The sequence below is a fragment of the Protopterus annectens genome, chromosome 2.part1 (assembly GCF_019279795.1).
Source record: "Protopterus annectens isolate FY-2018-M chromosome 2.part1, PAN1.0, whole genome shotgun sequence".
In the NCBI taxonomy this organism is placed as follows: domain Eukaryota; kingdom Metazoa; phylum Chordata; order Ceratodontiformes; family Protopteridae; genus Protopterus; species Protopterus annectens.
In genome coordinates, this window is record NC_056729.1 from 432,630,622 (window position 1) to 432,774,800 (window position 144,179).

Below are 144,179 nucleotides of genomic sequence, written 5' to 3' on the forward strand. Positions count from 1 at the left end.
TCCAAAAGCAGTCCCACTCTGAAAAGCTAATGATAAAGCTATAACAGCAAAGCTGGCTCTGCATTCTCCAGAGTAAGGATAGCAAAATAACTACTTACTGACCAGAGAACCTCATTTATGATTTATAAATTATGAAGTTCTTTTATGGGTGAAACCAGTATTATGCACCTGTTATAAATAAATGTATCCTTCTGCTGCTCTTTCATTTTGTTTTCTGAAAAAGAAAAGCCAAGGCCACCAGTCTGCCATTACATCTCAATGGTTACCCAAAAGAAACTGAATGGAAAGATGATAAATCAGGAAACAAAGGAGAATAGTATTGCTGGGATTGAATTCATCCTCAAGTCTTGGTGAGTACCTTCATGAGGGTGGATCCTGCTTTTCACAAAATCTCACCAAGACGACATTGATATATAGACTGTATTTTATATAGCATATATCATGAACAGAAGTAGGTTAAAAATAAGAAAGATAGCTGGGTACACAAGACCTAGGATAAAAAAGTGTCCAGTCCTGGTAAACAAACTGGTGCCAGGAATGGAAAAAATGACAGTGTAGAAGCCGCGGTGGTGCAGCGGTAGTGTTGTTGCCTCACAGCAAGAGGTTCTCCTGTTCGATTCTTGGCTGGAGCGCCTTCTGTGTGGAGTCAGCATGTCCTCCCCATGGTCGAGTGGCATTCAAAAGACATACGTAGAATGGGCGTGCCTTCGTTGAAGGTTGAGCATCGAGCTGGCACCTTGGCACCCATAAAAAAATCTACTGCTAATCATTAGCGGACCGGAGTTCTGCTGTGGCAACCCCTAACTGGGAAAAGCCGAAAGAAGAAGTAAGAAGAATCCTCAAGACAAGGAAACATTCCTATATTGGTGCTAAGCCAGGCCTAGGGAGGGGGATGGCCCAGCTCCCCTGTTGTAGAAGAAAGTAGCAGTCCACAAAAATCACAAAAACTGCTAGGCCAAAAAACAGCCATACAGATGATAGAGTGGATTATTTTGGATAAGAAAGAAATTATGTATTGTTACTATTATGCAAGAAGCCCAGAATGTCCAAACAGAAGATATACAAAAAGATTAAGAGATAAATTAGAGGAAAATAAAACATTTCCTCAAGAAAAACTGTCAGATGCTTCAAATGCAAATTTGTATTCATTAATACAACAGATCCATGAAAATCACTATATAGACCAAAAAACCTTGGGCTGTTTTGAAAAAGAAGCAACTGAGGAAGTGTGAAAATATAAAGAACAAAATCTAGTGACTTTTGAAAGGTATAAAAAATAAATATGGACATGGGAAAGAAAGAGAGATCTGATATGGTACAATATTTATGCAACGGAGAAAGCCAAATTAATCAACACAAAAAAGGTAGCCCCAAAGATATTCAAAGAGAAATACAGGCAAAGGCATCCAGATATGGACATTTCACAATAAAAAAAAGAAAATAAGATCACAAAGAGGGAACGTAGAACAGAAGATTAGTAAAGCAGAAGTTAAAAAAAAATAGAAACTGAAGTTATGGAATACCTGCAAAGTGAAGGATTTAGTGTAAAAAGTCTAACACAGGTTATATCACAGCATGATGAAACAAGTCCCCAAAGTAAGGAGAAACAGGAAGAGCAGGAGACATCTGAAGAAGAAATGATGACATGGGAAGAAAAAGAGATTTAATATGGTGTAATATTTATGCAAAGGAGAAAGCAAAACTAATCAATACAAAAAGAGCAGCACCAAAGATATTTGATTATAAATACGGACAAAGGCGTCTGGACATGCAAAGTTTTACAATACAAAAAATAAGAAAACAAAGAGGAAAAGTAGAAAAGAGGATTAGTAATGGAGAAGTTAAATAAATAGAAACTGAGATTATGGATTACCTGTGAAGTGAAGGAATTAGTGTAGAAAATTTAACTCAGATAACATCACAGCAGGATAAAGAGATGGACATCCTAATTAAGGAGAAACCAATGGTGCTGGAAGCATCTGATCAGTAGCCATATGAAGATACTTTGGAGCCTTCCACAGTAAAACCAGTACAAACATTCAGTTGGAGCTGGACAGCAAGAGAAGGAGCAGGAAACTGTGACAACTCTGATGCAGTCAATGTTGTGGAGTGATAGGCTAGTGAGTTCCCATGTGACAGAGCAATGGGTGACACAGGATGAAACTGAAGAGAATGTGACTCAGGAAGATGCTGTGGGACTTGCTATAGAATGCCCGCAGGAAATGGAAAACAAAGAGTGTGCCCTCCATTTAAAAGAATATGATCTAAGAGAAGAGTTGCTTGATTTAATAGAGATGGACAGACATATTAAGATCAATTAAAGAAATATAGTACAGAAGGTCAATAAAACCCAAAAAGTTAGAAGTTTGATAAAACAAATGAACACAGTAATTAGGACTGTCTATAGACTTTCATGCAATATAACAGAAATAAATATTATTGTGCAGCTAAATTAATAACAGATAAAGTCTTACCATAAAAACACAGGGTAGTAAGGGAAAGGAAGGGGAGAAATCGAATGCAATTAAGAAAAGAAATGTCACTGTTAGAAGAGTATAGAAGAAGATCAGGATCTATCGTGCACTATTGCAAATGTTTTTCTTTTGGCTTTAGGGGTCACCACAGCGGAACTCCGGTCCGCTAATGATTGGCAGTAGATTTTGTTTTTTTTTACGGTGCCGAGGTGCCAGCTCGATGCCCAACCTTCAATGAAGGCACGCCCATTCACGCATGTCTTTCGAACACCACTCAACCATGGGGAGGACATGCAGACTCCACACAGAAGGCGCTCCAGCCGAGAATCGAACAGGAGAACCTCTTGCTGTGAGGCGACAATGCTACTGCTGCACATCGTGCACTATTGCAAATAATAAACTAAAAATATCAGCCCAGGCAGAAAAACATAGAAGATACGTAATTAAATATAAAGGAAAAGTACAAAATAAGCAATTTATTGATGACCCAAAAATGTTTTAAAGAGAATTGGGAAACAAGGCAAAATAAACTGAAGCACCACCAAAAAAAGGAAGAAATAGATACATTTTGGAAAAATATCTATGAAGATCCCATGGAACATAACAAAGATGCTAAATGAATAGAAGTAAAAGAAAGAATAAGAAGTTCAAATGTACAGGATAAGAAATGGGATGAAGTAACGGCCAGACAGATTGAAACAAAGTTAAGAAAATATCCTAATTGGAAAACCCCAGGTCCAGATGCAGTAGCTAACCTCTGGCTAAAAGTATTAACATTTTTGCATAAAGATTTAGCCATGAGTAAGAAATATTTATATGCACACCCTGAACAGACAGCAGTCTGGTTAGCAACAGGAAAAACAATACTCCTACTTAAGAGTGAACCTGCAGACTATCCTAAAAATTATAGACCAATAACTTGCCTTCTGACGATGTATAAACTATACACTGGAATTGATGCTGATAGAGTTTGTAGTCATTTAGAAGAAAACTCAATCATGGCAATAGAACAAAAGGGAAATAAAAGAAAGTCATATGGAACAAAGGATTATTTGTTGTTAAATAAAGTCATACTGGATAACTGAAAAAGGGGAAAAAATCTAAATATGGCATGCATAGACTACAAAAAAGCATTTGACAGTATCACACATTCATGGATAAGAGTGCATAAAATGTATAAGATACACCCTACACTGATTGATCACATTACAGCATCCATGAAATGGTGGCAAACCACTTTGCAGTTAAGCCATGCTAAAGGAAATTATTATTCAAGGGATAAAAATTCAAAGAGGGATCTTCCAGGGTGACTCTCTGTCGCTGCTACTCTTTTGTCTTGCCCTTAACCCATTAAGCTGCCTACTTAACAGATTAGGTCATGGCTACAATCTGGCTACCAGAAAACACATAGTATAAAGACTTCTCATCTTCTTTTTGTGGATGATTTAAAACATTATAGTTCATCAGATGAGAAACTGAAAACACAACTGCAAGTGGTCAAAACTTTTGCAGATGATATAAGAATGTCATTTGGTCTTGATAAATGTGCAAAAGCAAGTTTAAAGCAGGAAAGTTGCAGCACCAAGAAAACTTCAGTTTGGGACAAGAATGTGATGTAAAAGAACTTGCGCAAGAGGGCGTGTATCAATATTTGGGAATTGATAAAAGATCAACAATAAAACATGAACAAATATGAATAAAACTTAGGAATATTTTAGAAGACTAAAATTAATACTGAAAACAGCGTTGACATCTAGGATTGAAGTCCAAGCTATAAACCAATTTGGTCTTACTGTCCTAACTTACAGTTTTGAAGTGATTGACTGGCCTCAAATGGTGTTGGATAGGTTAGACAGGAAAATAAGAAGGATGCTTCATGCTCACCAAATGATTTATAAAAATCAGTATATACCATGATTAATATTGCCAGTTCTGAAGGAGGTATGGGCCTCCTCAAAACTGATTACATGTATAGATCTGCAATTGCAGGACTGCATACGTATCTGCTGACCTCACAAGATGCAAACATAATGAAAGTTTTGAAACATGAGGAGAATAAGTCTAAAATTACTTCCCTGCTGAGTTTAGCAGATGCATATCAGCATCAAGCAGGAATGGAAATCAAACCAGAAGTAGATAAAAATCAGACAGCAACTGAATGTTCCAAAAAACAAAAGAAAGACTATAAGGAGAAGGACCAGATGAGAAGGCAAGAAATGTGGAAAATGCATAAATATAGTTGCAAGTATAAAAAACTCTTGGAACAACCTCATGTTGATCACGATTGAAAGCAGAAATGGTTAAGGACAGGTAAATTTAAACCAAAAGACAAATGGTTAATATGGGTGGCAAGATAGTGGCCAAGATAGTGGCACATGTTGGTTTACAAAGTCCATTGAACATGTGGGAGAAACAGACAAATATATGCTTTGTAAAACAGAATTGGCAACAGTCACACATCTTGTTGCTGGATATGATAATCTTAATCTTCCATTGCTGTGTGGATCCCTTACATCCCTTTTCTTATCAATACTGTATAATTTCATTTGTTTTGACCAGTAATTCATTTACCCTAACAGTCGATGTTTGCCATCTCTCCCTTGCATAGACTGGCACACAGGTTTGCGGGTATAGAGTGGACCCGAGACTACTACTGCTGCTTATAACAGCTGTGTTAATTTTGGGCTAACAAAGCTTAGCTCTCTGTAAATACCCAGAATGCATTCATGCAGAGAATGTGCAACGGGCATGGCACTGGTTTGCTACTTGCCTTCACAAGCCTGTAAACACAGCACTTTCACATAATAGGCACTTATGGACCTTCTCCAACCTCCAAAAAAGAAATTAGTGCAGTGTGTCCCCCCAGAATTGTGTCCAACCCTTCCCTGAGGAAATGCTAGCCAGAAAGGTCTGTCATTCATCTTTCTCCTCATTCCAATACCTGCAGGTGCCCATACAGTTAAGCAAACTCAGGTCATCTGGGTTGTATTCTGGGCATTTTTTTTTTAGCCAAAGATCCTGGAATTACAACAACCTGCTTGTAAAAGACAGCAGCCTGTGAAACTCCAGCTGAACAGGTATAATATGGATGTCTCTGGGAAAAATAGTTAGAATACCTGTTAGGTAATAAAATAAATTCCTCCAGTAAAACCTAAGGACAGTATATTATAGCAGTTTAAGTAAGGTATTGCTACTTCCCCTAAACAATAGTAATTTTGCTTATTTCATAAAGTACTTCTTCTGGGGTAGCTTTCTGAGATGGCAATAAGCTACTGAAAATATATTATCAGTCAATATTAGATCATTACTAAAAATCACTTCCTATTATGCATCCTCTCAATGACAGGAAGGCATTCACATCGTAAAATGATACCAGTCTTTTCATATAAGGCCTCAGAATCTAGGCTTGCAAATAATGAGATTTTAATACTAGAAAATGTACAGGATGTGTATAAAAATGTGGATGCTGATCTAACTGGAGATTTTTGGGAAGCAAACTGATCCTACTAAGGAGGGGTCATTTGGAGTGATAGAAAAGAAAAAAAGAGTTGTGTATCATTTATATAAAATAAAACTGTAACACGTTTCTTTTTGATATCTCTTAGTGAGAGCATAGTGACTTCAAATAGCATTTGTGTTAAAATAAAACCTTGGGCTACCACATATGTATTAAATGTAACATTAGAAGACCAATGTCAAACATTATTCTATTCTCCAAAAAGCTGACAAACTCAAGTATAACTTCTTTGTGGTTTGCAGATGTTCTATTAAAATGTAATGCGTCACAGAATAGAAAAGCTGATGACATAGCAAGGAGAATCAGAATAAACTTTGAAATATTATCCTTATCTTAAAGACAATTGTTACGCTCGTCGGTGCATTCTTGATACTATGACATTTCCTAAATCCAAATATGACAATATTATATGGGCCATAGCTGGTTAAGAATTTCCAGAATTTCTAAGGTAACCATTGTCCCCGTAACCTTACCTAAAAAAGGAAGATTACAGTTGGAGTTGTAGCTATCTGAACTTTGAGAATCTGGAGATAATTTCCTTAAAAGTGACTTTACAACTGTTGCCATTATAAAGCATGGGAGTCCCATTTTCTGTATTAACTGGCCCTCAGATTACCTTGTCAACCATTTGGCCACATGCTTAATGGTTGACAATGAGGCATACTGTGACAAATATCAAATTTTCATAAAGCATGGCTAAGCACTTAATGATTCTCAAGATTATGGATGAGTCAGTGCTTAAAATTTTCTCAGAATGTAAGCTTAAGGTTTAGCTTTATGAAAATGGGCATTAGGCTTGGCACTTGCAAAAGTTTCTGTAAACAAAAATCATACAAATGCCTCATATTCCTTTGTAAAAGCATTTCTCTGGTGCTAACTGATAGGATTGCTCAATTTATCCAGAACACAGAACAGGTGAAATGGTTGCTTTCCTGCAGCAGCCATTTCCATAGCTGCAAAGCATTTTTTCTATTGGCAGATTGCTGATGTACTGCTCCATTCATTGATGACTAGCACTATGCAGGGGGTGGCTGGATCTTAAATCTCCTCTATTTTATATATTTACACACACACACACACACACACACACACACACACACACACACACGCACACACACACAGTATATATTGTATTATATTATATTATACTATATTATATTATATTATATTATATTATATTATATTATATTATTATATATTATTATTATATAATTATATATCCAATATATCCAACTGCTGTTAACATCCAAAAGCCAGCCAAACTATGACTAAAGATATGTAGAGATCAGGCTGAAATAAATATGAACAGTAGAAGTAACAAAAGTGTATGCCAGCACCATGGCATGTGGATGTGCTGGTGTCACGACTGAAAAGATTGATTTATTGCTGACAATAAGAAAAATCTTTAGATATAAATTATTTCAAAGGATGATAGTACATGATTTCAACAAGACTGGAAGGCTCCAGTGAGTGAGGGGGTGCAGTCATATTGGGTTTTCCCAGATAGTGATCAGATTGATTGAGTGGCTTTGACACCAAGTTAGTTACAATAAACTGTCAGCTAACTGGAACTCAAGCAACTGGCAAAAAAAATTTGAAGAAATACAGTACAATTTTCATGTGTTGCACTTTCTGTTTTCCCCCAGCGGAAACACACCTTACATTTTTAGAGCTTTAGAGTTTTAAAATGGAAGATAGGAATAAATTCCCTCTCTCCCCAACCTCAGAACAAGTCACACCAAACAAATAGCAAAGGGTACAGTATTAGGCAGGCCTATTTTTACTAGTAACTCTCAAGCAACAAGAAACTACAGCTATCCGGTATCTACCAATCCCCGTGGGTGCCTGTTAACTTAGAGTTTACTGTATGTCAAAGATAAAATTCAACACAAACTTTGTTGTAAGCCCTCTTATATGTACAACAAATGAAAATTACAGCATATGATCTAGCCCTGGGAGGGGTTGTAGGAATTTATTAGCAATTGTAGACAAAACATTGTAGGTGTAATATCTGTAATTCACCACTAACAACTTTGTGTGGTTAACAACAGCAATATCAGTGAAGAAATTTATGAATTCCTACAAGAAATCATCTGCATTTGGGGGTGAGCAATATTAAAGAAGAATGCTAAATCTTTAACCATTTGCGAGGAAATGGTGAGATCAGATGCTTTGCTGGTCTTATTTAAATTAGACTTAAGTATTACAGCCACTCATCCACCCCTTTGAGCATGCTAGAATGGTGTTCTATTGAGTAACATGCTGGAAAAGCAACCACAAAAACTGGGCAACTAATATTTTCCTGCCAAATCTTGTTGATATAACCTTTGTTTACAGTTCTTAACACGTTTGTTGTAATTGTAATATTATTATTATTATTATTGTTAATTGACTTGATATTATATAAAACTGCTCCAACTCTGCTGATATTTCTTAGATTGACCATTCTTTTCTCAGTGTACAAGTGCTCATATGCTATTTGCTAGAGGCAGATTTGCTCATTTCTACGTAGTCAATATGGCAAATGTTCAGCCTCCCACTGACTTTGCTTTAGTGCAACATAGCCTTCCTGAAGGCCTGGATCAACCCTAAAATACATACCTAACCTTAAACTTTACTCCCAAAACCAAAAACTCTCTCTTGCTCCCTGAACAAAACTTTCCTTCTCACTCCCAAAAACAAACTTTTCTGATTACTTCCTAACACTGAATTCCTGACATCACTTGCTAAACCTAAATTCCCCTCTTGTTCTCTAAGCTTAAATTTACATAGAAACTGCAGTCTTGCTCCTTAAACCTACATTTCTTTATTGCTGCCTAACCCTAAATCCCTTAGTTACTTCCTCAACTTAAATTCCCACAGTTTCTCCTTAACCCTAAACTGCCCTCTGACTTCACAAACCTACATTACCGAAATCATTGCCTCAACTTAATTTGACAGATCACTCTCTATACCCAAATCCTTGATTGGTCCCTAATACCAAATTCCCCTTCCCTAAAGCTAAGTTCATCTTTTGATCACTACCTAAACATTATTCAAAACCCTCCCTAATCCTAAACCTAAATCCTCCAGTTGGGCCCTAAACCTAACAGGTAAATGCCTAGTCCTCTACTCCCAATCCATGACTGCTGCACTTACCTTATTCATACTCAGACATATGTTCAAGTGGCAGCTGACAGCTCCACTCCTGCCCTGGACTGCTGTAGCTTGTTTGAACACATATTCACATTCAAGCATGAATGGCTGTCCATTTAAACTGACAGAGAAATGAGATCCTGGCTTCAAGACTGTGATTTTTGAAGCAGCTGGGACTCAAGCAGTTGTAGTAGAACTAAGCTTGGGTCTACTAAAAGCACTGTTTTGCTGTTAGCTTGAGGCTTATTTGCTCACTAACTCAATGTCACTTCCAAGTCCCAGCTCTATGCTATATATATGTGTGTGTGTGTGTGTGTGTGTGTGTGTGTGTGTGTGTGTGTGTGTGTGTGTGTGTATGTGTGCGTGTGTGTGTGTGTGTTTAAAAATATTATTTTGTGTAAAATACAATTGCCACTGATAAAAACATTGGTTCATAGAGAGAGCTCTGAAGAAGGGACAAGAGTGCTTGACCAGAGAATTAATTAGGGAAATAGACTTATATGTACTTTCTTACAATTTTACCTTTGGTTGTCGGTGGTGGGAGTCAAACTCCACCTGTGCCAGTCCTCTGTGTATTATATCTATAGTAAATGTCTGTGTTGTGCAGTGAGAGTAGTCCTGGATGACTCTTAGCAAACAATACAATGAAAAATGCTCCTTTGTCTGTGACTGTTATCTTATGCTAGTCTGTCTTGCCTTTGTAAGCTGTTCTTTTCACATTAAGCCCAGTCCAGTGTGGGAGTGTGGGCATGCATGTGCGTGTGTGTGAGAGAGTATATGTTTGTGTGTGTGTGTGTGTGTGTGTGTGTGTGTGTGTGTGTGTGTGTGTGTTGAGTGTGTCTTGTACAATCTCATGGATAAGTTCTGTAACTCCACAGCATGCATTAACTCTGCTTTATATAACACAAGGGAAAAGTATACATACTATCATCACAAGCATTTAAATGATCTGTCATAAGCCCGTCTTGCCTGTACATTTTGCTTAGATCCCTTTCTGTAATCCATTTATTAATTCATGTAGTTATGTTTGTTTTCCCCTAGATTCTTTTTTTTGCTGGTTTACATATTTGAATGCCTATCCCACAGTTGCATCAGTGGTATTTCTTTTTATTTTTATGGTCCATTGTATCATAATAATTTAAAAAATAATCTTGTGGTAGAAAACACTAGTATCTGTTGTTATTTGTCACAGAGATGATTCTTATATTGCTGTTTGTCTCAGAGATGGATCTAATGCGTAGCATTTTTTTTGCATCCTTTCTGGTTATTGAAGTTCTCATGGACCTTATGAGTTATGATTTCACACTAATGAGTATAGAACCTAGAGAATCAACAGATCTGAGACTACTGCAGAAAGATTTTTACTGTACACATAAAATGTTGATCATTATTTTTGGAACAGTTCTTTATGAAGTGAACACAACTTTCTGGTTATGCTGCTTATATGGACTATATGAGCATGTTAGAACTACTAGTGACTCAATGGAATTACACTGTGTGAATGTAAATAGTAATGAAGCTAACACCTTTAATCTTGTAGATCAGATAAATATATTTACAGACTGTACCTTAACCCACTGGCAGATTGGGAAAGGGAAATTTTGTGAAGTTCATACATTCTTTCTGCAGTAGTCTTAGCTATATGGGTTATATCCCGCTAAGGATATAACAGCCAGTCAGCTTCCAAAGCTTCAGGGTACCTTCCATGTGTCCAAACTGTTAGTCAGCTCAAGCTGAGCTGACTGAAAAGATAGGTTTGGGCACCAAGCCCGTTAGAGTTTTCTTGCTATTAAAGAGAACACTCCTCTGCGGGTTTTTGTGGCTTGATGGTCAGCCGTTCCTTTGCAGAGCAGGTGAGTTCCCTATGAGGAAAGAAAAACTTCCACATTAAAAGTATATTGTTCTATTGTACTTTCCTGTTTAATTAAGTTATTTTTAAGCTAGGAGTTTGTGTTTTAACAGACCATCACAAGACTTAACCACACTGTTAAATAGGAGTGCATTTTTTTCTTATCAGTTTATAAGTTGTGTAAAGAAGTTGAAAAACATTTTTTTCTGTGGAAAAAGTGTATTTATTTTACTTTTTGGCTGTGGCAAATGGCTTGAAGTGATTTTTACTGTGTTTTTGTGTGAAAAAAGTTACTTTTAAAGACTTTAAATGTTTGCCAGCTAATGTTGCTTGTTTTCCCTGGGAAAGAGGCACTATTTTCAACTTGACCATAGAACAAACTACCAGTCCCCATGTCGGTCCTTTTTCCTGACAAAAAAAGAAAAAGTTAAGCAAACAACCTTTGCCACCACAGCAGGCTAGCAGTTTGCCTCAGCTACAGATGAGTGACTCTACTGTGACCAAAGCTGGTTCCTTAGACGACTTATCTTTTACCCCATTCATAGGTTCATAGGTTGTTACTAGGCTAATGATCACAAGAGCCCTACAAGCCTGGCTGTACATTTCAAGCAAGGGTATTCTGGAGGCTCATTTTTTTCAACAGCTTGATCTTTCAGTTATAAAGGCAAAAAAAGCAGCTTGTTAGTTCAGGGCTAAACCCACAAATTTGGAATGTCATACAACGCAGTTGCTATGCTTAATCATACTATTGTTTTGCATTGTCCACATAGCTGTGAAAGGAGAAAGCAGAAAAGTGGTAGCAGTACAAGAAACATATGCAGTCATCAAAATAGCTGCAACAATGAAGCAAGGCATTTAACAAACCTTGGGGGTCCTGGTACAATCTTTACATTAAGTGGTTGTCAGGGAAATTTTCTAACTGGTAATTCTGTCCAGACAGATACAGAGTTCTACTTCAGGTAACAAGACAGGTTTTGCTGTGAGCCTTTAGAACAGTAGAATCCATAGAGAAAGCAACCCCAAGAATCTGATGGCCTCTTGTTGACCAAAGCCATCATTCCAGTGATGGTATAAATGAGCTGTTGCCCTGACCAAACAGAAAAGGAAAAAAATTGCTCATGTGCTCATATGGCTTAAATGTAAAATAAAAATACACAAGAATCTTCCACAGCAGCATTGATTTTGCACAAGAAAGTAACTGCTTCTCTTCCATCATTCAAAAGGTGATCATATATCAGCACCAAGTATATCATCGGTCGCACATCACCCTTTCCTGCAACTTCTACTGGCTGATCAAAGATGCCATGCATGCCCCAGATTGAGAATGAGATGGGTTTAAAATGCGAGTTCCAAGGAGAGACTCAAATACTGCTGCATTGCTGATAGTAAAGGTTCCCCCATCCATACCTTCAAAGGCGAACTCATTCTTACAGGCCTTTTCTCCAATTTCATTAATGGCTTTCTCAATAGCAACAAAATTTACTGACCCAACATTTCTGATGGCAGGAACTACTAAAGCCTTTGGTGTAGCCACAGCAACACAGATATCAATATAATCTCTGTAAACAATTTTTTTGGTTGTGTCATCAATAGCAGCATTAAAACAGGCTGGTCCTGCAGGGCATATGCTGCTGCCTTCACAAATGCTGCCATAAAGCCTAGTTTCAAGTTATGTTTCTTCATGAAGGACTCTCTGTGATGTGCCCTTATCTCTTGGATAGTACTCATATCAATTTCTTTGAAAGTGATCAACTTTGCACATACATTCTGAGCCTCTTTTAGCCTCTGTGCAGTAATCAGTCTCATCCAGTTCATCTTCACTCTCAGCTCTGATCAGATGCCCTTGGCATAGGTTTCTATAACAGGGGATGGAAGAGCTGCAGTTTGCTTGATGGCTAAAACGGATTTACTGTCCATGGCTCATACAGTTAAAGGAGGCACTGATGGCATTGTAGGTAGGATAGGTTTTAAAGTCACTGTAACATGAGGGGGTAGGAGGAGGAGGTGGTGGTGATGAGTGCAGGAGGAGGTGTAAACGTGGAAGTTTCTGGCATATGGTCACTATGTTCTAGGAGTTATGCAATGTTCTCTGCAGCTGTTTGGGTCTCCTCAGTGGCCAAGCAAGAGCCACTCTTTTCAGTCCTGGGAGAAGCACAATTTTCCTGTTAAAAATAAACAGAAAACTAAACATATCTAGTTCCCTCAAATTTCTACAGACAGGAGTAGTTTAATGGCTCTGGTCCAAGGTTTAATTCAGGCTACTGATCCTTCTTATAAGGTGGTTTCTGGAAAAAGAAAGAGGGGATGCCTCTTTTCCTGAAGAGATTCAAGATTTTGAATCTGGACTGGAAGATGAAGGGAGAGATGCAGGATTTTCTCATATTTCTGATTCGGGCTCGGAGAAAAGCACAGTGTCTGATTCTCCTTGTCAGGGGGTCTCTCTTTCACTGAAACTATTTCCAGAATGTGCCAGTGTTTTCAGTGGGAGAACACTGAGATTTCTCAGTGTTTCAGAAGATACTATAAGCTGTTACAGATGGCATTTGCAGTACTTTCACCCATTCCTCTAGTTCTGTCAGTCACAGCAAAGAGGTTCTTCCATTCGATTCTTGGCTGGAGCGCCTTCTGTGTGGAGTCTGCATGTCCTCCCCGTGGTCGAGTAGCATTTAAAAGACATGCGTGAATGGGCATGCCTTTGTTGAAGGTTGGGTGTCGAGCTGGCACCTCGGCACCGTAAAAATCTACTGCCAATCATTAGTGACTCGGAGTTTCACTGTGGTGACCCCTAACCGGGAAAAGCCGAAAGAAAAACAACAACAACAACATGTGTCACTGCCTGTAATTCTCCTGACAGTCAGCCTGCTGCACCTAAAAAAGGCAAATAGATTGCATAAACATCCTCAGTCTTTTAAGTTTCTATACACACATCCCAAACCTGATTCTGCAACTGTAGCATTAATTAATCCTTCTGCTGCTAAACTTTTAGATAATTCCAATCTTAAATTTTCTGGTGAGGATGGGAAACCTGATACCCCTAAAAAGGCAAATAGATTGCATAAAGGTACTCAGGGCTGAAATCAATAAAACTTACACTAAGTGTACACTAAGTGTACACTATGTGTACACGATATGTATTCAATAAAATTCTTATCACATTTTTTGTGCTTTCTAGTCACTCAGAAAGATTACATTAAGTGTACATGTAGTCTACACTTTGTGGTAACCTGATGAATCCCTGTCAATATTTAAAGCAGCAAGAATATCAGTAGAAAAACTAAAATTAGGAGGAAGAAGGTGTGAGTTATGTCTGTGTTGTCTGTTCACTCAGAACAGTGTACACTTAGTGGACACTTAGTGTAGCCTTTATTGAATCCAGCCCTCAGTCTTTTATGTTTCTATACATTCATCCCAGACCTGATCCAGCAGCTATAGCTTTAATTAATCCTTTTGCTGCTAAACATTTAGTTAATTCCAGTCTTACACTTCCTGGTGAGGATGGGAAAATAATTCATAAGTATTGTGAAAGTCTGAAGAATTTTTTTTTCTGCAGTTCCTACTTGTCAGGAAAAATCTCCTTAAATGGTTTAATTTCTTCCCGTTTCACGGGTCACAGTTCATTGCTTACAGTGTGTGCTTCTTCATGGGTTATGGCCACTGGTATTGTTTTGAGGAAATTTATACAGTTGCATTCTCAGAACCACTCGGAAGATGTGAAAAAATGAGATTTTAAATTCTCCTTTGGGTTAGAATTTAGTTTTTTTTCCCTCTGCTGCAGAGGTTATCAAAAAGTGTGATGAGAGGGGTAAGCTGATAAAGAGAATCTCTTTAAAAAAATTTATTCCCACTTTCCAAATTTTCTAAGGGATTCTGTAACTCTTCATCTAGTTTTGACAAAATAAGTAGTCTCAATGAAATACTGTTAAACAGACCTTTACAAAGAAATGTCAAGGGGGCTCAAAAAAGAATACAGGACCCCCTCCCCCAAACCAAGAATAGTCCAACCTTGTTCTCCTCCCACTCAGGTAGTTCCTTTTCCCTTCTAGAAAACCTCCAATTTTCTCTTGGGAAACAGTTTCAGATAAAAGGGTTCCAAAGATCATTCATTAAGGTTACAGATGGCAGTGGGAGGAAATTGCAGGGGGGATACTTCCTGATCCACCAGACCAGACTGTTTTATGTCCCCTTGTGTGCAATATATGTTGTCTCAGGGAGTAATAGAGCCATTTCCTCCATCCCAGTTTGAGAAAGGTTTTTTATTCAAGGATGTTTTGGTGTCAAAGAAAGAAAATTATTGGAGACCATTTCTAGGATCTTTCTTTTCTAAACCCATTTGTGACAGTGCCCAAGTTCAAAAAACCTGTTATCTCTTCTTCCTCATTTAAGTTTCCTGGTAACATTAGATTTAAAGCTGCTATTATCACACCCCTATTTATCCAGACTTGGGTGTTTGTTAAGGTTTTCTGTGTTTGGATCACACTTGTCAGTTCTGTGTCATACCCTTTGGACTATCCACTGCAGCAAGAGTATTTAGAAAGTATCTCTCTCCAGCTATAGCTCATTGCAGGCTACACAGTATCCACATGTTTCCATATTAAGATGACTTGCTTATCTTTGCAGAGTCTTTTTCTAAGTGTCAGGAATCTGTCACTTGGTTGAGAGATTTTTTTACACAATCTGGATTCCAAGAGAACACTAAGAAGTATTTTTTGACTCCATCACAAAAGATTATGATCCTAGGGTGTCTGCTAGACACCTCACTTCAAACAGCTTTTCTTCCACAGGAAAAAATAAATATATATACTTAACTCTGTTTATAGGATTTCCACTCAGACTTCGGTCACTATGAGGGAATACCTCAGGATTTTGAGTCTCATTGCATTTATGATTCTCATGATACCCCTTTCAAGTCTCCACATAAGAAAGATGCAATGGTATCTGAGTCTCTTTGTTCCCAGCACCAACCCTCAATATCTTTTCAAATCCCAATTTTGGGGTTTGTCAGAAGAGAAATCACTTGGTGGAGACAGCAAATTGACCTAAATCCAGATGCTTCAGACAGATGCAAATATTGAAATATAAAAGAGATGCTTACTCTGATCAAGGCACTCAGTCAGAATCAACTTTGGTCACCTTGATCTTGTTCTGTTGTTAAAGACAATACCACAGTTATGTGGTGCCTAAAAAGGAAGGGGAGATCAGGTTTTACCCTTTTACAGAATAGCCATGTTAGCTTGAGATATAGCTTCACAGCACAGTTTCATTCTATAGGCATCCTACATCCCATCAGAGCAAAACTGTGTGGCAGACAAGTTGAGCAGGACTAGGGCAGACCCTCAAAAATGGAAACCGGATAAGAGGGTCTTCCAAGATTTGATTCATTTATGGAGTTCCTCAAGTAGACCTCTTTCCCTCCTCTCTGAACAATCAGCTGTCAAAATTCTGCTCCAGGACTCCATGCAAGCAGGCCTGGAAGAAAGATACCTTTTCTTTTCATTGGGCAGGAATTTTTCTGTATAATTTTTCACCCTTTACACTGATATCCAGGACACTTATAAAGATTTAGAAGTAATCTCCTTAAGATTATATATTTCAATATTTCTCGGAGGTACAGGCCAACATGGAAGGACTATGGCTGACCAAGTTCACAGATGACTGCAAACTGGGCGCAATAATAGACTCTCCAGCCGACACAAGCATCCTCCAAAAGGGCCTCATAGAAACAGACAACTGGTGCCAGAGCCATGGCCTCAAGCTAAATGCCAAAAAGTGTATAGTCATCCCCTTTGGCAAAAACAAAGTGCCCACAAATTACCACATAGGTGGTAATCCATTAAGTACAGAAGAAGTAATTAGGGACCTGGGGACCCAAGTTGATATCAATCTTTCATTTGACAACCATGTGGCCAAAGTGGTTAGAAAAACATTTTATATAGCCCATCTAATCATGAAGGGATTCACATCTACATCAGGGGAGGTCATCGTGCCTCTTTACTCATCCCTCATCAGGCCCATAATTGAGTACAATGCCCCTTTTGGGATGTACCTTACCAGACACCTGCAGCAACTGGAAAGACCCCAAAAGTACCTCACCAAGAGGATCAAGGGGATCAAACAGATGCCGTATGCTGCCCGGTTAAAGAAACTCCAGCTCTACTCAGTGGCATACCGCCTGCTCAGAGGCGATCTGTGCCTGACGTATAAAGCCATGTCCAACCCGGAATTAATGGACATGCTGCACCTCAGAAAATCCAAATCCCATCGAGCTATGCGCTCAAGGGACTTGAACCTCAGCACTGAAATAAATAGGACATGCTGGAGGGACAGATTCATAACCCAGAGGCTCCCTTCACTTTGCAATAAAATCCCAGTCCAGGTTAGGCAGAGTCCCTCACTGACCCTCTTCAAGAGGAATCTTGATGAGTTGATGGGAGATCGTGGGTTTACCCCGGTATCACTTCTGTGTCATTGTTAGACAGAGGCACAGTATACTAACCTCGAAAAAGGGCATAGCAAAATTAATTTAAAATGGGTGGCGAAAGCCAAACACACTCTGGCTAGGCTTATAAATGCCCTAGGGCAGATAGCCTAGTATGAACCTATGAACCTATGAACCTAAGATCATTGCAGTGATTCCCTTCTGGCACACACAGCAAGTAGTTATCTCTGTAATGCCCAATCAAGGAGCCTCAGTCCTCACCACTAACACCAGAGAGGGTGTCTCATATATAAGGAAAAGATAACAAATGCATACAGTAAAGTGCAATTTCCCTTAAGAGCACACAGAGATCACAGTCAGTCTGGGGCAGGTTGCTCCCTTGCTCCCCAGATCTCCAATAAGACTCCCCACTGCCACAGCTATAGGGTCCAGATCTCAGCCTAGCTGGGCAAGCTAAAATCTACAGCACCCTCTATGTCCAATCAGTGCTTTGTGTCCCTGCCCAAGTAGCTGACACCCACCCACTTTGAGATAAGAGTTTACACAACCACACAAACACTTCTGGGGAAGGCTGGCACAGGTTCTCCAGCTGTGCCCCTTTTACCCAGACTATACAGTAGTACCACTTGCCACCACCCAGCTAATAATTATCAACTATCCAAAGGCCCTTAAAAGGGTGTCCAATTATTACAGTGCAATGTTATTATCCATTTGGTAGATGTGACTAAAGAGTCTCAAGGCTTATTAGAGTGACTTGGTCAGTAAACTTTATACATATGTAATGTACTCTAGAGCTTAAATTATCTCTACACAAACCAGCCACAGTTGAAAGGCTTTAAAATATTTAATAATAAATAATTAAAACCACAAGACAATACTTTCTACTACACTGTCAGTGCTAGTCAAGAGTTCAGAGATCACACAGAAATACTTAAAATAAATCAGTAGTACAGTTCTGACATCACAGAAAAAACACTTAGTCTAATCTTTATAGTCCTAGCTATTTCTACAAGAAAACACACTTCTAAAATAACTTATATAAGACAACAGGCGAGTGCTGAGTTGGATGTTCAGACAAAAATACTTAATACTCTCTGGTTCTCACTGTTTAAATTGAAACTGCAGGTCTGATAAACCATTACACACTTCCCTGGTGTTCCCAGGCTGACAGAAACTGCATTAACATTATTTTATACTTAGAGCAATAAAGGACATTCCACATATAAAATGTGGTCATTAACTTTAGCCATAAAACAATAGGCAGGAAGCCTTCATCTAGCCTGGATGGAGCCGAATTGTAAACATCCAAGGCAGTCATGAAATAATTTTTATTTCAAAGGATCAACAAGAAATGCTTGAATTGGGCTCAGGCACCTAGGCGGCGCAACACCCCCCTGTGAGACAGTTGGATGTGGACACATGGCATGTTGGCAGTTTAGATGCAGTGACAAATGCCTGCAGACAATTTCCTGTGGGAATAGATGAACCCCCTGCACCCTAACCACAGGTGGCAGACACAAACCCCCACAGTGATACACTCTGCACCCCCCTAGAAGCCACCATGTGCAACTGTCAGTGGAACATGTGGCTGGCATAGGATGCCACGTGGGCATGAAAGTGGTAACGTGAAACCTGTGTGCTGTGGGCAAAGCCTTTATTAACACAATATGTAAAGTGATGTGTGTAGTGCTTGGTGCGTACTAAACCCAGATATAATCACAACTTGTAGAAATGTGCCACAGCATGGAGGAAATCCTGCACATCACTGTAGTCACACTTATGTTGCAAGATGTGCTTTAGGCGGCACTCCCTTACAACAATAGCCTTCCTACACGGTGTCACAGGCATCCCCCTCAAAAGAGACTCCCATTGAGTATCTGTCAGGTTCTGTTCCTGTTGCAGAACAGACAGAAGGTCGGATAGCTGCACAGTAGGGCGTCCCAGTAACAACTTCAGCCGACGATGCCATGCCTCCACCTGGTTATTAGTCCATGGGAAGTCTATGTCAGAGACATCACACACATTCCAAAACCTCAAAGGGTAGGACGATGGCAGCCATTGCTGTACTGAGCAGCGGGATGCATACTTGTGTGGTCAGCCTCGCACATAATGATGGTCCAGAAATACGCCAATAGGCTGAGCACAGTCTTGTAAAGTAGCCACAATGTCCAGAAATGCAGGGACAACATCTTCCAGTGTAGGAATACCAACACAATCAGCTTGCAGATGACAATTGAGAAAGCAGTGTCCGTACCATAGATGGCCACAAGGTGGTGATGCTGGATCTGGAGCCAAATGATCTGTGCAAAATGGAATAGGCACCCCTTCAGAATACTCTTAGGGAATGCCTTACAGCTGGCATGGATCACTGCCTTCTCGAAATCAGTCATAGTATACTGTGGAGCTAAGGTGCATCCCTGTACTGTGGCCATACCCTTCAGTATCTCCCACATATTGTTGTAAGCAGTCTCCGACTTCCATGTCATGAGACAGTACACCAGGGGGACGATCCTTGCTGATGTGGGGGTGCCAATACTTCCATGTAATGTATACAGCTGGTGACATATATCAGCCCATGTGGGGAAGGTGCCATCCCCAAGAATAATGTCAGACCTGCACAGATCAATCAGATTCTATGATGTAGTAAGTAGAACCAAGGAATCAGTCCCATCCATATCAGACCTTCTACGGAGGATAAAGCTGCCACTACAGAGTGGATACTGGCTGACATCAATATCTGCAAGTGTTGCTGGAGGTGTGGTCATGGATGCTCGTGCCTTCTGCTGTACCCTGGTTATGCTACAATGCAGGGTGGCACGGCAAGGCATCTCTTGTAGTACATTGTTATCTGCTGTGCCTAGGACACTCTGCATTACCAGGCTTGGCAGTTCATTGCCGGTTACCACCCTCTGCCACAGTTCTGCTGGCAGTGTAGCCACTTGGGCTGTTGTTGCATCTGGGCTGTGCTGGTGTGGCAGTGATTTCAGCAGTTCTGCCCCCTCATCCTGGTGAACAGTGATGGCACGACCACTGCAGGCCTTTACTCTCTGCTTGATACATGCCCAGTACCGTTTAGATGGTGCTTCACGCTCCAAATGGTAGAGGTATCTTTCCACTACCAGCATTGGTTTGCCCCATTGGCTGGGCACTGTGCTGTATCTGTTGCCAAGCTGACTGGGGCTATACAGGTACATAGATTCCATCATGGTAACGCAACTTGTTGATGGCCTCTCGGTATCCATCACAGCCAGTGTAGCTGGGAACAGGATGTAGACACGACCCGGGTACAAGTCACTATCAGACGTTAGATTAGTTGCTGTACACCATCTTGTGTTGTACCCTGTGAAGTAGCGCTGCCTGCCACAGTGGTCCAGTGCAGCTATCTGCACTCCACCTTGCTCTGACTGCCTGGCTGCTAGGGTTTCACTATTTGCAGTTCACACAGCCATGGGGTTGACATGTGCTTGTAGTCTGGTAGGTGTCTACACAGCTTGTTTGCAACACAGGTTCTACGTGTACTGCACAGGTCCCCTTTAACTCCCAGCTGTTGCTGCTGGCCAATCAGGGTGTGGGCCCAGTCTCAGTTTCAGTGACAGAGGTTACATAGGGAGGTTTCTCTGTGTTGCACCCTTGTCTGCCTACATGGGCCTGCATACTTGTGTACTCCAGCTGCAGCAACCAATGGATGGGTTTGGTGGCCCCTGCAATACACACATACTGCTGTTGACTGAGAGGTGGAATGCTACCCCTGTGTGACAGTGTTCCCTACTAAAATGTTTATTTCTTGCTGTTGGGTTGGTAGTCTGTGCTTGCCCGGGTTGGTATGTTCCCACCTGCTACTGCACTAGGGGGGCTCTGGCAGGACAGTTACTGTCTGTTGCAGGCATGCCTCTCCACCATTTTGGGCTGGTCATGTATTGGAGCCATTCCCAACAGTGGTACTCACAGGGACACTGTGTCCATCATGCTGTGACATGCTTGGTTGGTGTTACACCAACGGGTCTTGCAGTAGAATGTACTTTCTGAGGGGTATGAAGTCTGAAACTCATCTGTCTGCTCCACTACAGTGCTGGACGGCCACATGTGTGTGGTATTTGGGCTACCCATATTCTGCACAGCTCAGGGCTGTCTGTGCTGTTATATACTGTTAGGGGGTATTGGGAGGGATGCTTGTGGGGTTCTTGATGTTTGAAACATGCGCATGTACGTACGCTCTGCTGCAGCTGCAGCTACTGTGGGTTTTACTGTCTGCTTCCCCAGGAATGTTTACTGTGTGGGTTTGTGTGGACTTGTGGAGCTCTACAGGTATGCTACATTTAATATTGTGCTTTGTGTGGACTTCTGGAGCACTAACGGTATGCTGCTGTTATTTTCATGCTTGTGTACATTTTGGCCTTGTTCTGCTGCGTTGCGCGGCTGTTTCCACTGTCGGGTGGCAGCCCGCGTACTTGCTTTAGGGGTCATCTCCGTTTGTTGTTTTTTCCACCGATGTGGATTCCCATGTGTATCTCCCTTTTGGCTGCACCGCTCTATGGTCTAGCGATGCTGCGGCCTTCTAGTTTCGGCGGTGTAGCTCGTGGGCATTCGTCTCGCTATCTACATGCTGGAACCCGTTTGACTTAGCTTTCTTTTCAGCAGAGGGCAATGTGGCCACATTGTTTTAAGTTCAACATTTCACAGTATTTGCAAATTATAGAATTATGTACCAGATTCTATTTGACTAGGCTGGCAGCCTTCATCCATCTCTACCAGTCTTCACATTCTCTTATTTTGGAAATGGCCAGGGGCAATTATCACAAGCTTCCTCACAGAATGGATCCACTTACACAAGAACAGGAGTATTTTATACACCCCAACCTCAACAACTTCAGCTGACTTCCTGAATTATAGGTCTTAATTCCCTTTAGGCACTTGTTTACTGAGGACATGCAGCAGGTACTAATGGTGACAAGAAAGCCTGCTACAAAAAAAATGAGATTAGCAAATGGAAAAGGTTTTCTAGTTGGTGCCAACAACATAAATATCACCCATTGTTTTCTGTTTTTACAATAATTGTGTGAGTTGCTATCCATTGACCTTTCCTATTCCTCCATCAAGGTTCATTTATCAACAATTTCAGCATGTCTGCCCATGGATCATCCTTTGTCAATGCATTCTCATGTCAAAATGTTTTTCAAATGAGTTTTACATAAGAGAACTCCAAAAAAGCTGGTAGCTCTCCTTGACATTGCAATTTCGTGTTAGAGAAGCTAACACTTGCTTTATTTGAACCAGCTCATCTGTGTGACTTGAGTTTCTTAATGTGCAGGATTGTTTTATAGATTTCTCTGACTCTACAAAAAGAGTATCTGAGTTGCAAGCTCTTATGGTGAGTAAACACTATCTAATTTTCCATTGAGACAGGGTTTCTTTGAGAATTAATCCTTCTTTTATGCCTAAAGTGATATCCAAGTTTACTTTAAGCCAAACTATCCATCATCCTGTTTTCTTTCCCAAACCTAAAAATGAGGGAGAAAGAACACTCTATACAGTGGATGTCCACAGACAACTCAAGTACTATTATGACAGAATAAAATCTTTCAGATTGTCAGATCAGTTGTTCATTTCTTGTGAAGGTAAGAAGAAGGAACAACCTTTGTCAAAACAGACTATTTTCAAATGGTTGTCTCAGGCTATTACCTTTTGTTATTTTCACCACAACAAAACTATTCCAGGAAGGGTCAAGGCCCACTCTACCAAGCCCATGTCTTCTTCTATGTCTTGTTGTAGGTGTTGTAGGTGTAGAAGTTTTCATGCAGCAGCAACTTGGTCCTCTGTACCTACTTTTACAAAGGACTACAAGCTTGATTTCTTCAATAGGTCTAAATCAGGTTTTGATAGAACCCACTTCTTCGTTCCACCTCCCAAATATATTAAGTTAGGGTAAGGTACGCATATAGCTAAGGCTACTGCAGCAGTGATCAATTTGATGAACATAGTACAACTGTGTAATAAACTTACCATTACCAGTAGGTGATCGAATAATCACTACTGCAGTAACTCTCGCTTCCTCCACCCCCTTTTTGTTCATTGGATCAGAGGAAGTTACTAGGCTGTTGGCCCTGAGGCCCTTATAGGCCTAGCCAAGAGTTTAGCCCATGTTTAGACAAGTCATCACCAGATGCCCCTGTCCAGCAGGGACACAGATGGAATCCCAGGGATGAATTTTCGGTTTCCCATCCAGTTCTCCAGGATTCTCTTAAAAAAAGGGTAAAGAGGTACTCTGCTTGATGTGAAGAGGGAGTCTATTCCACAGATGGGGGAGTCTCTGTGACACAAATCTGTCCTGACAACAAGTGGTATTAATGTTACAGTCCAAGTTTAGGCCATGCATGCAGGTTACTTAAGTGGAGCTTGACTTGCGGATATGCAGCAGTCCCATCAAGTAAGGGCCTGAGATCACCTTGTATGCCAGACAGCGGTCACCTCTGAGGAGTGTGAATGAAACTGAGTAGAGGGCTAGGACTTTTAACCTATCTATGTATTGTACATTTTTGAGGCCCTGGATTCTCCTGGTAAGGAACCTCTGTGGTCTTTCCAGCTGCTGCATGTACTTTGCAAGGTACATGCCAAATGGGGCATTGTACTCAATAATGGGCCTTATAAGGGAAGAATACAGGGATGTCATGACCTCCTTGTCCCTGGATGAGATACCCTTACTTATAAGGTGGGCCATGTAGAAAGCTTTCCGTACAATGGAAGCAACATGGTGGTCAAAAGTCAGGTTGCTATCAACCTGGGTGCCCAATTCCCTCGTGACTGATTGCGTGTTTAGGACATTGCTATTAATGTCACAATTTGTGGGGATGTCACTCTCCCCAAAGGGGATGATGATGCATTTTTTGGTATTCAGCTTGAGGCCATGTTTCTGGCACCAGTCATTTGTTTGGGTAAGACCCTCTTTGAGGATGTCCATGTCACTAGGGGAATTGATGACAGCGCCCAACTTGGAGTCATCTGCAAACTTGGTCAGCCATAGCCCACTGGTTTTAGCCTGCACCTCAGAAAAGTATATCCCAAATAACAGAGGCCCCAAGACTGAACCCTGGGGTATGCTGCTCATTACGAGTCTACTGCTTGAGGTGGTTTCCTCTATTTTGACTAGGTGGGTTCTATCAGTGAGCCAGTTAGCTACCCATCTTGTAACATATGGATTGATGCCTAGTTGAGAGAGTTTCTCTAATATTCCAGAGTGGGGAATAGTGTCAAAGGCTTTCACCAGATCAAGATAAGTGGTGTGCACCATTTTCCTTGCGTCCATGGCTTTGGTGGCTATCTCAAAGAAGTTGACCAAATTTAACAGACATGTCCTCCCCCTTAATGAAGCCAAACTGTGTGGGATCAAGTGTTTGGAGGTTGCCAGTGTTTTAGTTAATGAGATCCATGATAATCCATTCTATGGCCTTGCAGATCAGGCTAGTTAGGCTGATGGGTCTATAATTTCCTGGATCGGTGGACGCTCCACCTTTGTGCAAAGGGTGGCTGTCCTCCGCTCTGCTGGGATGAAGCCAGTACTCATGCTTTGGTTAAATAGGGCACCTAATAATGCTACAATTTCTTGCCTGAGTTCATGTAAGATGCAGCCTGGGATGTTATCGGGTCCCATGGAGGCTGTATTTTTTGCCTTTGAGGGATCAGTGATGACCTATTCCCTAGATATAAGGGGAAGGGAGCAGGTACTGGGGATGTCCTGATTTACTTAAATGGGGGCAGAGGGGTGAAGTTTTAGCTGTTACTGTCAGCTAGCAAGTTTGCTATATCTACAGCATTTGTATATATGATGTCCTTGGCCACCAGTTCTGAACAGATCTGGGTACTTCCGTTGAGATTGCAGACATATGTGAAGAAGGCCCTATGATTGCCTCTAGTAGATGTGGCCAATTTGGACTCGAAGTTTGCTTTGGAGGATTTCACTAGTGCTCTTATTTGCTTGTTCAGGCTAAGGAGGAATTCCTTCCAGTTGGGTACCTGCTCCTTTTTGGTCCTGGACAGCAATTTTTTCCTTTTGTTATAGAGTTTATTTATTGCAGATGTCCACCAGACAGGTTTACCCTTCCTTGTGGAGGATGATTTAGTCCTGTCAGGTATTCCTGATTCAGTGCATCTGTATAAATGCTCGTATAGTGCTTTGGTGTAGTTTTGGATACTGGTGCCAGTTCCTGGAGAGGGAAGGGGGTTGTGAAGCTGTTTATACAATCCCCCAGCAGGCTGTAATTGGATTTGGAGAAGTTTTTTTGTTTAACCCTAGCTAGAGGGTAGTTGAGGAAGATTGTGACTTCAAAAGAGACTGCTTTATGGTCGGATCTTACCAGGGAGGATGATACTGCAGGAATGCTGCAGTGATTACTCATGTCCAAGATATTATCACCTCTTGTGGGGGTATTAACTAGCTGTTCCAAGGTATTTGCATTGACAAAAATCAAGGAATCTCTGGGCATTTGTGTTCTGGCATGAGTAGTTCTTCCAGTCTATGTTTGGGTAGTTAAAGTCACCCAGGATCAGGATAAAGGGTTGAATCTTGATAGATTCGAAGAGGTTCAGATAGATAGATAGGGTGTCTTGAGTCAGATTTGGGGGCTGGTAGCTAGCTATGATTTGTATAGGGGTCTTGTCAATATTTAACTGCACCTGTAGTGTCTGCGCTGCATCATACTGTTTGACTAGCCTGGAGGTGTGTATGTCTTTAATATATATTGAAACTCCACCTCCTTAGCTTTACTGCCCACAGTTTGGGGTCTGAATGTATGATAGGATGAGTAACCAAGTAAAGCTGGAGTGCTCTCCACAGCTTTGAACCAGATTTCTGTGACTGCGCAGATGTCAGTATTTTCCAGGCTTAGGGATGCTTGCATTGAGTGCAGATTCATGTTTAGACTCCTAGCATGTAACAGCATGTCCTTTAATTTGAATTTTATTGAAATGTTTATATTGGTAGTTTTAACCTCATCACTTTTCCTAAAAAAGGTACTATGGGGGAGGAAAGAACCTTTGCCAGAAGCCTGAAGCCCAAGTGAGACAGATGCAGGTCATCTCTGGTAAAGCATCGTGGTCTAGCGATCATATCTTCCCAGGCTGTCAGGTACTAGATCCTCCTGGAATTACACTAGAAACTAAGCCAATTGTTAAAGTCAATCATTTTCTGTTTGTACTGAGGCATCATTCTGGTTGACAGTAGAATGCTGCTTAAGGCTAGGGACATAACTGAACTATGCATGGTATGTGGTGTGGAGGGCTGTGGTGATTGCATGTGTTTTTGCCTTGGAAGTCTCCTTTGTTTAGATATGTTTTTGTTGAGGACCCCCTCATATGTGGGTATGTGTTGTCTAGGTGTGGGTGGTGTTTGAGGTGTAGTGATTGAGCTGACAACCTTCTCAGTGCCAGATATACTGGCTTGTGAGGGAAAGAGCATAGACTCTAGGTTCCTAATGTAATTGCATCTCTTACAAATTGTGTTCCTAGTTTGTAGTAGTAGATGGTTGTCCGTATACATGAGGCAGTTGCTACACTGTTTCAGGATGCCCAAATCAACTAGGCTGGCAGGAGAAACTGTAGGAAATTGTCCATCCATATTTGTCAGACTCTGAGGGAGAAAGGACAGGGTGAGCTAAGGGGTAGGCCTAAAGCCCAAGTGCTTAAACCAAAACTAAGAGGCTTAGAATAACACTTTAACAGGCTATAAACAAGCAGTTAGAAAATGCAACAGAAAAGATGCAGTTGAACACTTTAGAGAACAAGCAGCAAGTAGCAGGAAAAAGCAAGTTGAAGTAATAGAGTAGGAGGAGGAAACACAAATACAGTAAAAACTCCTGAATAAAGTATGTTTTTTTGTTAGTAAAATGGAAAGGGAGAGAGAAGGAACAGAAGATAATTCAAGGTTATGGAACTAAGGGGTTTGGGCTTCCCAGATGATCTCTGTATTAAGTAGAATGTTGTTTGATTACGCCAGGTTGTATTAATATTTATATATATTTTTGCTCGTAGTTATGCCTTGTCAGGGCTCAACCTCCCTCTCTCAGTTGGCATGAAACATCTGAACGGTTTGGTGCTGCAACTTGTGTTTTTAGGCAGGTCAGCTCAAGCTGCCTAATGTTTTGATCTCATGGAAGGTCCCCAAAGGTTTGGATGCTGGTCAGCTGTTGTATCCTTTGCAGGATATATCCCACATAGTTAAGGCTACTGCAGCAATGATTAGTCAAACATGTACTGTTATGGTAAATTTGCATACACAACTGTACTCTTTGTGGTTTGCTGTCTGTCCAGAAATATATATATTAAGCTATGTAAATGTGAATTATAATAGGGAATGTCTAGGCAGAGAAGCATAAAATGGATAAGGACTTAATATATGTGGAGGTTCTCTCTTATTTGGCTAGAATTTGATGTAACCATCTGAACAGCAAATACATCATAAGGATAGGTCTGTGAAACTGAAAAAAATGTTGTAGATACATGATTGTCAACATAATAACATTGATAAGACTTCTAAATAACCTGCAATATTCCTTTCAGATATACAGTATGTTCAAGGAATACAGCATCTAGAGTATGTTAAGCCCATTTGCATCCAGATTTTTCTCAATGTTTTGATCATGACAACAAAAAATGGACAGATTAAATCAGATAGTTGCTGGTGAGGAGTATAAGAGGAAAGTACTGGTCAGCATAAAAGAAATAAATTTTTTTTTTTTGGAAAGCCTGCAGTTGGAAGATGGGGCATTAGTTTCCTCCATTAGAGACCCACTTCTTTATTCTAAACATTAATTGATAAAGAACTATCTTTCTTTAGGTGTTTTACAACTTTTAAGTTCCCTATTCATTTGACAGCGCTACACATGACAGATTTGGATAGGGAAAGGTCCTCTTTGGGTATGCCAGGAGCCCTTGATCGTGATGTTTTTTGGCTTCTAGTGCTATTGATCTTTAGGGCAGCAGATTAGCACAGTGAGTAGCATTGTCACCCTAAAGGAAGTCAGTTCTGGTTAAATTCGTGGCTAAGGCCTTCTCTGCTGAGCCTGCATGTCCTGTATTCATGAAGGTTTTCTGTATGTATTAAGCTTTCCTCCTACCTTCAAAAACAATGCAGTAGGCAGATTGGTAAACATAAATTGCTCCTAGATATACATGCAGTGTGGTTGTTTGTTATATGGAAGAAGGCTTGGCCATTTACTTACATTCCTACTTGCCTAGTAAACTCTGTGCATGGTGGCATCTGTTTATGGTGTCACTGTAGGACCCGGATGTCACTCATAAGTGTGGATGGATGGATGGATGGATGGATGGATGGATGGATGGATGGACTATTCCTCTTTTTTCTGGCAAGTGCTGACCAAGGTTTTAGTGTCTAGTTTTGTCTAGTATAGGACCACACTGGAAGGAGTTTTACGATGGGGTCAATAAGCTTCTTTGAAAAAAAAAAAACTACAGAGATCTTCACAACCTGGAACCTAATTTTCTTTGCTCATTGTGGTTATACATTGCTGGGAAAGATTGTTACAGAGTAAATTAGGAATCAAGTGGATCCCTGACATGAAAAGGAGATTGGTGGTCTAGGCTCTAGACGAGACATGGTATTCATCTTATAACTCATTAATGACTTTATTAGAAGAGATTTAGAGAAAAGATTGTGCAGTTATATGTTGAGCTTGGAATATATGAAAGCCTATGATCAGCTAAGTCATAGTGACATACATGATATGCCATAAGTATATTGTTTTTCAAAAGTTCAGTGTATGAACATTTATGTAAAATCTTGACTCAGGCAATAATAAATGGGCATACTATGGAATGCACACCGGTGTACGATACATGAAAGCTTACATGCAACCTGTCATATTAAATTTGATATCTCATTCATTCCTTTGTCTTGCCTTTGCTGATGATCTTATTCATAGTTTTTGGGGTGCAGACATGGTCTCATAGGTGACAAATTCATTTCAAAAGAAAATATTGCTTTTGGTTTATATATAACATACAAAAATATATATGGATGGGCTTCTTGCATACATACAGTTTTCTGCTTCTAAGCTGAAAGTTTTAGTGGGTCCCATTTGAAGGACTGGATTTAGAAAAAAAGCAAATGGAATATGTTTTTGGGTCAGATGGCATAAGTGGGCCGGTTGTATTGTGTTCAAAAAATGTGTTTCACTTAAAATACTTATTTACTTAAATAACATCTCTTGTGTTTTGCTGGTTGACTAGCAGAGATTTTGCTTTCACTACACTTAGACGTATGCCCACTGCAGATTTATTTATGTTATTTTATTTATTTATCTTTATGACTCCTGTACAGCTATAAGCTGGGTCTTATCAAAAGAGGCTTGTTATATCAGATATACTTTGACAAGTGTCTTGAATATGATTCTACAAGTTTTGCTTTTTGTATCTTTATGTGTTAGTTTCCTGTGGATATAATGTACAATGCACCTGCCTTTTGTTCTTTATAAACTTATGCAACATTCATTTAGGCCTGGGAAGCTAAGAGCAACTGCTTGTCTAAATCTTTTCAGTGTGTTGAACTCATATCCTGTGAAAGATTAGATGCTGGACAGGTGTCTTGAATATGATACTACCACTTTTGCTTTATGTATCTTTATTTGTTAGTTTCCTGTGGATATAATGTACCATGCATATGTTCTTTATAAACTTATGCAACATGCATTTAGGCCTGGGAAGCTAAGAGCAAATAACTGCTTGTCTAAATCTTTTCAGTGTTGAATTCATATCCTGTGAAAGATTAGATCTCGGAACTTACACTGCATGGATGATGCATTACATAGAATGAAGTGGCATTCTACTTTTATATGATCTGTTTCTTTTGTGCAAGGGTGGTCAGCATTGGACAAGCCAATCACAACAGCATTCTAAGGTACATAGAGTTTACAAATTTGTTTTTATGCAAGATTTTATTTGGAGGTTTACTCGAAAAAATTACTATATAAGGTCAACCGTTATAAAACTATAAATGAAAGGAAGTGTTTTATGGGACACCAGAGGATATTGATCATGCATTTTTTTAGTGCTCTAGGACTCAAGCCTTTTGGAAGGAATTGCACTCCAGTATTCAAAAACATGCTGTACGAGTCAAGCTTTTTGGAAAGTATTGCACTCCAGCATTCAGAAACATTTTTCCTTTATGTGCTGGAGGGAAGATTGCTCATTGCCATTTGCACAAAATGAGATTGATGATGGCACTTTTTGCATATGTTTGCTTACTCACTACATAGCAATGGGTTCTAACTCAAAGCTACTGTATATTTTGCACTGTGAGATCACATCACCCTGGAGAAGAAACAAGAAAAAAATGTAATATATCTTAAAAGTATTGTTCTTTTTCAGAGTTGCAGCAAACTCAGTGAGAAGAATAAATTAAGGCGAGGTAATAGCTTATAAAAGTTTTATTTAGGCATAAGTACTGGAGAATTATTTTTTGTTCTTTGAAGCAAAACAGAGCCACATCGCAATGTGCCACTGTTTGTATGCAATCATTGTGATACTGAATACTTGTTTCAGTGGTATGTTCCCTGAGAGGGATGAATACTGTGAAATTTTGGCTGAATAGGGTTTGATTCTCAGACCATTTACTTGTTTGAAGGAACACAGTGAAAGGCATTTAGATGATTAGAAGAACTATTGTTGTAGTGAGAACCTCAAAAACTGTACTTTCCTAGTATCTCTGTCATGATTCCACCCTTTCAAATGTGTCTTCTAAGGACTATTATGAACAAACATCAACCTCAGACAATGGATAATCTAATCATATAGAAACATAAAAATCCACCAGTTTGTCAAAATGTAGGAAAAATAAGTTTTTAATAAATAATTGTAGTGCTTTCTTCTACACAACACATTGGACTTCATCAGAATGATAATTACATGCAACACATTCAGTTTAAAATACCACTCAATGAAATGTGCACCAATATAAACAATAAAAATACATGTGATGGCTGCTTAATTCCTATTATGTTTTAATTAAAGTGCAGGTAAAACAGATGTAATCATTCAACCCTAGGAAACTGGATGCATTTAACCTAATTTGCCACAATAACTCTCTGTTGTCTACTTGGATTGGGGCCTGGTGTAATGGTTAAAATATTTGACTCGCAAATACACTTTCACCTTGAGAAAAGAAATTGGCTAGGCTTAAAATACCCTATTAAGAAAGCCAGCTTAGTAATTAGCTATGAACTTATGAAACCATGAATTTAAGGAAAAGGGAAAATTAACATTTTAGAGTGCTTTCTGTAAATGTGAATAGTATTAAGAATAGAATAATAAGAATATGAATTTTGGAGTGGTGTAATACACGCAATATAGATGTAATTATGGTGAGAGGGTTGGTGTGACACCAAGCACTGCTACTAATATGTGTCGTCCCCACTCTGGGCCAGTAATCAAGGAGTCTGAATTCTTACCACTGACACTAGAGAGGGACATGCACTTGGAATACAAATAGATACCCTCAGTATTTCGAGATGCAGACCTCTCTGCATCAACTACAATTTCCCCTAAGAGCACACATGGAGCACACTTAGCTGGGGGTCTGGATGTCTCTATATCTGTCTCCCTCCAGATCCCTAGTAAGACTCCCCACTGGTACAGCTGTAGGTTAGGTCCTCAGTCGAGTGTCCAAGTCAAGTCCTCCAGCACTCTCTCTGTAAATCCAGTGCTTTGTGTCCCTGACCCACGTAGCTGACATACAGACACTGAGGGATTTAATTTTCACACACACACACACACACACACCTGGGAAAGGCTAGCACAGATTTACCTGCTGTGCTCCCTTCTGCCCTGAGTATAAGGTAGATTCACTGCCACTAGACACTCCACAATCAGCTACTCTAAGGCCCTTAACAAAGGGTGTCCAATTATACTGTGTAATATTCATACTAGTACAAATGGTAGTAGTTCACCAAGATGGCTAGGCCTTCTGGAGTGGCCCACACAGTGTCATCAAATAAATATAAGTACTCTCAAAGGTTAAGTACTCCCTACAAGGATCAGCCACAGTAAAAGTTGTAAATATATTTAATAATAAATAATACAAGTACATGAAAATACTGAATATATATTCACAGTAAACCACTGAGTTCAAATCACAGGAAATATTGAAAACAACATTGATGAACAGACTCATACAAATAAAGAAAAACAATTTTTAAACTAAGCTTCACTATATTCCTGACTGAATCTATGAGAATTTACTGTTCCCTAATAATTTACTTGGGCAAGACAAGATGAAATATGTGAGCAGTCTTTCTAGTCAGGCTCCCAAACAGAACACTCTATAATCTGAGATTCCTCTCTGTAAAATATAATAATCCAAGATGACTTGCAGAATGACCTCATCTGGTCACCTGACTCTAAGATCTCATAGTATCTCATTTTGAAGTTTGAGACAGGAATTCAGCAGACTGCTACAATACACGTTTAGAGCTTTTATGGCAATGACTAGGAGCCAGAAACATTTACAAAATGTCCCTCCTTCTTTACAAAAGCTAATAGATAATGGCTGCTTCCAGACTTACCGTCTCTGGTCCTACTCAGCACTGTGGGGTGCCTTTCAGTGATTTAACAGCTCACTTACATTTCCCTTATTTTTCTTAAAATAAGCCAGCTCTTTAAACTTTGCTGTGCCAGTGTACTCTACTAAAACATATACATTTAATTCAGATATCATAATACATATACATTTCTCTTCATTTTAGTAGGGTGCACTGTTGATACATTTTAACACAATTAACACAATCAAAGCTCACAAATACATTTTCAGGACAAGCATATGTACGGATCAGTTTGCTATACTAATGACATACAATTATTTACAAAATTTCACCTGTCTGTACAGGCACAAGTCATGAATCCACTGCCCTACTTCTCCCTGGCATGGCTGGCAGTACCTCCTATGATCGCAGTTGGCATAATTGTTATGGTGTTTATCTCAGAGCCACAAGGTACAGGGTTTGATTCTTAGCTTTAAAGAAAATTGGCTAAACTTAAAATGGCAGACAACGGCATTTAGCCTAGAACTTACATATGAACATGTACTCCAAAATGCTCTCCAAGTTCCCCTTCTCAAATTCCTTTTAATCTTTTCTACAAAAAAATAGTAAAATAAAAGAAAAAGTAAAATGTATCAATTTATTTACAACACAATGTATGTTTATATACTTATAAACAGCAATTCTTTGTGTCCTCTGTAATATTATAAATATGTTCATAGATGTAGTGCTAGAATAATTTTCTGTTTTGCCCACATTAAAGGCTACAAAAAAAAAAACAAGTACGGTGAGCATTAAAGGCTAGCCATTGTGTACATAAAGCAATATAAGCTACACCCATTGTGGTGCAACTGAAATGTCAAGGGCAAGGTATTACCCTGTGATAATCATGTTTTCTAAATTTGTACTATCATAAATAAACAGGAATTATTTACAAAAGCCTCATACTTTCATGTAGCCATCGTTGCATCTGTCTGACGTCATTCTCTCCATTTGGGACTTGATATTACTGTATGTTTAATAAACCAACCTAGGGGAATCACTTACCTTATTTATGATAATTTTATTAGCCAGGGCTGGTTTCCAATTTTTAACCATGATGCATTTGATGTCACTTGATTCCAAAGACTATTGTAAAACCATGTTTAAATTTATTACAGTTAGATTGTGCAATCAAAAAAGAAAGAAATCGCTTGGCCACTTCCGTTACTTTGCTGTTTTCATCACTGTAGTGCGATCTCGGAGCTGGGATATTTAAGTAGGGGGTGTGGGGGGTGCAGGCCCCCACTTTATTAAATGTTTTATAATTTTTTTGTTTGTGGAACTTCTACGTCTAAGCCTTCCAGACTGTAAGCTTACATAGGTTCGATAAATCATTGTTCGCTTTTTTAAGCGTTCAATGATTTAACATAGACCCAGATAAAACAGTGCTTAAAAATGTATAAGATACAGCCTACACTGATTGATTACATTACAGTGACCATGAAACAGTGGCAGACCACTTTGCAATTAAGCCATGATAAAGGACAAATGATTATCCCAGGGATAAAAATTCAAAGGGGGATATTCCAAGGTGACTCTTTGTCACCGCTGCTATTCTGTCTTGCCATCAACCCATTAAGCTGTCTATTTAACAGCTTAGGCCATGGCTGTAATTTGGCTTCTAGAAAACAACAAAGTGTAAAGACTTCTTATCTTCTCTTTGTCGGTGATTTAAAACTGAAAGGACAACTGCAAGTTGTCAAAATTTTTTCAGATGATATAAGAATGATATTTGGTTTTCATAAATATGCTAAAGCAACCTTTAAAGAAGGAAAACTGCAGTATAAACAAAACATCGGTTTGGGACAAGGATGCGATAAACTGAGCAAAAGTGAGTGTATAAATATCTGGGAATTGATGAAGGATCAATAATAAAAAATGAACAAATGTGAATAAGACTTAGTGAGGAATATTTTAGAAGACTTAAATTAATCCTGAAAACATCTTTGACATCTAGGAACAAAATTGAAGCTATAAACCAATTTGCTCTTCCTGTCCTAACTTACAGTTTTGGAATAATTGACTGTCCCCAAATTGTGTTGGATAGATTAGACCGAAAAACAAGAAGGATGCTTCATGCTCACCAAATGATTTATAAAAATCAGTGCATAACCAATATTATATATTCTTCATTCTGAAGAAGGGATGGGCCTCCTTGAAATTGATTACATGTATAGATCTGCAATCGTGGGACTGTACACATATCTGCTGACCTCACAAGACCCAAGCGTAGTGAATGTTTTGAAACATGAGGAGAATAAATCTAAGATGACTTCTCTGCTTAATCTAACAGAAGCATATTGACATCAAGCAAGAATGGAAAACAAACCAGAAGTAGATAAAAATCAGACAGCAACTGAATGTGCCAAAAAAAGGAAAGAACAAAAGGTGAAGGACCAGATGAGAAGGCACGAAGTGTGGAAAGTGCATGAATATAGTTGCATGTACAGAAATCTTCTGGAAGGACCTCATGTTGATCAGGATCAAATGCAGGAATGGTTAAGGAGAGGCAAATTCAAACCAAGAGATGAAAGGTTAATATTGGTGGCCTAAGATAGTGGACTACGTACACATTGCTTTACAAAGTCCATTGAACATGTGGCAGACAAATGTAGGTTTTGTAAAACAAAATTGGAAAGAGTTTCACACCTTGTTGCTGGTTGTGACATACTAATGGCAGAAGGACTGTATACCGAAAGGCATAATAATGTGGCAAGACTGTTGCACTGGGGAATATGTGAACATTGGGGCATTGACATGGTTGAGAAACACTGAAACATGAGCCGCAAAGAGTCATAGAAAATGATGAAGTCTACATCAGATGAGATCACCCACTACCAGCAGTTCAAAAGATAGATGCTAGAAAACCAGATATAGTGGTGCATGAAAAGAAGACAAAAGTAACATTGATCATTGAAATCGCCACACCCAGTGACTACAGTGTCTTGCATACAGAGAGACATAAAGTCATAAAATATCAGGATTTGCAGGCAGAAATGAGAGCAATGAGGAAGAAAGATACCCAGACAGTTCCAATAGTAGTAGGAGCAACTGGTTTTATAAAAAGGAATCTAGAATCATATTTAGATATGTTACCAATACGTGTAACCCAATACGAATCACAGAAGGAGTTATTACTGGGCACATTGTGGGTGCTGCAAAGTGCACTTCTGACTGACATCAAAGATTGAAGCAATACTAATTTCATGAACTTTAATCATACTTTGACTGGGGTCCATTCCTGTCATGGTGCTAGAGACCCAAAAGACTTTGTGAAATTAAAAAAGAACTTGTCCATAGCAGATGTGGACAGAATGATGAGAAGATTTCTCAGGAGTGAAAAAAGCAGGAAAGGCAACCAAACATGGCAAAGGTTCATATGTTTAATAAAATAGTATGCATTTTTGTGCAAGGATGGTTTAAGCTTTTTTTGTATGATCTGAAGAAGTGCAGAGTCCTTGCATGAAAATGCTTACTATTTTATTAAAATGTATGAACTTTTGCCATGTTTGGTTGCCTTTTCTCTTTTTTTTACAGTATTTCACTTTTTGGATTAAGGCAACCTTCATTCACTTTGTTTGTTTGTTTTTAGTCAAGATTTCTCAGGACTCAAATTCTGTTGGGAATACTCCTGGCTCCGGCTCCCATTGGACCTGTGAGCTTTGGACTATCCTAAATACCCTTAGTTACTTCTGTTTCAATCTACCTCTTGGATTTGGAGGTATCGGATCCTAGAATTCTGGGATTGTCTGCATCAGATCAGAAGGCTTGGCCCTCGTTGACTCCAAGCTCTTCTCTGATCCAACCAACACTGACTTTTCCAGAGTTGGAGGGATCTCAGAGCCTTAGCTTTGGTGCTGGATCTGGGGGTAGGGGTTTGACTTTGAGGCATTTGAAGCAATCCCTTTCCCTCAGGGATTCACTGCTAGACAGTTCAGCTCTGATTTCTGCATCAAGGCAGGGACATGGGAAAGCCTTGGATTTCTCTAGGCAGGTGGTTTCAGCTCCTTCTGGTGTGGTTTTGTGTTCTCCATCAGCTTCTGCATTCATGGCAGTGGAGAGATCTCACCACTTGTCAGGAGACAGGACATCCATGCCCTGTTGGATCCCCACAACTGTCTGCCTGGGTCCTTGATCTTCTCATTCTGTCCCATTAGGGCAGCTAGTCCTTTCAAGCATCAAGACAGTCCTTTTGCAGGATTCCCCACACAATTCTGGGTCTTCTTTAGATCATCCCCACAAGGAAGTCCCCTGGAAGCATACGTGCAAGAGGAGGCACATTTATTTATTGATTTCCCTGCAAGAATCCTTGACAGAAGACACTAACTTTGATGAAGGGGAGGGGTCTCCAAGTCACCCCTTGATGATGTCTCATTCAGAGAAATTCTCTAGCTTCTGAGTAAGAAAGGTAGCCAGTCTTCCAAAGTCCATTCCCAGGAGGAGTCAGTGTTTCTTAAGGTTTTCAGAACCATCTCAGCTATGTCCTGGGTGGTAACCCTGTCAGACGAAATAGTGGATTTAATTTCCCATCAGGTGTGGAAGAATCTGGGTACCAGAGAACCTTTCCTAGAAAGCCAGACATGTACCTAGTTGCACCCAAGAATAATTTCCACTGGAGCAGAGGTCCCTCAGTTGATGCCATGATGGTTGTTGCAGCCACAAGAAAATAACTTGCCAAAGAAGTTCCTTCTATTTATCCCCCTTTCAAGGAATCCAGGGCCTTGTACAGATTTGGGAAACAAATTTTTGCTTCAGTGACCATTGCTGTGCAGTTGCTGAATTACCTAGCACAATTCACATGGTTCCAGAGGGATTTGACTAAGGAACTTAACAAATCCCTCTTAGGGTCTATGTCGATGGAGGATAAAAAGACAATCTCTTCACAACAGACCATTCTTCATTGCCTGTTAAAAATTTCCATGCAGCTGATTTTCCTGTGCTACAGAAGGTGTTTTGAGAGCAACAAGTTCAGTCATTACCATTATGTGCACACCTGGATGCACCTTTGTAACTTAGCAGAGCCCTACAAGACATCCTTTGACAATGCACTTTTTAATGGATCTACTTTATTTGCACCTAAGGTTAAAGAGATGCTGTCCAGGAGTGAGCGGGATGGGAAACCCTATCTGCCATACATTTTTCTACCCCTCAGAGAACGTTCTCAAGGAACCAGAAAGGTGGTAGAAAGATATGATTCCAAAAATTGCAAGGGGTTTCCCAGGATTCCTATGGAGATAGATTCCCCCATGGCATGGGGGGAACTCTAATGGCATATGTTACCCATGCAGCAAAGGGAATCCACAAAACCAAGGCTTCAGAGGTCCCTTTTCGGAAAAACCTTTCCAGTGCCCCTCAATGGTTACATGATTGCTGCAGTCAAGAGACAGTCAAGTGGCACTTATCTCTGCACCTGGAAGCCTGGACGTCCATCACTAAAGATTTCTAGGTGCAGAAGATAATTACCACAGGCTATTATATTTCCTTTTTCCTTCTTGTTCCCACACATTCAAGAAAAATTCCCAATGTAACACCCCATCAATTGAAGGAAGCAGCATTATAAATAGAAAAGCTGCTAATCAAAAGAGTCATCAAAGAGATCCCACCAGACCAGCAAGGGTTTGGAATTTACTCAAGATTTTTTTTTTGTACAAAAGAAAACTGGGGACCTCAAGCCAATATCCTAAGCCACTTTAATCCATTTGTTAAACACTGACTGAATGGTCACAGTTTAGTCCATTCTCCCTCTTTTTAGGAAGGATGATTGGATGTACTTGATAGCTCTTCAGGATACGTACTATCACATAAAAATAGACAGATGGTCTGGGAGTTACCTTCACTTCTGGCTGGGAGCCAGACATTTTCAGTTCATTCTCTGCCCTTTGGTCTCACTACAGCCCCCAGTTGTTCACCAAGTGCATGGCAGTGGTTGAAGCTCATCTGAGATTGCTGAGATTCTAAATGTTTCCTTACCTTGACTACTGGCTCCTCACTGCCCCCACCAGACATCTATTAATATGCAGCAAGCACTACCTGCTCCATTTATGTCTACACCTGAGCATTGTATTCAGCTACAACAAATCTCATCTATCCCCCCACTCTAGTCCTGGAATTCATAGGTGCTCATCTGGATATGATTTCTCAAGTGGCAAGACTCCCTCAATCAAGACTATCCACATTACAACATTAGGTAACACATCTATTGTCTCTTCAGTTACCACCGGCCAGGTTGGTCTCTCAGCTTCTTGGTTCAGTGGCATCCTCCATAACCTTTCCGCCTCTAACAAGATTCTGTATGACAGTAGTACAGTGGATGCTAGCAGTACAGTGGTCTATGAATCAGCATTCCATAACATTTCCCTTTCAAATTACAAAGATCTACAAACAGCATGTTTCTTCATGGAGTTACACACCAGATGTCTCTCAGAGATGCTTCTTTGTCCTACTTTTGCCCCAGGCTGTGGTGACCATGGATGCTTCCTATCAGTGGTGGGGGGCATTACCTGGGACAGGCAGTTCAAGGCACATGGTTCCCTTTAAAGGCCAACCCTCACATCAACATCCTAGAGACGATGGCAGTACTCCTTGTGTTGCAGGCCTTTCAAGCCGTTCTCCTTCAAGGGACAATTTCCATACAAACAGATAAAATGTCAGTGGTCTGATACATCAACAAAAAGGGGAGAACCAGCTCTTACTCCTTGTGTCATGAAGCAATGTGAGTGTGTCAGTCGATGATCTCTTCTGACCACTTTCTTTTAGCAATGCACATTCCGGCCAAGTCTATTGTTTTAGCAGAGAGACTGAGCAGGTCTGTTCTTCTATATCACGGGTGGTCTCTCAATCCTTCAATGGCAGACCAGATTTTTCATTGATGGGGCCCACAATGTTGTGATCTCTTTGCCTGTGTCCACAATTTCAAATGCAGCAGGTCTTTTACCCTAATCTAGAGACAGTGTGGAATGCCTGATTATGGATTCTACTGATGATAATGTATTATATAAGAGCAGAGCTATTAGGTTAAAAGCAAAAGAAACATCACAAATATACTATCCCTCCAATTTTCCTCAGCCATATCTAACAGTTGTTAAATATCTATTTTTTTCAAAGAGGTAAAAGAATTTCCTGGAGAAAAAAAATGTAGGTGATGTTTTTAGTTATTTCCCACCACTCATATTATTGTTGTAAAACTCATAGGTGCAACAGTTCATCAGCTAAAGCGTTTAATAATAATTTGCATCTAAAATTAATTAGCAAGATGGTGACTTTTTATGTATATCTTCTCCCACCCTAAATGTACTCAGTTTTTTTTTTTATGAATACATAACATCCTTGACTTCTCAGATAATCGGTGCATTTCCCTTAACTCTACAGTGCCTACCCCTCTCCTTTTTTGCCAGGAGGCTTTCCGGAAGCATTCCAAAGATCACAGTAAAACTCCTACATGCTGTTCCCTCAGTCTGACCAAAATATGTACTTCTTACTTTAAAGGATGACTGAAACTCTCTAAACAATTCTGGCAGCCTTGTCCTTAAGCAAACTCTTCCATTTATTGTGATGGAACGTTGTTAGTGTATTATTAACAAACAAAGTAAACTTCCAATAAATGGGTCTAATTAATGTCATCAAAATCCAGTGTCAAACAGTTCACCAGCTGCTGTGTATTGGAACATTGTTTCATGGTATATAGCACTATTTGCATTATAGAACTAGTTGAAAATAAAACATTGCATTAACAATATTGTGAATTCCAATCTGTCCAAAGCCCAACATTCTAAGTTGCTTTAGGCGTCACTCATCTACATTACCTATATTTCCTTTATCAAAAGACAACTACATACCTTAGTCTGTTGTAATTCAGGCATCATTCAAGTGACAAGAGGTACTAACCCAAATGTCCATTGTCACACTTTTTTATTTGCTGTTGTCATGGAAGGACTTGCTGTAATCTTAATAACTACCGTGTTACACTTTCATGTCTTCACTAATCTTTTAAAGTAATTTATATTCTTGTGTTCGCTGATTATATTATTTTATTAGTTAAGCCCTTTGATAAAAGTCTTGCATAATAGTCTGCCTTATCAGGCCTACCTGGCTGCAAGATTAATTAAAAAAAAAACACTGATGCCAATGCTACATTGTACACCTTCTGTCAGCATAAGATATGTGATTCCTTGCAAATGGACTTCATCAGGCTAAAATTACTTTGGGATCCTTCTTGTTGTTTTGGTATTAATAGCCTTAGATGCACATTTTACTGTGGAAACAATCTATTGTAACATCAGATGCTGCAATATACATGTATTTATTCAAAACAGACAGAAAGTTCTAGTCACTGAACTGTTCATTGTGCTCAATAGTTTATCGTTTTTTTTTCTCCTAGGATTAGGAGTTTCACTCTTTCCATTAATCATTTGGAAACTTGGAAGGAACATTACTTTTCATTTATTTGGTTTGCCAAGACATTTGGTTAGTAATCAGGCACATCATGAAAGTGCACAATATGGTTTTAAGCTTTCTAGACTTCAAATTCTCAAGACATGTGCCTTGGCAGCAGTAGTTAAGTGACTTGTTACTGGAGCATCCATGACTACTCATTTACCTGGAATCATTCATACTGTTTAACTCATAAACAGAATCCTCATCTTTTTAACTCTGTAACTGTGCTATCTTTCAAGTGCACACATTCCCAGCTTCCTTTGTATGACTTTTGTATATATTCATTGTCACAAGTTTGCAGTTTCTTTATCTTCAGTTTAAACAATGGCCAATTTTTCACATTTCTTTCATTGGTGGTTCAGATGCATATTAGACCCCTAATACACTTCTAAAAATATATATTATAATATGGGTATAAAATAGTCTTTTTGCTGTGATACACATATTTCATCATTGGTATTCATTGAACATTTTTAGTACTATCCTTATCCACTCAAATACCATTAGCTGCTTTCAGCAAGATTGTGAAAATTAGGAGTAGGGAAATTCCTCCTTACTCCAAGGTTTCTCTTTTTGTCAAAGTCTGTATATTTACAAAAGCAGGAGGATCAGGGACACGGTCCCCATGTGGGGTGTACGGAGACTTTTCTCGTACAATAATGTTTTTTGTGACATATGTTAAAGTCAATGTTTCCTGATGTGAACATTATTTCTGTGCCATGTATTGGTTTCATTATTGTTGGTCTGACAAATTACTATGAATCTATTTCAGCCAGCATGCAGCTGCTATAAAAATATGTGATGATACCTTTCCTTGTATTTCTGAATCATTCATTGCCACTACCATCACATTGCTTCTATACTGTGAAGTACGAAATTACATAAGACATAGGTTTCATCTAGCTGATTGTACCTCTGGGGCACATTTCTTCCCTTGAGCTCCTAATCATCTGGAGTAGTTCAAGAAAACAAAGGTCTGTCTGGCCTTTATGTTTCATGTCAGACCTTAGTCCATTAAACATCTGGAGATGGAGAATGTTACTAAAAATCAGATAATAGGAACAATGCAAATAAGAGTTTCTCATTTTGCAGGAATATTTTGGCCAGTTTTCTTTCCCTTTTATCAAATGTTTTTTATCTTATGCTTTTTGCCTCTATACCTGCTGACCATCAAGCACCCCCTCATGAAACTCAGCCTATTGTTCCCTGTAGCAAGGATGTTCCCAGTATATTATGGAGCAAGCCATCCACAAGAATCTAATATCCAAGCAGCCATAAGGGTTGTTTGCGTTTTTGCTGACAATTATTAGGATGTGAGCAGTGGAGACATTTCTATTTTAAGCCCTAATCTCGACTTCTGCTGGTGATATGAGCTCATCTGGATATGATTTCTCAAGTGGCAAGACTCCCTCAATCAAGACTATCCACATTACAACATTAGGTAACACATCTATTGTCTCTTCAGTTACCACCGGCAAGGTTGGTCTCTCAACTTCTTGGTTCAGTGGCATCCTCCATAACCTTTCCGCCTCTAACATGATTCTGTATGACAGTAGTACAGTGGATGCTAGCAGTACAGTGGTCTATGAATCAGCATTCCATAACATTTCCCTTTCAAATTACAAAGATCTACAAACAGCATGTTTCTTCATGGAGTTACACACCAGATGTCTCTCAGAGATGCTTCTTTGTCCTACTTTTGCCCCAGGCTGTGGTGACCATGGATCCTTCCTATCAGTGGTGGGGGGCATTACCTGGGACAGGCAGTTCAAGGCACATGGTTCCCTTTAAAGGCCAACCCTCACATTAACATCCTAGAGACGATGGCAGTACTCCTTGTGTTGCAGGCCTTTCAAGCCGTTCTCCTTCAAGGGACAATTTCCATACAAACAGATAACATGTCAGTGGTCTGATACATCAACAAAAAGGGAAGAACCAGCTCTTACTCCTTGTGTCATGAAGCAATGTGAGTGTGTCGGTCGATGATCTCTTCTGACCACTTTCTTTTAGCAATGCACATTCCGGCCAAGTCTATTGTTTTAGCAGAGAGACTGAGCAGGTCTGTTCTTTTATATCACGGGTGGTCTCTCAATCCTTCAATGGCAGACCAGATTTTTCATTGATGGGGCCCACAATGTTGTGATCTCTTTGCCTGTGTCCACAATTTCAAATGCAGCAGGTCTTTTACCCTAATCTAGAGACAGTGTGGAATGCCTGATTATGGATTCTACTGATGATAATGTATTATATAAGAGCAGAGCTATTAGGTTAAAAGCAAAAGAAACATCACAAATATACTATCCCTCCAATTTTCCTCAGCCATATCTAACAGTTGTTAAATATCTATTTTTTTCAAAGAGGTAAAAGAATTTCCTGGAGAAAAAAAATGTAGGTGATGTTTTTAGTTATTTCCCACCACTCATATTATTGTTGTAAAACTCATAGGTGCAACAGTTCATCATCTAAAGCGTTTAATAATAATTTGCATCTAAAATTAATTAGCAAGATGGTGACTTTTTATGTATATCTTGTCCTACCCTAAATGTACTCAGTTTTTTTTTTTTTATGAATACATAACATCCTTGACTTCTCAGATAATCAGTGCATTTCCCTTAACTCTACAGTGCCTACCCCTCTCCTTTTTTGCCAGGAGGCTTTCCAGAAGCATTCCAAAGATCACAGTAAAACTCCTACATGCTGTTCCCTCAGTCTGACCAAAATATGTACTTCTTACTTTAAAGGATGACTGAACCTCTCTAAACAATTCTGGCAGCCTTGTCCTTAAGCAAACTCTTCCATTTATTGTGATGGAAAGTTGTTAGTGTATTATTAACAAACAAAGTAAACTTCCAATAAATGGGTCTAATTAATGTCATCAAAATCCAGTGTCAAACAGTTCACCAGCTGCTGTGTATTGGAACATCGTTTCATGGTATATAGCGCTGTCTGTATTATAGAACTAGTTGAAAATAAAACATTGCATTAACAATATTGTAAATTCTAATCTGTCCAAAGCCCAACATTCTAAGTTGCTTTAGGCGTCACTCATCTACATTACCTATATTTCCTTTATCAAAAGACAACTACATACCTTAGTCTGTTGTAATTCAGGCATCATTCAAGTGACAAGAGGTACTAACCCAAATGTCCATTGTCACACTTTTTTATTTGCTGTTGTCATGGAAGGACTTGCTGTAATCTTAATAACTACCGTGTTACACTTTCATGTCTTCACTAATCTTTTAAAGTAATTTATATTCTTGTGTTCGCTGATTATATTATTTTATTAGTTAAGCCCTGTGATAAAAGTCTTGCATAATAGTCTGCCTTATCAGGCCTACCTGGCTGCAAGATTAATTAAAAAAAAAACACTGATGCCAATGCTACATTGTACACCTTCTGTCAGCATAAGATATGTGATTCCTTGCAAATGGACTTCATCAGGCTAAAATTACTTTGGGATCCTTCTTGCTGTTTTGGTATTAATAGCCTTAGATGCACATTTTACTGTGGAAACAACCTATTGTAACATCAGATGCTGCAATATACATGTATTTATTCAAAACAGGCAGAAAGTTCTAGTCACTGAACTGTTCATTGTGCTCAATAGTTTATCGTTTTTTTTTCTCCTAGGATTAGGAGTTTCACTCTTTCCATTAATCATTTGGAAACTTGGAAGGAACATTACTTTTCATTTATTTGGTTTGCCAAGGCATTTGGTTAGTAATCAGGCACATCATGAAAGTACACAATATGGTTTTAAGCTTTCTAGACTTCAAATTCTCAAGACATGTGCCTTGGCAGCAGTAGTTAAGTGACTTGTTACTGGAGCATCCATGACTACTCATTTACCTGGAATCATTCATACTGTTTAACTCATAAACAGAATCCTCATCTTTTTAACTCTGTAACTGTGCTATCTTTCAAGTGCACACATTCCCAGCTTCCTTTGAATGACTTTTGTATAAATTCATTGTCACAAGTTAGCAGTTTCTTTATCTTCAGTTTAAACAATGGCCAATTTTTCACATTTCTTTCATTGGGGGTTCAGATCCATATTAGACCCCTAATACACTTCTAAAAATATATATTATAATATGGGTATAAAAGAGTCTTTTTGCTGTGATACACATATTTCATCAGTGGTATTCATTGAACATTTTTAGTACTATCCTTATCCACTCAAATACCATTAGCTGCTTTCAGCAAGATTGTGAAACTTAGGAGTAGGGAAATTCCTCCTTACTCCAAGGTTTCTCTTTTTGTCAAAGTCTGTATATTTACAAAAGCAGGATCATCAGGGACACGGTCCCCATGTGGGGTGTACGGAGACTTTTCTCGTACAATAATGTTTTTTGTGACATATGTTAAAGTCAATGTTTCCTGATGTGAACATTATTTCTGTGCCATTTATTGGTTTCATTATTGTTGGTCTGATAAATTACTATGAATCTATTTCAGCCAGCATGCAGCTGCTATAAGAATATGTGATGATACCTTTCCTTGTATTGCTGAATCATTCATTGCTACTACCATCACACTGCTTCTATACTGTGAAGTACGAAATTACATAAGATATAGGTTTCATCTATCTGATTGTACCTCTGGGGCACATTTCCTCCCTTGAGCTCCTAATCATCTAGAGCAGTTCAAGAAAACAAAGGTCTGTCTGGCCTTTATGTTTCATGTCAGACCTTAGTCCATTAAACATCTGGAGATGGAGAATGTTACTAAAAATCAGATAATAGGAACAATGCAAATAAGAGTTTCTCATTTTGCAGGAATATTTTGGCCAGTTTTCTTTCCCTTTTATCAAATGTTTTTTTATCTTATGCTTTTTGCCTCTATACCTGCTGACCATCAAGCATGCCCTCATGAAACTCAGCCTATTGTTCCCTGTAGCAAGGATGTTCCCAGTATATTATGGAGCAAGCCATCCACAAGAATCTAATATCCAAGCAGTCATAAGGGTTGTTTGTGTTTTTGCTGACAATTATTAGGATGTGAGCAGTGGGGACATTTCTATTTTAAGCCCTAATCTCGACTTCTGCTGGTGATGTGAGCTCACTTGTCTGTGTGCATGATCCTTCACATGCTCAAACAAGAGCTACAATCACTTGCCTGAGTAGCCACATTTCATGTTCCTTCTAAGACTGGCTCCTGCTTTCCATACTTTGAGCTTCACTGGGACCTGGTTTTACATTTTCTAAGTGCTTCTAGCTGACTGCTTTCTAGGAGAAGATTGAAGAGTCTGTTAAGCTATGGGACCCCACATGTAGCTGCAGCTTTGCTCCGACCTTCTGAATGGTCATTTTCCTTACTGTTTTCCTTAATTTTGGCATTCATACCTTATTATGGCAGACACAAAGTAATCACTCAGCAGCAGAAAAGCAACTCACCTGTAGTCACAGTGGGGAAACCCTGCACACACCATGCATAACTTGGGATTCTCCACAGGTCAGATGTAAAGTTCTGTTTAAAAGATTTCTTTGCTATGGCATTCACAGAGCTGTACTAGCTTTACCTACATGACAGTGTACTGCATTGTGGGTGATATTGAGTTTAGATTACTTATTCATATACCCATCCATCCCACAGTTTCTTTCCTGCCCCTTTTCTTCCCTTACAAGTAATCTTAGTATACTGAGTATTATACAGCATTGTGAAAGTATGTTAGGTGAGGATAGCTGTGTTAATGTAATACATTCAATGATCATGTCTCTGACATGCCACAGTCTACATTTATTCTTTAAAATATTTTAATATTTTAGAAAATCATACCATAAACACAACAATTGACTTCAAAGGCCTAGTGATGTTCTGCAGTTTTACACACACACACACACACACACACACACACACACACACACACACACACACACGCACACACGCACACACGCACGCACGCACGCACGCACACACGCACACACGCACACACACACACACACACACACACACACACACACAAAATCAGTGTTTAGCATTTGTTGCATATGAAGATAGACCCCAAAGTCTTGCAAACTGAAGAGAAACTCAGTCTAGCATTTTCTATATTGTGTAGACTCTAAAAAGGGGATGTATGTATTTATGTTTAGCATATGGAACAAATGAAAACCCCTGTTATGCCCATATCTTTAACTTATATACCAATGGATTAACACAAGGAAGTAAGTTTTAGTTTTAAAACAGAGGCTAACAATGAGAAGATGAGAGATAGATTTTTAACACTAATACTCCCTTGTCTGTAGAATAATCTTTTATTAAATATAGGATGACTCACCTACATAAACATTAATAAAAATTTCTGTGTGATCATATGGCAAAAAGAAGTATGGTCATGAGCTTATGACATACAAACTTTTAGATGTCTAGACATATGGTAGGCCATAAACATGTAAGGTCAAGCTCTAAGCTGCTTTACTATTTATTTTTATTTTCTGTAAGAAAAGCCACATAAAAGAATTTTAGAAAGCTAATCATCTGTTTTCATTTAATTTATTATTGCTCAATCATACCTGCTGCTCTGTTCGAGAGATCTTCATAACATTATAATGCAGTGTGCCATTAAGGCAGAATCGATGAATTATACTGATGGCAGTACATCTACAAAAGGTTCTTGGGTTTACCATGTTTTCATATATAGGACATTGAGGTCTGTTATTATCATTCTCTGGCTGAGTTGAAAAAAAAAATAAAGAAAATAATGTAAGAAATTAAAGGAAAGCGACATTTGAACATATCATGGTAGTACCATGGAAACACATAACTGTAGTGGTTTAGTATTTTTATAGGCGTTAAAACATGGCAAAGGAAATACACTTGACATAAATCTGGTTGTAGATGGATGCACAGTAATCTGTCATAGAAAAGCACTTTGAAACCTGTTTAAATGTTTATTTATGGTCTAAATTTATTTTTAGGCCTACAGACCACACATAAGAGGATAATACTAAACTGATTTTTTCACAGGGTCTAGGCAGTATAATATGAGATCATATCTATTTGGCCTCTTATCAGCACTTCTGTGACTTATTGGAAGGATAACTATAAAGGAATTGTACAAAACATTTTCAAGATGGCAACTCAACTATAAAGAGTATTTCTGCAGCTCTCCCTTATCTACCAATGTCATCTGGTAATTTTACTAATTGCTCTGAATCTGTTTGATTTCATAAACACACCAATCATGACATTTTATTCAACACTTATTGTTTAAGTTTGCAAATGTTCTAACCATGTGTTACTTTTTTAAGCTGGGGGGGGGGTTATACCATCTATAAACTGAGTCAAATGGTGAATTCTGAAGACACCAGAACTGATGAAAATTACTTTGCAAAGCAGAATAGCATGTATGACTATGCCATATATTTTTCCTAATTAAAAAAAAAAACCCTAAGAAAGTGATGCCATGCCACAGGTGGAAGGGAAGAAGTTAACATAACAGAAATCCAAAATGGAGGCCTTGCATCACCTACTTAAGGAAAGTCTGATAAAAGTACTGATAGAGTCCTCTGAAATTAAAAGTGTTACTTTGTTTGACTAAAGTTTTGGAGAAGTCTGAATCCTAATTATCTGCTTTGGAAGAATGTTCTTACTCTCAGATATGTGTGCTACTATTTATATTTAAAAGCCTGGTGGAAGTTCAGGAAAAACAAATGTTGCATCTTGAGACCCAAAGCCATAAGAATATCCTCATTATCAGAAGTTTACTGAATCAGTCCCTGATGGTTCTCTGACTCTAGTTGCTTAAGAATCTTTGTTGAGTCTTTGGTTCATTATAAACGAAAAAAAAAAAACAATTTTACACTGAAAAGGTGCACTATTTTCTAAGGGCATTTGTTACTTCCCAGTGCTAAATATGTGTCTATGTTATGCTGTGTAATCAGATTCATTAGCAAGTTTACACACATGTGTGAAGAAAATGAAAACACTGTCATCTGTGTTAGCATGACTGGCAGGATATTTGTATATATTCTCAGATTAACATGTATGCCGACATGTCTAATTGTAAAATGTAAATACGTTTTTAAAATGTTGAGTATTTTCCTCTTTATACAGAATGTTTAAAGAATCTGCCAGTGCTTTGATATATTTCTAATTACACATGTTTGTGAGGGAGATTCTAAAGTACAAATTGTGGAGAATCAGCTTAACAGTGGTAATGTCATTAGAATGTTCCTGGTTGCTAGGTGATTATATGAACAGCTGACTGACAGGAAAAATAACTTTTTCAAACAGCTGAATGTTATTTTTAAAATAAGACAGTTGAGATTGTTAAGCTGAGCAGTTTGTGAAGAGCAGCAGTCAGTTACAATGCTGTGCAGAAGATACCCAGAAAAATAACTCAGCAAAAACTGTAAGCCTACCTTTGCCTTGCTGTTATGCTTTAGATTAGATCAGGGACAGTATTCCCTAGTTAGATTAGGAAAGTTTAGTTATTTAGATAGTTTTTCTAAGATGATGGACTTCTAGCCTACAGTTTAATTTTATATTCCTGGTGATTGAATTCTGCTGTTTATTGAGAGTTATTGATTTACATTCTTGTAATCATTTTACTTATTATTAAATGTTTTTCATTACTTTACATTATGGCTGGACAATTAATATGTTCTTTAGAGATTAGAGAGTGCTTATACCTGTTTGATACTCCCCTGGTCACCTTGAATGCCAGGCTGCTTTTTGTCGTCGCTATCATTTATTTTGATACTTAATTTTTAATAATTGTTCACCCTTTGAAGGGCATGTAGACCTGTCTGACTCTGGTGGCAGTGTTTACCATTTGAATTGGGGAGGGGACACAACTGGAAATCTGTGTCAGGCTTCCCATAAGTGTTTGATTGTGTGAGATTTACATTCATTTTGAGTGTGAGTGAGTAAGAGGTCTTAAACAGGAACACATTGCTCTGACTAATCTCAACAAAACTGAACTAAGCAAAATGGAAGCTTGCTATAACAGAATTGCCTGCTTTGCTGCAAATTGCTCATATAGAACTCATCACTGTACTGCTTTGAGACAGCTCCACTGGCTTGAATTGCCCAACCTCCTCACCTACAATCAGCTCTGTCTCTGTCATTCTATCTATTACCTCCCCAATAAGTGTCCTGCCCCCAAAAACCTAGTACAACATCACTCAGCCAAAAGGGCTCTTAGATCATCAAGCAAACTATTACTAGAAGTCACCAACAGCTACAATAACTTTGGAGACACACTATATAGTAGTTCATTGGCTAAAAAAATGGAACTCTCTCCCCACTAGCATACAAAACACATCGTCCAAAGCCTCCTTTAAAAACCTCATTAGGCAATATCTAAAGCAAAGTTGGCAGTGCCATGACTGCTCCCCAGGCTAGTGAAAGCGGATAAGGTACACATACTAAACCTAGAGTACTTGATAATAGTTTTCACTCTTACTCACAAACACTGGCTAATGTACAATGTACATACTGTACCTGTATGTATTCTACCTGTGTTCCAAATGTCAGTTGTATACCACAAATCTATTAATTACTTTTATTTTTAAATTAATATTTTCTTGTTTGTTCTCTCCACTGTAACTGTTGATGTGCTGCATACCACTGTAAAAAACATGTCTGTTGTAATTTGTGTGTAAACTGATCATGTCTAAATGTATTTGTAATTTTTCTATGTGGAGCTTTTCTCCCTGGGCCTCTGTTGAAAAAGGGCCTTTTCGGCTCAGTTAGACACCCTCGGTTAACAAATGTAAAATAAAATAAATTAAATAAAAAGTATTCTTCTGAGGACCTGTTTCTTAGAGAACCTTTACCACTTATCAGACTTTTACTTTTAAAGATGTACTTTCATTTGTGGTCTCTTCCTGTTTTTGGGACCAGAAACTTGATAAAAGGCTATTGATTGCCTCAACCTCTGGGGACAGTTTAGGGTAGTTTTGCTTCCTAGTGAAGCCCTTCCAATGCCACAACCTCAGTGCTCAGACTGGCCCTACCTGTCTTTGTCAGCCCTCATATTTATGGCTCTGCTTTTCTACATTTCACTTAGATGTATTATAAAAAATAGATTTGTTTTTTCATAAACACCTAGACTCTTACCTGATATAACAAAAGCTCATGAGGGAAGTACATTTAAGAATAAATAATGTTCCACTGACTCTTCTGTTTATCTCAGCAAAAGGTTGTCTCCAGATTCCTGTTTTATCCCCTCCTTGTTTATAATTATATGTTATATATTACTTTTATACATGCTTGAGTGTTTCCAACTTAAACTAATAGCAGAGAGCACAGCTGAGTCAGGGGAATTGTAATACCTCACTGCGGCTGGTATATGACATAGCATGCACCCCTAGGTGTTACTTTATTTTAAAATAATTTGAATGTCAATAGTTGTACTTTTACATACTGAGGTTTCTGCTGAATGCATGTCAGAATGCAACCAAGCAGCATATCACTTGGAAAATGATAAGATACATCACTGTTGTTAAGCTTGTCTTTGCCAGGAATTTTCTTACACAATCAGTCATTGATGTGTATCTGTTGTGATCGTACAGTCTGTATTATTAATTTTAAGTTCACACATTTTGTCTAAATTATAGATTAGCAGACTATGTCACAGTCAGCCTCCCTCAAATCACATAAAAGTGTTGGAGTCTCATCAGATATCATAAAAGTACTTTGAGTCTTCCCATAAAAATGTATGCCACAATGTCGTACAGAAGTAGACAAAGCCTCCTAGCACAAAAACACCATCATAGTATTTAGTAACAATATTCTTTTCCTAATATTTACAAACAGCTGTATGCATTCATTTATTCATTATTATTGTACATGTTTAGCTTGCTCCCACATAGAAACAATGCTGAAAAGTTAAATTTTATGTAAACAATGTTTTCAGACTTATCTAATCCTCCCTTATAACAAGCCCGACTGTCAAATGGAAGACTTGCCTCACCATTGGAGAAACAACTCAAACCAGGGTTTTACATATAGGATAGGCAGTTTTAATATAGTAATTACCTCAATGTTAAAATCCTGCATATGATTGGCATTTAGAAACACTGCTAATTTCATGAAAGAAGACATGACGTATGACTTGTCGGTTTTGTCTTTATTTTCACTGGCCAGGTCCTTATATCTGATTTGTTAGGCTAAATATTTATGACTGACATAATTGTGCTATTAAGCTTGAAAAGTATGCCTGCTAACTTCCACAGTATGTGTGCATTTAATTAATTAACTTATTAGGTAAAAAAAAAGTAGTCTACTGCCAGTATGTTTTTCAGCTACAATCTAGGCACAACTCCATTACAAGAGTGAAAGACACGAGTAAATTAAATATAACGCACACAGGTGTGTAAGTTAATTAACAACTGTACATCAATGTGTGTGTATATACCTTTAAGAAGCTATCCAAGGGCTTGCACAAGTGTATAAATACCAAGCACATGTGAGCCTGACTGCCATTTTTTAGTAAGCTGCTGAGATATAAGCATGGATGTATGTAAGGTTGATCTTTTAATCAGTTTGTTTATATTTTGTAAAGCTGCTATCCATCCTGATGTGTTTCTATGTATTAAAGCATCTAAATGAACTATCCTGCCTGCTTGTCATTTGTGTTAGAGAAGGACAAGCAACAGAAGTCAGAAGCAGCATGTCTAAAAGGACATGGTGGCAGAAGAAGCATGGCCATAATGATTTCTTGCCAGAAAGAGTTCCAGTTTCTCCAACTTAAGTCCTAGAGGCACCTGGTTGGTATTGGAGGAATAAAGAGGAATGGATCATCCCTACTGCACATATAATTCACAAAACAGATCAGAAACAAATTTCAGATGTTAAAACTTGTTCAAACTATTTCGTATTCGCAAAATATGAAACGAGGGATACAGAACGCTCTAAACGATATTCGAATAAACCGATATGTCCAATATTGATAAAATATTTGAATTACTACAGAAAATGTTTGAAACAAAGTCTGAATTGTATAAAACAAATAAAATAAGAGGAAATGACCACATTTTTGCTAAGCACGTACTGTTTTTATTAATTAAAGATATCCAAGTTATCAGACGTGTATACAGTGTTTGCATGTTTGTGCAGTATTACAGTACAGTTATTTCCCCAAATATAGCCATTTTAGAGCATATTTCACAAAGTAAAGTATTTCTAAGAGTTTATTGTGCATTTGAATGTTATTAAAATATCACAGAACAGTTTGTTCATACATAATTACAAGAGTCACATTTTCAGTATGTTTGTGCATACTTTGTGAGCATGGCAGATGAATTTCGAAAACCCAGTACACTTGTGTTTGACAATAATATTGCAGAGAACTGGAGAGTTTTTGAGCAAGAGTACAATATTTTCATACAGGCTGCATTTTCTGATAAAGATGACTGTACAAAGGCATTTATTCTGTTTAATTTAGTTGGGTCAGAAGCCATTGCAAGGGAACGTTCATTTGTGTACGCACCTGCTGTATTTGCAGGAGAAAGGGAAACCATCATATTGTTGTACTGGCTGAGTCAAGGGAAGACCCTGACTGCTTAAAACATAAATTTAGAGAAATGTGTAACCCCCAGATAAATGTTACAATTGGAAGGCACGTATTTTACACAAGGAATCAAAAGCCTAGTGAAACTTTTGCAGCATATATAACTGACTTGAGAAATAAGTATAAAATGTGCAGATCTGATGATTTAAGGGATGAGTTGATTAAAGACAGATGTGTGTGACATTAAAGATGATGCTGTGAGAAAGATTTTACTTCATGATAGTGATTTAACTTTGAATAAGGACATTGAGATTAGTCAGATATGTGAGCTCAGAGAAAGGCACACAAATATGCTTACAAATGAGAATAGCTCTAGAAGGCACAGTAATCAAGCTCATGTTGATAGTATGCAGCATATGGTTAAAAAATATTTGCCCAGAGCTGAGATCATACATTGTGGAATCACAAGGAGCAGAGTTAAGGCAGAATCAGGAACATTTGATACCAGTGTCTGAGCTTATGCCACAGCACATAGCCTGTGAGAAAGACTCTTTATTTCAGAGTGAGTTGTCCAGTGTTCCAGTTCCAGAGAATATTCCCATTCCTGTGACAAATCTAGAAATTCCTGATATGAATTGTTCACCGAGGACTGTCCCTGTTGCTTAATTCAGTTCAGATTGTTATGTTACGAGATCTGGTCATATCTCCACATCATATAATAGATGCACACCAACTTGGACTTGAACATTGCCTTATTTATTTATTTAAGTTTGATGACCGGGGAAGTCCACTGGGCCAAGAAGAGCTCGTTTTCAGTGGAGGCCTGGGGAGAAAAGCTCCACATTAATTGCAAGTTACATTTCACATGTTACAAAAGGACATAGTTCATACAGCTAATTACACATTTACAGATAAGCTCCATGATACTTGCAATTGGCTTGTCACAATGGTACAAAAATGAAAAGACATAATTCAATGCAGAAATTTCATTTTTTCGTTGTTTCTAATGTCTATAATAATTCATGTCTAATGTCTATAATAATTTGTGTCTAACTCCGGTGTTAGTTTTTACTAAGGAAAATCTTTTTAAGAGGGATAATGTAGATCAATGTGTGTGCATGTACCTTTAAGAAGCTGTCCAAGGGCTTGTACAAGTGTATAAATACTGTGCACATGCGAGCCTGACTGCAATTTGTTAGTAAGCTGTTGAGATGTAAGCATGTATGTATGTAAGATCTGTCTGTTAATCAGTTTGTTTATATTTTGTAAAGCTGCTATCCATCCTGATGTGTTTCTATGTATTAAAGCATCTAAACAAAGTACACTGCTGGCTTGTCATCTACGTTAGAGAGGGACGAGCGATGACAATTATATGTATGTTAACTTGTAAGCAAATACATTTGTTAGTTATACTTATTAAAATCTGCTATACATAACAATTTAAAAGCATCAGCACAATATTGTAAAGATGACTCTAATATTCTAGAGAAAGCAGCTATGAAAGTTTCAGCAGGAAACCCTGATGAGTAATAGTGCAGTGGTTGAAGTAATATGAACAGAAAACATGGAGGTGGAGATGACTGTAAGTGTATCCAGCTAGTGACATTGATAATAAATAATCACAGTATTACAGCAAATATGACAAGAACAGTTAACTGTAGGGTAAAATAAACATATATATTTAGTTGGACAAACTGCAACTATAATGTTTTCAAGACAATAACTGAAATGCAGTTAATCTTGCTTCTTTGTCAATTGACAGCTGATACTTTGCTCAAGTATTATTTAATTATTTTTATGCAAGATTACTTCTTTTATTTGAAGTTCATTGCACTGTATCTCAAATTTACGAAAGATTATCCAGTAAATAAAGTTCATGAATGCCCTGAAGCCTGAAGTGTTTTGATGTTTACCACACCACCTATATCAAAACTCTGGAAAATTGACAATACTTTGTTCCATTTGATACTTCAAAGTTTTTGGCTATACTAAAAGGCATGCAATTCAAGCTCTTCATTAACTGTGCTGTTGTTTCACAGTGCTGCCAGGTAGGGTATTCACACTGACAGAACTGATGAGTATCTTGTCATCATATTGTTCAACTGGCTCTGTTCCACTCCTAACTCCTTAGAATACTGACTTCTGAGAATGGGCATCTTTATTAATTGCATATGTATAGTTTTTCATTTCTTCTGAAAGAGAAACATTTGGTCAGGTATCTTTATTGGAAATTATATTGCATTTTACCAGGGCTTAAATTATTTTTTAATTCTTTAAGGCTACTGCTTGTTTGTATTATGGTATACTTCTGTAATAGTTATTGTGGGAATTTGATGATTACTATAATGATAACAATAGCCAGTCTTTCAACAAACCATGGATTTGTGTGTGTGTGTGTGTGTGTGTGTGTGTGTGTGTGTGTGTGTGTGTGTGTGTGTGTGTGTGTGTGTGTGTGTGTGTGTGTATGTGATTTTTCTAGTGCAGTTCACATATAGGCATATATATTTGTCAGGCTTTCAAGGAGGATACACCAGAAAGAAAACCTGAAAGTTAAGCTGGCCTATCTCCACCTTCTGTCATTAGCAGTTATTGTGTGTATGTACTACTACCATGGTATATTTATTTCTCCAAATTCTATACTTTATTAAGAGATGTAAAGTTCTGTGGCTATGAGAAATGTATGTTTTGGCTTAATAACTGTGATTTCCAATCAATTCCAGTTAGAACCCAGAAAAAGTTTATGTTGACAGTATAATTTTGTTTTCCTGTGTGATGTGATCGAATACTATTGTCATTTGAATTTTTGATACTTATAATGCAGATAGTTTCTTATACTTTCAAAGACTGCAGACCTGAATAACTCACAAATTTAAAAAATAAAATTGTATATTGTTAAATCATATATTGTGACAGTCATGTAATTTACAATTAATCTTTAGAACAGTATTATGGTTAGAAAGCTCTGACCAATAGCCCAAGTAACTCCAAAAATTCAGCTCAGGTTACTGATATCCTTCAACAAAATAAAATCAAGGAAGTAGTATTACCATTACCATACATATTGCAAACAGGTTTCAAAGTAAACCTTTACCACCTCCTAGACAGACCTCAAAAGAAATTACCCTTTCTTAGGTTCATAGTTAAGTACTAGGTTAGCCACCCTTGCAAGCCATTTTAAGCCTAGCCAGTTTATATATATGTACAGTGGATATAAAAAGTTTACACACCCCTGTTAAAATGCCAGGTTTTTGTGATATAAAAAATGAGACTACAATAAATCATTTCAAAACTTTTCCCACCTTTAATGTGACCTATAACATGCACAATTCAATTGAAAAACAAACAAATCTGTTAGGGGAAAAATATAAAAAATAAAAAAAACTTACAATACACTGGTAGCATAAGTGTGCACACCCTTAAACTAATACTTTGTTTTGTGTGCACACCCTTAAACTAATACTTTGTTAAAGCACCTTTTGATTTAATTACGGCATTTAGTCTTCTTGGGTAGGAGTCTATCAGCATGGCACATCTTGACTTGGCAATATTTGCCCATTCTTCCTTGAAAAAGAGCTTCAAATCTGTCAGATTGTGAGGGCATCTCTTGTGCACAGACCTCTTCAGATCACCCCACAGATTTTCTATTGGATTTAGGTCTGGGCTCTGGCTGGGTCATTCCAAAACTTAAATTTTCTTCTGGTGAACCCATTATTTTGTTGATTTGGATGTATGCTTGGGGTCATTGTTGTGATTAAAGGTGAAATTCCTCTTCATCTTCATCTTTCTAGCAGATGCCTGAAGGTTTTCGGCCAAAAGTGACTGGTATTTGGAACTGTTCATAATTCCCTCCACCTTGACTAAAGCCCCAGTTCCAGCTGAAGAAAAGCAACCCCAAAGCATGATACTGCCACCACCATGGGGATGGTGTTCTTTTGGTGATGCGAAGTGTTGTTTTTGTGCCAAATGTACCTTTTGGAATTGTGGCCAAAAAGTTCAACCCTGGTCTCATCAGACCATAACACATTTTCCCACATGCTTTTGGGAGACTTGATGTATTGTTTTGCAAATTTTAGCTGGGCCTGGATGTTTTTCTGTGTAAGAAAAGGCTTCCGTCTTGCAACCCTACCCCATAGTTCAGACATATGGAGAATATGGGAGATTGTTGTAAAAATGTAGTATACAACCAGTACTAGCCATAAATTCCTGCAGCTCCTTCAGTGTTGCTTTAGGTCTCTTGGCAGCCTCCCTGACTAGTTTTCATCTTGTCTTTTCATCAATTTTGGACGGATGTTCAGTTCTTTGCAATGTCACTGTTGTCCAATATTTTCTCCACTTTTTGATGACTGTCTTCACTGTGTTCCATGGTATATCCAATGCTGTGGAAGCTTTTTTGTTCCCTTCTTTTGACTGATACCGTTCAACAATGAAATCTCTTTGATGCTTTGTAAGCTCTCTGCAAACCATGGCTTTTGCTGTAGCAGGCAACTGAGTAAATGTCAGGAAAATCCTACTAAGACAGCTGAACTTTATCTGGGGTTAATCGGAGTCTCTTTAATTGATGGCAGGTGTGTACCCAAGAAGACTGAATGTTGTAATTAAGTAAAAAGGTGCTTCAACAAAGTGTTAATTTAAGGGTGTGCACACAACAAAGTATGGGTCTACTTTATTCCCACGAAAGCCGAACCAGTCGAATACAATTCGCACGGCACATAACGAGCAAAACGTGAGTATGTTGCACGCACTAAACTGTGAAAGTAGAAATATCGAATTTGCATAGTTGACCTGTCTGTGAAATAGCTCCATAAGGTAAGTGTGCAATAGTTATGGACCTTAGGGTTAGGGTGCGGGTTAAGGTAAGTGCATAGATAGGTAATGTATGTAAGGTTTAATGTAGGGTTTTGTTAAGTGTATGTGTGTGTAATATTTAGTTTGTTTGAGTATAGTTCAGTAGGGTAAGTGTGCGGTAGTTACGGACCTTAGGGTTAGGGAGGGGTTAAGGATAGTGCATAGATAGTTGTGTATGTAGGGTTTAGTGTACAGTTAGAAGTAGGGTTTTGGTGCTTTACTTTAGGGTTAGAAGCAGGGTTTTAGTTAGTGTGTGTATGTATTGTTTTTACTGCGTTTTGGTAGGTAGTATGTTGCGGGGGGTGGGGTTGGCAAACAATGAGCGATCGAGATTTCGAATTTCGCAGTTTAGTGTATTTGACGTATTCGCGTTTCACTCGTTATGGTTCATGCGAATTGTATTCGACTGATTCAGCTTTTGCAGGAATAAAGTAGACCCACAAACTATTACTATAAGGGTGTGCAACTTATGCAACCAGCATATTGTACATTTTTTTATTTTTATATTTTTCCCCTAACAGATTTGTTTGTATTTCAATTGAATTGTACAGGTTATAGGTCACATTAAAGGTGGGAAAAGTTTTGAAATTATTTATTGTGATCTCATTTTTTTATATCACAAAAACCTGGCATTTTAACAGGGGTGTGTAAACTTTTTATATCCACTGTACATGTGTGTATATATATATATATATATATATATATATATATATATATATATATATAAAATCAAAAGTTTAAAAGACTGAAAACCAAAATATCTCAAATGCAAAATAACATGGGAATATGTCCTTTCTTCATTGTTGTGCAACCTCAGAGTTAGTATATATAATTAGCAGGGAGTGTGTGTGTGTGTGTGTGTAGGGGGGGGGGTGTGAGTGGCTTGCTCTCCTGCATTAAAAATGTTTTTGATATGTTGCATTTTAAATATTTTGGTTTTCGGTCCTTTGAACTTTCGAACTTATGGCATAGACCTATATATATATATATATATATATATATATATATATATATATATATATATATATATATATATATATATATTATACTAACTGCAGGTACCCTTTGAATATATCAACAAATATGATAATCTAACCAAAAGCCAGAGTGGGGTTAGGCCAGGTTATTGTATACTTATAACCAAGGCCAGACCCAGCACAAAGTGACCTAGGCAGCAAACTGGGGCCTGGTGCTGCCTTGGGGGGGCAGGGGGTGGGGCTGTAAATGGTACATAAAAAAAGAAAGGAAAAGAAACTGTCACACACTCACTTTAATGAGTTTGGCTGCCAACAATTACTATTCAACTGCTCGGGGAAGTCTCTCTTTCTCTCTCTCTCTCTCTCTGTTTAAATGTGATTGGCTCAGATCTAGAGCCAATGCGAGTCAGACTTCTTAAAGCACAATACTTTATACAAGTTTCTACAAGTATGCTTTGCCATTAGTGGGATTCTATTTTGCTTTGTCAAGTGGAATTGCATTATTTTGCTGCATAGTTAGTTTTGCCATTTTGCATTTCCCATTCATGCTAGAGCGGATTTGTGAAGCTTTTGTCAAAATGGATTTTTTGTGCTGAAGTGGATCACATGAAATCTTGCTGGGACAGCATTTTTCTGCAGTTTCTATGGAAGTTGTGGGATATTGGTGTGTGTGTGTGTGTGTGTGTGTGTGTGTGTGTGTGTGTGTGTGTGTGTGTGTGTGTGTGTGTGTGTATGTATGTGTGTGAGAAAGAGAGATCCAAGCTACCTTAAGTAAAGGACCTTCCAAGCTCTGGTAAGTCACTGAAAATTAATAATTCCAGTTTTTAGAGCTTCATGATTATATTCTGTTTTAACTTGGACAGATAATCCACGAGCACCTTCTAGTTAAGTGACTTCCTCAGTGTGCCACAATTGGCAAATGAAGGTGGAAAGAGTCAATCCACACCAACTACTAGACCTTCAATAATTTCTTCATTTCTTGATAAATCACTGAGGATTACAACCAGTCAGTAATGCCTGTCAATAAAATGTCATTGTTCTTATTGTTCAGAAAATGCATATCTGTGTAACACCTGTTGTCTGGTAGCTTTTTAAGTGAATTAGAGTTGCCTAGCACTTAAGGCTGTGAGCGGTTTACAAACTGATTCCTGTAATCAAACGTACAGGGCTTAAATCACTACACATCCATTTCTCCAGTGTGTGACTTTGAGCAAGTCACTCAGACAATGCTCCTATGTCACCCTTAAAAGAACACTTTATCCAGTAGGGTTACCTGGTTAACAAATCAATAAAAAAAGTAATATCTAAAAAACTGTCCCTTTTCTGACCTTTGTCTACCATTATTTTTAGCTTTGTCTAGAATTCCTGGCAAATCTTATGGATTGGAATCAGTAAATAATAGCAAATGTGTTAGTTTCAGACCTTCAAGAAATGCCTGCTAATGCAAAGCTTGTTATTCTAGCAACTTCTTAATTATATAAGAAAATTCTTTAAGTTTTTGTTTCTTTTGTTTCTGATTATTGAGCTAAGAGGTTTGTGGGGCATGGAGGTGCAATGAATTGCACTATATGGTTCTCAAAGCAGAAATACATTTCTCAGTCATTATTTATGTGTTTGCTCATTCATTTGATTGTAATCAAACACCTGAATATACACAGTCTTACAAGGGGCTTTAACTGATGTTCACATCTGTGTGTTTGTGTGTGTGCGTGTGTGTGTGTGTGTGTGTGTGTGTGTGTGTGTGTGTGTGTGTGTGTGTGTGTAAATAGTTCATATATCTCAAAGTAGTTATGGTAAAAATGAAGGAATTGATTGTAGTAAGCAGAAGCAACATTATATAAACCATGTTCTTTTAGTACAGTGTTTGTTTTTCTTGTTTTGTTAAAAGTGTGCTTATTGTTTAGCTATGAAGAAGCTGTGCAGCATGATTTCCATGAGTTTAATGTTAACATATTGATTGTAAATGTACTTTTAACTTGCTTTTGAAGGCACATGTGTATGAAATGCACTATGCTGGGCTGCAACAGTTTATCTGTTATTTAGTACAGATGTGTGAGGCTATGAACTGTTAATGAGCTGCTTCCTGTAATGCAGGGTTTGATTCCCTAAACCATCGTTTGTCTAGTGTGTGGTCTGACCAATTCACTTCACTTGATAGTGCTTCTGGGCTGTCCCTGAAAAGGGACACTTGCATTCACTGTGTTGTCCCAAGCTATTAGCAAATGCCTTACTCATTTGTCTTTTGAATTCCTTAACCAAATAGTTGCTAATTAATGTGTTACTATATGCTATTTGACTATGAATCCTAGCACATCTTGTCTGACATAATGGTTCAATAAGTGTGAGTATCAAAAGAAGAGACGTTTACAATTCCTCATGCAAAGTCTGTTTTCATTGTGAGTGTGATCTTTTGGTCATGAAATGGCTTTCAGCATTTTTGCTGAAAAAAATTTTAATAAAAGTTTCAAATTAAATCCAAATCTCTGTGATCATTGCAAAAGTAAAGAACAAAATGGTATCCACATGATAGGCTTGAACAGTGTTTTATTAAAGCTGGGGAGAGATAGCCAAGCACTGGAATATTGGTATTACATTGGGGAGGGGCAGTTCATTGCCTTGCCTAAGGCCCTATTTGACCATGATCCAGCTCTGCTTTTACTGATTAACACTGTTACATTGTTGAAGAAATGGAAAAAGAGCAGATCATGTGGGTCACCATTGATCTCAAAAGGGACTTTAAATCAAGCATTTCTATTCATACTTGCTGGATAACATATTCAGAATCCTTAATTCCAACATCCATTACTTATTTTCATTTTATATTCCTAATTATTAAATGTCAGAAGTCTCTGGCTGACTAAATATGCAGATGATTGCAAATTAGAAGCTGTCATTGAATCTCATACTAACATAAATGTTCTCCAGGAGGGGCTAACACAGACAAACAACTGGTGTCAGAACCATGGACTAAAACTAAATGCCAAGAAATGCATAATAGTATTGTTTGGGAAGTTATCCATCCCTGGTAACTATCATATTGACAACACAACCCTTAAAGTTAGAGTAGTCAGGGGTTTAGGGACTAACATAGATAGTAATCTAGCCTTTGACTATCACATGTCTACAGTGGTGAGGAAATAATTCTGTGTTGCACAACCTATGAACAAAGGTATGGCATCTAAGTCCAAGAAAGTCATTGTTCCACTGTATTCGGCATTCATCAGCCCTATCAATGAGTACAATGCCCCCTTTGGTATGTACATAACCATGCATATCCAACAACTGGAACGTCCACAGAGGTTCCTCACTAAAATAATACAGGGCATAAGTAATATGTCCTATGCAGACTGCCTCATGGCCCTATCCTTGTATTCTGTCTCTTACAGACTTTTGAGAGGAGATCTATGCCTGGCATATAGGGCATTGTCAGACCCCACTCTGATGGACCTCCTGCATATCCACAAAACAAACAGCACCAGAATTACCCATTCTAAAGACTTAAACCTTGCCTGTGATATAAATAGGACCTGCTGGAGAGATAGGTATGCATCCCAGAGACTACCTCCATCCATGTGAAGCAGAGTTCCTCCCTAACCCAATTCAAGTCCAACTTGGACAAATGGATGGGAAACCAGAAATTCATCCCTGGTTTGGCACCTGTGTCTCTAATGGAGAGAGATAACCTGTAAATGGTTCATCTCCCAGGCCTATGCTTACACTTATCAAAGGTATCAGAACTTGTAAGAGATTTGGGATGCATGGCTAGGCTTAAAAAGGCCTTTGTGGTCATTAGCTTAGTAAACACCTATGAACCCATGAACCTATAATTTGCCTGATTTATTTGTATTGAGATTATATCTGCTTGGATAATTAAGCAAATGTTGTAATAGTGTGTATTTACCTTATATACATTACATTTTCATTGCTTCCATACTCTTTTTGTATTGAGCTTAGGCTTAAGCACATTAACAAAGTTGAATTGTAAGATATCTTCTGACAGCAGCACACTCTGAGCAAGGATACTCACATACCAGTCAGCTCTGTAGAATTTTACAGAAAGTCCATATTTCTGCATCCTATTTTTGGTCTACCCCTCTTAAAAGTTGTGGTTTTCTGACAAATCATTGACGATTGCAGTCACTAAATGTTTGTTTGTCTTTCGGCTTTTCCCGGTAAGTGGTCGCCACAGCGGAACTCCAGTCTGCTAATGATTGGCAGTAGATTTCTACAAAACACTGAGGTGCCAGCTTGACGCCCAACCTTCAATGAAGGCATGCCCATTTATGCATGCATGTCTTTCGAATGCTACCCAACCACAGGGAGGACATGCAGACTCCACACAGAAGGCACTCCCAAGCCTAGCCGAGAATCGAATGGGAGAACCTCTTGCTGTGAGGTAACAATGCTACCGCCGTACCACCGCGGATTGCAGTCACTAAATAATGACATATATTTGAATTTCAGACTTTATATTCTTCAGAAAATGCAAGTTAATTCATAAATGCATAACCTCTTGTTAACAGTTTTCCGTTATGCCCCTGTACTAAGCCTGACTAGTTATGTATCTCTTTATACTTTGCTCTTCCTACCCCTTTTACTCATTAACTGTAATTCCTTCCTTATTAACCATAATACTATCTCCCTCTAGAACATCTTGATTGTACTAGCATGCTATGTTATGCCTGTATTCTGCACTGCTGAATTTGCTGTGATAACCTGTAATATGGATTGTAAATATGATTTTTTGTTTAATGTTTCCTTATTTGTTATCTTGTTAATTTCATTGTTCTATCTTGGAGCTTATCTCCCCGGGCCTCTACTGAAAATGGACATGTATCCAGTTAGACTAGCCCGGTCAACAAATGAAAAATAAAATAAAATAATAATAAATACAAAATTTTAAATATGTCCCTAATTTTCGTCTTTTGTCCCTCCATTACTGTTTGGCCTTGAACCTAATTCTAGTGGTAACCCTCTGGAGTTTTTATAAAATACCAGCAGCTGAGGAGTTTGATCCCAGAGCTCACTTTTAGTGCCTTTATTATTCTCACTGTTCATAAATTAGTTTACCAGTGACTTTCATTCTCTTGTCTGTACTCTGTGTAGATCACATAATTCTCTAATCGGCTGCCTCTGCTAAACAGTTGCAAGACCACATGCAGAGTGGTTTTAATCTCATAAGAAAAGTGTTAATGGAAAAAAATAAAAATCAGTGATGGTCTTTGGTACCACAGAGAAGGTATCTTCATGCTTATCTATGAAAATCATTGGTTCTCCAAGACTCAACTATGTACATGGTGACTAAATAAAAGTAACTTGGTTTAGCATTTGATCAGCAGATCTCCATTCCTTATAGTTAAGTTTCTCCTGCAAACACTCTAGCTTAACAAAAATAGAATCTGAAGGGTTATTGGGATCAATATTCTGATTCCAGGGTTGGCATATTATCCACCAGCGACTACAATGAACTCTTCTCAAAACATAAGGACCTTGCATACAGCTACTACTACCATAATATGTAATTTCATTTCTTTCATCAAGTAGCACAGGATATCACTCCATATCGCTTCACAAGACAACCTGGCTTCCAGCAACAGTGAGGACCTCCCTTCTGCTTAATGCTTTTGACTTATAAATATAAATTATGATAGTGCAGACACTGTCCACCATTGTACTTCATGATGTTCCTTCTGTCCTTAGACTAGCCTCCAGTCTGATAACATATGAGGGATCATTGTATGAAATTGTTCCTGTTGTATGGAATACCTTTTATGTTAAAAATTTCCAAGGCTATTTATGGTTCAGAAAAAAAAAATGCAAGGATCATCTAAAGGAGGTAAATGTGCATGCTCCCTAGAGGGTGGATACATTTTTTTTGTGTTAAGGTTCTTGATACCACAGTCTGTTAGATTTAATGCTAGATTTTTAACAGTATAACTGATTTTCCAATGTACAAAATAAAAAGGAGAAGTGGGAGTACTGCTCAAGCCATGTTCCTTGGGTGATCATTTCTGAAGTCTAAATAACAGTAATCGGTAATAAACCAGTAAAAAATTAAAACTAAACAACACAATCCCGGTAATTGTGTAAGTGCCTTAGAAGATTTTCGTAATAACCAATTTTTATTCAAACCATGTTTTTGTAGTCTTAAGCGGAAACACTATTAAGTAAATTGACTAAATGATATGAGGAAAAAAATCACTAGTCAGATGACATTTATATCAGTAACAGTTTACTTAAGCTTTATTGAAAGAATCAAGTGCGCAAATGAGCATTGAAAAATAGTGTGTATCAACAGTGTGCATTTATACTTCTATCTGAATATATGTAGGGTGGGATCAAATTAAACCAGTTTCCCAATGAAATTCTTCATATCTGGATTGCTTAATTACATCGCTAGCTGCCTGGCTATTGAGGATGTTTTTTCATTGGTTGGAATGGGGAAAAATAAAAGAACAATCTTAGTTTCGAGTTGTCTACCAATCACCGGATATAAAAAGTGGGCGATGTCTTCTAGGAAGGGGAAGGTTGCAGTTATGTTTGGCCAATCAAGAGCAGGAGAAAATGGTAGAAGTGTTTTAACTCATTCCCTCCAGTACAGCTCTTTTGATTGTGTACCTTTAACTTCTAGTGGGTGTGGCCTGAGCCTTTAACAATTAAGTTATCACCTTACAATTCTAACAAATACTCATTGACAGAAGTCAGATATCAATACAATTGTGTTTGCCATCATGTATGCTTCAAGATAAAATATTCTGATACCTTGTATGTAGCATAATTTTGAAATTATTAATGCAATATGAACAAGTAATATTTGACTTCTAGAGGAGCAGTAGGAGGTAACTGCAGATGCACCTGGAGGCATCACTCGGATGTAATGAGTTAAGGGAAGGAGGATGAGTAAAAGAACACTTGCCAGTTGGGAATCATTGGAATGATGATGGGCTTAGGGAGGGTATTCTGGTAGGGGGAAGGGAGAGGGTGGGGACTGTGTCCAATAAGCGCCCGAGCTATTATGGCAGGAAGGAGAGCAAGTAATGTATTAGTCAGGGAGTCTCCTAGTTACAAATGACTCAGAGCTCAGAAAAGAGGCCAATCACTTGATAGTAAAATTGGAGGGATACAGGGTGGTGACCAGACCTAGTTAGTGCGCTGAACATAAAAACTGGTCTAATTTAATTGGCTGGACCCAGCTGCATATGGCCAATTGGCTGAATGGAGGTGGACTGGGATTATCAGTGGCAGGGAACTGCAGATGGGCCAATCAGCAGTTTGGGGAAAATGGTGGGCTTCTGAGTGTTAGCGCTTGCATCATACAAGCTTCTAGTGATTGGCTAGGATTAGGTGGTAGGCTTCTGGGATAAAAATCAGTGGCCATTGCCTGCCCCTGTTCAGTTTTGACCATTACTAATATTAGGATTAAGACAAAAAGTCCCCATCTGTTAGGATTCCAGGTCCACACTTTCAGTTTAATGCTATAGGGGATTGGGGGTGGGTGTCCCACTATTGGTTAGAACTATAATGCATCATTAAATTCATCCTAGGATTGGTCCATGAATCTGGCCTTGGTGTGGTGCTATGGAAACCCTTTTAACCGATCACTGGTAGTCATACCATGTTTCAGAAATAATCAAAGCAACCATTTAACTTTAAAAAAACATGTAAGAAATACTAAGATCAATAAGCATGAAACGTAAATACTAAAAGGATAAACAGATAAAAACATCATGCCACAAGTAATAAAGAAGAAAGGATCACTAACATCAACCCTGTTCATCTACACATGCAAGTAACAATAATGCAAGAGATTAAATTAATAAAAGTTCCTTTTCATATACAAATGCAGTAATGGAAATCCTAGGAACATTATAGTCTGAACTCTTTCCCCTTTTATCATTTTTGAGGGAAATAATTTTAATATTAATACAGTATATAGCCCAAGTCACCAACTTAGTTGAATAGCCAAAAATACACAGGGGAATCGTAGCATGACACACCTTTTGTCAAGTGGTGTGGGCACCTACAACAGGTGGGCTTTTACTCCTGGAAAATCCTGGGTGATACGCATATGTGTTGCATCAGTAGTTGAGGGAGGCAGGTGATTAAAGCAGATAGTGAACTCATATCTAGGGACAAGCTACGTTAGCAGAAGATACCAAATAAACATATAAATATAAAGTGATAGTGTGGTACTACAGATGGCTTTATTTCTGTCAGCGCTTTTGTGAAAGCTTCATCAGATCTGCTTGCTTGGGAAAAACAAAGTAAACGTAAGCAATGGGTAATGAAAAAAAACAAAAAATAAATTGTAAAACTAATTATAAAGAACAAAACATAAACCAACACCATCATAAATGCAGTAACACTAGAGGTTAGAGATTTTAAAAAGCAAATTAATCCTGAGTCACAAGTCCAATGCCAAAGTAGGAAATCAGCGAAACCATCAGATCTAGATCAAGTAGTTATGGTAGTCAATAATAAGCATAATGATGGATCCTTCTCAGATTGAGGGTACTGACAACTGAGATCTGAGTGTTCAGTCCTAGGGGTTTGCTGGCATCAAGCCTGAGTTGCCACTTCACTTCCTTAAATTCCAGTAGGTCATTGTAGTTCCCATGAAGTTCTTCTTTTTTCACTTTAGCTAGTACATGGACTCTGAAACTGTCATGGCCCGTGTTGTTGTTGTGCAGTTTCGCAAGGACATTCAAGTGGTTTCTTTGTTTAATATCAGTCAGGTGCCTCGCAATGGGTGCATTAAGTTTGTTCTCTGTTTTCCTGTTATAAAATGCATGGCATTTTGTATAGTTTGCCCTGTACACCACACCTTCCTTGTTGCAGTCACTGTGGTCTAGGCCATGGTATATTTTCTTGGTGTTTGGGCAGAAAAAGTCTGATCCATTGCTCATCAGTGGGCAATATGAGCAGTAGGGCAGACTGCAGCTGAAGGTGCCTTTTAGTGGTTCAGGTCCATTGATGGGCAATTTCTTCATTTTTTTCCACAGTCCATAATGTTCTTGTTTCCCCTGATGTTGAAAATGGGTCTTTTGGGAATTGGTCTGTTGATATTTAGGCTGTTGGTCAAAATGATGCAGTTCTTCCTTACTATGTTGATCAGATCATTACTGTCCAGAGAGTAGGTTATTGTCATGGAAATATCTTTTTGCCCTTTTTTACTCCTTATTTGGTCAGAGTCCTTTGAGATCCTAGTGATAAGAGCATTTGGGTTGTTCTATTTGACATCTGCAATTGAGTCCAGGATTCTCTTGATGAATTTCAGGCTATATCCGCAAGCTAAAAAGTCTTTTTCAAAGTTTGCTAGGTTCTTTGTGAAGTCTTTGATTTCTTTGGAGATCCTAGCTATTCCTAATCCCTGCACCTTGATCACATTCTTCTTAGTGCAAAATGGGTGCATACTCTGCCTATGAAGCGATAAGTTCACCCACATGTATTTTCTGTAAAGATTATTACTCAATCTATTGGAGTTGGTGGGTTTTGAGATGTTTAGGTCCAAAAAACACTGCTTTTTTTCTCTATGGTAAGAGCATGTAAACATCAGGAAATTTGTTAAATCATTGATGTGTTTAAAAAAGGGTTCCCTTTTATAATTTCAAAATACTGAAATCTCAAATTTCAATATCCTGAGACCATAAAGGCGAATTTTTAGAATAGCGAAAGTGCATAATTGAGAATTTGAAGATCTCAAATTTGCGGTTATGGGTTTACGCTTCTTTACTTGCGGTGTTTTGTGTGGATGTGTATGGTGTTGTGTGTGGATTTGGATGTGATTTAAGGTAAGTGAGTGTTTTGTAAGAGTTTATGGGTGGGAGTTTGAATGTATGTGAGTGTGTTGTAAGTTGTACTTGTGGGTTAGGGTAGGCAGGTGAGTGTATGAGTGTGTAAGTGCTGGATGTGTTGCTGTTTGCATATGTGTGATTTTGTGTGTGTGTGTGTGTGTGTGTGTGTGTGTGTTTGTGTGTGTGTGTGTGTGTGTGTGTGTGTGTGTGTGTGTGTGTGTGTGTGTGTGTGTGTGTGTGTGTGTGAGGGACTTTAGAATGTCTGGGTGTGAGTATGCTGTCTTTACCAGTTTGTGTGATCTCTGATTTAGTATATGTAAGTAGGGGGTGTGTGGGGGTGCAGGGGGGGTTTGCCCACTGTGTATATGTAGTATATGTGTGTTGGTTTGTGTTGTTGTGCTTGTGAATGTTTTGTTTGATTTGTTATAGTGTGGGTAGGGCAGTGTATGTGTTGTGTGGTGTATGGTGTGTTTATGTTCGATATTTTGTATTTCATGGTTTTGGGTTTCGGGATTTTGAATGTTCACCTTTATGGTCTAGAGATATTAAAATTCAACATTTCAATATTTTGATATTATAAAGGGGAACCTTGAAAATATTAAGGGCAGCTTCTGAGCCATTTCATACAATAAAGATGTCATCTATATATCTTAGATAGCATCCCATCTCTTGAAAATATGGGGAATATAAATGTATTCCCTTTCCCATTTGCCTAGTGCTGTATTCACTAGGCTGCGAGCTATTGATGCCCCCATTGCTATACCCCTCTTTTGTCTGTAGTATTTATTGTTAAAGTGGAAGTAGTTATTCTCAAGTAGAATCCTGAGCAGTTTGCTGGTTATTTCTGTAGTTGTGTTCTCCCCTGTGCAATTAGCCAGGATAGATTCGGAGACTGCCGTTAACAGTATTCTTGTGGGATCACTGTGTATAATGCCTCTACATCGATGGTCACCAGGATGGAGTCCAGGCTGACTTGGATGTTTCTGGTCTTTTTAAGGAAGTCTTCAGTGTCCAGGATGAAAGAATCATTATTTCTGGCTAGTGGTCTGATTAGAACTTCCAAGTATATGGAAAAGGGTTTGCTGATGCAGCCACCACTGGTGATCACTAGTCTGTAGGGAGGGTTGTGGATGTTTTTGTGGAGTTTAGGAATACTGAAGAAGTTTGGAATTCTAGGGTGTTCAACCGTTATAAAGTCATTCAGTCTCTCGCTCAGTAGTCCTTTGCTCCCCAAGTGCAAGAATTCAAGTATAATATTCTAGCAGGATTTTAAACTGCTTTGACCTGAAAAATGTCACAGTTTTGATAGAAGGTCTGATTTGGGATCACGCTTTTGAGTTTTCTGTTGTAGCTGTCCATATCAGTCACCAGGACCCCATTGCCTTTGCCTGCCTTCATGATTCTTCTGCTGGGGTCAGAACTAAGATCTTTCAGTGATTTAAATTCCTCTGGGCTTAAATTGTAAATCCATATTTTGCATGGTTTGCTCAGGAGTCTTTGAAAATTGGATTCACATTTGGCTTCAAAAGCTGAAACAGTGAGGTTTGGAGGTGCTCAAAAACTGCTGTTACTTTACATTGTTCCCTGCAGTCCAGTATGGTTTTGTCATAGAAGAAGAGTCTCAGGTTCATTTTCCAAGTGAGCAGTTTTAGGACTAGGCTGGTCTGTTTTCAGGAATGCTCAACTTCATATTGGTTAACTGTTTTTTGGAGTAGTTCCATATCTTATTTCCTTGTTGCTTTGGGTTGTAGTCCTCCTGTGTGGAAGGCCCTGAGGTGGGACCCATAGGTGCTTGAGGTCCCTCAGTCCTCTCCATGTCTTGTACTTGTAATGGGTTAAGTTGACTGGGGAATATCTTAGTCTGGGGTGGTAGGTCTCTTTGGAGTGTTGATTCTGTGGAGTCTGAGGTTGAGGGCTTGAGTGGGATGGGGTGTTTGATTGTCCTGAGTCCTGAGGTCATGGTTCTGGTTCTACAGGTCCAGCTTCAGAGTGTGGAAGCTCTTCCAAAAACCTGATCTGTTCTGGGATTGTAATTGTTGTTGGTGGCTTTGAATTGACAGTCCTGATGGTTGGTTCCCTGGCTTTGGTCCACTTGTGTTGAGATGGAATTATCTCCTTATAAAATCGAGTTTATCACCCAGTAACTCACTTGAGCCATTCATTAGTGTAGTAGTTGTGCCTGGGTTTCCAGGGTCATTTGGGTGTACTGGATTTTTGCCTCATTGTTGGGTCAAAAGATGTCTCTAATCCTTAAGTAGTTGTTCTGTTGTTTCTTGAGTCTTAGTTTCTCATTGAGGCTATGAATTTTAGAAAAAATAGTCTCCAGTGTGCCCGTGTTGATTTCTTTGATTGATATGGACAGCTACAACAGAAAAATCATAAGTATGCTCCATAATCAGACCTTCTATGAAAACTGCAACATTTTCCAGGTCAAAGCAGCTTATGAAACTATCCTACTAGAATTCTCAGACTTGGGGAATGAAGGACTATTGAGCGTGAGACTGACTTTATAATGGTTGAACACCCTATAATTCCCAACTACTTTGGTATTCGTAAAACCCACAAAAACATCCACAACCCTCCCTACAGACCAGTGATCACCAGTGGTGGTTACATCACCGAACCGCTTTCCATATACTTGGAAGTTTTAATCAGATCACTAGCCAAAAATAATGATTCTTTCATCCTAGAAATGGAAGACTTCCTTAAAAAGATCAGAAACATCCAAGTCAGCATGGACTCCAGCCTGGTGACCATCAACATAGAGGCATTATACACAGTTCTCCCACAAAAATACTGTGTAATGGCGGTCTCCGAATCTATGCTGGCTAATGGTACAGGGGATAACACCACTACAGAAATCACCAGCAAACTGATCAGGATTCTACTTGAGAACAACTACTTCCATTTTAACAACAAATACTACAGACAAAAGAGGGGCATAGCGATGGGCCTGGAAATGGCTCCCAGCCTAGTGAATACAGCACTAGGCAAATGGGAAAGAGAATACATTTATAATTCTCCCTATTTTTCAACAGATGGGATCCTATCTAAGATATATACATGACATCTTTATTGTGTGGCATGGCTTGGAAGCTGCACTTAAGAACTTTTTCAAACACATCAGTGATTCAATGAATTTCCTGAAGTTTACATGCACTTATCATAGAGAAAAAGCAGTGTTTTTTGACCTAAACATCTCAAAACCTACTAACTCCAATAGGTTAAGTAACAATTGTTACAGAAAACCCACATGGGGTGAACTTATTGCTTCATAGGAAGAGTATGCACCCATTTTGCACTAAGAATGTGATCAAGTCACAGGGATTAAGAATAGCTAGGGTCTTCATAGAAATCTAAGATTTCAAAAAGAACCTAGCAAACCTTGAAAAAGACTTTTTAGCTTGAAGGTATAGCCTGAAATTCATCAAGAGCATGCTGGACCCGATCATAGACATCAAACAGAACAACCCAAACACTCTCACCAATAGGATCTCAAAAGACTCTGAATAAGGAGAAAAAAAGGGCAAAAAGACATTTCCATGATGATAACCTACTCTCTGGACAGTTATGATCTGATCAACATAGTGAGGAGGAACTGGATAATATTGACCAACAGCCCAAATATCAGCAGAGCAATTCCCAAAAGACCCATCTTCAACATCAGGAGAAACAAGAACATTAGAGACTATGTGGAGAAAACAAAAAAATGGCACACCGATGGACCTGAACTGCTAAAAGGCACCTTCAGCTGTGGTCCACCCTACTGCTCATATTGCCCACTGATGAGCAATGTATTGGACTTTTTCTGCCCAAACACCAAGAAAATATACCATAGTCTAGACTGCAGGGACTGCAACATAGAAGGTGTGGTGTACAGGGCAAACTATACAAAATGCCATGTATTTTATATAGGGAAAACAGTGAACAAACTTAAAACAAACATTGTCAGGCACCTGACTGATATTAAACAAAGAAACCACCTGAATGCCATTACCAAACACCACCACAACAACAACATGGGCCATGACAGTTTCAGATTCCACGTACTTTCCAAAGTGAAAAAAGAAGCACTTCATGGTAACTACAATGGCCTATTGGAATTTAAGGAAGTGGAGTGGCAGCTCAGGCTTGATGCCAGAAAACACCCTGGCCGACCATCCAGATCTCAATTGTCAGTGTTCTCAACCTGAGAAGGATCCATCATCACACTTATTACTTGACTGCCATAACTACTTGATCTGGATCTGATGATATCACTAATTTCCTCACACTTTTACATGGCACTCGTGAGTCTGTACTAATTCACTTTTTAAAATCTCTAACCACTAGTGTTACTGTATTTATGATGGTGTTTTTATGTTTTGTTCTTTATCATTAATTTTATTATTATTATTATTTTTTTCATTACCAATTGCTTGCATTTACTTTGTTTTTCTCAAGCGAGCTGATCTGAACAAGCTTTCGCAAAAGCACTGCCAGCTGTAGTACCAAAATGTCTATCACTTTATATTTATATGTTTATTTGGTATCTTCTGCTAATGTAACTTGTTCCTAGATATGAGTTCACCATTTGCTTTAATTACATCTCTCCCTCAACTACCGATGTGACACATAACGCGTGTCACCCAGGGTTTTCCAAGAGTAAAGGCCCACCTGTTGTAGGTGCCCACATCACTTGACCATAGGTGTGCCATGCTATGATTCCCTTGTGTGTTTTTGGTTATTCAATTAAGTTGAGTGACTTGGGTTATATACTGTATTAATATTAAAATTATTTCCCTCAAGAATGATAAAAGGGTAAAAAGTTTGGACTATAATGTCTCTAGGACTTCTGTTACTGCATTTGTATAAGAAAATGGATTTTGTATTCATTTAATCTGTTGAATTATTATTAGTTGCATGTGTAGATGAACTGGGTGGTTGTTAGTGATCCTTCATTCTTTATTACTTGTGGCATGTTTTTATCTGTTTATCCTTTTATTATTCACGTTTCATACTTATTGGTCTTAGTATTTCTTACACAGATTTTAAAGTTAAATGGTTGCTTTGGTTATTTCTGTAACATGACATGACCACCATTGATTGGTTAAAAGGGTTTTCATGGCACTACATCAAGGCCAGATTCATGGACCAGTCCTAGTACAAATTTAATGACGCATTGTAATTTTAACTAATGGTGCTACACCCCCCCAATCCCCTATAGTATTAAAACAAAAGTGCGGACCTGGAATCCTAACAGGTGGGACCTTTTTGTCTTAATCCTAATATTAATTATGGTGAAAACTTGAACGGGGCAGGCACTGGCCACTGATTTTTAGCTCAGACGCCCACCACCTAATCCTAGCCAATGCCTAGAAGCTTGTATGAGACAAGCACTAGCACTCAGAAGCCTGCCAAATCCGCCAAACCGTTGTTTGGCCCTGCTGCATCTCCCTGTCACTGATAATCCCAGTCCACCTCCATTCAGCCAATTGGCCATATGTATCTGGGTTCAGCCAATCCAATTAAAGTAGACCAATTTTTATGTTCAGTACACTAACTGGGACTGGTCACCACACAGTAGCCCGCTAATTTTACTAGCCGGTGATTAGCCTCTTTTGTGAGCTCCGAGTCATCCATAACTAGGAGACTCCCTGACCAATCTATTACTCACTCTCCTTCCCACCATAATAGTTTGGACGCTTATTGGACACAGTCCTCACCCCCTTTCTTCCCCCTACCAGAATACCTTCCCTGAGCCTGCCATCATTCTGGTGATTCCCGCTTGGCCAGTGTTCTTTTATTCAACCTCCTCCTCTTAAAACACACCTATCTTTTTCCCCAGCTCTTGACTGGCCAAAAATAACTGGGCTTGGTTTCATGCAACCCTTCCCTATCTGGGAGACATCACCCACTTTTTACAGCTAGTGACTGATAGACAACTGAAAACTGGGATTGGTCTTTTATTTCCCCCCATTCCAACCAATGAAAAAACATCCTCAATAGCCAGGCAGCTAACGATGTAGTTAAGCAATCCAGATATGAAGAATTTCATTGGGAAACTGGTTTAATTTGATCCCACCCTACATATATTCAGATAGAAGTATAAATGCACACTGTTGATGCACACTACTTTTTCAGCACTCATTTGTCTGCTTGATTCTTTCAATAAAGCTTAAGTAAACTGTTACTGACAGAACATCTGACTTGTGATTTCTTTTTCCTCATATCATTTCATCAATTTACTTAATAGTGTTTCTGCTTAAGACTACGAAAACATAACATGGTTTGATTAAAAATTGGTCACTACAAGAATCTTCTAAGACACTTATACAATTACCTGAATTGTGTTGTTTAATTTAAATTTTTGCTGGTTTATTACCAGTTACTGTTATTTACCCAAGGACAAGTTCATTAACGTGGACTTCAAAAATGATTACCTAAGGAACTTGGTTTGGGCAATACTCCCACTTTTCCTTTTTATTTTTTTATGGAGGTGATGGGATTCCCTAACCCTGAGAGTGGAAGTACTACACAATCGGAATAATAATAGAAAGGTACCTATTAGTTCTCTGATCTCTCAATGTCCAAAATAAAGAATATAAAAACATAAATGCATTTAAAAAATATAAATGAGTATACCTGGAGGACTTCATATACTTGTTTGCTATATTTGTTTGTGTGTACATATATATATATATATATATATATATATATATATATATATATATATGGTTCCCCTTCATTTGATCGAATTTCTCTAAACTCTAAGGTCATAAACTTGAAACCAGAATTTCAAATTTAGAGAATCTCGAACATATGAAAGGGACAAAAAAAAAAAAACACCTTTCAAATGTTTTCGCAGGGGGGCTTCGCCCCCTGCATCCCCCCACCCCCTACTTAAATATACCTACTCCGAGATCGCACTATAGTGAAGGAAAGGGAAATCTCCCATTCTGCGCTGTACATGTAAGCGCAAAACGGAAGATTTTCCATTCCTCCGCTATAGTGAGGTCACGGAACATTCACATTTAAAGTGCTAGGGAACAGGGGACCTGGCTCCCTGCAATAAGGTAAGTTAACTTTTTATTTTTTTAAACCTAAGGCTCCCATTCACAATTTCGAGTGAATGGGAGTTCGAGATTCTGGTCTCGAGATTATGAATTTCGAGCTTCCATCCATTCGATCTTGTGAAGGGGAACTATATATATATATATATATATATATATATATATATATTTTTTTTTTTTTAACTGCATTTTTTTCATTGTGAATATTTTTTTCTGAAATCTACCTTAGTATGTATCCACTTTTGCAATAATATTTCCTTCACTGTAATTGGTTATTGTCACCATGTGGCCAGAAAGAGTCCATATTCCAGCTCGTTTACCTGTTTACCAAACAAACAAACAAACAGATGAATTAATAAACAAATGAATGAATGAATGAATGAATGAATGACAGTATAATAAAGTACCAGTCTTCTGTCAAGGAACGTACTCAGATCTTGCATCAAGGGTAGAAATCCCAGTTTATCCTCCTTATAGAAAATAAGGAGAGAAAGAAGAGGAGCCTGAGAAGAATGTATAATGACAGGTATCACTATTATCGCCGTCTTGTTAACATATACCTCTGCCTTATATGACACCTCGCAGTGGCAATATGTATGCTATGAAAAGCAGCAGAACAACTACTGAATCTTCAGACTGTAATGAACAGACTTTAATCTCATATGGTGACACCAATTAATATGTGATGTCAGGGGCTGCAGATTTTAACTCTTGTACCACTGCCATCAGTATTTGTGTGACAGACCCAGCAGTATGACGTGTGATTCCCACCACTGTAACCCATTACAATACAAAGAGCAATTGGCCTTAAGGATATATGGTAAATGTAGAACCAACCAAGGGTAGAGCAAACAGGAAAGTCAGTAACGGCAGATCACCAGGTAAATCCCATGTAACTGATAAGCATAATTTCAAAGTTCCTCTCAGATAATATCAGTCAAATGTTGGTTTGCCACACTTATTTATTAAATACACTTAGTGCTTTCATCCCTTTCATATCACAGGACTTCTTCAGAGTAAAATACCTCACAATACATTTAGGTTATATAACCACTAAAAACCTGCCTACTTTTCCCCAATTGATTGTTGATATTGAACTAAAAGGGATATTACCCTTGTCTACTCAATGTTGAATTATTACATAAAAAGACTGAACAGTGTTAAGTACAATACAAATACAATGGTGTCACCTCCTCATAACTGCCATCACAGATTTAAAAACATTTTAAACAATTATTGCCATGTTACTAGTTATAAACCAAAATGCAACTTCAATTTCAACATTATTTTTTTGCTTAGTATATGAGTAGTTTGATCAATTTAACAAATCAGTGCCTTCATTTTCAAGTAACAGAAAAGGGATATAGCCTTATTTAACCCACAGGGTTTCATAGCATTGGTCGTAAGTTGTCACTTGAGTTCCTTACATTAAAGTGTTAACTTCTACGATTTCTCCTAGAGTCCATTGCTTCAATAATAAAAATAAAATATTTGAAAATGAAGGCACTGAATTATTAACTCAGTTCAACTACTCATGCAATAATTGTTTAAAATGTTGTTAAATATGTGATGGTAGTTATAAGGAGGTGACACCATTGTATTTTTATTTTACTTAACACTGTTCAGTCTTTTTATTTAATAATTCAACATTGGGCAGAGAAGGGCAATATCCTTTTTAGTTTAATATTGGCAATCAATTGGGGAAAAGAATGTGGGTTTTTAAGTGGTTATATAACTTCAGTTTATTGTGAGGTATTTTACTCTGAAGAAGTCCCGTGATATGAGAGGGATGAAAGCACTGTGTATAATAAATAAGTGTGGCAAACCAACATTTGACCATTATTGATATCTGGAAAGACCTTTGAAATTGTACTTATCAGTTACATGGTATTTACCTGGTGATCTGACATTACTGACTTCACTGCTTGCTGTACCCCTGGTTGGTTCTTGTTTTTTTTTTTTTTTTTTTCTGCAGTTACAGTGATATATAGTAAATGTGCAGTGCTGCACTTTATAATAACCTACATCTGCTACACCCAAATAAGCTCCACACTAATCAGCCACAGGTCAGAGTTACAATCACCAGCTCACAAGGATTCCACCTAGCTCAGACTAAATGAGGTGCATTCCATTTCATTCTTGTCAACAGCAATTGAAACATGACTAGAATTATTTTGCACACACATTCTCATAATAAGAAATAAATGGTGACTCTTCAGGAGAAAGTTTTTCCTTCACAAGTTTAAGGTACAGTGCCACAGTTAGTCAAAATCAATTAGCCAAATAAACTACAACTTACTATTTACCCTTAAAGTAAGCCTACCTTTAAATTTTTCAAATCATAGCAATTAGCTTGGAGCAGTCCACTTTTCCAAAGATGGACACCACATGGTTTGGTAAATAGGTAAATGCATAAGCCCGTGATATAAAAGTAAAACATTAGCCATAAACATTCATAGCTAAATTATAAAATTCTTTATCTGAAATAAATACGTTTATTCCCAAGTAAATAAGCAGACAGACTTAGACAAGAAATTGGAAATAAAGCATTCAAAATGACAGAAGATAGTAATAAAAACCTGGTTATCAAACAAAAAACAGAATGAATTAACTGAAGGAAGAACATTTGAGCTAAAACCATTCTTCTTCTTTTTGTTAAGGATATTCTGTGCCTTACTGTTCATAGATTCATAGGTACTTATTATTCTATTGATCTGTGAAGATCTTAAGATGCCTAGTGTTACATTCCCATGATAGTTTTTCGCCCTTATATTTTGCATATGAATAACCCAGAGAAGGGTAAAGCAAGAATATTTTGGGACATTTGCATATTAGCCTTATCCATAAAGGGGACAGGGGTGCTAAGATACCTGAGTGTGGGATGGTGTCAAACATTTTGTGGGGTCTAGATATGTGACGTGTACTGTTGTGCCCTTGTCCATTGCTTCAGTAACTTTTTTGAAGCAGTCGGCTAGGTTATGTAGAGAGGACATGCTTTTGATGAATTAAAAATAGATTCGGTTGAAAGTCTGTAGGTTACCTATATCTTTCTTTATTAATTCCATAATGATGCTTTCCATAGCCTTACACATGGCATTGTCAGGAATATGGGCTAATAATTATACAGCTCTGTTGAAGCCCCACTTTTGTGCAAGGAAATGCCTGTTGCTGTACTCCGTTCTTCTGAGACAAAATCTGTTTTGAGGTTGATATTGAATAGCTTTCATAATGGGTCAGACAAGTCACATTTCAGGCTGACCATTAGGCAACCTGGTATGTTTCCTGATTCCTTAGACAGTGTTCTTGGCCTTAGACAGTGCCTTGAGGACTTGTTCTTGGGAGATTTTATTGGGAGATAGTTTTGGGTATGTGTTCTGAGAATTCTGGAGGAGAGAGGGGTAACGTTTGAGCTGAACATATCTGCTAGTAAAGTGGCTATGCCCTCTGGGTCTAGGTATGTGATATAATTTACTGTTAGCTCTGCAGAGTGGTGGAAATTGTTTCTGTGATTTCTAACACAATTAAAGAAGGCTTTTGGTTATCTTTTCCCTGAGGGGCTATTTTTACCTCATATATGGCTTTGGTTGGTTTGATCAGGACCTGGGGTTCCTTGTTCAGATTAGCAAGATCATTTTTGGCATCTTGTGACTTAGATTTATTTTTGCATGCAATGAGTTGTACTTTATTATAGAACATGTTTATATTTGAATTCCATCATAGGGGTTATTTTTGAATTTGTCATTACATTTATTTCTGGGATTGACACATGCATCTATGCAACTATTTTCATGTGAATATAATTTGGCAGTGAATTCATTCACATCAGCACTGGGTTCGTAAAGATGGAAGGGGCTTTTCAGTTTAAGGACATCATCACTAAGTTTTGGTAGATTAGCCTTCACATACTCTCGGAATACTGAGGTGTTAGAAGATGCTTCAGGCATCAGTCTTAAGATGAATATGATTGACTTGTAGTCTGATTTCACCAGGAAGGAAGTTACAATTGAGAGGGAGCAAAGCTGCCTCATATTGGTGAGAACCAGTTCCAAGATTGTATCACCCCTGGATGGGGTGTAAACTACATCCACATAAGTGTTTGAGGATGTATAAGTCTTCCAGTTTGTAGTATGGAAGAATGGTGCTTAGCTTAATATGTTGGGAAGTCACACTACTTAGGTAGGAGCTATGAGCTCAGGGAGTCATAGAGGGTTCCTTTAGTTAGCTATGATATGATAAGGGGTTTTGTTAATATTAAGTTGGATGTGGACGAGATCCAGGTCATTAACTTGTCTAATGAGCCTGAAGGTTATTTGTTTTCTAAATAAGGAGACACTGCCTGTTTTAGTGTTTCTGGCTTTTGGGTCCAAAATGGAATTTCAGAGTCTTTACAGGCAATATATTTTTTATATTCTGAGTCTGAGGGTGTTCTGCAGCAAACAAACCAGCAAATGCTGTAGCTTCTGTACTTTTGTTCTTCTTTCAGTTAATGTTGTTGTTTGTCATTTCAGCTTTTTCCTGGTTAGGGGTTGCCACAGCGGAACTCTGGTCCACTAATGATTGGCAGTAGATTTTTTATGGTGCCGAGTTGCCAGCCTGACGCCCAACCTTCAGCAAAGGCACGCCCATTCACGCAAGTCTTTCGGAGGCCACTCGACCGCAGGGAGGACATGCAGACACCACACAGAAGGCACTCCAGCCGTGAATTGAACAGGAGAACCTCTTGCTGTGAGGCAACAATGCTACCGCTGTACCACCAAAGCTTTTCTTCTTCTTTCAGTTAATAATCAGTCCATTTATTTAAAAGGTCCGCAAACAAAATTTCCTTAGCTTCAGTTTGAAGTTTGAAGTTTAGAAGATGTTCTTCCTGTTTCCATAGTTGCATAATTCTAGGAAAGTGAAGTGAAGAAAGTCTCAACAACCTGCCTCCAAATAAGTCATTCATGTTACCTAGTTAGAATGTTCTAGTAGCAGACTCTGTAATAGTGCAAACAATCAAGAAATAAGGCTTAGTTTATTCTCAAAGCTGCAATATATTTTCACAAAGCAAATGCAGTTGTATGCAATTCTACACACTTTTGTTTTATATAGTACAATTCAGCTAAAAGGCACAGAAAGAATGACTTTTTTTCTCCCTTTTTATTGATTCAGTTTAGTTTTAGTACAGTATTTTATGTATCTTTCTTTGAAATGACAGCCACATTTTCTAAGATTATTTGAGTTCTTCTAAGAGAAACAATCCTACATCCGCAGGTTGCTTCTCAAAGAATTTGTATCAGACATCACCCACTGTGTGTGACCTAAGGGGTAAGAGATGAGACTACAATGGAAGCTAAAACACAGTGACTGACAATGAATTCAACAAATTCCATAATTCATGGTGACGTATTCCACAAAGAGACCAGGACTGAATATGAACTGCTCACGTATACTCTCAGAATGCATGTTTCTAAGCTAGTGCACCTACAGAAAGAAAAGATTACTGCAGATTTAAGAAACACACTAAGACGATTCTTGGTCTTGGCTCTCAAAATGGATTGCACAGTTAATAGGGATTATGTTTGCTATCCCTCGTGCCTACTCTGTGCCTTTACTTAAGTCCATAATCTTCTACATAATAAATTAAGTAACAAATGAGCTGCTATTCTCTGTAGGTGCTGATGCTCTTATAATGTTTTGCCATTGGAAATTATTTTTAAAGTAAAAAATGAGTGCTTATTAAATGCCATTTTCCTTTTAGTAAATAGACTTATTCCTTTATAGTCTACAACAGAATGCTGTTATACCCAGGAATGAATTATAGAATACAGCTGTCATGCTCTGTTAACATCTTTATCTTTCATGTCATACTGTCTTGTTTATCTAAGAGTTTTTTTTATATTTGCTGTGTTACCTTTAGTTTATGAGAACTGATAGCTGTCAATTTTAACTGTAATTACCTACCTTCATGTAGTCAGTTATTAGAGGTAACATTGCAGGATTTGCTTTTAAGGCCACTTATGATTGCCTCAAAAAATTTCAGCATGTTAACTGTGGAATAACATGTAACTGTCAACTGCTACCCCTTATGCTTACTATAAATACTTCAACTGTATATGCGATAAGTATGTTATGATAGGAGGCGTAGAATGCTCTGTGTTAAAAGTGTGAGGTCTGATTATGAGAGTCCTGACACTCTAAAAAATAAACTTTTATCCAAAGTAGAAACAGCAATGCTGAAACTCATTCTTTTATGTTTAAACCATTTTTTGCAAGGGATGATGTGGGTGGCAGCACTCCCCATGACCTGGAGATTTAGATGTACTAACACAATGACTGCTGTACCTCAGAGCAAGAGAAAAACTCATGAAACCACAAATTCAGGATAAGTACATAACTATGTTTATATATATATATATATATATATATATATATATATATATATATATATATATATAATATGTATATATATATATATATATATATATATGTGTGTGTGTGTGTGTGTGTGTGTGTGTGTGTGTATATATATATATATTATATGTGTATATATATATATATATATATATATATATATATATATATATATATATATATATATATATATATATATATATATATAAATCCCCTTCCATTTCTGTTGTTCTAATTAGAAGATCACCATTGTGACCTATAGTCTATAACTGGTACCTGTCAATAGAGAAATGTGTTTCAGTGACTGATGTTTTGCCAGAAAAATCAAAATGAAATAGTAGTCATGGAAACTCCCCAAACCACAAATTTAGCTGTTTTATGGTGGAAGCAGAGCTACCCACAACTCTATATGCAGGAGAGGTCTCGGAGGTCTCACTGTATCCTCTACTTAATTATAAGCATCTCAGAAGTTGTCACATCTCAGATGTTCAAGCCCCTGTTGCCAACATTTTGTAAGCATGTTGTGCTGTTCTCTTCAACAAAATCACATTTAAAGAAATCTGAACCTTGGCATCACTACAGACTATCTAGTTCCCTAGTACTGTTCACATTTGATTAGTTTAATGATCCATAGCATCATTTTATTTTACTTAGTAAGGTGAAAACCATTGTTTATCTTTGGCCTATTAGAACATTTTAGGATGGTAACATTCCCGTTCCATTGTTTCCTAAGACTCAGATTCTCTTCCGTTTCTCTATCTGTCACTATAGAATTATGAGAATAATAATACTATGAGCAAAAGTAGTTTATAAATAGAATATCTATATCTGAACAAGATTATGGAAGCATGCCATCAGCTTTCAGAGAGCTTATGTGTATGCATCATGTATTAGTCTTCAGTCAAATAAGGGGCATTCAGCTGGGATGTATGTAGTATGACTGCTTTACAATCTGATGAAAGAGGGTTTGCAGAATATAGTTGCTTAAAACTGCTTTCTCCAGAAAGCTGAATGTTAAGTGCGTGTGTGTGTGTGTGTGTGTGTGTGTGTGTGTGTATGTGACTCATATCTCTCAACTGTCCAGATTTTCACAGAATGTTCAGAATTTCTACTTATATTTTTGAACATTTCTTCATAACTGTGTGGTTTTCTAGCAAATCACTGAGGATTGAAGTCACTAATTAATGAAATATATTTGAGTTTCAGACTTTATATCATTCAGAAAATGCATGCTAACACAAAACCTTTTATTCTAGCAACTGTCTAAGTTTGTAAGAGCAATATTTTAAATCAGTCCCAATTTTTTGGCCTTTATTCCCCACATTATTTTTCATTTTGCCCAGATATCTTGCATTAATAGGTTGAGAGTTATGGTATGTGTGCGTGTGTAGGAAGAAGAGTCCCATTTGGAGGCTGTCCTATTCTCCCAAAGGATCCCCTCCCTGTGGTATAAACTCCCACTTAGCAGATAACAAACCAAATCCCCTGCCTCCCTAAACCTACTTTAGGTGATTGGATGGGTAATGTACATTTAGTCTGGGTCAAGCTCCCTCAGCCCCTTACAGATAGAAGTAGTAAATAAACTTAAGTGGCTAGGCTCTTGGTAATGTTTGCGAATAACTGCTTAGTATGAACTTACACATTACCTACACTGAAATCTATTTTATAATAATATGCAATAATAATAACATACAGTGAGTAGATGTTTTGCAGTAGTTATTGCTTTTTCCAATACACATATATACTAACATGGAATTAATTTTTCATGTCAAACATGTCTATGATGTGTATATCATGCTGTCTTCTGTACCTATGACACTGTATGGATACTGTGAAGCATGCCGAATATATTCATTGTCATATGCAATGTACTTTATGAGAGAAAAAAGTCTGGTTAAAAACACCATTATTCAAAGCATGTATAACTTTGTTTTTCATTCACTTCAGAACTTATTATATCCCTTGAACTGATATGGGGTCAGCCTTAATAACCAATGCGCTGAAACAAATGTAGACTAGGCAAAAAAGTTATTCAGTTGTTGGTTAAGTGTGTTTTTGACTGACTGATATTATTCCATAATATAAAACATGTTCATCATTTAGTAAGTTTCTCCTAAGAACATTATACATGCAAAGCTAAAGAGTAGTGGATGCTAAACGACAGTAACTATTGTGTTACTGCTATTCGTACATTAGGTTCATATAACATTTTTATTATCTTTTGTGTTGTATATCTGCATTGGAGAACATATTCCATGTCACACATGTGATATCACAAACTGTGTTGTAAAGCTGGGGAATTAGAGTACATGTTTTGCTCAAAATGTACATTTATGCTTACTTGGTCATTTAGCAGACTGAACAGCATTTTTTATAAACAGCAGTAGTTACATTTGTTGAGTTAAAACTGCAGTTTTATTTTATTTATCCTTTGTTGAACAGATTCATCCCACTAGGCTAGTGGCTTCATTTCAGGAGAGAACCCAGGTGGTACTTATACTCCAAGTGTCAGCAATCTATCTACCTGATGTGGGAATAGAACCCATAGCATTCTGCACCAAAGGTGAGTGCACTACTTGTTATATTGCTGTCACTGTTTTGATATTATGCTGCTCATATTGATGCTCAAGTAATAACACACAGACATGTCTGGAATTATGCACAAGATGTGTATGTCCTTGCATAGTGTGGAAAATAATGTGAAATGGAACAGACCAACATCACTTTATATAGAAGGCAGGATTTTAATATCCATAAGAGATGTATGAAGGCTGAAAAGTGATCTGTCATATAAATGCTGCAGAAACTACATAGGGATACCACCTGTCAGTCTTTACATAAGACAGTACTTATTTGGGGAGTTGTGTCCCTCAAATAAAACATGAAAACGGGCAAATGTGCTGAGAATTTGGGACAAAAATCTTCCCTAAGCTTCTTCTAATAGTTGCAGAAAACAATTATTCTACATCTGAAGCACCATAGCATTATATAAAACAACACCACCAATTCAGATTCTACAAGAGAAGGCTTTTATTTTTGAGAAAATGTGACGTTCAGTCTTTTGCACTAGTTGTGGGCATGCTTTGTCCTGCAGAATCTGATATTTCCACAAAAGGTCCCACTTTGGGCTTTTGAAAAGGTGGCAACCCTAAAACCACAGAGCCCTTTCAAACACTTAAACAGTTCTGGCAACTTGTATATTTGTCTGTCTGCAATGACCTATAAGTGTACAAATCTAGGCAAGTGTTTATAAACTGTATATGAGTATAATAAGCCCAGAGTGACTAGAGTTATTAGATGTGCAAAAATGTACTTATTTTTATAATGATAAGCATGGATAACAAATTATTCTGTTGCTATAACTTTTAGATAGGTTATAACAAAACTGCAGCTCTGCTACTCACAAATTTCCATCATGTGACAGTATGTTAATCATTGTTATATACAATGACATTTGTAAGCAGGCAGCTGTCATATTAAGAAACAGACTACAAAAAAATCAGATCTTGAGGATAAGGTTTCATTATTTTGACACCTGTCTGTCACATCAAATTATCCAAAAGAAAAGCATCTAGAAGACAGAAAAAATGTCATTTGACAGTCATCACATCCAAGTGACATACAGCATGCCAAAACAGAGCTAGGCAATAGTTTAAAATATAAGGACAAAACCAACACCCAGAAAAACACTAAACAGACTGCTAATCGCCGGTAAGATGTTACACAGTAAATAAATGGTACAATATTGATTTTGAAAGCACTGAAGCTTCAGTGCCAAACAATATCAAATGTGAACTCTGTGGCAGCACATTTAACAGTAGGAATGTGTTACACTGTAAATTATTTTAGAAGCCTTTGAAACAGAATAAACAGATTCACTGAAGTACTGAAATCAGCATGTAGAAAGACGTATGCTGTTTTACTCATCTACAGCAGCAAATAATTTCTTTATTTGACACATCTGTCTGAAAGAATTAGGATGAGGTGAATCATGTGTACATCCTGCAAATAGTGGCAATAACAAAAAAAAAATAGTTATACATGCAAAGAGATGTTAACTAAAGATCAGGTAAATATCCAAAAACAAACACAAGGCGTAGCTCCGGTGCAATAAAGGCTGTCTTCCCTTAGTCAAAAACTTTGTTCCACATAAAAATAATTCCAGGAATAAATCCAGTATTGTGTATATACTTTTTAATAAAAAACTAACAGACAATAAAAACATGGATTAAGCGCTTTCATCTCCCTCCGGAGACTTCATCAGAATCATAAATTAGCCATTTTACACACATTTTATATCATCACCTTACGTGTCATTGGCTGGCCATTCAAACACTTCAATTAATCAATCAGTCTTTGTAACCTTATAAGAATTTCATTCCAAACAAAGACCCTACTACACTTATATGCTGAAGTACGTAATACCAATATTCTAAAATATAGAAATAACCGACGAACATAAATATATATGTTCTTTTGACACATATATATTGTGGATCACATCGCCATTAATACAAATATTATAATAAAATCCTCCATGCAACAAACATTTTCATATACATCATGTAGTGAAAGTACATATTATTATAAAATATATAGAAAATATAAATATTAGTATTATACTTCAAAAATGTACACTATAAAAATTAATTATTGTATATAAAAAAATTGATTATTATATGTAAAAGACATAATAGATATATAAAAGACCTAAAAACTATGCAAAAAAACACTTGTCTATAATAAACACCCTATAATAGCTGTTAAATTCAAAAAACAATATGATGCAGGGGGTATATGTGTTTTTAAACAATAAATAGTTCTTAGACCAAAATATTTATATATATTTTTTGAATGTATTCCCACATCCAACCTCTACTAACATAATAGTTATCTACCTACTTTTTATATTGTGTCTTTTAGGATCCTCTGAAAGTAGTTTCAAGGCTGGAGTAATAGAGATATGATCATTCATACCTTTCCCACTACAGGCATCCAGTCTCAATTGCCATATCATTTCTCTAAATTCCATCCTCGTTTCCCAGTCTCCGCCTCTTTCAAAATGATCAACCTCTTCAAGTACCCAAAACTTGAAGTCAGCTTCCTTGCATACCAAAGCGTGTCTATATAGGGCATTATTTTCATTTTTCTTATTGATGTCCCTTATATGTTTGAAAATTCTTAATCTGAGATGGCATTCTGTTTTTCCTATATAATACCCCCAGCAGGTTTTGCAGTATGCCAAATAAACCACCCCCTTGGAGTAACAACTATTGTATCTCTTTGCTCTTAGAGTCACATCCAAGATTGGGATTATTATTTCTTTTAACCCAGCTATAAAGGGGCATTGTGAACATCTTCCGCATTTAAAAGTGCCATATTTCAGACATGCACCTCCTATATTTATTTTATTTTTCATCTCAATAATATTTTTTACATTTTTATTCCTCCTGAAACTATATCTCAAAGTGTTTTGAAAAACGCTAACCCTTCTTGGCATAGTACTAAACATCCCCCAGGTTTCATTGATACATTTCTTTAACCATCCAATACCATTATAATACATAAGTGTTAAATAAGGTAGTGTTACTACCCTATTCTCATTGTGTACTTTTTCATTGTTTAAAATTCTTTTCGTTACCTTTTCCTTATTAGTTAATAGTGGTATATATATGTAGTTCCCCATCTCTGTACAGCATATTCTTTAATGGGTTCAATTAGCTCAACTGGGTAGCCCCACTCACAAAACATTCTTTGCACATTTTCAATTTCATCCAGGAATTCTTTTTTATCAGATGTCATTCTGGCAATCCTTATCATTTGCCCTTTTACTATATTCATTTTAGAATGATATGGGTGATCACTTTCAAAATGCAAACATGCGTTCGAATAACATTCCTTTCTATATATGCTAGACTTGTAAGTTTTGTTCTTATAATCTTTACTTAACTTAATATCTAAATAATGTATTTCATCTTTACCTATTTCATGCGTGAATTGTAAAAATGTAGTGCTGTGGTTAATAAAATACATAAATTCCTCTATTACTTTGTCTGGACCATCCCACAGAATAAAAATATTGTCCAAAAAACGATAATAACCTTTAATGTATTGGTAGTATGTAGATCTAAATACATATTGTTTTTCCCAGAAAAGCATGATAATATTAGCGCACATGGGGACACATGCTGATCCCATAGCTACCCCATCTTTTTGGTGATTAAGGTCACCCTGAAAAAAAATATAATTATATTTTAACACCAATTCCATGTTTTCCAATACCAATTTAAATTCATCAGCTGTCAGTAGGCCCATTTCAACTAACATTTTTTCAAACCACAACAACCCTTCAGTATGAGGTATAACCGAAAATAAATCCTTCACGTCAACAGTAATAAAACTTATTTCATCAGCATATGAAAGCATATGAAATGAATACAAAAGAGACAAGATTCTACAGAACAACCTAACAAATGAAGAAGTTGAATTACTTAAAGAATTGAGTGGTAATGAAAAAATTTGGGTTATGAAACCTGATAAGGGGGGAGGGGTGGTATTAATGGACCAGTGGGATTACACCAACAGAATGTTGGAAATACTAGACAAAGAGAATCGTTATGTTGTGGTTTCAAGAAATGAGATTAATATTTCCTAAAAAAAATAGATCTTATACTAGAAGATAATCTACTACAGGGATTGATTGATACTGATTTATATAATTTCTTAAAAGTGTCTAAACCAGTTATACCAACCATTTTTGTCATTCCAAAGGTACACAAATCACTTGACAATCCACCTATGAGAACTATAGTTTTGTCACAAGGGTCAAAAACACAGCCACTTGCTATATATGTGGATACTAAATTAAAAGAGTTTTATGTCAAGTATCCACATATTTTAGTGGATTCGTGGGATTTTTTGAATAAAATAGGGATGGGTCCATATGCTGATGAAATAAGTTTTATTACTGTTGACGTGAAGGGTTTATTTTCGGTTATACCTCAAACTGAAGGGCTGTTGTGGTTTGAAAAAATGTTAGTTGAAATGGGCCTACTGACAGCTGATGAATTTAAATTGGTATTGGAAAACATGGAATTGGTGTTAAAATATAATTATATTTTTTTTCAGGGTGACCTTTATCCCCAAAAAGATGGGGTAGCTATGGGATCAGCATGTGCCCCCACGTACGCTAATATTATCATGCTTTTCTGGGAAAAACAATATGTATTTAGATCTACATACTACCAATACATTAAAGGTTATTATCGTTTTTTGGACAATATTTTTATTCTGTGGGATGGTCCAGATAAAGTAATAGAGGAATTTATGTATTTTATTAGCCACAGCACTACATTTTTACAATTCACGCATGAAATAGGTAAAGATGAAACACATTATTTAGATATTAAGTTAAGTAAAGATTATAAGAACAAAACTTACAAGTCTAGCATATATAGAAAGGAATGTTTTTTGAACGCATATTTGCATTTTGAGAGTGATGACCCATATTATTCTAAAATGAATATAGTAAAAGGGCAAATGATAAGGATTGCCAGAATGACATCTGATAAAAAAGAATTCCTGGATGAAATTGAAAATGTACAAAGAATGTTTTGTGAGAGGGGCTACCCAGTTGAGCTAACTGAACCCATTAAAGAATATGTTGTACAGAGATGGGGAACTACATATATATATATATATATATATATATATATACCACAATTATCTAATAAGGAAATGTTTGTTGCATGGAGGATTTTATTATAATATTTGTATTAATGGCAATGTGATCCACAATATATATGTGTCAAAAGAACATATATATTTATGTTCGGAGGTTATTTCTATATTTTCGAATACTGGTATTACGTACTTCAGCATATAAGTGTAGTAGGGTCTTTGTTTGGAATGAAATTCTTATAAGGTTACAAAGACTGATTGATTAATTGAAGTGTTTGAATGGCCAGCCAATGACACGTAAGGTGATGATATAAAATGTGTGTAAAATGGCTAATTTATGATTCTGATGAAGTCTCTGGAGGGAGATGAAAGCGCTTATAGTTTTATATTAAAAAGTATATACACAATACTAGATTTATTCCTGGAATTATTTTTATGTGGAACAAAGGTTTTGACTAAGGGAAGACAGCCTTTATTGCACCGGAGCTACACCTTGTGTTTGTTTTCAGTATTTTTACTTTTTCTTGAGTTACTAAATATCCAAAAACTCATCTGATTTGAAATCATTTAAGCTCTATGAAGATAAGATGCATAGGCATTAAAAACATGAAGAAATCACTCTCTGTTAACAAATGGCAGTAACCATGTGTGTTTCAGTTTTTCTTCTAAGTTTCATTGCAATACAAAGAATCTAACAGAAAAAAAATGACAATTATTCAGAGTAGCATCAAGCAGCCTTACCTTACAGCCCAACTGTACAAAAATATTTCTGTCAGTCAGTGAAGACTTTGCACCTGCATATAGAATATTTTGTCATGCATCAACTAACTAGATACTAATCAATCAGATGGGATGGGTATTGGATTATAACTTAAATAGGGTGATTGCCACCCAGCCCCTAAAATTCATTGACTAATCCTAAACCCAACAACTAGGGATAAATTAATCATTTTGTGCTTGGTCAGTTTGGTCTACTAAACTGTTGAAAAGATTTTAATTCATTTGGCAGTGAGGAAGTATACAAATACCAGGAATTTCCAAGACAACGTAAACCCCAAAAATATTATTATGGCAAATGCTTGTACAATATGCAACACATGGGAATTCATTATGTGGATATTACTGCAAGGATTGAGCAATGGTATAAAATTATTGTTATACATTAGTGACTCTAAAATATACAGATAAATTATGCCAAAAAGATATCTGTATTGGGCCACCATTAGAACTGAGAGTGAAGCATTAGCTGATGTTCACCATTTCCACTGCTGCAGTAGCATTTAGGCTATATGGGCTGTATCTTTCCCAAGGCGTAACAACTAGCCAGCTTCCAAGTGCTCTGGCTACCCCCTTCACACACAAACACACTTCCACTCTCACTGCTGTTTGGTCACTCCTGAGGAGGGAAAAAAAATCAGCATTCAGAGGGGAAAATCTTCAGTACTTTCTTGGTGCCTCATGGAGAAGCAGCTCAGAGGTTTCACAGTTGCAAAAGCCAGCATTTCACCTCATTTATGACAAATTAGTCTTCTTTGGGAAACTTTCCACACTGGAAATTTAATGTTTTAGTCTACCTTTTTATATATAGAGGAAAAAATACATTTTTTACTTTTGTCTGCTTTAACATTTATGGCCTTTTAAGAAACTCAATTCAGTATCTCTTCAGTATTGAAATGTTCCTATCAGGGATAGCTTTTCTTAGCTTCATGTGATTTAGGGGCTAATTTTGTAGAGGAATATACTTCTTGTGTAAACTTTATTGTGTTTAAACTAAAGTTTTGGGAGTGGAAAGTGTTTTATTTGGGGCATGGAATCCTTTGAGTGAAGTAATGCTTGTGTTCACTCTGTGACAACTTCCCTGCCATTATTTTCTGTCAGACTAATTTTATTCTAAAGAGGGTTCTGACAGGAATTTTGTGTGCTGCTTATGCATTACTATGTTATGGGAACATTTGAGGTATGGGTACATGTAAGTATGATGTTTGTATACATTATTTAACAACTTACCTTCCAAATGAATTGTCCCAGTACTTCTGACCACATTTGAAACCCCTTCCTAAGTCAAGCATAGATCTGGAGGTTGAGGACAAGAAGTTTTTTTTTACTATCAGAATTTTTGGCTTCTGAATCTTCTGGAGATTAAGCTCTGTCTCCATCTATGCTGGAATCATCCGACATGTCTTCCTCAGGAATATTTTGACTGAACTGATTTACAGGTACTGTATTCTGTGTACCAGGATTGACTGCTTATAACAGATTTTTGGCATAGGTTGGATAGGCTTTAGTAATCAATCCATATTGCTTAAAGTCTACTGCGGCAGTGGGAATGATGAGCATAGTATAATTGCATAAGTTGCACTTATCCATAACAGTACATATTTGAATTCTTCCCTACTGCAGTAGTCACACCCACCCTCCACCCCTTTTTGGGAACTAGTTTGGTGATTATTTCTTGTTTGTTTAGTTCTGGATGAGTAAGCTATTTCTTAACTTTTAAGCTAGAAGGTCTTGAATATCTTCCTCTCTGAATACTGATTTTTCCTCCTCAGGCCTGACCAATCAGCAGTCAAAGTGGAAGTCACTGCCTTTACTAAGACTGTCAGTGGTGCAATAAGTAGCATACTTGCCTTTGATACAGAAGGCTGTGGGTTCTGTTCCCACACCAGGTAGGTAGATTGCTGTCACAGCAGTGTGGCATAAGGGTTGCTGCTACATTACAGAGTTTGCTGTTCTTTGGATGAGGTGTTAAACTGAGGCCCCATCTTCCTAAGTTGGTGGTAGCAGCCACTGAAAAGACTAGTGGAAGTTCATCAGTGCCCTGGCCAATTTCCCCTAGTAATATAAATACTACCTCCTGAAAAGAGGCTACTAGTCTAGTGGGGCAAACTTGGCCAACAACGAAAAATAAATAAAAGTGGGTGGGGAAGTTAGAGCTTTTGAAAGCTGGTTAGTTCTTGTGGCTTGGGCATGACACAATCCATATAGATCACCAGATGGAAATGGGTGTTTAATTCTGGATTTGCTATGAAGGTAAGATATACGAGGACATCACTATTGCCATAACTCAGTCTTTTAATGACTACATGCCATCAAGGTGCACATCCAGACTTCTCACTCTGGACATGAACTCTAATTTGCTACAATGTTTAACAATGGATGGAAGCAAACAAGGGGCACCAGAAAATCTCAGACTGGCATGCTGAAATATTGGCTTCTTGTCATAATAAGCACTACTGTAGAATAAACCATGATAAGCAAAGCTGATGAGTGTTTACTTAGAGTTTGTCCATCAATTCCTATAGTAAAATGGGAGTACAAGAAACGTTATCTCATAGTGCCACTTGTGTGTATCTGTATTACAGCTCTGCCTTAAAAGAATATTTAAATACTTACCAGTTCCAGTACAGCATAGATAGTTTCATATGTTGTATCATTAAGCTTATGGCCTATTAGTCTTCAATTTAAAAAAATATTAAGAAATAGGGATACTATTATCACACATCAGCATTTTTTAACTTCTATATATTTGTCAGGTTGGTTATGGAACTGATGATAAATGAACATCCTAACCTTTGTTGAAAGCCTATTTCAAAGTATGACCAGTCATTGTGTAATGCATATATTTTTTCATAGTATTATTAATGTTTAATTTTAATCAGACGTAGCTTGACATATTGTTATTTCCACATGTTAAATGATGCATAAAAAGACTTACAAGTAAAACTGGGTTGTGCTTAGCTTTTACAATAAGACAGCAGTCAGACTTCAGGAATTTATATACTACTGAGAAGAGTGATGATTTCTTTAGGTTGTCATAATGGGTCTTGTTTGCTTTCTAAGCAAATGATTTCTTTAGAAATGTTTAGGCCTTTTATAATTGTGGTTAATGTTTCTTTTAAAACTACAGAAAACAATTCTGTATCTGACACAATGGGTAAATTAAAGAGGGGTATTGGAGGAAAATAATGTTCTGGTTTTGGCTAGGTATCTGTTTTAGTATTGTATGGACAAATCCATAAATCTTTCTGACTACAGTGGCCACACTTTGGTCAAGGATGACATTGTTAAATATTACTAGCCCTGAGCCTCTACCATAATAATCAGTTTTAGTAGCTGTCTTTCTATTTCATAGTCAGTTTCAGTTTCTTCTTTCTTATGCTTGACTATGTTGCATTTCTTAATATTGAAAGAGATGCTAGTGTTGTTACACCTGGACTGTATTTTATTTCATCTTTAATGGTGATGTGGCCAAAATGACAGATCCCCATTAGACATGGATCAGTACAAAGCTCTACAAAGTGCCATTGCTCACTTATGCAGAGTCCATTAGAAGGCCTCCCAACACTGATTTGTGTTATTGCATTACACTAAATGATATACCTATTTAACTATGTCATATTAAGCCTATCAATATTATCCTTGTGTAAGGTCTTCATCCAGTGCAAAAAAGGGTAATTCTTCGAAAAATGACACAACATTTTGTGCACCCCTGGTCTCCCTGCTGCTACCCTCCCTCTGCTCTTGCTTTATCATGCTCAGTCAACATGGGTTTTAGTAGCCATTTAGCCTCGTCAGGGTATCTGCATTAATTAATAGCAGCTCAGCTCCTATCATTATTATACAATTTTTTAAATTTCTGTTTTTTTTTTTTTTTTTTTCTTGTAATTGGAATTCTTACCTAATAATCACTAATGGGCTCTCCCAGCCACTCTGCACACATTTATTTATATATTTATGGAAAGCTTTTATGCACACCACCACTGACAGTAATCTCACTGAAACCAAATCCATTTATAGTTAATGACTACCATTCAAAGCCATGTGCAAACAACACTGTTAAGCCACTCACTACTAACCTTTCCTTCTGCATCTTACATTCTTAAAGACCCATTTGATTGGTATACAGTATATCCCTAACATTATTAAAGACAAGCTATACAAAATTGCAGACATTAATTCTGCAAAAATCTCCACTTATGTGTACAACCGTAAAATTAACTTTAGTTTATTATAACTGAATATAACTGCTAAACTGTTAGTACTAAAATTCATAAGACAAACATACCTTGCAGTCTCAGACACACTCTAGCTATCATCTACTTTTATATGCAATGACATCACATTTCAATGGCAAGTAATACTACATTTCACCTCAATAAAATGACAATATCCACTCTAATTATAATTTCATTCATTCTGCTGAACTGCTTCTTTCTACAGAGAGAATATAAATTAAAACTAGGACTCCAAATTACTGTGCACCCAGCCTATGAAAGTAGCATATTTTTGTAGCCATAGCAAGACTGTGGCGCAGACATTTACAAAACATAATATGTGCATCACAGAAATGGTGATCACAAGCCTAGACTTGTTTCTAACACTAATGTACTACTAATGTGGAAAATGTCTAACAGTATTATACTTAATCATAATATTAAATATTTAGGTAATATTCATCTTATCATTGGCCCCATTGTGTCCTTCTTTACTAGTAATTCTACAAGTAACATTTTCAACCACTCAAACAGTATATTTTATGATACTACAGGAACAGACATAGTTTCCTTCTTACTAAAGATATGTCCACCTCACCAGCCATCAAAATTTCAATAAGACCTAGAACATTTAGCCTAGCAAGTATTAACCTTAATTACATAAACAACAAGCAGGCAATCATCAAAGCATGGACCTTTTAGTATAGACCCTCTGTTCTTGCAATTATAGAGGCATGTCTTAAAGAGGAATTTAGTGTATTAGAATATATCAGAGTGAATCGTTACAATTTTTATGACACTAGGTCATGTTTACATAAGCCATATCTACATACAGGGGTGAAAGTGAACTAATTAAGCAATAACCCACGCTTGGGTGTGGTTTTGCTGGATTTACCCATGGTTGGTGTGGTTTGGTCATGAGGACGAAGCCCGAGTGGCCAAACAAAGACAGCCGTGGGTAGATCCAGCATTACCCACACCCAGAAGTGGTTATTGTTATATTAATGACATTATTTAAGAAAAAAATACTTACTTTTCTTAAATAATGGCATTGTATAATGCCTCTGTGCTGCCCTTCCGCAGCTGTCCGGTATTTTATGGCAGTTCTGATGTACTGCGCATGCATATGCTTACGCAGTACATCAGAGCTGTGTGTGGAAGCAACGGAGAAAGCAAGATCTCCGTTGCTTTTTAAAAGGTGACTCGCTATGTTAAATGAGTTTAACATAGCAAGACAGCTTTAAAAAAAAGCAACGGAGAAAGAAAGATCTTCGTTGCTTTTTTAAGATATCTTGCTATGTTAAACCCATTTAACATAGCAAGATTACAGCAACTGAGCTCTTCCCTTCCCTGTTGCTGCATAACACACGCACAAAAAAAGACATACTAATAGAAAAAGTCCAGGCGACCGAACCTTTTTCCATTAGTATAAGTCTGATTTACAATTGGCACACTGACCAATCAGCGTGCACGTTTTGGAATGTTAATGGGGGGGTCATTGTATAATAATAATTAAACCTGCCAACTTTCAAGCATCACTAGTATATAAAAAAGTTTTACTCAGATCAATGTGGATCCTAAATGGCTGAAATTCTATATAGCAGTGCTTTATATTACTGCATCCTGCTATATTATATCAAGTATGGTATTTCCTTAACACATTCAGTGTTAAGTACCAAGGAAAGATATTGATTCCATTGGGTGATCTCAAAATTAATTAGCCAGGAAACACAAGATATCAACTAAAAATTCTTGCAAATAACTATCTTAAACAAGTAGTATACTTACCCAATAGAACCTGTTCACAATCACACTCACCATCTTTCCTTGATATATTTGTATCAAGCTTCCCAGAAAAATGCACTGACCTTCAAATTACTACCAAATTTAAGCATTAACAATTGTCCCTTTTTTCCACAGTAACTTCTTAAGGCAAAAACAAGACCCTCATCCTAAAATATGTCCATTCCTGAAGCAAAAGACAGTATCCTACTTAAAGAATTGCAGTATGTTATTTAGGATCACATATATTCTGATAACCCCCAAATTGCATTGATCATATTTTAAAATATACTGGTATCAGCCACCCGGTGGTGTGAACCTCGGTTCTAGATGATTATCATTGTTGAAGTGTCATCCCAAACCCCTGTGCAAAAATGTGAAGAAGGGGTTATAGATTGATGGATCCATCCAAAACATATAATTCCCCATTAGGGAGCTAAGAAGAAAAGGATCTTTTTTGCCTTTGGACTGTCAACGAAATTAGGCAAAAACTCAAAGACACCAAGACTGGAAGACCTGTAAATCTAACTTCTTAAAACAAACCAACACAACAGCATGTTAAAGTCTGAGATGTGTTCTTATTAACATTACTAATGCCAGTTACATAAAAATGTGGATGCTGGATAAAACATTCTGGCAATCACTAAAGTCACTAACAGATAACCTCCAAACATTTCCCAATTCATCCCAAGACCAGGAAAATGACACTCTGAAGACTATCAGAGATGTCATAAGAAATTCTCCATCTGCTCACAGTGTATAATCTCCCATATCCAGTAATTTTCCATCCTAGAGAAACCATTTTAACTCGAAAATTATTTCTCCTGTTTACTTCCATTAGCCTCCTCAAATCAGATTAAAACATTTCTAGAACAGCTGGATATTTCCAAAAATCCAGGCCCACACTGGATATACCCCACATTTCTTTGATTAGCTTCTCCTATGACCGCATGATCTTCAGCCCACATTTACAATCTAACATTAACAGCAAGAATTTTTCTTCATAGCTAGAATTATGCTATTATCTTACCCTTACCACAGTTATTTTCCCTAAGGCCTCTACATATTTTAGACTCTTTCCTTCTTTAAAAGAAATTTCTGAAATAAGCCAATATTTGATCACCTTATTGAATTTTTCAGTAAATTTGACCAGCTTGATAAAAATCAGCATGAGTCCAGGGTAGGCTGTAATATTATGATAGTTGCCTACACAGTGACAAACCATATATATGAGCCTATGGATGATGCATGTCTTGCAGGGACAGTCTTCATACACATCAGTAGGGCATTTGAATCTGTCAATCATAGCCATCATTAGCGTTATGGATCATGCAGTCAGATGGTTCTCATTCTGTCTTCAAAATAGAACGTTTAAGCTACCTATTGAAACAATTTCTCCAGCAGTAATACACTCAGTTCTAGACTACCACAAGGCTGTATTCTGGACCCATAACTCTTTTCCATATTTATCTGCAATTTTCTATTACAGCTGTCCTGTATCAGTTGCACATTGTATGCGAATAACATGATTATACTAGACTCTAGTCTACCCTTCCATACTCTACAGCATGAACTACCTGGCTGGCATCTTACCCACAGATTAAAATTAAAGCCATGCACTTTGAAAACAAAGACTAGCCAAGGTATCCAGCAAGTGAGCTATTACCCACTCCATTCAAGAGGCAATAGAAACAATTCAGCATTATAGTTATCCTGGCATTTGGTTAGACTCTGATCTCAACATACAAAATCATGTTCTAAACACTTAGGCCAAAGTAAATACTCTCGTGTTCTGGTCTGATAAAATGTCTCTTTCCCTTGTCCATGAAAGAAGAACTGCCATTGGAACAGGAGTCCTTCTCTACCAACTGGAATAGGGTATCCCATTCATGGACACTATATCAAAAAAGAATCTCAAAGCTCTACAAACGACCTGCAAGAACACTGGCATGCTTTTCACTCTAGACCCCAGAAGAGAACACCATTGCTTCATTCTGTTTAAAACTAAATGGCTACCTTTAGAACTTAGAACCACTTTACTTATAACAGGCCTTGTCTTCACATTCACTAATTTTAATGACATAGGCAATCACACATTTATATAAATGAAAACAAACTACATTGACATAATTTTTGTTGCAAACACTATACATCACAAGCCATATTGACATAATTTTAGTTGTAGACATTATACATCACTTATAATTTATCCAGCCATTGTCAGTGAAACATTACATAGCTCATTCAAATCCTGCCTTCATTTAAACATTGTTCCTCCTCTCCTCTGCATATATTGTTCCCATAATTCCATTTTTCCTATGTACTTTGCTCCGACTCTTTTCTAAAGATCCTAGGTCCATTTGTTTTATCTCTGTTACTATATTCACTACTTCTAGGACAGTTGGTTTAGACTTCGATTTCCATTTTCTAGTATAGATTCAGCAAGGCCTTACTATGTCTAAAGAATTCCGACTCTGTATCATAGCTCAAAAAAATAATTTCCTTAGTTACACCAATTTGCTCACCTAGTATCTCTGACAGATTAATCTGCAGGGAATCTTTAAAGTCTGCCAACTCATAACACTCCCAGAAAATATGTTCCCAATTTCCTATTTCTTCCCCATCACACCTCCAACATTTGCTGTCTACCTGAGGAAAACTTCTTTGGAGTCTACTTGGGGTATAAAAATACCTACGTAAACACTTCCTAGAAAAGATCCATAATCTTCTAGACTTTGTTACATATTTGGGAGCCAAACATATATCCCCCCCCATTTTTTTTTGTGAATTGCTTATTCAGTCTCTCTTCCCAATCCATATGTGTTCTACCATCCCTCCACATATAAAATCTATTATGCCCTTTTTAAATTTCACTCAGAACTAAAGTCCTTCTTATTCAAGCAAAATCAGAATCACATAAATCCACCAACCTCCATTGCTCAGCTTAAGTTCTGTATGTATTATATTGTAACGCTCTTTGAAACATGTATATTTTCTTAAACGTTGTTACAGATATATGATGACTACTGCATGTGCAACTATAATTGTTTAAAATGTATGTTCTGAATTACAATGGTAACATTATACTGTGACTGCTAATATTATTTTTGATTTAATTGAAAATGTAATGTATCCTGGGCTGAGGCTGAAAAATGATCTCTTGGAATAAGAGTTTTATTCTTCTCAACAAATACAAGCAACCCATCAACCAAAATAAATAAATAAATAAATAAATAAATAAAACAATAAATAACCTGGTTGATAAACCCTAGCCTTATCATAAATTTGCAAATGATTCAGCCATATGCTATTTAAAGGACAGCATGAATGCTTACCAGAAATTAATCCCTGACAATAATAAACCCAAAGGCTCCCCCATACCTGCAGTGGCTAAGCAGCTATACCTAGTTTTATTGTTAGATCACCATCTGACCTTCACCGGCCATATCAATCATAATGTAGATACAGCACTTAAACACATAAAGGTGACTTACGAATTAGCCCAACTCTTAAACTTTGAAGTGAGAAAAGCACTTGCAATCAATATGCTTATACTTCAGTTAAAGTACTGCTTACCTATAATAATGCTCAATTTTACAGATAACATATACATATTACAAATAGCCACTATCTAAATATGTTACTTTATAACTCAGTCTGCTACTAAAGAGCTCTGCTGTGTTACTGTACAAAAAAAGCAAATTATACAATGACCCCCTCCATTAATATTCAAAAACGTGCATGCTGATTGGTCAGTGTGCACGTTGTAAATCAGAGTTATAGTAATGGAAAAAGGTCCGGTTGCCCGGACTTTTTCCATTACTATAACTCTTTTTTTACAACAACGGAGAACGCAAGATCTCCGTTGCTTCACACTGTCTCGCTATGTTAAACTCCTTTAACATAGCGAGACAGTTTGTAAAAAGCAACAGAGATCTTGCTTTCTCCGTTGCTTTTTTTAAAACTGTCTCGCTATGCTAAACCCATTTAACATAGCAAAACAGTTTGTAAAAAGCAACGGAGATCTTGCTTTCTCTGTTGCTTTTGCCCACAGCTCTGATGTACTGCATAGGCATACGCATGCGCAGTACATCAGAACTGCTGCGGAATACCAGACAGCTGTGGAAGGGCAGCAATGGAGGCATTATACAATGCCATTATTTAAGAAAAGTAATTCTTTTTTTTCTTAAATAATGTCATTGTATAATAGCAATAACCCACTTCTGGGTGTGGGTAATGCTGGATTTACCCATGGTTGGCTTTGTTTGGCCACTCGGGCTTCGCTCTCGTGACCAAACCACACCAACCGTGGGTAAATCCAGCATTACCCACACCGAGGTGTGGGTTATTGCTATACTGGTTACCTATATCAGCCAAAGCTGTGCCTCTTCTCAACTCATTTACATTATAACTCTCCTTAACAGGTAACATCTCCCCCATTTGCATCCACCCTGTATACCAGAAACATTACTCTTTTAGAGTCACTGTTGATAACATGTTCCTCTTAATATTCCCTGCCTTCTAGCAATACCTAGGAGAAAGATATTTTCTAAAAGATTGGCCGCGTATCATAGAATTCTCTGCTTGGCAACTTTTTACCTTAAATGTTTTACCCTAACTTCAGAAATAAGTTACTGGCTTACTTAAAAAAAAGAAATATGAGAGAAACTGTTTCTGATATATTGGTTAATTATTCCAACTTTATTTACTAGATCCCAGTATCTCCCTTCATTGTGTACAAATGTTAAACAGACTGACAACATAATCTATGCCCAAATGGATGTCTAAAGAGCCTATGCTTTAGTAACAGTGTTTTAGATTTATTCAGTCTGAACATTTCCTCAACTAGCTTTATCTGCCAGAATCCCTGGTTTGCACTTAGCATTGAAAAGAACTTAGCATTTGGCATTGTTGAGACCACATGTTCAACTCTGATGTTTAATGCTCTCTTTTAATTACTTTATTCAGATCTTTCATATCAATACAGTGGTAAATATTGTAATATTTTGTAGCAGTAACTACACCCTTCACCCATTCCTTTGGCACTAATGATCATTTAGCTTTACATTTATTTAATTTCTTGGTCTTTTTCACTCCTAAAGCTACTGGTCCTTTCTTTGAAGCACGTATTAATGGTAATGTATCGGGATTTTTGGGTATGCTATTTTCACAGAGGACTTCCTAAACCTATAAATAAATCAGTATGGTTGTGAACCTCTGTCACATGAAAGTCTCTTTAACAGTAATTCATAATTATGTGTCATATGTTGCTACCCATTCTAGCTATTTTTCTTGCCTTAAATACACACTGCATTTCATTTATAATGGTTTCCACCCTGTCTGAGCCTCCTTAATCATTCAGGAATTAATTTCCTTAAATATACTGTATACCTCATTTAATCTATTATACAATTGAAACGAGAGCAAGTTTTGAAACCAGATGACCCAATGCTCCTGTAGTCTGCTGAACAGTAAAGACACAGATAGGGGTTCCTTTGTGAAAGGAATATATTTCACTTCCATGCTGTGATGATTCTGCCACCATAGACAGACAGCACACCACGTATTTCCCGATTCATAAACAAAACAAGTATGTGCAGACTATTTACATGAAAAAGGTTCCTCACAGGCTTGTATGCATAAAAATCTGGGAGAATCACACATACTGCTGACTTGGCCATCTGCCCAGCAATCTGTGTTAACTGGTGAAAATCCAGCAGGTTTTTAATACTGCTGCACTTTCAGTCTAACGCTGTAGCAGTGATAAGGATAATAAGCTTTCTTCCATCTCTGCCATTCTGGTCAGCCTAGTGCTTTACTCCTTTCATTACAGACTAAGTACCTGTTTGAGAGCAGCAGAACAGACACACATATTTGTTTTAAGAAAGTACTGATCCGAATACTGATCTGGCAGAAACTTGTAGGAACTTAATGAAGTGGACAGTCATCTCAGATGAAAGGAACATTAGAGCTGAGGTAATAAATAAGTGTGCAGTGCATAAACTCATTAACCTCACATTGAAATTTACAACAAAATATTTCAATTTTACATTATTTCTGTTTATACATTTCATACAATAACCACTAAAACAAACAGTTCTATAGTAATTGTTCAATGTATGTTTCAGCAGTTTTAACTTAATATATATTTCTCTTATATGAAAGAATGTTTCTAGCTCCATCTCAAATGCTTGGTAATTACTGAGTGCAGGTTAGATGTACCATTTTGGTTGATCAGACTGTTAAACACAGCTTATTTAGAGCAAAACTTTTATGACTGAACGAGGCAGAGAGAGAGAGAGAGATCAATGGTCCCAAGAACAGTCTGAACATCAAGTTGGAAGGAACTATTGCAAGCAATAGCACAGGCATTTACGATGCTTAACTGCCATGTAGGTGATGCTGCGGAGGTTAGAAACTTCAGTAAATAATTCTAATTAACTGAAAACAGATTGTAATAAGTGGCCATAAAGAAAAGAAAAGGAAAAAAAAAACTTGGACTCATTTTTGCAATGCAGGCTAGAAAGATATAAAATGTGTCTAACACACTTTGTACTTACAGAATAGCTGCAGTTTACAGACTATATTATAATCCTTTGAAAACTCACAAAATTACAACAAAATAGAATGCTGCATACAGGTTATAAAAATCCTTAGTATCTCTGTAGTCAACCTGTGCAGTGTGTACTTCCATGAAACAAAGTAATTGCCAAAGGTGCTAAGAAACAGGCTGGCATGGAAACGCCAGAGAATCTTGGCACACCACAGTCATCAGTCAATATGAATGACATGGGGAGGGTATCAGACAGAGTAAGGAGACAGTCTTCACCATGCAAGGGAACATAATCTTGGCAAAAGGGAACAATAGTTGTAAACAGATAAACAATGACCAGGCCTTCAGGAAGATATGAGTAAGAGTCTTCTCTATTGCGATTCAATTGGCTACACATAAGTTCATAGGTTAGTACTAGATTAGCTGCCCTTGGGAGCCATTGTAAGCCTAGCCAATTATCCCTTGTGAGACTCAAACCCTGTACCTTGTGTTTGTAAGGCAAACACCTTAACCATTAGGCCACCCCCCATATAGAAAACAAGTATTACACATGGAAAAGAAATGCAAGGCCTAAAAGAGCTGAGACAATAAAAAAACTTGGTAGCCATTGCAGGAAAACGTATACTGCTTGAAAGTGGTTCCCATGTGAATACATGTTAATAGCAAAAAGCAAGAAGAAACGAACAACAGAAAAAATGAGAAGAGCACCAAACCACACTGGCTGCACTGCTTTCGTATTGGGTGATGTCTTAGTATCCCAAGACGAAAGTGATTATCTATTCTGTTATTATCCGTACACTGTAATAAAGGGAAGTTGCAGTGAAGCCAGTGTGGTTTGGCACTCTTTTTGTTTATACATATTAATAGCTAAAGATAATGTTACCATCAAATCATGTAAGGTATGAAATACCAAATATGATATAGATCTAGAAATTCTCCTCATGTAGAGACACTGAAAGCAAGCAGAGTGTTTTGGAGTTGGTATTAATAAAAAAGGGCAAACACTACTATCAACATGCACTTTGCTGTATGATGCAGTGATGACTGGTATGTAACATATTATTGCAGTGCAATATTAACATGTATTTACTCTTTACATACACTCACATAAGTGTGTGATAAGACTAGAAGATAATACTTTTGCTTATGGGTGTCTGAGTGTGGTCGCTATTCTGTTGAACGCCCAGAGTATATGTATGGGTAAGTGAAATTGTGTCAACTATTGCAATCTCTCTTGATTTAATGCCACTCCTTTACCTTCTTTGACAGTAATTCCTGACTGTTGCACATTTTCTCATACAATCCATCCATCTCTTTGCTGGACACCCTTGTTTCTTCTTGTCTCCTTCCTGTCTCTTCCAAATCTTTGTCAGCAGATTATCTTCTGCATTCCTGCACATGTGCTCAAAACACCATAATCTGTTCTCTTTGATCTATTCTACAATTAAAGCCACTGTGGCTTCTCCTCTGATGTCCTCATTTCTTTGTCTGTCCCACAGTGTGCATCCTAATACCCATCTAAGGCAGTTCATCTTCATTACTTTTAGCTTCCTGATTTGCTCTGCCTTTACTGCCCAGGTTTCTGTACTATACAGTAGTACTAGTCACACAATTGTTCTGTGCACTTTACTTTTCAGCTTCTTTCGCATTCTTCTGCCACACCCTACCCCTGACACTCTGTGCTAGTGGGCTGTAGTCCCCCATGATTCTAGCTTTGACCTCCTCTTTCAGACCTCCTTTCTCCTCAACCACTCCTCCATGATACTTGAAGCTGTTAACCTATTCCACTATCTTCCTTTCTATCTCAATTCTCAGCTTCTTCTGATTTTCCCCATTAGCAGCCATTATGACTGTCTTATGTGTACTCAATTTCATCCCATGTGCCTTCTGTTTTGCATTCTATTCCGCTATCATTTGCTGACATTCTTGTTCAGAGTATGCCTGTAATGCTACATTGTTTGCATACAGCAACTTTGTTGATGTGTCCTCCATGATTCTTTGCTAATGTAGTTCATCATCAGTATGAACAGCAGTGGGCACAGATCTGAACCATTATGCATACCCACTCCCAGTCAGAATGCCTGAGTTCAAACACTCTTTGTACATGTTATTGGGTCCTTGTACATAGCCTGCACTACTTCTACCAATGTTTCTTGGACTTTGAACCACCACAGGACTGCCCAAATCAGCTTTCTTGGGACCTTGTCATATCCTTTTCCGAGTCTAGGAATGCCTAGTTGGACTCTTTCCTCATCGTAACCATCCTAATTTGTCCCCTACTACTCCTACTCTTACTGCCGTACCCTAGTTCAGTTATGTAACCTGCCTGTCATATATGATAACATGTATATTCCCTTTTTATGGTTTTATACTACTGATGCAACAACAACTCTCTTGTATTATATCATATGCTGACTACTGCTCATTTGTTTCTAAAACATACTGTATTAACTATCAGTATTATCTCTTGTATATGGAAAAACGACAACAGGAGCCAGATCCAAAGTTTTATAGCGCCTCGGCCAATCCAGCTTTCAAAGAGTACATTTTTATGTTAGAACATTCCTCTATATATATATATATATATATATATATATATATATACCCTTAACACACAATTAATCAATAAAACAGTCAATAAAACAATTACATCAGTTAATTAATACAATTTAAAGCAAACATTTCCAATTAATTTGTCTATTCAGTCCCCTTGGTGTAAAAGTATCAAATTTTAAAATAAACACAGTTTCCTTATATGATAATACATTCTTAATCAATCTCTCATCCCCCTTTCTTACAAAAACTTTTTCTAGAATTATTGCTTGTAGCAAGCTACTATCACTATGATGTTTCTGCATAAAGTGTAAAGCTATAGGACTTTCCATTTTCTGTTTTTTAATGTCTCTAATATGTTCCTGCAACCTAATTCTAAATTTTCTCTTGGTCTCTCTTATCTCTTGTATATCTCTTGCATGTACATACAATTGAACCACTACTGTATTGATTTTTGTTACTACTTCTTGTTGAGCTTTTCTCCCCAGGCCTCCATTGAAAAAGGGCTCATCTTGGCCCAATGGACTTTCCTGGTTAACAAACTGCAAATAAATAAATACATCTCTAGCTTCTTCTCAACTATCTGTATCACTGCAGACATTAGATCAGTTTTGCTACATCCTGATCTGAATTTGAACAGTGCATCTCACATCTTACTTTGTATCACCCTGCATATTCCTCTATCAATCACCCTTTCCAGAATGTTCTTGCAGTGTGACAGGAGTCTGATACCTCTATACAGCCCACCGTTGTGAATGTCCCCTTTGTTCTTGTACACTGGTACTATTATGCCCTGATATGCACATTCAGGCCCCCAATTAACAACACCAACTCACGTGTCCTTCTTTATCTAGTAGGTCCTGCTACTTCTATCTGAATTCCCTCTTTTCCTGTCTGTCACAACTCTGCTGTGGAGCATGGAATAAGATCATGAATACTGCCCTATCCTTACACTAGAGTCTGATTGCCATAAGGCTGTCACTATTCTGATTATATCTCTCACTGTTATCAGAAGTCTCTCCCTCACCATAATTTCCACAACACATCTATTTCATCCTTACCCTGAATAGTAGACTCTGGATCCCAAGCCAAGTGGCTTTTCTGCACTGTCCTTCCATCTAGACTCCTAGATAGGATCCTCTCCTTATTATTATGTCATCCACTTCCAAGCTGCTTCCTGAGAGTGAACCTTATATTGAATGTAGTGATTCTTAGTTCATGTTTGGAAGGTTGATTGTTTTTTATGTCCAGCTTTTGCATAACTGAGCTATCCCAGGTAACCCAAGCTGGGCAACTGACCAGAGCCTGGCCAGTGGCTTATTGACCCAGGACTTCTGTTCTTTATGGTGGGCACACACTGATAATTAGGGGCACATTGACCCCTCCCACTATTAGCATCGGTCCCTGGCATAAGTTGGGATAGACTGGGTCTTCAGTGCACTTATTGACAGCATATACCCATGCCAATTTTTGGAGACATAAATCAACACAAGCAAAAACTAAGAACACGTTTCTACAGTGTTGAGCGGCTAGCTTTGCCAGGATGCTCAGTCTATGATTTGTGTTCACCTATCTAGAATCTACTTTACACAACTGTTGATGCCCAAAGCAGTTGGCCTATTCAACACTTCCCCTGAGAGGAACCATGTAGAGTCTGTAATGCTGCCTCATAGAGACATAGGGAGAACATGTAAACTCCATGCAGGCATTGGATGGGGTCACGATCAAACCCTGTATCGTGTGCATGGAAGGTGAAGGCCTTAACCATTATTCTAGCAGTATCATTTTTTTCTTAAAAATGTCAAGGATTATTTCTGTCATGTTTCAGTCCAGGAAACATACTGTTTATAGCACTGGAAAGCTTTGCAGAAATGTCCTGCACCTATGAGAAGTCTGTAGTGTCAGGTCTTTTCTGCAGTTCTTGAATTAAGCTAGAAATGAGAGATGGCAAAGAAGTTATAGAATAAGTCTAGATTAAAGAAAACATTTCTGATTCCTCTTTCTAAAGTTGAATTCTTGCAGGGAATTGCTGTTATTGCTTCATCTAATAAGTGGATATCTAGGATGGAGACTAAAGCGGATACATTTTCTTAAGAGACTGTAAAAGTTGGAAAATAAAACTGAGAACTTAGGGGTTGTTCTTTGTGGAACAATTTGATGATATTTGATTTTCACAAAAAAAAAAAACAGAAGCACTAAACACCATTCAGTTATTTTAGTAGTTCTTGATGAAATTAGGAGGCCCCTTCAGTCATGGGAATGAACATGCTGAACATATTACCGAAGAAGAATACAGCTGTCTCTCTCTGAAGCCCAACCAAAGTGAACATCGCCCATTATTATTATATTTCTTAATTTCTTAGAAAGATGTAGGCATTCCCTGAGTAGTTAAGACTCACAAAACGTTGCCATGGGATAACCAGCCTTAGTGTACAGCTGAAGATTTCTTAACAGCTGTTCTGAGGAGGTATGCTTCCTGTAAAGATGCTTGTTATTGGCTAGTTGCAGCAGCCATTAATTTTTGGAAAACAAACCCTGCTGAATCTTATGTACTTTAGCAAATGAAAACACAGGCCCAAAACCTGAGATAAACACAAAAACCAAAATAAAATACAAATAAACCCAAACTGGCTAAGCAACCACATGAGTCGAGGGAAGGCCGATGATTTATTGAGCGCTTTCGTTGTTTGGAACAAATGACTTCAGTATGATACCAAACAATATCCAAGTGTTTACATATAACTACTAGTTTGTTTGTTGAGTTACTGTACATCCCTTTAATTTTTCAAGTGTTTTTCATTGGTTGCTTTAATCATGTGAAATGGAGATGGAGTTTCTAAAAAATGTTGGCTCTCCTTTCCACTGTCTCCCTTGTGGTCAGCCTTCCCCGGCACAGCTGAATGATGATTTCTTTTATAGAAAGACTGTTGCAAACAGTGTGGATGGAGGTAAGTAGAGGCGAGTTGCGGATTCACAGTCATTCCATGGTGTGAATACCTGGCTGAATCAATGCATGGATATTTTTACTGCAGTAGTGGATAACCATGGTAACTTAAAGCAGTCAAGCTGTCTAAGTTCACAAAACTACAATTGGAAAATAGTTATTTTTATGGAGTGTATCAAATCCAAGCAGGTACCTAAAGGTTTACAGAGGTGGAAATTGGGTGAAGGCTCCAATTTACATCAGGAACTTTTACGGTTGTTTGATCAACAAGGTTGTGAACTTATGGAGGTTTTGGTAAAGCAAAACCAAAAAACAATGGACTGCTTGGTAAAAGAAATTACTGAATTGGATAAACTTTTTACTAATGACCTGCTTTTTTATAATTATAACGATAAATATGACCAGGTATTTTTTTGAAGTGGATAAAGTAGTTAATGCTACTAAACAGAAGAAAGAGAATACATTTTGAGAGACAGGCTGGAACACCTTAATGGTATTGCACATCCTAAACCTGTGGGGTGATTCCCTCATGAGTCAATAAAACAGACAGAAGAATCTGTGGTTACAAATCTTGATGAATTTAGAGTTACCCCCACTGAGGCAATCCAAGAGAATCAGGAATCAAAATTGGGGGCATCAGACAGCTGTAGATCAACAAAACCAGGGGTTCCAATAGTCACTAACTCTGTGGTCGTAGAATGAACAACAGGAGGGGGAACATTGAATAATGAATGTCATGATGTGGTCTTACAATGCCCTGGCCATGAAACAGATCCCCTGGTTATCACATCTAACAAGGAGAGGGTCTTTAAAATATATAATTATAGTGAACTACCAATGGAAAGTGAGCTTGTGAATCTTCTGGCAAAGGGTTTTACCTTTGTACCCACTTCTAGGTCTAGGGTAGAAGAAATTATTATTGACCTAAAATTATTTCTGAGAAAATTGAATTTCAAAATTTTTTGGGGTCGGAAAATTCTAGCCTGCTGACTAATATTTTATGCAAGAAAAGCCTTTACAATCCTCTACTACACCCATTTCTATTATTATTTGAAAAACTATGTACTTTTGATTTTAGGAAAATGTTATACCTACCTCCTAGTGGGGCACAATACAACCTGTCTGTTTCAGAAAAAAGTTGTTTAAGGAACTTTGTTGTAATAAGGACATAAGAATGATGAAGCTGGACAAGGGGGGAGGAGTTGCAATTATGCATAAAACTGATTATGTCAACCGGATGAATATTTTGTTGAATGAAGAGACTTATGAGGAATCTTCTCTGATGACCCAGCACTGCCAACCAGTAATCAAGGAGCCTGAATCCTCACACTGGCTACAGTGGGGGACATTCACTGAGAAGATGACAGGTACACACACAGTATTTCCAGATGCATCTCTGCATCAAGTGCAATTTCCTTTAAGAGCACAGAGACCTTAATCAGTCAGGGGCTGGTTTCTCACTCCTTCTTCAGATGCCCTGTAAGACTCCCCACTGCCACAGCTATAGAGTTGAGATCTCAGCTTAATGATCTAACCAAGACCTCCAGCACTCTCTCTGTCCAGCGAGTACTTTGTGTCCCTGCCCAAGTAGATGACACACATACTCTTTGAGGTTTGATTAACACACACACACACACACACACACACACACACACACACACACACACACACACACACACACACACACACACACACACACACACACACACACACACACACACCTGGGAAAGGCTGGCACAGATTTACTAGGCACAATGAAAGGATTAAATATATTTAATAATAAATAATGGAATAAATATATATTCACAGTGACATCAGAGTTCAAAATCACAGGAAATATTTAAAATAACATTGCAGTACAGGCTCACACAAGTAAAAAAAACAAACTCTAAACTAAATTTTGCTATATTCCTGACTGTATCCAAGATAATTATACTATTCACTAGTAACTTACTATTAGAGCAAGGCAGATGCTTGAATGGTTCTTGTTGTTGTCAGGTTCAAGACAGAATGCAGAATGCTCTGTTTCACCAAGAGACTTCTCAAAATAATATCTAAAATATTACTGCTGGGATTGCTTGCAGAATGACATTATTTCTGGTTATCTGACTTATAGTTCCCAGGCCAAACTCCCATTTCTGGAAGCTGGCAGTATTTAGCATCTTCCTGTAAAAAATACAGACAAGGGCTTTTGCTCAGATCTTTGGCGGATGCTGAGAGTCATAAAATAATTGCATTCCTTCATGCTTCAAAAGTAGCAATTAGTTCACTCTGAGGACAATACAGAAAGGTTCCTAATAAAGACTTTGTGTCTCCAGCTGCATTGAAAACTTGAGAGATTGCCTCTTTATTGCGTAGCCTATAAAGTAATTACATTTCAGATATTTTTCTAAAGTTTGTTGGACTGAGGTTAACCCTCCATTTTCCTCTGTTAAGCATATACATTTAAACAGTTGCAATAGTGCAAGTACATTTTTGTTCTCTTCCAGAAGGGCACACTGTGGTTACATTTCAAGCACAGCACTCAACAAATACCTTTTCAACACACATGTCTGTAAAAGCAGTTTAGTTTATTTGACATAATTATTTACAAAATTCCAGCTAGCTATGCTGGCAGTATCTCCTTTTGTCACATCTTCTATTAACTGTGTAAATATTTCCTACATGAAAATTAGTTATGCTGTCAAGGATCTCTTTCACCAAGGACAAATTACTTTTGATGAATATAATTTTTTTAGACAATTTAATATCCTATAGTTCATAAGAGTGTTGTATATTCTCCTTTAAGACCCATTGTTAATGCTGGGGATGTCAAAAACCCACCCCCTTGCCAGATACACTGACCCGACTCTTAAGGATTATTTAAAGCAATTTAAACTTTTATGTAGGGATTCATGAGACTTTTTATTCAAATTGAAACGAGCGAGTTTTTGCGATGACATTTCTTTTTTTACTATTTATGTTATTAATTTGTTTATTGTCATTCCCCATGACATTGGTTTAGAATCATTCCAAGAGTTTTTGATTGAATTTACTAACTTTTCTTTTGGCAAGATGCAAGTGTTAGTAGTGCTTAGGAACTTATTGAAGAATAATTTTATATTTTTTCAAAGGCAATACTTTTTGCAAACTGAAGGTATAGCAATGGGGGGACAAATGTACCCCCATTTTTACTAACATTATCATGACTGAGTGGGAGAAAAAAAAACAGGAGGTTTAAAGAAAGAATTAGGGATCATCTATTTTGTGCCTGCAGAGGCCTGAAATACAGTGCAGTGGCCAAACATATGAATAATATGGGAGGTGAACATAAATTTAAGTTTTTAGCTCTGGAGGTTGTACAGCAGAATGATAGGAAAGGGGACATAGTGAATAGGACAAAGCAGGTAGAACGTAGGTAGATTTTTAGGTTAAGGGCAGATGCAGGTTTGCCTGAACGATCATATTTCCATCAAACCCACCTTGGCAGCTTGTAGGTTGAGGAAGTAATTGCTATAAATATATATATATATATATATATATATATATATACACACACACACACACACACACACACACACACACACACACACACACACACACACACACACACACACACACACACACACACACACATATTTAAAGGGGAATATTTTTAATATGTGTTTTTGATTTATGTTTTTATTTGTGGATTCATGCTGACCAGTTTAAGGACAGTAAAGTTTTAGTATACATGTATATAAGCTTGGAATGCTTGTTATCTGTCTTGAATGATGTTATAATTTGGTGATTAAATGGTTAATGCTTGAAAGTCTTTGTTACCTGGTAAAGCAGGATGCACTCTGCCTTTATTGGTTGATTTGAGTTGATTGGAGTGGTATATAATATGCAGAAAGTTTTTGAATGTAATGATCTGATGAAGCAACATTGTTTGTGAAAGCACATATCTTTTATTAAGTTATACCTGGATTTTACGCTGAGATGACTAATTTCTTTTCTTAGCCTGTGTTTGCTCTGTGAAATTTTGGACAGAAAAAAAGTTTTGTTCAATCATCATATTTCAAACTTATGGGCTCTTTACCTCAGTTTTGTGAATTACATCTTTATTGCATGAAAGGTTTCCCCTGAGTAAATAGATGCTATTTTGGACAGCATTCATTTTACTACTTCATTCTTGAAGTTTAAGCATTCACGTAATCAGGATCAAATTAATTATTTAGATGTGGAAATTTTAAGGACAGCAATTCCAAAGCATTTGTTACTAACATATATAGGATGCCTGCATATTCTAATGCTATTTTACATTTTACCAATTGCCATCCTTTGTATCAAAAAAGACGGATTGTAAAAGGGCAGTTTGTTCCTTTAGCAAGGATGGTTTCAGATGATAGCTTATTTCTTAACAAATGTAACAAGTTAATTGCTATATTTACCACCAGGGTGTATCCCACTGACTTGGTGAATGAAAAATGTAATGAGGTTAAACTTAAAAGAATGAACAATGCATTCCATCCCCTTTACAGTAGTAAGGTCAATGATGGTGTTGTTCTTTCTGATTTTGTTACAAACAACAATTTTTAACTCCAGCATTGTGTCATTTATTCTGATTCCTTCATTACTACCTTTACTTCTTACCATTCATCTATTAGGGACATAATTACAAAAATACTGGGCAGTGTTTTCCTGCTTTGAGCCGATTTTGGAAAAAGTTGGGGACAAACCTGTTATTGTTTTTAGAAGAGGTAAAAATCTTAAGAATCTTTTGGAATTTTCTGGTAATTTGTCCCACTCAATGAGTAGGAAGAAGGGTACTTGTAGATGTGGGTTTGCCCCCAATGTAAATTTATCTTGGAAGCAACAAGTGTCACTATAAGAAATTTGGTTGTAAGAGCTCATTTTTATTGGACCTGTTATTCTTCTGGCCTCATCTATGTAGCTATTTGTCAGTCTTGTTTTTATTTTTACACAGGGAAAACAGATTTACGAGCACACATATGACATCAAGCCTATGAACATGAATAACTCCCTGTTCAGACATATTCATAAATTTTATAACCATTGATTTTTGTTTTATGGGCTAGACAAGGTAGAAAAAAATTCCCAGGGAGGACCTTGGTCAGAGTGGGTCTATATTAGATGATCGAACTTTCAAAAGTTTGACTGTCATATGGTCGACCCCATATGATTGAATTTTTGAAAGTTTGAATGTTTTAACGGAGATTTCCTTACAGCACAGAATGGGAAGATTTCCCTTTTCTGCACTGTAGTGTGATCTCAGAGTTGGTATATTTAAAGAGTGGGGTGTGTGGAGGGGGCAGCCCCCCACGTGGGGGGTGCAGGGGAGCTTGCCCCCCACTGCTTAAAACATTCAGGTAGGTTATTTGTGTAGTTTATTTTTTATTAGATTTTCAAACTTTTAAAAGTTCGATCATATGGTGTCGACCATATGACAGTCGAACTTTTGAAAGTTCGATTATCTAATATAGACCTGGTCAGAGCTTCTTGAGTTCAGGGAATTCATATGGCAAATTAGACTTAATGCATGTTCTTTCCAGGGTATACATGATTTTCTCTGTATCACTGGTGTTTTGAAATTGTGTTCTTATTCAACTTGATTTCTTTTTCCCTACAGTTGAATTTCTTTAATGGATATATTTTTTAGAGCAGGATTGTGTTTGTGTAATGTTTTTAGATATGTTCGCCCTTTAACTATTAGTTTGCTTGCTGAGTTGCTGTGTATCCCTTTAATTTTTCAAGTGTTTATCACTGGTTGTTTTAATCATGTGATATGGGGAAGGAGTTTTTAAAAACTCTTGGATATTCTTTGGTACCATTCTGAAGAGCTCATTGTTACAAATGACGAAAGTGCTCAATAAATTTATTTTTTATTGGTTTTCCCTAGTCTCTTGTGGTTGCTTAGCCGGTTCGGGCTCATTTGTATTTTTTCTTATGTACTTTACATGTATTAGCATTCCCGGGTAATGTCTCTGCCCACAAGAGACTAAAATATGTAGCATCTGATCTACTGGCAAATTAATTAGTCTATTGATAGGCATCTTGGTTACAGCATAAGGGTTTAATGCACTGATAGCAGATACCATATAGTGTTATAGTTGTTGATTATTGTACACCTCAAACACCATGACATTACCTGATTTGTGATAGCTTAAAGGGATTCTACTTGATCTGGGACCATTGCTGTGTCTTTTTCCTCTGTGAGAGTGGTATAGATTGTGTGACTTTTTTTTTTTTAATTTCTCCATATGTTTTGGGTTTCTAATACTGAGACAGGAATGGACTCCATTCCTGAATCAAGGCAAGATTAGAGTTCAAAAAATTTATATTGGTTTAGTCTTTAATGTTTGACAAGACTGCTCTTCCTAGAACCTGTAGTTTTTTTCAAGAATCACCTCCTTCTGCAATCCATATGGAGTTGTATGTATTGGTAACATTTTTATGTGTGCTTGAAAATTATTTTTTTATTACTCCTGGTGGTTGTACTCCTATTGGAACTGTCTGGGTATCTTTTTCCACATTCCTGTAGTTTTTGCTCATAAATCTTGGTATTTTATGATTTTGTGTGTCTCAATATATAGGACACTATAACTGCTGGGAGTAGTTATTTCAATGATTGTGTGCTGCCTTTCTCCCTTTCTCTTGCATTACGTCTGATTTTCTTGCATCTATTTTCTTAATTGCTGGTATTGGATGATCTCATATGATCAGAACTTTCATCATTTTCAGAAATGCTTTGTGGGTCATGTTTCAAATGCTTCTTTAGCTACTTGTATGTTGTAGTGTTTGCAGTGTCCCGCAATGCAAAAGTCACCTTGTTATTCCTTTTGGTATACAGACCCTCACCCTTGACTGTACTGCAGCCAGCAATGTGATATGTGCAGCTGTTTCCAGTTCTATATTTCAGAAGCTACATTTGTCTGTTTCTCCTACCTTTTTAATAGACTTTGTAAGTTAACATATTTATAGCTTGCTATCTTGAGCCACCATTATAAGCCTTTCATCTTTTAGTTTAAAATCACCTCTTCTTAACCATTAATGTGTCAAATCTTGATCAACCTGTGGTTGTTCCAGGAGTTCTCTGTACTTGTCACTTTAAGTCCTTCCATTTTCCCCCTTTTTTCCTGGTCTTTATCTTTATATTTTTTCCTTTGATTTTTGGTACTTTCTGTTGATGTCTGATTATCTTCTTCTGGTTTGATTTGTACTCCCACTCCTTTCTAAATTGCTTCTGTTAAACTAAGCAAAGATAACATCGCAGACGTTTCTCCATGCTTTAGGACTTTCACTGTGATTGGGTCAGATGATGTCAACAAATATATATGTAGTCCTATGAATGCAGACCTAAACAAATAGTCAGTTTTGAGGAAGCCTTGCCCATCCCAAGGTCGGTAATTATGTATTGCCCCTAATAAAATAACTGGGATCATACCATCCTTGCAAGGGATAAAGCATTTAGGAGCTGCCTTTGTACATTAGTAGTACAGGGGGCAGTCCTGGGGTAAATTATTGGTTTCCCTTCCATAGATCTAAGTTGTCCTTGAAAATGGACAGGCTGAACTTTGTTTTATGTGCATAAGGAGTCTGTTCCACAGCAGTGGTATCCCATGTGAAATATACTTATTGCTTTAAACCATTGTGCTGATGTTGAAGAAAAGGTTTAGATCCCTAGAGCATGTATTTTTGATGGCATGTGACTTGCTGGTATCAGGAATGGGTTAGAGGATGCCTTGTATGCCAGACATAGACCACCTCTTAGCAGTCTGTAAGATAATAAGTATAGTGACAGGGCTCTGAGTCTGTCCATGTAGGACATGTTGTTTAGGTGTTCATATCATATGCATTCCTATAAAGGGATTGCCATTTAACAGAACATTTACATTCACCATATCCAGTACATATTTATAGACAGTGCCCACACTTAACACATACAATCACCATTTCCACTTGATATATGCATATTGCACATTACATACGCATTAATAGTAAAATATAATACTGACTAGCAAAATTAGATGCTTATAGGTTCATAGGTTCATAGGTTGGTACTAGGCTATCAGCCCTAGGGCCTATACAAGCCTAGCCATAACAATTCCCTGGCTATTTCTTCCCACATTATTTACTTGCTTACGGTTTATGTGCATTCTATGAAAGCACAGAATGTCTGTCAAGTACATTGGTGGGTGGAGGAGCTACTGAAATAAACAGCATCAAATGCTGGTTTTAGTGAGTACATACATGTGTGTTAGTGATAAGTGGGGGTAAGAGGATGTGGATGCAGGTGTTATGGGTTAGAGTACAACTGCCGACCACACCATAATGCTCTATCTCACCCATGCCTATCCAAAAATCAAACAATATACACAAACTTTACATCACACACTGCAGCACACTTATGAAATTTCCATATCATGACAACATACCTCTTTACATCTTTATCAGGAACATATCTAACAGCACTGATTCACTGTGTGGCTACAATGTATACAGCTTATTTGCATACATCTTTAAGGCAGCAATGTACAGCTTTATACAGTGATAAAAACATTATCCAACACCATTGCTGCACTTACCACATGAGACATAGCTAAAATTATCCATTGTTTATGTTACAAACATTGATTCAACTTCTGGTAACATAACCTTGTATCAACTGCTGTACCATCATTCCAAAATAATATGCATGATTAAATGAATGCAACAAGTAAAACACTTGTTCAGTGTCAAAACTGACCACAATGCTTGTACATTCCAGGATTTGATGAAACTGAATCTCAATCAAATGGGGGGAATAAATAACAAATATCTATTTCTATGTCAGTATAGATAGGGTCTATATTATAACATCGAATCTTACAAAGATCAAATGTTATAATATCGAACCTGTAATGTCGAAAGCTGAAAACAGCGAAGGTGCAGGACACCGAATTCTTTCCCAGGGAAAGAATTCGTTGGGCCGTTGCTGTGACTTCGCTGTTTTCAGCGTTCGATATGTTGGAGCATTACAGGTCAGGTTCAGGTAAGTGTGCGATTGTGTGTAGGTTAGGGTTGGGGGGCGGGTTAGGTGAGTTAGGGATAGGGAGCAGGTTAGGTAAGTGTGCGGTTGTGTGGACGTTAGTGTTAGGGCGCAGGTCAGGTAAGTGTGCGATTGTGTGTAGGTTAGGGTTAGGGGCGGGTTAGGTGAGTTAGGGTTAGGGCATGGGTCAGGTAAGTGTGCGGTTGTGTGTAGGTTAGGGTTGGGGGGGTTAGGTGAGTTAGGGTTAGGGCGCGGGTGAGGTGAGTGTGCGATAGTGACGGACCTTAGGGTTAGGATCGGGTTAGGGTAAGTGGATAACTAGCAGTGTATGTAAAGTTTAGTTTAGGTTTAGGTGTAAGATTTTAAGTGTATGTGTGTGGATGGCTGTTTTTTGTGTGTGTTTGTGCTGTGTGTATGTTTCTCGGAATAGCAAATTTTTTCCCTGAGAAAAAATTCGCTATTCTGACTGTTCGATGTTTTCAGACTTTGGTGTTTAGGGCTCGATATAATAACATTCGATGTTAGAGAACTTCCATGTTATGATATAGACCTGTATAGAGATATGTAGGAAGGTACAGTATATTATGTATCTATACATATCTGTATCTATATATATATCGATATATCTCTGTGTCTCTCTATTTGTCTTTCTCACTTTCTATATCTATATACACACACACACACACACACACACACATATATATATATATATATATATATATATATATATATATATATATATGTGTGTATAGATATATATATATATATATATATATATATATATGTATATGTACTACTTGACTTACACTTGTATGGAGCTGGAGCCTTTCCTAGCACTCACTGGGCAATGAAACTTGTTCTGCTTATTCTGTATGAAGTACCAACCATTGCAGGATTTGCAGACAGACAGACACACACACCTATATTTATGGCACACACCTACAAGCAGTTTAGAGGAGCAGCAGTCCACCTACAGCACATCTTTGGGATATGAGAGGAAACAAAAGTACCCAACAAAATCACACATATTGATACAGAGAGAGTGGAACTGTAAATGTGCATGCGTGTTTATGTCTGTGTTTGTGAGTGCGTGTGCGTGTGACGTGTGTGTGTGTGTGTGTGTGTGTGTGTGTGTGTGTGTGTGTGTTCGTGTGTGAGCACGCACGTGCATGAGTGTGTGCTTGTAAGTATGCATAGATCCTTAAACTCTTACGATTATCTAATGCCATTTCAACATTTGTGTTTATCAACATGGAAAACAATAATAATAACATGTTGAAAATGGGAATGTAGATACAACACTAGGCATGAACCTAGAAACAGCTTTGGTGCATGCAAAAATTAAAATAAAAATAAATAAATAAATAACCAATGCTTTTTGCAAGGGGGCAAGCCCCCCTGTACCACCATTCCCCACCTAATTATGGGTTCACTTTATAATCCCAAAATCCTGAAATATTGAATTTCAGAATCTCAAGCTCATAAAGCCGAAACCTTAAAATCACGAAACCACAGATGCGCGAATTTCAAAATCGCAACTCCTACACTAACCATACACCACACACATATACATACACACACGCCTTCCCTCACAGACAAACATAGAAACCTACACTACATACAAGCACCCACACCCTCCCTACTTAAATATACTAACTCCAAGGTCGCACTACACAGACAAACACATGAAAACACCACCATACAAGCTACATTCCCCTCGCACACAAACATCACAGTAGCAAAACACACTGACACACACTAAATCCCCTAACAAAAACTCTTAAACATAAATACTTACCTGAACTTCCAGCTATCCATTCACAAAACGTAACACCAGAAGTGCTACTTCAACATCTCCGTACTTCGGGATTTTGAAATTCGCGCTTCTGGGGTTTTGGAATTTTGAGCTTTATAATCTTGGGATTCTGAAATTTGATATTTCCGAATTTCAGAATTATAAAGTGTTCCCCTAATTATATATACTTACTCTGAGATCAATCAAAATTTGGGAAAGGGAATATTCTCATACCCTGAGAATTGTGTGATCTTACACACCTATTGACCATTTGTTTAGTCGATCAAAATCAGATGACTTATCAGATGATGACCAAACACACTTTTAATCTAACCATCTGCAACTATATATATATATATATATATATATATATATATATATATATATATATATATATATATATATACATATATGTATGTATATATATATATATACTCACACACAGATTTACTTCAGAATCTCTAAAGCCCAAGACCTCGAATTTCAAAAGACTGAGACCAAAATCTCGAAAGTTCAAAATATTGAAAACTCAAAACACTGAATTTCATAACATTGAAAAAAACACAGGACACCAACACTTACTATATTCCAGCACAACTACATACATAAAAATATTACACTTCTCCAACTATAAGTTAGGAGGGGGGTTGCCCCCCAACTTCCCATGTGGGGGGGCGCACCACACCCCCTGCTACTTAAATATATCAACTCCACAGAACAAAATGGCAAACATACCATTACGTTCTTCATGACTGCCTGTTGTAACCTTAGTCATGTTCCCTTCTAACTTGCTATACTACAAAATAACTCATCTTACTGAAGTGAAGTGTGATCTCGGAGTTGATATATTTAAGTAGCAGGGGGTGTGGGGGGCACAGCCCCCCACATGGAGAGGTGCAGGACAGCTTACCCCCTGCTTATATTTGGAGAAATGTTATATGGTTTGTCTTTTATTTGTTTCTGTATGTAGATTGTCCGGTGTTTTTTCAATGTTATGAAAGTGTGTTTTGAGTTTTCAATGTTTTGAACTTTCGAGATTTTCATCTCAGTCTTTTAAAATTTGACATTTTGGGCTTTAGAGATTCTGAGGTGAATCCATACACACACACACATATATATAGATAAATATATATATTTATAGATATATGGATATATAGAGACATTTGCATTCCATCAAAGCACAGAATGTCTGTCAAGTACATTGGTGGGTGAGTGTAGGAGCTACTGAAATGAACAGCATCAAAAGTTGCTTTTAATGGGAAGATACATGTGTGGTAGTGGTTAGTGAGGGTACAAGAGTATGTGTGCAAGTATTTTTGGGTTAGGGATAGAGTAAGGATTAGGGAAGGGGAGAGATTTTGTGATGAGCATGTGTGGTGTGTGTGAAGTGTATCTGTGTGCCTTTTTTAATAATACTCCCCTCCCCTGAGAGAGACAAGTGGGCTCTACCCTTCATTTCTCTCACTCTCTCTCTTTCTCTCTCCTCCCACCTCAGCCCCTGCATAACATGTCCGCTAATCAAACTGTGGTCAGCTGGGCCACAGTTAGGTCTTCATCTCTCTGTAGTTCAGTATTATGTATATATAAAAAGGATATACCCTACAGTCATTTTATGAGAATGACAAGGAACACTTAGATTGTAAACAATGGGAAAGGGCTGTGTTAATACTGGCTGGCCTGTAGCTTCTTTAGACAATGGGCTTGGCAGACTAAAAGGAAACCAGAATGCAGAGTGATGAACTCTATCCCATTTTACTTGACAGAATACTTAGATAATCAGATGACATAACTTCCTCTTTAGGAAATAGATGAGTTTTGTACTACAATTCAGCTACCAAAGCTGTTGAAGACACTATGAGGCACATTTAGGAGATTTTGTTATCAGTTATCAAATTTAAAAGTAAAACTGATGCAGATCCTAGGTTTCTGTACCAGCGTTTAGGGAATATTATGCAATATTGGAAGCTAAGTGGGTTAAACAGGTGAAGAGTTCCAGAACTTCTCAGTGCACTGGGTGTAACTTCGTCAGTATGTTAAAGAATGTAGGTTACTCTGGTGGCATAAACAGATAATGCCCTGACTACAGCCCAGCCATCCCGGGTTCATTTAGTGGCTTGGTCAACTGATGGAGCAGCAGGGGAGGGATGGACATTAATATCCTGAGGAATGGCAGGCAGTCATAAGGTGTTCCAAACACAATCCCTGGTGGAGGAGGCCAGGAACTCATGAAGAAGGGAGGCATAGTCCTTGACTAAGCTGCTGAGAAGTGGGGTGATACATCGGCATGTCCCCAACATGCCTGTCCCCTTGATGTTACCAAGATATTTCAGGGGGATAGGGTAGAACATAACTAAAAAAATTCCCCTGTCATATACCTCCCCGGATGCTCTTATGTTTCACGCTTGTCTCAGCCCATAAGAAATAAAGTTTGGAGGGTACTGGTGAAGGCTGTTAGACTTGGCGATGGATGTGTGGCACTGAGGTAGGGAGCTATAGAATGACACAAAGGAGGACCCAAAAAACAGAAGTACATTAAGGAGGGAAACTACTTTATACATCCAACTACAGGTAGATATTATTATTTATCTGACAGAAAAGACTGCTCAGCAGAATGAGTAATGCATGTGGCAGTTTGCATGTATTCCTTCCTATTTTAATGTAGGCAAAACAGAGACACATTCCCATGTCTGCATAAGGGAACATATCTATGCTGTAAACAAGGGTGATTTGTGAAATGCATTTTATAAACAATGCAGAGTTGTTGATCTTGAAGTTTGTTTTAACCTTTCAGTGATGCTGGACTCAAATAAAGGTGGTAGATGTGGAAACATAAAGAAAGAATCATTATTCTGTTAAATTAAAATGGCAAACAAAGCTGAACTGCGACACTTTTCATGGTTAAATGATATTACCTCATTCAAGCCCTTATACACAAATGTAATTTGAATGTATTTTATTGGACTATCCTGTTGTTTTTTTTTTTTCTTCATTGAATGCCTCTTAGTTTGTCAGATGTTAATCCTATAGTGCGCATTGTCTTTCTAGGGGGAATAATTTCTCATTAACAGATTTAATTAGTCACATGTGCTTATTCAAGTGTAACCAAGACTACGTAATACTGTTTTTAAAAGCAAGTGCTTTTATGCCTCCTTTTTCCACCTTAATTGCACATGGTATTCTGAGACAGTGTAGGAACTGCCTACTGTTGATTGACAATGAAGTACTACTGGACAAACATGGCATTATTTATGAGAAGTGTAGTCATGTATATAATCTGGAAGTCACAATAAGCAACACAGACATGCCCATCCATGCCTCTATGGGTCTATATTATAACATCGAAGTTCAAAAACTTCGAATGTTATAATATCGAACCCTTTAGTGTAAAAGCTGAGAATAGCGAAGCCTCGGAACATCGAAATTTTACCTAGCGTAAGATTTTGGTGGTCCGTGGCTTCACTATTTACAGCAGTGTGGTGTGATGGTTATGGACCGGGTTTAGGGAAGTGAGCGAACGGAGGTTACGGATTGGGTTCAGGAAAGTGTGGTGCGATGGTTACGGACCGGGTTAAGGTAAGTGAGAGATTGGACTGGGTTAAGGTGAGTGTGCGGTAGTTAGGGACTTTAGGGTTAGGGAACGAGTGAGGTGAGTGTGCGGTAGTGACAGACTTTAGGGCTAGGGGCAGGTTAAGTGAGTTAAGGTTAGGGTGCGGGTCAGGTAAATGTGTGATTGTGTGGACGTGAGGGTTAGAGTGGGGTAAGGTGAGTGTGCGATAGTTAACGACTTTAGGGTTAGAGTTGGGTTAAGGTAAGTGGGTAGCTAGTGGTGTATGTCTGGTTTAGTGTAGGGTTTTATGAAGTGTATGCGTGTGGATTATTTATTTTGGTGTGCTTGAGTTGTGTGTATGTTTGTGAGTTTTATGAGTTTTTCATTTCCCTGGGAAAAAAATTGCTATTCTGACTGTTCAGTTTTCTGGTGTTTTGATTGAATGGTGTCGATATTATAACATTCGATGTTTTTAGACTTTGATGTTATAATATAGACCCACCTCTACAAGGTCATACCGAACCAACATACACTGAGTCTGCAGAAAAAATAAATAAATAAATGACTTCCCAAGCCCCCAAGAATCAGGACTAAAGATTCTGAACACCACTCCACTAACACAACTACATTATACACCCATAACTTAGTGAGTCACTAGGCTTCACACTACAAACCTTCCACTTCCCCTAAGTCTGTGGGTTCAAGAAATTGGTGACTTCATCCTTTGGTGCACTGCCTGTTTATACTCACTAGACTGGACAATGACAGGTTGACATGACATCATGAAAGACCTACAGTCTCTCAAAAAACAAATATTACTATGATCTTCTGGTGGCTCATGTAGATGTGACTAAACTGAGGTGCTCAACAAAAAAATAGTTGCAGAAGGACATGCTGGAGCTTGCTATGTATGTGCCAAATGCAAGTTAAGATTCTGGTGTTGAGTGGAACCCAACACTCTTCCTGAATGACACCCAGATACAAGGAGACGATAACTGACTTTAACAACTGGCTACATAGATTTAGAGAGATTTGGTATGCGTTAGCCTGGGATAAGATGATCAACAGTCTGACTTACCTTGTCAAGGATGGTCTGCATCTTTCATTCCACTGATTTGACTTACTGCCCAAAGCACTAAGTTGCTGCCCATGTGCTACTTTTCTAGGTATTATGTCTGCCTTCTGGACGTTCAGGCATAGCAAAAAGACTTGCAGTAAATTCCAACCTAGATCAAATCAAGGCTGCTCTGCTCAATGCCAGAAGTCTAAATAAATTGCTGGATCTTGAGGCTCTCCTGTCACCTCAATAGTTCTGTGTCTGTGTTGTAACAGACACTTGTTTTACATTATGTAATGTAATCCTCCTTTTAGAATGTTTCTAAATAAAAATATCACACAGCTACAAAGACCACAGAGGTTTCAAACTAAAAAGATTATTAGACTAAAGATCTTCAACTATGAAGAGAGGCTAGAAACTCTATCCCAGTATTCAGCCTTTTGTAGACACCTGCAGGGTGATTTATATCTAACATTTTGTGCTGCTAAAGACCCAATCCACCTTGATCTCCTATACCTCCACAAAACAAATGAAATACACAAACTGAGAGCATGAATCTCCGTCAACAAATATGTCAGACATGACGGAAGGGCAGATTTATTACATAGTATCTTCCCATCTCTAGAATAATCAGATATAAATCAGTGTAATACCCTCACTTCCTTTAAGTTATAACTTGATGATTGGATACACACCTATAAATTCATCCTGGATATGCCTTGTTTTGTCTTCTTGGAGGTAAATGATGCCATATTAGGGTTAATATTGGCAAGGTCTGACTCTACCTTGTTAATTATATGAATTTATGAAAGACATGGCAGTTTATTCCTGAAGTCCAAAAGCTGATAGTTTTTATTATTTTCATAAACAAACAAGTTATTTTCATTGTTTCAGGTTTGACCACTTCCACTGATGAAAATGTTCTTGTTTGGATTTTGTTTGTGTCCTGCATCAGTGGACCTTTAGGTTTGGATGCTTCCATTTTTTTTTTCTTTTTTTATGAGTTTTGTTAGATCTTATTCTGTGTTTTATTTCTATTGAAGTTATTTTGTGACTGACTGCTGCTGTTTTCCTGAAATCACTTAAACAAGGGTGAATTTAAAATATAATTATTTGAACAGAATTTAGGGTATTCTGTATCCACCTCCCACCTGCCTGACAGTTGAGAGACATGCTTTGATGTATGTTAATTGCTTAAACGTAGTTATCTAAATTCTGTTATGTCTAGTACTTTCATTCTTCGCCACGTTGATAGCTGCAAGCATGCATTGTTAAGCTATTTGTTTTACCAACATTAGTTCACTGAAGAACTAAGGTAATTTTTCAAGACTTGTTTCTTTCCTCCCTTCCCTAATTTATTCTGTCTTTCCATAAAATACAAATGAACTCTTTATTTCATGATAATATAGTACCAAGGTATGTACATGTAACTGTTCATATGGCTTCACAAAGCTTTTTTTTTTCATAAAATTGCTGATTTTTGTTGCTTCTTTCATAAAATAATGTGGTTTACCCTACTACTTACTAAATTCAACATTGAACTAGTTACTGATTTTCATAAGAAATCAATGCTGTTGCACTGTCTCATTTACCGTCTATGAATTATTTTTTTATGAGTTTTTCATTTCTCTGGATCTGTGTATTCACAAAGTTACGTACTCGATATAAGAAGGCATGAGAGCAAAGGCCATCACATAGGGGCAAGGGGTAGGCTTGCCCCTTTCAAAACAAACAAAATGATTTAATAAAATGTCCCCTCAAGTTAAAGGTTTGACTGTTTGTTTTCATCCTGTTGAACACTTATGAATTAGTTAAGCTAGAAGACATAGGTGAAGCAATAATCCACCTTGCTCTGTGACTGACTTTATAATTTATATTCTGTAATGAAATTATAATTTTTTTGTATGTGTAGAATATTTCTGAAACTAAGGATTAGTACAAAGCAAAATAGAAGGCAGAAAAGAGACCAGTAAAAAAAGTTTTGAGAAACTGTGTTTCATGACCAGCATCATATCACTTGTGTTTTTTTCATCCTTTTCCACTGAAATGCTAACTTAAAATATTTGAGAATATGTGCAAGATCAAGGAATGCTGCCTTCTTGTTGGAATCTTAACATGGTCTTGGAAAGACAGATCTTATGAATTACATCTCATGTTAATAACAATTATTCTGTTTACATGCAGTGCGCACAATGCACTGAAAAAGTAAACAACTAAAAATACAAATATGCCTGAAACAACAGTGCTGTGGCCTGTCTGATGAAGGTGTTGGTCTGTGACTCATAATGTGACACTGCAGCTTTGCCTAATTCATGATGAATTAGCACTTGATTGTCAAATGAATAATCCTGGATGCTAAAGTGTTTATGGGTGTACTTAAAATGCTGTTCAGGTTTTTCAGTATTGCTTCAGTAATGTTTGTCTGCATTGAGTGTTAACTCTACACTGTAGGAATTATTGGTTTTAGTAGTCACTTTTAATAATGTGGATGGCATATTCTCTGCTTCGTATCTCATGTAGCACTACCAGACTTGCCTGAAAGTGCCAAGTATAGTTATAGTTTTCTAAACATATGCTTACATCCAGATTTAGCCTACTGCAACAATAGCCTGAAAGTACCAGGCATAGTTATAGTTTTGTAAACATATGCTTACATCCAGATTTTAGCCTACTGTAACAATAGTTCTGAGACAGAACAAACAGCTTTTAATTCATATTCCCTGTATTTTACTAGTGTGTTGCTTTTTTTTGTGAAAGAAAAGACCAGCACATATCAATGGCTATGCCTCTTAGCAAACCTGTTTCCAGTGAAAATTTGCATCTTTCCCTCATTTTCTGTTAAGGTTTTCCCCTCTGTTTTCTTACTTAGAGAATTCTAATGAGGTAGAGTGAATGAGATCTATTGGGAGTGCCGTGGACCTGGAGACGAAAGGTAAAGGAATGATTGATGGCATGAAATTACCATAAAAGTACAATCAGGTTCAGATTTTAAAGTGAATTTTTAAGTAGCCTATGATATACTCTTTGATTTGTAGTCTAGTCGAGTGAATAATGCTTCTTTCAGAGAATAAAGATTCTCTCTGTGTGACTTCAGCTTTCCCTGATCTTTTTTGACTAGGAGGAAAGTGGAATGAAAGTATAATGTTTTTAAAGCCTGATATATCAAACAGTATTCCTGATGTCAAAACCTGAGCGTAGTAGGTCAAGAATGAAAAATAAATACAAGAAACTGCTGTGCCTAAGGATTTCATGGCATGTTTAAATGTTTGCATTTTAATGTTTACCTGGTTACCACACGTGTCAAACCCAGCTGAAGGGAAGTGAAGGAGCTTAAAAGTATAAAGCAGTTATGGGGAATGAAGGCAATAATAATTTTTTCATATCATTTATAGATTTTGCAACTATATATATATATATATATATATCTATATATATATATATATATATATCTATATATATATCTATATATATACATATATATATATATATATATATATATATATATATATTGTAAGAATTTTAGTAAGGAAATTGCACATTAACTTTCTTTAATTCTGTTTGTCAGGTTTATATTTATGTTAACATACTTGATAAATTTAATAACAGATATTTGACTTCGATTCTATATTTAAAGGTATAAAAAAGATGTGCCTATTGCTGCACATGTCTAGATATCACCAACAACCATATGCACCTTAGAAGCACCTACAACATTCATCTGTGTCTTTCGTTTATTGTCACTGCAAAGTTAAGGTACATGCATACAGACATAAGAAAATAATTGCTAAGATCATTCTTTTTTGAAAGCATTCTCTGTGTTCTTGTATCTGCCAAGTGTAGAATAACAGAAAATAGGTTCTTATGGAAACCAGTGGCAGTCAAGCCTACCTGTTGTGCCAATTTTCCCTGCCTAAAGCAAACTTCAGTCATGACTTCATCCTTACTGCCCCTGCATTTGTATTTGTATTGCCAGAGCTCTAATATACTTCTTGTGAACTCATACAGTATTGTACTTTTTGTCTGCACTGCCACCCACTGGGACTGTAGTCCTTGGATCTTCTATTCCTTTGATTAAGAAATATTTATGCAACTCTTTGCCTTGACTCCTTCCAGCCTAGTGCCATATGACCTTGTCCTCAGGTTTATGCTTTCTGATATGCATCTGTCTACTAACATATTTCCACCTTTGATATATGAGGTTACTTCTGTGTGTGTGTGTGTGGGTATACATGTATGCATTGTATTTATATATTTATATCTATCTATCTATATATATATATATATATATATATATATATATATATAGTTTCAAAACTTCGATCTTACGGTCTTGACTTTTTGAAGTTCGAAGTTTTGAAACATGGAGCTTCTGAAGGGGATCCCTATATATATATATATATATATATATATATATATGTGTGTGTGTGTGTATGCCACTGTGTCTGTGTGGGGTGTGATTATGTATAAAATGCTTCTTGTTGCAGTTATACTAATTTTATAAATGTCTTTTCACCTAGATTTCCTTGTTTATTTACTTATTTAGTTATTTATAAGCAGGAAAACTGTGTGCAGGCACTGAAGTATATGCATGCATGGTACATAGAGGCAGAGCCATTAAATTCCACCTGCATTTTAATAATGATATGTCAGAAATCTTAGGGGAGCAAGTGCTATAACTAAGGAAATGACTTCTTTGTGCTGGGTCACTGGATCTAAATTGCATAGAGATAGCAAGATCATATTAAGTTTAATTCTGCTGGCTGCCAAAAAATCAATTTGTAGAACATGTAAATCAAAATCTGAACCAACTGTATTTGAAGTACTGAATACTGTATAAGAAATAAAAGAACTGGAAGTGGTATCATTAGAAAAGGAAGGTGAAATTACATAGAAATAAATGGAATTTGCGGAAACAATACATGCAGAATAATGCCCAGGAGGTGGAATGAGGTTTAAGTCAAGGCAGGAATTTAGCAATTTATGTAATGTTGGAGTGAATAACAATTGTTATAAAGAAAGAAAGAAAACATGTCTGTAATGTATAATGTAAGAAAATTAAAAAAATATTAGCATGATTTGTTTTTTGTTAATGTATGTGTGCCTATGTCTTAAGTGATAATTTAATAAAGGTGTTTAAAAAATAACAATACATATACACCAGCTGTCCCTTAAATAGACTAGAGCGCATCTACACAGTTTTCCTCCTCATAAAGAAATGATTAAATGAACAAATAAATCTAGAAGAAAACAGTTATAAAAGTAGTATAGCTGCAGTATTTAGCATTGTATGATTCAAATACAGACTCACAGTTCTGCATTCTGGCTTATCATATTAACAGGACGCTGTCTGCTTAATATTTAGTGCACTTACTTTGTTTGCTTGAACCTTCTGAGACTATTTTCACCCACAACCCATGTATTTATCTTAACAATGGACACTGACAAAGGGTTGTGATAAACATATTTATCACACGCAAACTGTAAATATGTTTATTACCACTCAGTTTATATCATCAAGTAAACTTCAAAACTGTTTATGTGCATCATGATCCACTCCTTGACATTCTACCTCTGTGATATAAAAATATCTAAAAAGATATCATTTTCTTTTTGGCATAGACTGGCAGGTACCTTGGTTAGGGTAGTGACCGATAATAATAGATAAGATGTATATCATATCGATCAGTGCTGCGGTAGCCTTAGTTATATGGGTTATATCTTGCACAGGATATAACAGCAGGTAACTGAAGAAAAAAAGGAGTTTTGGTGCTAAGCTGTTCAGAGCTTTTCTGCTGCCGAACAACCCTTCTTTTGCATGTTTTCAAGGCTTGACCGTTGTCTAATGCCTTCCATTGCTGGGCAGAAAAGTTCCCTTCAGGGAAAAAAATACTTTCACTTGTTATTTTTATAACGAAAACTGAACTTTTTTTTTCTGTGAAATTAGTTATTTTATAATAGAAAAAAATTTTTATAGATCGTCATGTGACTTGTTGTAACTTTTAAACAGGAGCATTACTTTTTACCTTTGCAGGAAAAAGTTGTTAAAACTAATTTAAAACTACTTTTCCTTGGTAAAAGTTGTGTTATTTTACTTTTGGAGGCTGTCAGGCTGAGGTAAATGTTTAGAGTACTTTTCAATGTGTTTTTAGTGGAAAAGTGACTTTTTTATTACTTACTTGTCTTTTCCACTACTACTGCTACTAGGCTTCTCTAAGAATAAGAGCCAGATCATGGTCAAATGGAGCCCCAGGCAGAGTAATGGATCATTGCTCCCCACAACAGCCCCCCCTGAAGCCATTGCAGTTTCCCGTTACTTGGCGATTTCTCCCCAGTTACCATAAACACTGTTCAGTCCTGTCAGTGTACATACTATTTTCTTCTTTACTTCTACAATGATTACAGATATTTGGACTTAATTTAAAACTTTTATTTTGTATTTTATAGCACAAACTCTGATAGCCACCTGCTAAACAAAACAACACATTCTGACAATGAAAACAGATTTAGAATTAACAGTAAACTTCTCTGCCCTTGAAGCTCACATTCATTGATACCCACATTCAAAGAAAATGCATCTGGCCAGTGGCAGATTAAATTTGCCTTTGGACTGTTTTCAAACTATGGGCCCCCTGCACACATTTTTAGGACCAGGCACATATGCATGTATTCTTTGATTCACCTTCCTGATTGTATGAAATTATTTTCCTTATATAATACAGCACCACTTGTTAGAGTGTGTTGTAAATTTGTACTTCTGAACATTTTTCTAGTAAGCAATTAAATTAAATGCATGAACCAATAATGGCAAAAGCTAACCATTTCAGAATGGTTGAACCGTAAAAGGCCACTCAAACTTCTGTCATTACAATCCACCAATATCAGTCAATATGCACAACATCTGCAGAAGTAAAAGTCATCTGAATAATTCTACATTAAATAGATCTGTAGCTAATGAGGAGGTTGCTACTGGCAAACAACTTTTATTTCACTGTTTCATCCACAAATTCAATGCCTGCTGCCCTTGAAGAATAAACTGCCTATGTTACATTAAAAAAAATAGTAATATTGCAGTAGGGAATAGCTGGCAAACCAACAATTGGTTCATAGTTGCTAGGCATCTCATTCAAAGGAAGACACACTCTGGAGTGCAACACCCCTATCCTTCCTTAAAGTGGATTGCCATATCGGCAATCCATTTACATAGTGTGGGAGTAGAACCCACAACCTTCTGCATTAAAGGAAAATATGCTATTTGTTGCACTAGTAGCACTACTTTCAAATTCTATAGCACAAACACTGATGGCCATTTGCTAAACAAAATTGTTGAACATTGACAACACAAGCAACAGTAAAATTATCTTCCCCTGAAACTCACAGTTCCTTGAAAATGCACTGTAACTCATATTCCTTGAGTAGTCTGGTACTTTATATAGAGTATTCAAGCTCTTGTCTGTTGTAACTAAGGTACAGGGTTTGAGCCTGAGCAAATTAATTAACTAATCTGACATCCCTAAGTGGGGCATTACACACACACACACACACACACACACACACACACACACACACACACACACACACACACACACACACACACACCTTACCATTTTAGCAGCAGCAAGAAACAAGTGACCCAGTGTGTGTGTGTGTGTTCTTCTTAAAGAAGAAATTGCACAGGCACTATTAAAGAAGAACTCTTTTAATTTTTTAATTGTTTAACTAAACATTAAAAATTAAATGTTTTTGCAGCTTCTCACCCCCTAGTCAGAGGGTCATAGACAACTGCCTAGGTCACCTAGTATTGTATCCAGCTCTGCTGGGAATCAAACATTTTGTTTTCAGCTTTACCATGGAATAACCTTGGTTATTCCTTCTACCAGCCACAAAAATGAAGAAAATGAATAAACAGACTTTGCAACCACAGCAGGCTGCTAAAGTGCTTCAGATGAGTGACTCTGCTGTAGCCATTACTGGTTTTTCAAAAAAATTATCTGTTTCCTTGATTCCCTCTGGTAAAGTCCTTACAGTCCACATGAAATGGGGGTTAGACACATCCTCTGCAGTTGGTGGAGTACACTTGGTGGACAAGTGAGAACCACTGTTGTTGATTCTGGGAAAAGGAGCAGGAAATTCCTCTCTGCTTGCCTCTTTTGAGAATATGAGAAATATTATGATCTCTTTTCCTTCTTCTGAGGAAAAAACATCTCTGTGTAATCGGATTGCTTCTGTGTCTGAAGTGACTCTCTACTGTTTGAAATGTGTTAATGATTCTGCTGATGTGACTTCCAGGGTTACTGCTACTGGAACTATACCCCTCAACCTCTCGGTAGAAGAAATCTGGACAAATCCAGAAATAATGGGGGTACAAAGGCCCCAAAATAGGGACAGCTATTAAATCTTTCTCCTATAAATTTAGAAAGTTGCTAGAATGACAGGTTTTGCATCATTATATATTTTCGGAAGGATATCAGGTTTAAAATTCATTTTGTCTGTCATTATTTACTATTATTTAATGACTTTAATCCTTAATGATTTGCCAGAAAACCACAATTTTTATGAAGAACAGACCAGAAATAAGAGGCAAAAATCTGGACATTCTGCAAAAATTTAGACAATTGCAAAGTGTAACTGGAACTGTCATGAGGAAGTTTGCTTGGCTTTATACTCAAATTCTTCCTGACGATGTTGAAGCTGAAATTTTGAATTTTTTCTTAGACAGTGAGTTAGAATCACCTACTTCAAGCATTCTGAAAAAGTATGATGAGAGAGGTAAGCTGATTCAAGGAATTTCTCAGATTTTTCAGCCTTCCTTCTCCAAGTGTGTCAGGTGGTTTAATACTAACTCTACAACCTTTTCTGAAAAGCAAAATAAGCAAACACAGCAAGCTGTCGGTAAGAAAAGTTCAAAAAGCAATGGCAGGAGGGTAAATGATCAGAAAAAAGGAAGTTCAAACAAATACGTTTTTAGAATATTTTTGAAGACAGCAGCAATAAGTATCTTCCAAATCCAGATATGGAGATGATTCCGGATAGTAGAAGAGCAAAAGCCTGAAGAATCTAAGTTAAATGGTAGAAGAACAAGAAGATTTTGTGAGCATGATTGTAATGTACAGGAGGGGACCTAGGGATGTAAAAGCTCTTTTAAATATGATGGACTCATGTTGTGAAGAGAAAGTTAAACCAGTAAAAGATTTGCATACATGATACTATATTTGACAGACAACCAATGTAAAGAATAGAGTACTGGTGTGATATGATGAAATATTGACATGCCAGATAATAAACATGTAGCAGAATTTTAAACAAGTTGTAGATGTGAAAGATCAGAATCAGGAAGATCAATTAGTAAAGAATTACAGTAATTTAAATATGAAGAAATTAGAGTATGAATTACAGCAGGAAGATCGTTAGAAAGAATTAAGTGCTTGATCAATATTCCAAAGTTGTCAACATGATGCCTTGACAATGGCAGAAATGTGGCACTTAAGTGTTGGTTGATCATTAAGAACAATTCTTGAGATCAAGTCTACATGATTATCTACAGGACTCCCCTACCCCTTCCCACCCTGACAAACCTTTAATCCTTCCAGAAAGTCTAAACTTCCATGTCTGCCTTTGGCAACAAATAGTTTTAGATAGATGGGTTATGAAAGTAATCCATGAGAGTTTTATTTTCAAGGAATCCCCCATCTTGACCCGATCAAACTCGTATTTTCCTCCCACCATTCAGCATCTGCTGACTCAGAGGGTGATAGACACAGTCCCTCCTCCCCAGCAAAGATATTTTTTTCAAGAATGCTTTTAGTGTCAAGGAAAGAAGATTCATGAAGACAAGTTCTGTATCTTTCCCTTTTAAGTTAGTTTCTGATAGTGCTCAAGTCCAAAATGTTATTCCTCCACAACTTGCCACCTTTCATTCCCCATTTGAATTTTCTGGTGACCTTAGATTTAAAAGATGCTTATCATCATATTCTCTTAGATCCAGATTGCAGATATTTCTTAAGGCTTTCTGTGTATGGATCTCACTATCAGTTCTCTGCATTACCCGTTGATCCATCCACATCTTCAAAGGTACTTTGAAGTGTCTATCTCCAGTGATAGCCTACTGCAGACTGCAAGGTATTCATGTTTCTTCTTCTTTAGATGACATGTTTATCTTTGTAGAGTAACAGGAAACATACACTTGAGTGAGACATCTCCTACAAACACATTAGGGTTCCAGCAGAACATGCAATAGTCTTAGCCTTGTTTAACTCTTCTAAATAGGATTGATTTCCTGGGGTGTCTCCTAGATACATCAATTCAAAGAACCTTTCTTCCATATGAAAACATAGATCTGCTCTGAGATCTATTCCTGAGTTTTTCCACTCAGACTTTTGTCTCAGCCAGGAGATTTCTCAGGATTCTGGGACTAATGATATCTATGAGTCTCAGAATTCCTCTGACAAGATTCCAGGTGAGAAATATAAAATCTGTATGGTTCCAGCATCAACATCCCCTGATTCTCCAGATTCCAGTTTTGAGTTTCTGAAAAGGGAGATTCTTTGGTGGAGACACCAATTTTATCAGAATCCAGGTGACCCATTTTCCTTTCCAGTTCCAACACAGTTTGTAACAAGTTGTTCAATCAAAGGTAAAGCTGTTATATGCAAAACATGAAAAACTAAAAACAGCCGAATAGGAAAACCCAAAACTTATTTAATAGTCACAAAATAAAAACATTAAAATAACAAGTATCCAGTTAGTGCTTTCATCTCTAACCTGGAGACTTCTTCAGACTGAATACATTTGGCAGCACCAAGCATTTAAATAAATAAATAAATAATAGCACAGTCTCAGACTGGACAAGAACTCAATAAACTTCCATATAACTCCTTAAAATGAGCAGAACAGAATTTAGCAAAAGAAAAATAAATTAATGTAATATACACTTACAAATTTCAACAAGCACTAATGTCTCTACCTCTCTGCACTCAACAGTATACACATCCTTCGCACTGTGCAAGACACGGTGTTCATAAAGAGTGCACAGTTGTATCAGTGCATTCTGTGCACTATATTTAGATTTAGTACCACCTGTCATTACTAGGATTCATGGGCATGGATTGTGATAATGACAGGTGGCACACAGAAGAATGGTAATGTCTTTGAATTACTATGTGGCATGACATGGCAGGGAACAGGTAGTGGATAATGTATACCTATGTCTATCACACCAGAATCAGCTACTATTCCCTGTTGCACTGTGCTGTATTGTTGTTTCATATAGTCATAAAAATGTTTCATTCATTTGGCATGGTGGTAGAGGAGGGGCTGTTAGCATATTATTAGAATGAGGGGATTCCTTACTGTGGAAGCTACTATTGGCAGGAGATTGTTGGAGTCACTGTGTAATAGTGGGGATAAACATGGTAGTGGTAGCAGTTTTGCCTGCAGCACAAAGAACTCCATAGTCAGTTGATTTTTTTCTACAATGCAAAAGAGTTTTTTTTTTAATACAGGCATGGCTGTTGCTACTCAGCTATGTATGCAGAGCAACACATCAGCAAGTAAGGAAGGTCAGTGTGGTCGGACACTGTACACAAATGTAGGTATACAGTTCATCTCCCATGCATAGTTGCTGTAGTGCTTCTAAATCATGTACAGTGCTATGGTGTTATATGCATGTGTGCTCTGTACATGGAGCATTGTGGTTGCACAATAAGTCAATACCTTATTCAAGGTCCTATCTCATTGCATAGCAGTCTTTTTGAATAACACTGTTATGTTATTCTGGTGCATATTGGAAAACAAAGTTCATATGTCCTACCCATTTTCCACAGAAACGTAATTATTTACAGAAGATGTATCTTTTCCATATAATATGTCCCCTCCCAGTGTGTCTTGGCATGTCAAAATTTAACTCCATACCCAAATATTTTAATTTAGCACATAATCTATCCATCACAAATTGAACCCCTTTAAGAAAAGCAAAAATAGCATCCTCATCACTAGTCACAGACAACAATTTTATACCATGCACTATTTCCCCACATCCAAATATGTGCGAAAGGTTTCAAAGTAAAAATAACTACATTGCCCATATCAGCACCATATGGTGGAGGGAAGGGGATGGTAACTCTTAATACAAGCTGTTAGTGGGTCTAATTAATACCTCAGAAGAGTTGCTGATTGGGTAGGAGCATATCAGTGGGATGCATTCAGTAGTGAGGTGTGTGTGTGTGAGTGTGTGTGTGTGTGTGTGTGTGTGTTGTGTGTGTGTGTGTGTGTGTGTGTGTGTGTGTGTGTGTGTGTGTGTGTGTGTGTGTGTGTGTGTGTTTGTACCTGTAGCAAGGAGCCAGTATAATCTCTTTGCTATAGTCAAAGAAGGAAAGGACCTTCTTTTTGTCCAGATCTTTAGAGGCTTGTTTTCTATTTTTTTTCCGGCTTTGGATGAAGCACATTTTTTGGTCATTAACTTCAGGTTGAAGGGCCCACCACTCTGGGTACTTGGCAAGAATGACAAAAAGTAACCTATGAAGACACACCTGCCATATACCATTTTAAGCCATGCCTCTTTGACTTTCCATCTATTTACTAATGGAACAACTTTTCTGTTCTGATAGACTGACCTCAGAAAAGCAAGTAAAGTATCGTTAAAATGATTATAATGGCAAACATTAATATATATTCAGATATCAATACCTATCACTATATCCTTTAGTTTGTTATGGGCAATACAATCAACCACTCCCTTTAACAAAACCATGAAGTCCTTACAGACTTCCCCCTATTAAAACCAAGTACATCATCCTCAATAAGCTCCCCCCAGGTCCGTGTATCTTCCACTGCAAACATTTCTTTAAAATGTTATAGCTAGTGTTAAGGGAAGAAATAGATCTCCAGTTACTGAGATTTTCTCTACTCCTCTTCTTCCAAGTAAACTTCACATAAATTAATAATGCCCCCCACAGTGTCAAAGATATATATATATATATATATATATATATATATATATATATATATATATACTTACAACTCACCATAAAGTGTGCATATTTGCATCTCCCAACCTCCTGGAAGACTTGTATATTCTACCGCTTTCAATATAGCCTTTTCTTCAACCATGGACCAACTTCTTAACACCGAGTTGCAAGTTGCTTGTCATGTTCTTACCAGCATACAAGTCCTTATCTGAGCATCAGTAACAGTGTCCATTTCCTCCTTATGGTGCACTGTACTACTATCCCATCTAAGGAGATTCTGCATATCACATTCACAACCTGCTGGCCCAAAAGCAGAGGTACCTTCTCCTTCTTGCCATGCAGAAGATACTGTTGGGCCCTAATCCACCCTTTCATCCTGTCTCCTATTTAACTTCTAGACCTCCTCTTCCTTACAAAACATGACTATCACTAATTGCACACAATCACACACCATGTTAGAATACTATTCTTGATGTAAAGGAAAGGACAATCGGTAATACACAAGCTGTGGTATTGGCACCATATTCAAACTAAGGTTAATGTTGTAATTATATTATTACTATGCAATTATATTATGAAAATGAAATACATATTATTTTAAAACAGAGCAGTACTATAGTGGGCAATGAATGGAAATACCAATTTTATATTAGTAATATAACCCTGTAAAAATTGTGAAGTACTTTTCTGCTATCATGGAAACAGCAATAATATTTTCATTAACACTAATTAAATTGCCTTTATCTTTCAGTGGTTATACATAGCATAGATGAAAAGAACTTTGAAATTAAACAATGGTACTGGTCCATTTAAACAGCACACAGACATACATGTACGTACACACACACACACACACACACACACACACACACACACACACACACACACACACACACACACACACACACACACACACACTGACAATGGCAGTATATCAACACAGTACAGGGGGAGCATAGCAGCAATATTAATAACCATTTATTGTTATTATCACTATTTCATATATTGCACTAATTGAACTTAATACTATTCATGTGTACATGTATACACACACACAGGTACATCACAAACACACAAAAAACACAATCATATTCATGTCTACACGTATACGCGCACACGCGTGCGTGCGCGCACACACGCACACACACAAACACACACACAAACACACACACACATACACACACAAACACACATGCACACATCTTAAAATACTTATCAGCTCAACAAGGACTGTGTGATGGTGGTATAACAAGATAGTAATTACAACATTATTAAAATTAAGGTATTTGTGAGTGCAGATGAGGGTAAACAACAAGGTGGAGTGGTTCAGACATTTCTATATGCTGTGATGAGAGGTACTATCTCTACAGTTAATGACCAGTGTAAAATCTAGAGTTAGAGGAAGTAAATCACAAAAATATATACAGGTTTGTTGCTGCACTAGTAAATCTGTATATGGAATGGGCTGTTCTCTCTGACAGTAGCCACAGTGTTACAAGTCATTACCATAGGCAGCACCATGTTATCCATCCGCACCTAACATTTTATGCCCCCAACAACCCTGAAATTGCAATAAAAGCCTCACCTAGGGAACAGAAGGCAAAGATATAATAATTGCAAGGCTATCAGCTGCAAGGTGCTTTGTAATGCATAGGGTATAATATACAATGTGTCTGCAGAAAGACATATAGTTCTCTTATGGCATACATTCAACTTATATCAGCAGTTTGTGCTGGGTGATTTTACCCACAAACATCTTATTGACGATGCTGGATATAGCATAGAGCCTGGAGCCTTGGTTAATTACACCTGTCATGAATCGTCAGACAATGGCAGAGAATGACTACAACTTTGCCCTATCACAAACACAGAAAAGAACTGAGTGTGTATTTGGCCTACTGAAGGCCCACTTCCACTATCTGGATGTATATATGGGTCCCCTGCAGTATGACCCTGCCATATGCAGTCAGATATTCTCAGTATGCATTATATTACATAATGTCATGATACACAAACAGGTGCAGTATTGGCAGACATGCTCAGGAGAAGGACATCCCTGACTGAGCAGTGATGGATGGACCTAATGAAGAGTCTGTAGAGGAGACTGCTGCTGCTGCATGAGAGGGCTTTGGCAGGCAAATGTGGAGCCAGTATGCTTCTATACTAACTAAAAGGCAGCATCTGGTTCATTCCTTTGAGCTACACTGTGCATCTGACATAGGTTACCAGAGTAACAGTTCGAAGAGCAAGGCACAATTATCAGCATGTACACAGGCATGGAGGACCATGGTGTACAGTGTCATCAACAGAAAAATACCTGTGCATGTTTGTACATGTAAACACAGTTTGGTGCTGTAAGTGTCAGACATGTTGGGGTGGGTGAATGGGGAGACTGGGGTACACTGCCCAGGGAAGGGGCACTATCTGCAGTGCTGTGCATGTGTGTGCAGCTGATTCTTGTTAGGTTTTATGTGTATGCTAGCACACAGTCTCAGAAGATGTTGCCGAACTGTGATACAGTCTGGCAGGTGCAGGATGCCCAGAGATACTGTGTATGCAGACCATACATAGCCTGGTCCGCAGGAGCACCTTCTTCTGGAAGGGTCATAGGCACTATCTAGACAATTCTGAGAGAAAGGAGTGCTACCTGACTGTGAGTGTTGGCCACTGCCAAAGATCAGCTCAGTAGGAGCACCCCACCTGTATTGGCATTCTCACTGTAAGGTATTTCCATCAACATTAGATTGTGGGGTTGATGCGGTGGCACTATATGTAGCAGAGAATGGTGTCCTTCTGCCACAGTGGATCTCATCACCAGTGATATAGGTTAATTGGCCACCGGAAGTGTATCTGCAATGATGCCTGGGTGCACAGGAACACCTGTTTTGTGCAAACTCTATGCTCCACGTGTCCATGATGTTACACATGTGACCCATGCACTTCTGAAGATCATCACACACACACACACACACACACACACACACACATACACACACACACACACACACACACACACGCAAGCACGCACGCATGCACGCAGACACGCACACACACACACACACACACACACACACACACACACACACACACACACACACACACACACACACACACACACACACACACACACACCTATTAAAAAATATATATAAGTTCAGCAAAGACTGTGGTGTTATCAGCCTATTTCTGTATTATGGTCCTGACTGTATGCTAGATTGCAGCCATTGAGACAGTTAACTTAGGTGATGGGCAGTACCTGTGGCATTAGGAGCTTGCAACAGTCAAAGGGGAATGCAGTGTAGTGTAAGACATGCCTTCCCAATTAGATCTGTCTACAGCATTTTGTCTTTGGGTGTCCTTATGTGGATCTGGGATGGGTTCCACAGGCACAGAGGCTTTGTCCACAGATTAGGGTGGGAATGTGGATGTGATATTACCCACATGTAACACTGACACTGTGACAGCTGGCCATGGCAAACTTTGGCTGCCATCATTATCAGAGCCAGACACATCTGTGATGTCAGGTAGCATTATATTTACAGTGGAAGAGCCTGATAAAACTTTACCTGTGAAGACATCAAGAAGAAATTACTTAGACTATGTAAGAGACATCAACCTATAACTGAATGCAAGTGAATGAATAAATAATGTGTATGTAGTGGTATGGTAGAGTACTAGGCAACTTACCTTGTAGTGGTGGTCTCTAAATCTGAAGCCCTGTTGTTCCTATGAAACAATGTGCTAATTCTTTTAAGCTGTAGTAAACTACACATTTAGCCACTGTGCAGGTACTTGAGCCTATTAAGATATACCCACCTGGGTCATTTTCAGTTGATATTCTGTGTGGCTGGGCTAGCTCTGCTCTTAGATAAAGCACTCCACTGTGGTGTCTAGATGTGTCAAAACCCCAATGCAGAGAGGGAAGGAACTCAACTATCTATAATAAAGGTAGTTTGGTCAACTGGTCACCTCTTGTTACCCTTTTGTTTTGTACATGGCAGGCAGTACGAGCTTTAGAAGCACTTATCATGTCAGTAGCCTGACATCTGACTTGATCAGAATTCTTGCCATGGCCACAGACAGCATTGATACCATTCACAACACCCCACTAGGCATGGTCATGAAAGGGCTGGTCAGAATTTTTATGTCCAATCATTCATCAGCCATGGAGATGGATGGCCTGCAGCAGGATCTCATTCTGAGCATGAGAGAACTTGTATTTGCACTGTTAGTCATAGTTGGACATCCTGATGCTGAATGAAAAAGAAACAGCATGTGAGTATATTCACATTACTATCTGACATATGACTGCACAAATATAACCTGTAAGGTACTTATGTGGCATAAGGTATGTGGTCTTGCTCTATCTATGTGGCCAACAGCATGCACATACTGAATAGCCGTGTCCCACTTGTACTTTTGACAAATCCTACCATCTCAAAAAATAAGGAACAGTTTGGAACTGAGGACTACACTTTGTATCCACATCTAATGCCCCCCTACAATATGCCACTTTGCATTAGTGTCCATGTTTTAACTGCCACTGGCTGACCCTATATAATGCCATTTGGACAACATATAGATTTAGGCCTGGACATCTTCTGAATACAAACAGATATAGCACCATTGTATACTGACCTGACAGTGCTGAGACCACAAATACATTAGGGAGACAATCAATAGCTTCCTAAGTATGAGGAGCATGTGAGGTCCTGCTGCAGCATTTGTTATATCTATATACAAGGGGACATAAATACAATACTTGACATGTAATCAGTAAGACCATATGATGCCTATCCATACACACCTTTAAGGAGAAACAACATTTTGTGACTCCCTTTTCAAGAAGTATAGCCACGGTGGTGGTGCTGTGGTAGCGTTGTCGCCTCACACTAAGATGCTGTCCGGTTCGATTCTCAGCTAGAGCGTTTTCTGCGTGGAGACATGTGTGAATGGGCGTACCTTCGTTGAAGATTGTGCGTCAGGGCTGGTAACTCGGCAAGTAAAAATCAACTACCAATCATTAGCGGACCGGAGTTCCACTGTGGCGACCCCTAACCGGAAAACGCTGAAAGAGAAAAAAGTAGTGCTTGCCTCCCAGATCAAGCAGAGCTGTATGTGGTAACACTGGCAAAAATTTGTGTCTGCCTGTCCAATCATGAGGACTAGCTTTAGATGCAGTTAAAGTAGCACTTTGTTTAACATGTAGTGGTAACATATTCCACAGGCTGGAAATCCACTGAATTAGGAAACTATCTCTCCAGTGAAGCTTGTTTAGTTTTTTAGGTCTGTAGTGTGGATGCTGTACTTTATATATATATATATATATATATATATATATATATATATATATATATATATATATATATATATATATTGGGATTGCACATGTGCTGACTGAATGTACACTGACTACAGCTTCTGTAGCAAGTGTACATAAAGAATTGTGACCTACCAAGTGTCACACACACAAAGCAATAATCTCTCTCTAACACATTGTTGTCTTCCCTCATGCAGGTGCAGCAAACAGTAATGTGTGCATAAAACAGCCTGCTTTCCCCTCCCAAAACCAACATACACCATCAGCACAGCATAATTATGCAAGATGAGGGGCAGTAATCTGAGTATGGCCTCCTCTGTAAGAGGGGGTTTGCAGCTTGAACATGGTGGCAGACCAAAGTAATAGTAGACATTACAGACTTCTATGCTAGCAATACAACAATGACTGAAATACACAACTGAAAAGCAGGATGACTGCTGCTTTTCAGCTGTGAGAAACATTTCTGCAGTTTGTTTCTAAGTAGTGGGGATATTTGTAGCATTTCCATATTCAGGCTTGTATTTGGGCATAGTGTTTGTGGAGGCTGTGTGTCTGAGCACATATTCAGGGACATCTTGGTGTAGCCAAAGCCATCAGGCATTTCAGTGAGAGAGAATTGTTTGAGGTCATTGGCTGACTGAGGTCACCTGGACTACAGCTTAGACTAAGCACCTCATTGGTTCTTTTGAGATTTCTTTCTTAAAAGCTGCCTCAGGTTTCAACTTTCTGTTACCTAAGAAGTTCAGTTGTGAGTGTTCTGCCATTTCACACTGAGCTAATCGAAGGAAGGACACTGAGCAAACTCGGAGCTATAATATATGTTAGAAAAATGTGTATTTGAATACATGAGAAATGCTAGTTTAAAAGCAAAGTAGTATATAATGCATTTTATTCTATTAATCATATAGTAGTAAAATTAATTCATGTCTAAATGTGAAGTAGTTTTGAAACTGCAGTGTGGCTTGAAGCAAAAGCTGATCCCTGACCCTGACAGGATGCTAGCTTAGCAAGTTTTAATGTTTATGCTTTTCACAAG

General features: G+C 37.6%; 1 pseudogene; it reads right to left on the reverse strand.

Moving 5' to 3' along the window:
- Positions 1–12,108: 12,108 nt before the first annotated feature.
- On the reverse strand, positions 12,109–68,700 carry LOC122794852 (annotated as a pseudogene).
- Between the last annotated feature and the right edge of the window lie 75,479 nt (positions 68,701–144,179).